Source organism: Ranitomeya imitator, chromosome 10, assembly GCF_032444005.1.
Source record: "Ranitomeya imitator isolate aRanImi1 chromosome 10, aRanImi1.pri, whole genome shotgun sequence".
NCBI lineage: Eukaryota > Metazoa > Chordata > Amphibia > Anura > Dendrobatidae > Ranitomeya > Ranitomeya imitator.
In genome coordinates this window covers 15,720,802-15,864,980 of record NC_091291.1, presented here as the reverse complement: position 1 = coordinate 15,864,980, position 144,179 = coordinate 15,720,802, and the positions used below count along the sequence as shown (strand labels likewise).

Genomic DNA, 144,179 nt, shown 5'->3' with positions numbered 1-144,179 from the left:
GAAAATCACATATATGCATGGTGGGGGGGTACACAGCCTTATTGCATATCATCACTATAAATGTAAAGTGTACACTCAGGAGTGAGGATTCAGCAGTCTGGGCCCTCGCAGAATCGCAGTTTACTCACTGATAAAAGCAATGCTTTGGGCACACTACGTCAAGTCTCCCGTCTAGATCCCAGAACTTTTGCACACTCTGCAGTGTGGTGGCAGAAATGCACGGATCCTTCTACTTTTGCTAAACCATTTGCACAAAATGCGATGTTCGAAAATCACATATATGCATGGTGGGGGGGTACACAGCCTTATTGCATATCATCACTATAAATGTAAAGTGTACACTCAGGAGTGAGGATTCAGCAGTCTGGGCCCTCGCAGAATCGCAGTTTACTCACTGATAAAAGCAATGCTATGGGCACACTACGTCAAGTCTCCCGTCTAGATCCCAGAACTTTTGCACACTCTGCAGTGTGGTGGCAGAAATGCACGGATCCTTCTACTTTTGCTAAACCATTTGCACAAAATGCGATGTTCGAAAATCACATATATGCATGGTGGGGGGGTACACAGCCTTATTGCATATCAACAATATTAATGTAAAGTGTACACTCAGGAGTGAGGATTCAGCAGTCTGGGCCTTCACAGAATCGCAGTTTACTCACTGATAAAAGCAATGCTATGGGCACACTACGTCTTCTAGTCTCCCGTCTAGATCCAAGAACTTTTGCACACTCTGCAGTGTGGTGGTAGAAATGCACTGATCCTTCTACTTTTGCTAAACCATTTGCACAAAATGCGATGTTCGAAAATCACATATATGCATGGCGGGGGTGTACAGCCTTATTGCATATCATCAATATTAATGTAAAGCATACACTCAGGAGTGAGGATTCAGCAGTCTGGGCCTTCACAGAATCGCAGTTTACTCACTGATAAAAGCAATGCTATGGGCACACTACGTTTTTTAGTCTCAGATGAACCTGCTGAGTTTTTTTTTTAACCAGATCCCACTTCAGTAAACTCCAAAAAACTTTGGCACAATTAGTTAACGCTGTAATTGATGCCAAGTAACTTCCTTATGTCTTTATTTAGCTTGTGGTATCTTCCAAGCGGAAGACGCCTGAAGGATAGTCGGGTCACTTTGTGTCTTTCAAAACTTGAAGACAATCAAAACACTCAACATATGCACATATGCATCACTTATGTTTGTTTTTTGGAGCGTTTCGTTAGCGCTTTTTCAGGCGGTTTATGGAGCGGAACCACCTGAAAAAATGATGTCGTATCCCAAGCGTCTACAAGCAACCAGTCGGGGACAAAGGGACAGCAGCAAACCCTGACCAAAACAAGGATCATATAAAAAAAATATGAATAACTCCATGAATAATGAATAACTCCATGAAATATAACATGTAAATCGGAATAAAGACGTAAAAGATGGACAGCGCATGAAGTGTGTGACTATGGGATGGATCATCCCGTGGTCTGTTGGTTTTCAGTCCAGTACGTCATTACTGGTCTGGATTTTTTTCCCATCAGATGTATATAACTTTCCTAGTATGTGACTGTACATAAAATGATGGAAGGTGCGGAAAGTGTCCTACATGTTAATGTGGCCCGTCTGATGCTTTGTAATTAAGGAATAGTGTACGCAGGCAATGCTAAACTTGCCTTAGCCCCAGAAAGGTACTCGCTACCGGCACAAGTCATGTCCAAGTTCATCTCATTCTCCCTCTTCACCAGCCCAGACAGCGGCCTATCAATAGGTTAATCCGAAGGTCGGCAGGTCAGGATTATTGAGAAAGTGATTAGGTCCCCGTCAGATCAATTCCTCCTTAGCTGCCCCTCCCTGGACACATAAACACCATTGATTTTGTGTGTGTTTAACATGTCTGTGGAAGGACATTGATCTACCTTCCCGGAGAGAGACGGGAGGGGCGACCGCTTTCTCCGGCACCCTTGCCGGCTCCGAGCCAATAACTTAATGTAACGTCTCAATGTTACGGCCATTTTGCCTATTCGCACAGATTTTTTTTCCGACCCGATATGAAATATTGGCAAAAAAAAAAAAATTGGCAAGAATTTTTACTGGGATTATCAGACCCCCGGACTTTAAAAGTCTACTTCCTTTCCCTGACATTTTTTTTTTTTACCTAATATATATATGAAAATAGTCAGCATTTTTTCGAGGGGTCATTTATCACAAGGTCTTACAATTTTTGTTTTGCTCTTGAATTTTTTTTATATATATATATATATATAAATAAGGGATCATGTGAACATGGCTGGATCAATTATATTCATACCAAAGTCTTAAATATTAAGAGGAAAGTAGCAGCAGAACATGTAAGGTTCCTCTGTGGCAAGCAGCAGAGCGGTCACGAGATTCGCTCCGTCTCTCCCCACATCCCTGACATGGCAGCAGCGTCATCAGGTGCGTTTCTTTCCATGGGGAACAGTAGGATATTTATCAGAATTTTGCTGGCCTGTGCATATTTCTCCTAATTATTTGCCTACTTAGGAACTTTTGGGTAAGTGGTGTTATCCCCTCCGGCGCACGGCAGTTCACGTAAAAAAAATAATAAAATAAATAAAATTGTATAGCGAGAGGTGGGAGAATATGATGCGTTGGGTTTATTTTCGGCTCATCATAACAGTGCAGTATGGGACTGGGATTCCTTGTTCCCTCTAGAAAAACCAGACACTACCTACACACACACATATATATATACATATAAGTTGTGCATTATATGGAGCTATTGGCTCATACAGTATATTGTTCTTGAACAGGAGCTCTCTTCTGTCTGTGTCTCAGTCTATACAATTTTTCACTGAAACACTCAGAGTATATATTTAAAAGATCCAACCTTGGACCATAGGAATAGATGAGACTATCCCAGCAAGGAACCATAAAAATAAAAGAGACTAGTCCAGCAAGGGACCATACGAATAAACAAGATTAGTCCAGCAGGGGACCATAAGAATAGATGAAACTAGTCCAGCTGGGGATCATAAGAATAGACGGGACTAGTCCAGCCAGGGACCATAGGAATTGACAAGACTAGCCCAGTCGGGGACCATAGGAATTGATGGCACTAGTCCAGCAAGGAACCAAAGGAATAAACGAGCCTAGTCCAGCAGGTAACAATAAGAATAGGCAACACTGTGGACCATAGGAATAGAAGAGACTAGTCCAGCAGGAAACATTAAGAATAGGCAAGACTAGTCCAACCGGGGACCATAAGAATGGGCAAGACTAGTCCAGCCAGGGACCATAGGAATAGACAAAACTAGCTTAGCCAGGGACCATAGAAATAGAAGAGACTAGTCCAGCAAGCAACCAAAGGAATAAATGAGACTAGTCCAGCAGGGGACCATGAGAATAGGCAACACTAGTTCAGCCAGAGTCCATAGGAATAGACAAGACTAGCCCAGCCAGGGACAATAGAAATAGAAGAGACTAGTCCAGCAGGGAACCATAAGAATAGACGAGACTAGTGCAACCGGGGACCATAAGAATAGGCGAGACTAGTCCAGCCAGAGACCATCGGAATAGACAAAACTAGCTTAGCCAGGGACCATAGAAATAGAAGAGACTAGTCCAGCAAGCAACCAAAGGAATAAATGAGACTAGTCCAGCAGGGGACCGTAAGAATAGATGAGACTAGTCCAGCAGGGGACTACAAGAATAGATGACACTAGTCCAGCAGGGGACCATAAGAATAGAAGAGACTAGTCCAGTCGGGGACCATAAACATAGATGACACTAGTCCAGCCGGGAACCATAAGAATAAATGAGACTAGTCCTTCAAGGGACCATAAGAATAGGCGACACTAGTCCAGCAGGGGACCATAAGAATAGAAGAGACTAGCCAAGCCGGGGACCATAGGAATTGACAAGACTAGTCCAAAAGGGGACCATAAGTATAGACGAGACTAGTCCAGCAGGGTAATATAATAATAGGAGAGACTAGTATAGCCGGGGACCATAGGAACAGATGAAACTAGTCCAGCAGGGGACCATAGGAATAGACTAGACTAGTCCAGCAGGCCAGGGGACCATAAGTATAGACGAGACTAGTCCAGCAGGGGACCGTAGGAGTAGACGAGATGAAACTATGAAAATGACACTGTTCATATAATCAATCTTTAAAACCCCATGCAAACTAAGGCTACTTTCACACTAGCGTTAACTGCAATCCGTCACAATGCGTCGTTTTGCAGAAAAAACACATCCTGCAAAAGTGCTTGCAGGATGCGTTTTTTCCCCATAGACTTGTATTGACGATGCATTGCGACGGATTGCCACACGTCTCATCCGTCGCGCGACGGATGCGTCGTGCTTTTGCGGACCGTCGGGAGCAAAAAATGCTACATGTAACGTTTTTTGCTCCTGATGGACCGCTTGTTCCGACCGCGCATGCGTGGCCGGAACTCCGCCCCCACCTCCCCGCACCTCACAATGGGGCAGCGGAAGCGCCGGAGAAATGCATCCGTTGCCTCCGTTGTGCAAGTGTGTTAAACGCTAGCGTTGGAATCTCTGCCCGACGCATTGCGACGGGGAGATTCGGACGCTAGTGTGAAAGTAGCCTAATCTGAAAGTGCATTTGGGTGGTGTCGATGCACTCACAGGGCATGAACACGCCTCCGGTGCACTTCCAGGCTCATTTGCATGTGGCTTTAAAACTATACTAGTGTGTTATTGCTGACATCATGCTGTTGGCTCATTTTTACTGTACAACGAAACAACGAATACATAAAAAAAAGTTGAATTTTTTATTTTCTTTTTTCAAAATTTCACCACACCTGCATTCCCCCCCCCCCATTTCCCAGCACATTGAATATTAAAATGAACTCATATGTATGTGTTGACAAAAAGAAAAAAAGTTATGGCTCGAGGAACAAATGAAAGTGCAAAAACAAAAACAGAAAATCGTAAAAAAAAAAAAAGATTCAGGATTTCATCCAGAAAAGTGGAACAACTTTTTTTTCTCACTTGTCAACTGTGTGCAGTCCGCACGCAAAGATATTTCACAGCAGCAACTATTAATCATTTACAGGTCCCTGTGTTGCAAAATTGCAATGTATCCGTAAAAATCAGATTTTTTTTTTGTGCACCCATGCATGCTTCCATTTTTCTCACGCTCAGTGAAAAAAATCCCTCCTCTGTACTGCCGCATTGAATAACATTGGTCCGAGTGTTGTCCGTTTTTTTTTTTTTCATTAACACTTGGATCAAAAATACGGTAGTGTGAACAAGCCCTACGGTTATCGCTTTCCTCATTATTACGATTAGGGACAAAATGTGACCAAGTTGTCGCCGAGGATCCATCTGCCGAGTTTAGCTAGACCTAGATCATTTCTCACCGTCAGGAAAGTTTAGCGTAACTCTGAATACCGCAGTTTTGTGGTGGAATATCTGACGACGGAAAACAGAGGTTGTCATATTACCCATTACAACAGTGTTCCCCAACTCCTGTCCTCAAGAGCCACCAACAGGTCATGTTTTCAGGGTTTCCTTAGTAGTGCACAGGTGATAATTGCATCACCTGCACAGGCAAGCATTCACTTACTTGTGTAATACTAAGGAAATCCTCAAAACATGACCTGTTGGTGGCTCTTGAGGACGGAGTTGGGGACCACTGCATTACAAGATAATAGACTTTCTTCGATTCCCTATACATTGTCATATGGGTCTGACCTGGGGGTCAAGGATAAGTTGTGTACAACACATGCGGGTCTGGTTTTGGGAAAGTTTGTAACTTATTAAATCTAATGGAAAGTTATTTGAAAGCATCTGAATAACTTGAAAATTATTCTCGTAGCTTCTGTGGAAGAATATGGAGCCATTAGAACAGTGTTCCCCAACTCCGGTCCTCAAGAGCCACCAACAGGTCATGTTTTCAGGAGTTCCTTAGTAGTGCACAGGTGATAATTGCATCACCTGCACAGGCAAGCATTCACTGACCTGTGTAATACTAAGGAAATCCTCAAAACATGACCTGTTGGTGGCTCTTGAGGATCGGAGTTGGGGACCACTGCCCTAGAAGAAGGGTGATGTGCTCGAAACCGTAGAAAACTCCAGGAGGCTAAGAGCAGCATCTGACAACAAGAAGTAGGAATAATCTATGGGGGCAAAAAAACTAATAAGAAAAATATAGGAAGGACCTGTAAGACTTTTTTTTTTATAAATAATATTTCTTGTGCTCATAATAAAAGCTATCTTAGGCCATGTTTACACTTTGCGGGTTTTTTTTTCGCAGAAAAAAAAACCCCTGCTCTTTTGGGAGAAAAGAAGCAGCTTAGAAAAAGCAGATTTTGCTGAGCATTTGCTGCATTTTGTGCATGCTGATAAAGTGTACTGCCGGCCCCCCTCAAAAATCACGATATACCTTCCTTAAATTTTTTTCAGCAAAAAAACGCAGCAAAACCTGAATTTTTGCGGTGTTTTTGCACTTATTGCTACGCATGGGTGAACAGTATCTGAAAGAAGGGAAGTGCTGCAGTTTGCAAGAACGCAGCAGTTTTCCAATTCAGTCAGCAAAAGAACAAAGTGCGTGCCTGAGATTTCTGAAGTCTCATCGCTTTTGCTGGTTTTACTGTAAAAAGCAAGATAAAATTTGCATTAAAAAAAAAACGCAACGTGCGAACATAGCCTTAGTGTATGCAGATGTACTAGGAAAGAGCAGAGAAATTCTATAGACTGTTAGGGGAATGGTGTCAGGTCGTAGCGAGAGCGATGAAGAAAGTTGCGTTCTGTAATGGGAGACACAATGCACTCTGCTATGTGATAGGAAGATTTATATCGAGAGGTTTTATGGTGCAAAAAGGAGGAGTTATAGTTGTTGGCATGTGCTGCTGTTCAGCCACCAAAAATATTAAGAAATGTTGCGTTTCTAACAATCGGGGCACCATCGTCAGGATTTGTAAGGTTTATTATTTTGTTGGAAATGATACACAGGGAGTCATCAAGGCTACATCTGTCGAGAACAACAGTCCGAAAACCAGTCTGCACCTCACCGGAATCCTCATCTCCTTCCTTATACACGTTCGTCTTTGTGAAGATTGTCTCACACACATACTGACGTAATTAAAAACATGATGCATACACATGTGCGTGTGTGTATATATACATATATATATATATATATGTGTGTGTAGGTTTATGTGTGTATATACTGTAGAGGAAATAAGTATTTGATCCCTCACTGATTGTGTAAGTTTGCCCACTGACAAAGACATGAACAGTCTATTATTGTAAGGGTCGGTTAAGTTTAACATTGAGAGGTAGAATATCAAACATAAAATCCAGAAAAATCACATTGTATAAATTATATAAATGTATTTGCATTTTGCAGTGAGAAATAAGTATTTGATCCCTCTGGCAAACAAGACTTAATACTTGGTGGTAAAAACCCTTGTTGGCAAGCACAGCAGACGTTTCTCGTAGTTGATGATGAGGTTTGCGCACATGTCAGGAGGAATTTTGGTCCACTCCTCTTTGCGGATCATCTCTAAATCATTACGATTTTGAGGCTGTCGCGTGACAACTCGGAGCTTCAACTCCCTCCGTAAGTTTTCTATGGGATTATGGTCTGGAGACTGTCTAGGCCACTCCATGACCTTAATGTGTTTCTTTTTGCTGATTTTGTAAGTTTGCCCACTGACAAAGACATGAACAGTCTATAATCGTAAGGGTAGGTTAATTTTAACATTGAGAGATAGAATATCAAAAATAAAATCCAGAAAATCACATTGTATAAATTATATAAATATATTTGCATTTTTCAGTGTGAAATAAGTATTTGATCCCCTACCAACCATTAAGGCCATGTTCACACCATCCTTTTTTTAATGCGGAACCGCCGCGATTTTCCCGCTGCGGGTCCCCAGCTGTTTTCCATGCAGGGTACATTACAATGTACCCTATGGAAAACAGGATCCGCTGTGCCCACATTGCGGAAAATCCCCAAAAAAGCCGCGCTGAATAGCTGCGGTAAAAAAGAAGGACCATGTCACTTCTTTTTGCGGAACTGCAGCGGTTCTGCACCCATTGACCTCCATTGTGAGGTCAAACCTGCAGTAAAACCCGCAGACGAAAAAAATATCTGCGGGTTTTCTGCAGTTTGTGGTGCAGAACCGCTGCAGTGTGGCTGCCCCCCCGTGCTCCAATCCCACCCCCCCATGCTCCGATGCCACCCCCGTGCTGCGACGCCCCCCCCCGTGCCCTAATCTCCCCCCCTTATACTTACCGGGCCTCCCGGTATCCGTCCGGCCGTCTTCTCCCTGGGCGCCGCCATCTTCCAAAATGGCGGGCGCATGCGCAGTGCGCCCGCCGAATCTGCCGGCCGGCAGATTCGTTCCAGGCACATTTTGATCACTGCGATAACCTCACAGTGATTAAAATAAAAAAAAGGTAAATTTATCACCCCCATAGGTAGTAACAATAATAAAATAAAAAGATTTTTTTTTTCCCCACTACAGTTAGAACTAGGGTTAGGGTTAGGGGTAGGGTTAGGGTTAGGGGTAGGGTTAGGGGTAGGGTTAGGGTTAGGGGTAGGGTTAGGGGTAGGGTTAGGGGTAGGGCTAGGGGTAGGGTTAGGGGTAGGGTTAGGGGTAGGGGTAGGGTTAGGGGTAGGGTTAGGGGTAGGGTTAGGGGTAGGGTTAGGGGTAGGGCTAGGGTTAGGGGTAGGGTTAGGGGTAGGGTTAGGGGTAGGGGTAGGGTTAGGGGTAGGGTTAGGGGTAGGGGTAGGCTTAGGTTTTAGGGTTAGGGTATTTTCAGCCATTTTAACCCTAAAAAAACTTCCTAGAAAACACACAGAAACTGCACTAAAAACCGCATCAAAAAACACATCAAAAAACGCATCAAAAAACGCACCAAAAAGCACCAAAAAACGCACCTGCGTTTTCTGCCAAGAGCTGCGGTTTTTAGTGCAGAAAAAACAGCAGGGAAATCAGGAACGTGTGAACATGGCCTAAGAGTTCTGGCTCCTACAGACCAGTTAGACGCTCCTAATCAACTTGTTACCTGCATTAAAGACAGCTGTCTTATATACCGTAGTCACCTTTATAAAAGACTCCTGTCCACAGACTCAATCAGTCAGACTCAGACCTCTACAACATGGGCAAGACCAAAGAGCTTTATAAAGATGTCAGGGGCAAGATTTTAGACCTGCACAATGCTGGAATGGGCTACAATACCGTAAGTAAGATGCTGGGTGAGAAGGAGACAACTATTGGTGCAATACTAAGAAAAAAGCTAACACGGTACCAAGATATATTTCTTTCCTGTAAGAAAAAGGAAGAAATACAAAAAGTCTGTCAATCAACATCGATCTAGGGCACCATGCAAAATCTCACCTCGCGGGGTATCCTTGATCATGAGGAAGGTGAGAAATCAGCCTAAAACTACACGAGGGGAACTTGTTAATGATCTCAAGGCAGCTGGGACCACAGTCACCAAGAAAACCATTGGTAACACATTGCGTCGTAAAGGTTTAAAATCCTGCAGTGCCCGCAAGGTCCCCCTGCTCCAGTAGGCACATGTGCAGCCTGTCTGAAGTTTGCTAGTGAACACCTGGAGGATTCTGTGAGTGACTGGGAGAAGGTACTGTGGTCAGATGAGACAAAAATTGAGGTCTTTGGCATTAAATCAATTTGCCGTGTTTGGAGGAAGAGAAATGCTGCCTATGACCCAAAGAACACCATCCCCACTGTCAAGCATGGAGGTGTTTCAAGAAACGACAGGAAAAAAGCACAAATAGGGTCTTATCCAACAGATTTGATAAAATAATCTCCAAGAAAACTGCTCACCTGATGATGTGAGACACACACTCAAAATGTCGGCTGCTGCACATCCACGGGACGGTTACCGGCCATATGATACAATGTACATGAGGTGTGTGGATATCATCTGCGCTGCTGCAACAATACAATTTCCAAGCTTGATGAGGTAGTAATGGTGGTTTATTCAACGCGTTTCAGGGTCTTAGTGACCCCTTCTTCAGGAAGTGCCACACAGAGCATAGAGAACACACAAATGTAAGTGTATTGTTTCTCATGTACATTGAAGCATGGAGGTGGATACATTATGTTTTGGGGGTGTTTCTCTGCTAAGGGCACAGGACTACTTCACAGCATCAATGGGAGAATGGATGGAGCCATGTACCGTAAAATCCTGAGTGATAACCTCCTTCACTCTGCCAGGACATTAAAAATGGGTCACGGCTGGGTCTGCTAGCAAGACAATGACCCAAAACATACAGCCAAGGCAACAAAGGAGTGGCTCAAAAAGAAGCACATTAAGGTCATGGAGTGGCCTAGACAGTCTCCAGACCATAATCCCATAGAAAACTTATGGAGGGAGTTGAAGCTCCGAGTTGCCACGCGACAGCCTCAAAATCTTCATGATTTAGAGATGATCTGCAAAGAGGAGTGGACCAAAATTCCTCCCGACATGTGCGCAAACCTCATCATCAACTACGAGAAACATCTGCTGTGCTTGCCAACAAGGGTTTTACCACCAAGTATTAAGTCTTGTTTGCCAGAGGGATCAAATACTTATTTCTCACTGCAAAATGCAAATACATTTATATAATTTATACAATGTGATTTTCTGGATGTTATTTTTGATATTCTATCTCTCAATGTTAAACTTAACCGACCCTTACAATTATAGACTGTTCATGTCTTTGTCAGTGGGCAAACTTACACAATCAGTGAGGGGTCAAATACTTATTTCCCTCACTGTGTATATATATATATATATATATATGCATATATATATATATATATATATATATATATAATATACACGCACCCTATATAGATATTGTATAGACACATGCTTACACACATGCATGTATACTAAATATGTCCACATATGTATACACATATATACACACATAATGTACACATGCATACACAAATACATATATATGTGCATATTGTATATACATGCACACGTTTTACATACACACACATAGGTGTACATATATACAGATCTTTTATACACATAGACGTACACAGTGTATATATACAGTTAGGGCCAGAAATATTTGGACAGTGACACAAGTTTTGTTATTTTAGCTGTTTACAAAAACATGTTCAGAAATACAATTATATATATAATATGGGCTGAAAGTGCACACTCCCAGCTGCAATATGATAGTTTCCACATCCAAATCGGAGAAAGGGTTTAGGAATCATAGCTCTGTAATGCATAGCGTCCTCTTTTTCAAGGGACCAAAAGTAATTGGACAATGGACTCTAAGGGCTGCAATTAACTCTGAAGGCGTCTCCCTCGTTAACCTGCAATCAATGAAGTAGTTAAAAGGTCAGGGGTGGATTCCAGGTGTGTGGTTTTGCATTTGGAAGCTGTTGCTGTGAGCAGACAACATGCGGTCAAAGGAACTCTCAATTGAGGTGAAGCAGAACATCCTGAGGCTGAAAAATAAGAAAAAATCCATCAGAGAGATAGCAGACATGCTTGGAGTAGCAAAATCAACAGTTGGGTACATTCTGAGAAAAAAGGAATTGACTGGTGAGCTTGGGAACTCAAAAAGGCCTGGGCGTCCACGGATGACAACAGTGGTGGATGATCGCCGCATACTTAATTTGGTGAAGAAGAACCCGTTCACAACATCAACTGAAGTCCAGAACACTCTCAGTGAAGTAGGTGTATCTGTCTCTAAGTCAACAGTAAAGAGAAGACTCCATGACAGTAAATACAAAGGGTTCACATCTAGATGCAAACCATTCATCAATACCAAAAATAGACAGAAAAACACCTCAAGAAGCCAGCTCAGTTCTGGAAAAGTATTCTATGGACAGATGAGACAAAGATCAACCTGTACCAGAATGATGGGAAGAAAAAAGTTTGGAGAAGAAAGGGAACGGCACATGATCCAAGGCACACCACATCCTCTGTAAAACATGGTGGAGGCAACGTGATGGCATGGGCATGCATGGCTTTCAATGGCACTGGGTCACTTGTGTTTATTGATGACATAAGAGCAGACAAGAGTAGCCGGATGAATTCTGAAGTGTACCGGGATATACTTTCAGCCCAGATTCAGCCAAATGCTGCAAAGTTGATTGGACGGCGCTTCATAGTACAGATGGACAATGACCCCAAGCATACAGCCAAAGCTACCCAGGAGTTCATGAGTGCCAAAAAGTGGAACATTCTGCAATGGCCAAGTCAGTCTCCAGATCTAAACCCAATTGAGCATGCATTTCACTTGCTCAAATCCAGACTTAAGACGGAAAGACCCACAAACAAGCAAGACCTGAAGGCTGCGGCTGTAAAGGCCTGGCAAAGCATTAAGAAGGAGGAAACCCAGCGTTTGGTGATGTCCATGGGTTCCAGACCTAAGGCAGTGATTGCCTCCAAAGGATTTGCAACAAAATATTGAAAATAAAAATATTTTGTTTGGGTTATGTTTATTTGTCCAATTACTTTTGACCTCCTAAAATGTGGAGTGTTTGTAAAGAAATGTGTACAATTCCTACATTTTCTATCAGATATTTTTGTTCAACCCTTCAAATTAAACGTTACAATCTGCACTTGAATTCTGTTGTAGAGGTTTCATTTCAAATCCAATGTGGTGGCATGCAGAGCCCAACTCGCGAAAATTGTGTCACTGTCCAAATATTTCTGGCCCTAACTGTATATATTTATACACACACAAACACTATATATCTATACAAACACATATACTGTATATATATATATATTTATACACACAAACACTATATATATATATATCTATATATATACATACAAACACATATATTGTATGTGTATGCATAAACGCACACATTTTGCATACACACAAATGTAATGAACAAAGACACGTACACTGTATAGATATATACATATATATTCACACACATAGTACATGAACGCACACACAACTACCTACATACACACACATAAAAAAAATGTACATAAGGATTCACACGAATATACTCATGCAAACATATAGCATACAAATACATGTAAAGACGTGCAGACAATATACATGCGCACAGCTCTATGCCCACTTGCATGTTTCATGGACGTTCACACAATTTATACGTGCACATATAAATGCATTTATGTATATATATATATATATAATATACACAAATTAATGCACACATACAAGACATATATGCACCTGACCGTACAGTGCTACATTACCGCATTTTAGTTTCTTCACACGGTATTGTACAGAGCTATGATCTAGAGCAGCTGCGAGAAATAAAAAATAGGAATCATATGGCGTCAACTGAGTGTTAATGACTGTCCGTGGTGAGTAATGGTGGCTTTCCGTATTGGTCATGGTCACACCATTAGGAAAGAAGGATTATTGGTGGACGGCGTCAGAGAAGAGTCCTAGGTTAGTGCCCTACATACGGACATTCACATTTCGTGCCCCCTTCATCACTATATTGTCACCAGCCCCCATGTACACACATGAATGGTGATTTTTAGCGTTTCGACTCTCCACCTCTCGTCCACCAAGGTGTGATGCTTCTCGATCCAACTAGACATTCACATTAATCTCCGCACCGCGCCTCGCTCCATTCTTGTTTCTTTCCTGTTTCTTCTAGTCTCCCTCCCGCTCTCATTTCAGCAGTGCCCCCCCCACCCAGATTAACTAAGGATACCCCCCCCTCCGAATTCTTGTTTTGGGGATCGCAGCATGGAGGCTGCCGGCCCCTGGAACACGTGGAGCACTTCCTCGCTTCTAATTGTTTTGACTTGGAATCGGCAAGGCGATTAAAGAGCATTGATTTTCTCATACTTACCACATTGATTTTTAAATTTCCTATTGATTCCCGCTCTAAATCTCTGTTTAAACAAGTCCTCACTCGGGAGATGACAAGATCTGATTAGCCCAAGAGCCCACAGAGCCCACAGCCCTTAACCCTTTCCTTGCCGCTGACTGGAGCAGAGCTGCATTGGGCCGCGGTGTTGTCCACGATGTACAGCAAACGGGCTGGTGCCGTTCCTCAGCCACGTAGGAGCACACAGGCAGGGAGGAGGATATGGCTTCTCCTGCCTCTGTCAAATCAACTTTCTATAGCTTGAGGTCTCGTACGTAGGTGTAGCATACATTCCCTTTGTAGATCTTTAGAGTTTTTATTGCCTTCATCTGCAAAAAACTGAGCTCGACTTTTTGGATTAATTACCAAATTTGCCTTCTACATCTTAAGAATCCGAGAAAAAAAGGAATCCTGGTGGAAAACCCAAGCATATATTTTATGCATGGTATATAATTAAAGGGACTACTCCTTTCCATTACGTTCTCTTGCGGTGGAAAATAGTTGTAAAATAGTAAAGACACGCTCAGCAGGAACTGTATGCTCCATATCTGGTCAAGTCTAGGTCTAGTCGGCTAACCCCGTGGTTATTGGCAGGGTCTTCAGTTTGCCACGACTTGCCATGGTCGGCACTTGTGCAGCTTAATCTCATAGTGGACTTCAGCAAAATGGTGCGAGTGGTGACGCATGCGTAGATTGACCTCCGCCGGTCTTTAGTAAAATGGCACCGGTTCGCGACACATGTGCAGATTGAGATCTCGGCTCAATGACAAGCTGAGATATTATTTAGTCCCGTGCCGGCACCATTGCCAATTTCCTAAAGACTGCCAGGAGGTCAATCTACGCAAGTGCTGCCCGCAGGTAGGACACAGGAGCAAAATATAAATATGGAAGAGGATTAAGACACCAGAGACAGTGGAGGGGTCGTGGCAAACTGAAGACCCTGCCAATAACTACGGGGTTAGCCGACTAGACCTAGACTTGAGCCACGACCATGGCTAAGCTGCACAAGTGCCAACCATGGCAAGTCTAGGTCTAGTCGACTAACCCCGTGGTTATTGGCAGGGTCTTCAGTTTGCCACGACCCCTCCACTGTCTCTGGTGTCTTAATCCTCTTCCATATTTATATTTTGCTCCTGTGTCCTACCTGCGGGGAGCACTTGCGTAGATTGATCTCCTGGCAGTCTTTACGAAATTGGCAATGGTGCCGGCGCGGCACTAAATAATACCTCAGCTTGTCATTGAGCCGAGATCTCAATCTGCACATGTGTCGTGAACCGGTGCCATTTTACTAAAGACCGGCGGAGGTCAATCTACGCATGCGTCACCACTCGCACCATTTTGCTGAAGTCCACTATGAGATTAAGCTGCACAGGTGCCGACCATGGCTAGGATGGCGCAGGCGCAATATTTAAGTAATGAAAAGGATAAAGAAACCAGAGACAAAGGAGGAACCATGGGAAAACCGAAGAGCCTACCCATAGTCTCGCCCCAATCCATGGAGACTAAAACTTATAATGATAATTTTAAAACAACCAGGCTGCAAATTTCTTCACTGAATGTATGTATTAAATCAGTATAACATCACCATTATGGGTATACCTTTAGTTTAATATGCATAACCCCGATGACCGATTCTCTTTAATTGTCACTATCTACAGCAAGCCGATGCATGGGCAGACACATCATTGTTGTAACCTGTGCAGCTAGACGGGGGCCAAAAGGTAAGGGGCCAATATCACCTCCAAAGCAGGTAGAATTGTGTATTAGGATGAGCTATTGGACTGCAAAGGGCCCATATACTGTTGTGGTACACTGACCCTCTTCTGTCTGTGTCTGCTCCTGAGTCAATCGGTTTAAGAAATGTATTAATGTAAAATGCCTTTAAGTGATTGTGAACCCTTTTGAGACGGTGGACACATCGTCCATATGACATCACCATCGGCCCCCAAACCCAGTGGGCCATGGCATGTGCCCAGGTTTGCATGATGCTGGCATAGACTTTGTATCTTCGTGTTCCCCCCTACACCTACATATAACCTAGTCTGGACACATGATGGAACCAGTCTAGAATGGAAGGTATCAATGATGAAACTGGTAATATAGATGGCCTATGGTTTGGTTAGGCCATCTGTCTTTAGGTCCCATCCCCGAATCAGTATAATGAAGGGACCCGTTTATTGTGTACAGTTACATCACATCCTTATGGGTGGCTGTGTCGAGTACTGCTCTCTTTTACTTATCAAACATTGATGGTCATTCCGAAAAACAATTGCAACAGTTAATCCCTTTTAGATATTTTATCCTTTGCTTAAATAGGACAAAAGTTTATTTTAGTAAATGTTATATTATGCTGAGTAGCAAAATTGGGTCCCCAAGATGCCAGCTGCAATCTCTCCTTGGGTTTGCTCCTTTTCAAAGCAGGGCGGTGGAGTCGGAGTCATGGAGTCGGAGCCCATTTTGGTGGAGTCGGTGTCATGGAAATTGAGGATTCGGAGTTGGAGGTTTGGCTTACCGACTCCACAGCTCTGGCAGGGCTGTGGAGTCAGAGTCATGGAGTTGGAGCCCATTTTGGTGGAGTCGGTGTCATGGAAATTGAGGAGTCAGAGGTTTGGCTCACTGACTCAGCCCTAGTAGGGTTGTGGAGTCGGAGTCATGGAGTTGGAGCCCATTTTGGTGGAGTCGGTGTCATGGAAATTGAGGAGTCGGAGGTTTGGCTCACTGACTCAGCCCTAGTAGGGTTGTGGAGTCGGAGTCATGGAGTTGGAGCCCATTTTGGTGGAGTCGGTGTCATGGAAATTGAGGAGTCGGAGGTTTGGCTCACTGACTCAGCCCTGGCAGGGTTGTGGAGTTGGAGTCATGGAGTCAGAGCCCATTTTGGTGGAGGTGGTGTAATGGAAATTGAGGAGTCGGAGTTCAAGGTTTGACTTTACCGACTCCACATCCCTGTTTCAAAGAGTGAGAAGTGTCACGGTGGCTTAGTGGTTCCCAATGTTCTTTTTTCGAGATGGGGTCCTGGATAGTAATCCCAAAGAGTACAGCATCTTCAAGTAGTTTGTATGTTCTCCCCGTGTTTGCGTGGGTTTCCTCCGGGTTCTCCGTTTTTCTTTCCATACTCCAAAGACATATTGATAAGGAATATAGATTGTGAGCCTCAATGGAGACTATATATATAATATATACAGCATAAGCTAAGCATAATAGATAAATATCTCCATGTTCTCCTCCGGTCTCTATATTTTAGTTCTCCATTATAAAATAGAATTGTAAATTATATCTGTGACCCAAAACGTTCATGTGTCCATTACCAACATCTATACTACTATGTAGAGAAGATACACCTAGAGACATACATGTTTTATAGTCCTTATTCTGGAATTTATGATATGCACCTACTGGTTCCCCCCCCGATGATCCTCGATCTGTGCTTCCCTATCTTTGGCCGGCAAATGACCGCTGCAGCCAGTCAGTGACCACAGCAATCACATCACTGGGAGCCATGATGACAGTAATGTGGGGCCATGACCCTTGCAGCCTGGGGATAAGATTATAGTATTGATAGTGTAGAATTGATTATTAACCATGAACATGATCTGTGTTAATAATCAACACATTTTGGATATTTCTTTGCAGTTGAGTGTTTGCAGCTTCGTGATAAAAATCGAACTTTCTAAATAATGGAGTCCGTCCCTTTTTTTAAATTTCTTATGCAGAGGTGGCAGGTCAATATTTGATGGCCATCGAGCCTTTGAAATGTCATTATTCAGCATAAAGTGTACACTTAATATACTGAGCTGTTCTGCAGTGTAGACGACACACACACATCGTATGCCGGAGTCCTCAGCTACGTCCACAACAACAATATGGTTATTTTTTTTCCCCCCTTTTTTTCCATTTTTCAATTTGACTCATTTGGCCCGAAAGGTTTGGAGTCTCTAAAGACTCAATGTGGAATGATGTTTCCAACCCAAACCACCCTCATTAGTGCAAGCATCAAACCATCCATTCATCCTATGTAGAGTGCATATCATTTACATGGAGGATCCTCCAACCCTCACCGACCTCCTATATATTTTTTGACTTCTGGGCCGCGGACCCTTATAATCAGCGTGCCTAATAAAACGTTTAGGATTGCTGTCCCTCGGCCTTCCTTGCACAGATCTCGTAACCTTTGCCGCCTCTACTTAATCTAATTCTCCGTTTTTAATGACGTGTAGACTTTCCTTTGTGCAATGAGAACCGACCATAGAAAAATCCTTTTTTTCTAATATTACTTTTTCTATTTTAGCAGGTCGCCATGTTCTCCTCGCTTTCCTGTTTAACCCTTCCCAGACCAAGCGATTTTTTTTTGTATGCTCACAACCGAGCCCAATATTCAGTTGCACCATTTTCACCTGATATCGCAGGTATATTTCTGTCTAGTCTTTCGCGACCTCATTTTATTTTATTTTATTTTTTTTTTTTTTTAATATCCCATTTATTTCTGAGGTTGAAGACAAATCTTTGATCTTTGTTACTTTTGTGTTTTTCATTCAGGTTATCTCCCAAGTAAAGTGATATAAATGTTCCCTCTTATCAGAAGATTTTGCTGCTACAAGCATATCGAGCGATATCGGGCTCGTAGTAATGACACGAATCTTACCCGGGTTCCCTAGAAAATAAAAAGCCTTAAATAAAACACTGATATGTTCCTTAAGTCGTCATTTTATTGTTAGAGACAAATATTTGGAGCACTATAGACTTCTGGCAAAGTACTTTGATGCAATATATCACGGGCAACTTTCGCAAAAAGTTCATAAACGCGTCACTGCTGCATCGACACCTGGCAAAGCTGTGAATTTCGGCAAATTTGGCTTTTGCCAACCATTTTGCAGATATCTAACTGTGGTTTTGCCCAATGCCCCGATTGACATTGACGACAATGTACATGATTAGTCAAATAGCACGCCCTGTTATAACAGCCGAAACAATGAAGTTTCAGATTACAACAGCTGAAAATACCCAATACAGCCAATCAATTTTTCTACAGATTATCGGTCGCCGGTGGGCAATCAGAAATGACCGATGGATACAGAACGAAGAATTATCTAGTCTCTGCGTCCAGTTTCAGCATGAGAGAAGGAACCTAGAACTGGATCGGGTTATATTGATGTGTGAAGTGATAAAGACCCTAAGGGGTTTGATAAAATGTAAGTATGGCATAGTCTTCATCTTGTGGACTGCGGACCGACGATTAGTCTCTAACTACTTGTAGGGGTGATAGGGCCTGCCGGCTAGCACTTGGTTTTGCACAGGGTTCATCCCCTGTCGTCCTTGCAAGGGTCATGTTTAATAATTAGTAATTATGCTATGAAAATAATGGTTTCTCTATTTACTACACATACTCTCGGGCCAGACGTACACACATAATGGTTTCTATGAATCGTATATTAATACAGTTTTAATACTTGTGTTTTATAGGGGGCGACGACTGTGTGAACGGATGGATGGGCGCGTATCTCCCCGATTCCAAATGCGATCTGTAACTGATAACGATCTATCCTTCTGTTGCGCCATAAGTATCTGCGTCTATCTTGTCGCCGGTTTAATGCTTTGTGTTGCACTTAATCGGTGGCTGTCATATACTCGGATGGCAGGAATTCATATAACGATATTTACAGGATTTCTGAGCGTTACGTGCGCGGTTATAACGTTCTTAATATATGGGCGGTGGTGTACTTGGTAATACTCGTGCTATCTATATATATGTGTGTGTGTTTTATTCCATGCAGTACAATTCAGAAGGTTGCGCAAAGCTCGGTGGTTACCCCTCAATTAACCTTTTCTCTGTTGGGGGGGGGGACTAGCCCCTCCGGCAGGGAAGGGGTTAACCCGTCGAGCGCTGGCCATCCCCTGCCGGGCATTAAGGCTGTGTGTGCGCAGGCTGCTCTACGTTTTCTGTCCTTTGTGTGCGTACACGGTCCGGGGTGATGGGATAAGAAAAGAATTAGACCCCACACAATGGGATGCATCCCGAAAAAAGCCCCTCGCGGAGTGTGCGCCTGTGTGTTAATGATTACCGCTCACCCTCATTGTGTCTGCAGGGACTGCACGCAGCGACTTGTGAAAATTAGTGTTAGGTCATTGTGTGTACACGCACCCACCACGCGCACAGACCCCCTCTGAGGGTTCCTATACACATCCCCTGTCTTAGGGTGAAAAGCACGTCTATTTTCTTTTTTTTTTTTTTGTTCTTTTTTTTTTATTATCCCTATTTTCTACCAAAAAAAAGGGGGGAGTATGTGAATAGACTGGGCAGTTGCAGTGGTGATAGATGAGATGGCTTCAGTCACCTCTGCGTCCACCTCCCCTCCCTTATCTATGCCTCTATATACATTCAACATTCAGGCTTTTTTTTTTTTTGTGACTTTGTGATGTATTTGCGGCACGTCTATCGAGTGTACGCACATCTGGGACCCAGCTTCTTTTAGGACTTTTTCAATTAGATATTTACCCCCCCCAAAAAAATATACAAATTTTTTTTTTTTTTTTTGCTAATACCTGCAATAACATAATAGATACTCTGTTCCCAAATAAATGTCCGGACGCTAAAAGTGCACAAACTACAATAGGAAATATATATAGTGTACGTGAAATGAAAAACATTTAACAGACCCATAAACGGGCAGAAAATATATATATTGCATGGTGCATCCCAAGCACAAATCTAGATGTGCTACTATTGTTTTTCTCTATCCTTTTTCCTATTTTATTTTTTTTTAGCTATCACTAAAATCTGCATAAGGAAAATGCATATATATATATATATATATATATATATGTGCTGCTAAATACTCTCTTTAAGCCTTCACTTATTGTGCTGTACCATTTCACGGCTCGGTTGGAAAGGGAGACTAGATAGAAGTGTCCATGTTATTAAAATCTTTTGACACTGAGGTCATCCCCCTCCCCCACTCCTGCTGTCCCTGATGCTTTATATATATCATAAAAAAAAAAACCTTATATTTGCGGTTGGACACGAAGGTAGAAACAAATCTATATTTTTTGCCTTTTTTTTTTTTTCTTCTCCTACCATCTGGTACCTGAGCGCATTTTATGTATTTGTGTTTGTCAAAAGTCCATTCCTCCCATTATCGCAAATGCATTTTTTTTTTTTCCCTTTAAGGTCAAGTATTTGAGCTTTAAATTCGTGTCTCTTCTTGTTTTATTTCTTTTTGTTGTTGTTGTTTTAACATCTTTTCCTCCGGGCTTTGCATAACTTGCATATGTAACTTCTTTCCAATTTTTAGCCTTTTTTTTTTTTAAGGTACAAGGATCCCGATTGTTCAAGAATTAAAACAAGCTTCTATGTTTTATGTTTTGTTTTTTTTTAAGAATTTCATATTGAAAATTTGCATAGATTTCAATTTTCGCTTGCAAATCTTTAACTTTATTTTTACCCGTTCTGCAATATTTGGTGGAGATTGTAATTTACTTTTTGCAGAAGATTTCTTTTTGTACATTTGATCTTTTAGATTTTCTTTATTATTACACAAGGGGGAAAAAATGCATTCCGATTAGTACCGTAAGTCATAATGAATTTTGGTATTAATTGTGAGCGATTGCATTGGATGTAGTATAACAGATAACGCCGCGTTGTTGTTGTTTGTTTTTTTTGCCTTCCTTTATTAGTTAATCCCATTTTCTATAATGCCATGACTTTTCTTTGTCCGCAGAATGGAAGACTTGTACTTTTTGTAGAAGGACTATCAGTCCTTGGCATCGTATTCCGTGTTTAGGCTTTTTTTTTAATTTTAGTTAAACTAAAAATCTCATGATAGGGTTTTTTTTTTAATAGAATGAATATTAGATTTTAGGAATCAATTGCGGCGTTTTAGACTATTTTTAGAAAACAAGAAATGGGTCATATTACTGGGTTATATTAAAATATTTAGAATTGAGAGTCCTGGGTTATATTAATGCAGGAATGACTGTCAAAGGCGAAAAGTAAACAGAAAATTGGGGGGAAAATAGTAAAGAAAAGCATAGGAAAAAAAAGAAAAAAAAAAATAGGGGTAAAGGAAGAGGTGAAATATTCGAGATGAATGCGGTACTGATGATAGAGGTGAACAGTGCCTGGAAGGTTTGTATGGAGCCAGCCAGTGAGAGAGGGCCAGGTAATGGACAAGGAGGGGAACGAAGACAGGTAGCCAGGTAGAGCCGAGGTAGCCCAAATAAAAGGAGGAAGGAGAAGTCTTCTAGTACAGAGGGTAAAGTAGAAATGGCAAGAGATGGAGATGTAAGACAGAGAGCCACAGGCTAACACTTATCTTTTACGGGTGTATGTTGGATATGTTGGAGTTAAGAAGCAACAGATATAAAGAGTATTTGTGATTAAGCAAGAAAGACAGATCTAGAGAAAGAAAGAGGTATGGCAGCAGACAGGTAAACTAAAAAGGAGCGAAAGAGGGATGGAGAGAGAGACAGAGGGTAAGAGAGAGGCAGAGAGCCGTGTCTGGGGGGAGGGGATGCAGTATCGATCCATGCGGCTTCCATCATTTTGTGACACAGAATGTCAGATGTGCTGAGGTCCCTTTAACTCCTTCCCTTCCAGTCCCCCCCCACCCGCCCGCGCCCCCTCAATCACTCCGTACCAGCCGCTCGATGAAAGAATTGATTTTCTTTTTAGCAACTCAAATGTACTTTGTAATGAATTAACTCCCGTCCCCGCACGCTGAGGAGCGGAGCGAGGGAACGAGGCGGCCAAGAGAGGAAAGCAAGGAAGAGCTAATGAGAGGGACGCAATGGAAAGATATTGGGAAGCAGGCGATGGCTAAAATACGGGCGCGGAAACCCTAAATCAATGATTAGAATTAGGAAAAAATACTGCTTTTAGTAAAATGAGAGGGTCGGAAGGGATTCGCAAATCCGAGTAACAAAGGTGTCGGGATACGAAAGTCCTGGAATATTCCAGGTGTATTCATACGGAACGTATAGGCAGAAAGGGTCGGGGAGCAGAATTCTGGATGTACAGCCGCGGGAAAGGTGTAAAACGGTCGTTTAGAAAGAAACCGGTGAGAACGGCTTGCCTTGAAAAGTTCAAGAAAAAAAAAAAAAAAACAGGTGGAAAGAGAGATAAAAATGACAAAAGAAGATGACAAGAGAGGAAAAGAAGGGCGAGGAGGATGACACATCCTCAGAAGATTACAGGAAAGTCCTGGTTAGCTAGAGGAAGCTCATAAAATGGAAGAAGAAGGAGACAGGTGTCGAGAGCCCCATATCAGGCGCTTAATATAAAATGTCTGATACTTTTATCCCAAGTGCACCGATCATAGACGACGGGTCCCTCTATCAGTACGGTCTCCGAAAGTGAATCTTAATGGAGGAAGAGAGGAATGGGAGAGTTGGGGAAGATTTTTTTGGGGGGCTCAGTGGACTTAATGGAAGCAAGAAGTGTAGATATTAGAGTAAGAGGGGGAAAAAAAAGAGTAAGATAAGGATGAGAGTTAGCATGGGACAATACGTCTGAGAGTGCGTGCCGGCGAGAGACGACACGGGACAATACGTAGCAGCGTGACACCGTACGTAACCGTGTGAGACAGCGGGGCCCAGTATGAGACATTGCCGGATAGCAAGACGTTGTGAGACCCCCCCCCATGAGTGTCACCTGTCACCTTACAACATGTTCTGTATGTAGGTGGGAGGGGTTACATTAACCCCTTCAGCGAGGGGTGTGCGGTTCGATCCATTAAACCCTTCGGCATTGAATGGGTGTCCAGCGGCTGAGGGAGGAGCCCCTCCATTTAGCCTGTGCTCTGTCCCTGCTCTCTCTTGGAAATCTCCATTATTCCAAGGGAAATAATTCCTTTTGTGTGCATGGAATGGACCTCGGGAAGGAGGAGGGTGGGGTGGGGGGGGGCGAACAGTGGACAGAGTGGAGGGGGATAAAGGGGGGAGCGAGAGGTGGCCAGAAGGGGAGGGGGGAACCTGGGCATCAGGGGGGAGGTCTGTGAGGGACGAAGGGGTCGCTTATACAGCTGTCATCAGACAAGGAAGAGGGGAGGGAGAGATGGGGAGAGAGAGAGGAGGAGAGGAGGAGATATTGTGAAGTGTAAGATGGAATAGCCGGGACTCGCAGGCAGTGTGTGCTGCTGTGCAGGGGGGGCCTTGGATGCGTGGGGGCCATATTGTAAAATTAACCGGCTCCAGAGAGCGAGGAGGCGAGCCAAAGAGAAAACACCAACAAAAAAAGACTTTAGCCGGTGAAGGCATATCCGAGAGGTGGAGAAGACATCGGTACCCAGCAGAGCATCCTTCCCCGGACTGATGCTCTGCCCGTAATCCTGACCCTCGCACACTCCGCTCAAACACTACTCCCATCAGCCACACTCCGTGGCGGTGCACCGGGGCGACACACGCACACCCTCACTTCTCCCCCGCACTACACACGCCGACAGGTTTTTTTTTTTTTTTTTTTTCCCTTTCCTCTCCATCATTTCTCTCCCCTCCTCACTCAAACACACACACATTCACGCACCCTCCCTCACTCTGGCATCGGCACCGCGCACCCTGGCCTAATTCATCGGGTTATGAAAGCTGCCCGCACGCTGCTATGTTTGTTCCGCTCTCCGTCCCCTTTCTGTTTCAGCGAGCCGGCTCTGAACACACATGGCCCTTTAAGTCGCCTCTGTCCCTGGCAGGTGCTGACGGTAAGCTACATCGGCGGCGGCGTGGTCCGCGGCTAGCGAGCAGGAGAGGCAGGCAGAGTGTGCCTCGCTGCCAAACCCCGCTGCTGCCTTTTATTCATGTTTGTATTGATCTCTGGCTGTCAGAGGCAGCGGATTCAGCTCTTCTGGTCGATAGACAGGGAAAAAAAAAGAAGAGAGAGAGGGAGAGGGAGAGAGGAGAGCTCGATTTAGAGACACTGGGATGTTTAGAAATTAGAGGGAAGAATTTTTAGGGGGTATCCCAAAAAAAAAAAAAAAAAAAAAGGAACCCCCACACTTACCTGCTCAATCGGTTTCCTTTTAATACACCCCCTCTCCCCCCACTTTCGAAAGAAAGATTGGGCAATCGGAGTTGTCTTCAAGGTGTCTCCCCCTCTCCCGATGTGGGAGTTCCAACCTTTTTAGAATAATTAAGGCTTATTAGTTTAATTGGGAGAGGCAATGGGTGGGAGGACAGGAGGGGCACATTCGGGATGGCAATGGGCTGGAGACGAGCGATGGGCGAAATAATCTGGCGTTAAATGACTAATAAAACAATATCACCTTGATGCTGGAAACGCTTTTGCACCCTCAAACTTTACTTATTCATTGCTATTTCCCCCGACATGTGTGACCTGTTCCGTGCCAGGGGGGGGTAGCCAGTACTCGCCCCTGATTTAATGTTTTGCATTATGATTTTCCTTCGTTGACATGCATGGTGTTACTCTAGTCTACGCAGGATGAAATATATGTTTTTAATTGCCTAATTTTAGTATAAATAAGGAATAGTCGATCAGGACCAATTTTAATATTTCCCCCCCCCCCCCCTCATGTGTTTGCCACAGGTAATTGTGAATCCTTGTGTGTGTCTGATCAGTGCAATGTCTGGGGACCTCTTATTGCCCCTATTAGAATAAGTATTAATGGTGAGAGGTCCTAGATGAAGGCTTCTGAATTGTCACTTACCAGCACTTTATGCACATGAATACATTTGGAAGGGGGTGGGTGGTGTTGGGGGGGAGGGGGGGGGAGGGACGGTGGGCTTGGCACCACAAACTTAATTATTATTGCTGTAAAGTTCTATATCGTTCTCCAAATAATTTATTACCAAAATGTATCATGATCATTTACTCCTTAGAGTGCTGTAATCGGAAATAGCACATCAGCTGGGCACTGGCTCCATGGGCGTCTGATCTAGATGGATAACGTAAATTCTGTATAAATGTTTGTTGTGCTAATAGTATTCATTTCCACATTAGGCCTCCTTTACTTGTAGTAAGTCTGTATCCCAGATCCATCCGCCTCTTAGTCATCCCTTATTAGCTATTTTCTTTCATTCTTTTTTTTCTTCCTTTCACTTTTATCTCTATTTATTTTATATTTATCATATCTATTATCTATCTATTGTGTATACGTTATCTTTTTATTATCTATCTATTATCCATTCATTATCTATCTTCTATTATCTATCTACTATCTATTATCTATCTATTATCTATCTATTATTCATTGATTATCTATTATCTATCTATTATATGTCTATTATCTATCATCCATTATATATATATATATATATATCTATTATCTATCTATCCATTATCTATCTACTATCTATTATCCATTATCTATCTATTATCCATTATCTATCTATTATCTATCTTCTATTATCTATCTATTATCCATTGATTATCTATCTATTATCTGTCTATCTATCTATCTATTATCTATCTACTATCTATTATCTATCTATTATCTATCATCTATCTATCTATCTATCTATCATCTATCTATCTATCTATCTATCTATCTATCTATTATCTTCTATTATCTATCTATTATATGTTGATTATCTATCTATTATCTATCTTCTATTATCTATCTATTATCTATCTTCTATTATCTATCTATTATCTGTTGATTATCTATCTATTATCTATCTTCTCCTTCCACCATCAGAATATACACCTTGTACTAGTAATATCTATTTTCGGCGAGCTGTGATGAAGGCTGGGTATTTGGGAAGGTGGATTTGGCCCTATGCAGTAGACTGCCTATCTACACAGGAGCATCCAGAAATGGCTTTTTAATGGACTAATTACATTTGGTTTTGCAGTGCTTGCTGGATCCGGCCTCCCTGTGTAAAGGTTTTTTTTTTTTTTTTTTTGAAAAGGCTTATATAACCCCCCATTTTATGACCAGATAAAATGTTGGTTCCTGTCCAAGACTGGGTCGAATAAAATATGGGAAGACACAGACTTTGATTAGAGATCAAAGTTTTTGCATTTCATTTTTTTTTTTCTATTCCCCCCTGTGACGAGTATAAAGGTCCAGAGTAATATGGCGGCGCGTGTCCACTGTACGGCGATGTCAGGTCTCTGGCAGAAACATATAGTAAAGCTAAAAGAGGAACATATTAGTGGAAATGGCTTTAGATACCGCGCAGAGAAGCGGCAAATTAACTAATTAGATGGTAAGCTCCGAGGCATCGTACACGTGATAGAACGTGCGTCCATACCAAAGCCATGTCACTTTTTCTGAATATGTTCTTCTTATTGAGGGGGGGGGGGGAAGGATTGCAGGTTGTGGCAGAAATGTATATGGTTAAGAAAACATTTGTGGAAGTCGTTTGTATCGCTGCACAAACATACCGTCAAGGTTCTTTTTTTTTTTTTTTTTCATAAGGTCGAAAACTGCCAGCGACGAGACGACCATTTAATAACAATGGGAATTTTTAGTTGACGCCGCCATTTCTGCAACCCGTCCCCATGCAATAGAGTAACCCACCATATTGAAAGTTTGTGAATATTTTGTATATATTAGCTTACTTCATGATGTCTTAGGTATCCATGGTTTCTTTTTCAATTTTAGAAATGTGTATATATATATATGTATATAAAATATATCAATTTGATAGGTGTATTACATTGAATGGGGACAACATTCCCAACCCCAATTTTACAAATGTGTATATAAAAAAAAAATCCTTTTGATAGGTGTATTACATTGAACGGGGACAACGTTCCCAACCTCAATTTTACAAATGTATATATATATATATATAAATATATGTATATAAAATACCGGTATATCCTTTCGATAGGTGTATTACATTGAATGGGGACAACGTTCCCAACCCCAATTTTACAAATGTGTATATATATATATATGTATATAAAATATATCCTTTTGATAGGTGTATTACATTGAATGGGGACAACGTTCCCAACCCCAATTTTACAAATGTGTATATATATATATGTATATAAAATATATCCTTTTGATAGGTGTATTACATTGAATGGGGACAACGTTCCCAACCCCAATTTTACAAAAGTGTATATATATAAATATATGTATATAAAATATATCATTTTGATAGGTGTATTACATTGAATGGGGACAACGTTCCCAACCCCAATTTTACAAATGTGTATATATATAAATATATGTATATAAAATATATCATTTTGATAAGTGTATTACATTGAATGGGGACAACGTTCCCAACCCCAATTTTACAAATGTGTATATATAAATATATGTATATAAAATATATCATTTTGATAGGCGTATTACATTGAATGGGGACAACGTTCCCAACCCCAATAAATAACGGGCAGGATCGGAAAATAAAAGCCAGACTAAAATGGCGTCATCCTTTAAAGATTATGTGAACAGGTTGATGGCAAATCAAGAACCGTAGCTTAGTATAAAGAGTGAACGCCGAGACCCGACTGTCTGAAAATGGCTTCATGGCATATGAAAATGGCACCAGGTATCAAACCTCTTCATGTTGACTTAGAAGTGGGCATAACGGGCGTAACGCCCTTGGGTTTTGTCATTTTTTTTTTTTTTCTTTTTTTGGTCCATTCGTGGCCAGATCTTCACTTTCTTTTTTTTTTTTTGACAGTGATCTCATCAATAAGACAATAATTTTTTTTCATGGTGGAATTTAAGGGTTTGCCATGTAATTCCGCTCATATAAAAGGCGACAACTATTGGGTCACTACTTATATTATTTTGGTAGCTAACCGATGAAGAAAAGGCTGTTCTTTAGTCTAAAAATTACCAAGTCCATTCCATCAGTGCAGATGCTGAAGTTTCCAGCTAGTCAGATCACTATGGTAAGAGCAATCCCCAAAATAATATTTTATATGCATTTTTGCATATATTATATTATATTATATGATTAAATATATTCTCTGTCCATTCATTCAGAATTCCAACGCAGCACTGAATATAAACACCTGCATATGTGCTGGACATTTATTAATATTTTTTAATATTATTTTATATTAGTACTTGGAAGAGATTACTGGTCATTTTGTTGTTGTTTTTTTTGCTAAGTAGATGAATAATGATTGCATTTTTTTTGCAGTTTCTTTAGCTTTTACTACGTCACAGGTCTGTGGTTACATTACCTGGGCGATAGTGACACCCGAATCTCCCCCCATTTTGCAGCATTTGGTTTGTAAGTGTCTAAAAGAAGGAAAAAAATAATCATCCAACAGGGAATACTGCAGCCAACATCACATAACCCCGATCTCTATAGGCCGGATCGGTTCCTCTTAAAATGATGACGTGCGTTTTTTTTTTCCATATTACCATATTTATCGATCACTCCCAGCTTTACTTATATGCGTATATATTTACATATAAAAGAATATATATATATTGTATAGATATATAACATTTATACTGCCGCACGTTTGTTGCAGTCGGGCTCAGCGGCATCGCGAGGGAGGACGATATTGATTTTTTTTTCTTTAGATATAAACTCATATTGCGTTGTTTTTTTTTTGGCTGAATTATTGTAAAAAAAAAAATATTATTTATTATAGCTCTGTATATTCTAAAGAAAAAAAAAACGCCCAACATTTTGAAGAGACAAATAAAACTGAATATTATATCAGGCTTCTTCTCCCATATATAATATATGACCCATCGCTACTGTACAGAATAAAGTTTTATCTATTCTATTAAAATACGACTGCATTTGTTAATTTTTAGCAGAACTTTAATATGTTTTTTTTTTTTGAAACTTTGATTGTTTTTTTTTTTTTTTATGAGCATCACATAACGTTTTAGTAGGATTAACGAGTCCCCCGTCCTTTAAAATGGAAGCCGTGGTTAGCGTTGAGGCACCAAGACCAGTTTGGCGCTCTGTCCTTGATACTCTACAAGTGAAACCCTGTTCACCGGTACAAAGAACGAGGGAAGGGATTTCCGATACTAATGGACTATGAATTCGGGGTTCCAAAAAAAGGAAAAGTTATAAAAAGTAAAAATGGAGTTCTCCTTTAAACATGACACAAGTTATCGTAATGGCGGTGGTGGATTAGCTGTGCTTATATATTTTTTTTTAAATAAATTTTAATAGAGTAAAAACTATTACATTTTCGTACATACATACATGGGAAAGCAAGGAACACAAAACAGGCAAAAAAATATTGTAACCGTACAAGCGTGATAATAGAGAGAAATTAGGATACAGTTAACAAAAACCTGTTGATGGAATGGTATGGAACGCGCCCATGCTAAACAAGCAAAAACCACTAAAAAAAATGGTGCACAACATCCAAATAATTATGAAGATAAATTTTTATTAAGTATAGCAACATAAATAACAAGGAAATGGACAGCAGTGGGTTATAATACCTACAACCTACATGGAGCGCATGGAGACTAGACAGCAACCCCCCCCCTATACGTTACTGAAACAGTGAACGTGAGATGCAAAGCAACGGTACATCCTTCCCTGCATGTTTTAATATGAGTCGCCGTAACATGCTGTTAGTATAGACATAAACACACAGGTAAAAGGGCGCACCTATAAAATATACATGCACACAGTGTTGAATAAACAAAACCCCAGTGGGGGACATACCGGCAGTATAACAGAGGGGATGTGTCAGCTCCAGCCCACCCCGACGCGCGTTTCGGAGTATCCTTCTTCAGGAGGTAAACCTAACTATGACCTCTTTTATAATATTATAATATTAATATGATCAGAAGAATACAAGGGCCCGGGCACCACTACCATACCAAAAAAATGTATATGTGTGTGTATATATAATGTAAATACATGTGTATATATATATATATATATTATTGTGTATATATGTATATATACATAATACATAATATATGTATTTGATCTAAATATGAATGTGTCAGGCATTTGTTGTTTCACAAGATAAGAAACCAAAATTATTTTCGCGCCAAATATAAACGTATACTACAGAATCTACGCAATCATGGCCAAAGAAAAGCGAGAACCCGAGATCCAAGGCAGAAATGTGCTTGAACTGGTTGTCGGTCCACTTCCTCCCACCACATCTTACAGCTCTCACCAATACGAATTTTGAGGGGCAACTTAGAGGCGTAACCTAATCCTGTTGACCCCAACGCTAACTGCTAACTGCTAAAATGTTCCTTATTTTTCTATATTTGCTATTTTTAATCCTGAAACATAAAAATTAATTGGCCAATTGAGTTAGATAAGAAGACATTGTGTTAGCGGCATTGTTAGAGCAAGAGTATGCAGAAGCGAGCGGGGATTGTCCCAGTAAGGTAGGAGCTGAAGATAAAGTAGGGCAGTTGTAAAGATAAGACCGAATCCCTCATTCCTCTCCTCTTACAAAATCTCGCTATAATGGGTAAAAACTTGTTGAAATAGGTGTTCATGTGAAGAAGGCGTATTTTGTGTATCGGTGGTTGTACGCTTGGCAGACTTGGACCTACTAATAATATGTAATTTTTTTTTATTTCTTTCTGTGATTCGAGCGTCAAAGCTGCTATAAAGTCCTAAGTCAAGAGAATAGTCAGCAGTTATAAAAATGAACCCGTATAATCGATGTGCGAGCGTGATGAATGTCCTATACAGGGTGGAATTTTGTATGGAGTTGAATCATTTGTTGCATTTCCCCCCCCACCCCATCTTTATTGATTTTACAAGTGATTTCAACCTGGTTGCTTTTGTATTTTACCACTTATGTCATGGGACTGAATAAATGTATATTACCAGTTCAGTACGACTTTGATACACTACAAACTAGGTTGGTGGAGCCACTTATCTAACTGCATCCATACACCTGTTGGTCTGAATGGCAGCTTGTTCAGTTTTCCTCTCGACTTTCCCCCAAATGAGAATAATGGGGATAGGGGAAAATATGTGCAAGTGGGTTGAGAGCTGGCTCAGGGATAGGAAAGAAAGGGTGGTAATTAATGGAACACACTCGGACTGGGTAGCGGTTAGCAGTGGGGTACCACAGGGGTCAGTATTGGGCCCTCTTCTTTTTAACATATTTATTAATGACCTTGTAGGGGGCATTCAGAGTAGAATTTCAATATTTGCAGATGACACTAAACTCTGCAGGGTACACCTCTGGGGGCGGATATCTCTCAGGAGTTGTTGAAAGTCAAGGTGCCTAATCCTTATCCTCAAGTCCATCCAAAATTAGAGGATTTGGACTACTTTTCTCCAGTGTGTGGAGCCTCCCTCCACACTAGTATCATGGTTTCCGTTATCAAATGGATGCCAACATTTTCACTTTTCTCGCTGTAATAATGACCAGGAGGCCTATAATGCCAGTATGAAAGAAGACTTAAGGAACTGAGAACATATATTTGGTTTGGTGATCGGCAATGTCTCGTTGACTGGTTGGTAGGGATTTGGGTTAAGATCCAGTTCTAGATCGGGATCTGAGCTCATGTCTGTATTCAGGCCTTATACCAATGTATTCTCTGGAAGTTCTGCTATGTCCCATCATCTGTAGAGGTCCTTAGAGGATGATGGATTCCAACAGACGGATTTGTATGGTGAATGGACACCAAGATGTGAAGGAATCAAGGAAATGTTTATATAGGAATTTGCTGCTACAACGACATTTTCCATGGAATAAAAACATGTTTGAGGGTTCAGAATGTTCACACGATGCTGATGTATTTGGTTCTGGCTTTCTGAAATCATTGTAAAAATGCTGTTAAATCGCACTGTGGTCGCAGCATTCGAACATGACTCTCAGACTGCATAAAAAAACAAAAGAAGAAATAACTATCCTTACCTGACACATGCATCTCTCATTCTGAAGCTCCAGTGGAGTCCCTTATGGTTATTACCATTTGGCTTAGTCTCAACACATTGGAAAGTACAGGAAGTGCCAATTACAGTCTAAGCCCTTCCAAAATCGTTTTTTTTCCCATAACAGCACTCTAATTTTTTTTTTCAACTCAAAATGCCCCATATATGTATGCAAATTGCCTCTTCAGAGAGGAAGAGGATTTGAACTCTATCACCACCCTTTGGACGTAGCAATCCTAAAACTCAATAACAGCCCTTTAACGAGCCTTGCCACACGACGTAGGAAAAAGTCAAACCAGACTCTCAATTTGCAGACGTGTGTTTCAGGATGTTGCCCCTCCTCAGTGCAATTCATGACCTAGGAAAAAGTCAAACCAGAATCTTAATTTGCAGACATGTATTTCGGGATGTTGCCCCTCATCAGTGCAAAAGATGACTTAGGAAAAAGTCAAACCAGAATCTCATTTTGCAGACGTGTTTCGGAATGATGCCCCTCATCAGTGCAAAGCATGACTTAGGAAAAAGTCAAACCGGAATCTCAATTTGCAGACATGTGTTTCGGGATGTTGCCCCTCATCAGTGCAAAACACGACTTAGGAAAAAGTCAAACCAGAATCTCAATTTGCAGACGTGTTTCGGTATGTTGCCCCTCATCAGTGCAAAACATGACTTAGGAAAAAGTCAAACCAGAATCTCAGTTTGCAGACATGTGTTTTGGGATGTTGCCCCTCATCAATGCAAAAGAAGACTTAGGAAAAAGTCAAACCAGAATCTCAATTTGCAGACGTGTTTCGGAATGATGCCCCTCATCAGTGCAAAACATGACTTAGGAAAAAGTCAAACCGGAATCTCAATTTGCAGACGTGTTTCGGTATGTTGCCCCTCAACAGTGCAAAACATGACTTAGGAAAAAGTCAAACCAGAATCTCAGTTTGCAGACATGTGTTTTGGGATGTTGCCCCTCATCAGTGCAAAAGAAGATTTAGGAAAAAGTCAAACCAGAATGTCAATTTGCAGACGTGTGTATTGGGATGTTGCCCCTCATCAGTGCAAAAGAAGACTTAGGAAAAAGTCAAACCAGAATCTCAATTTGCAGACGTGTTTCGGAATGATGCCCCTCATCAGTGCAAAACATGACTTAGGAAAAAGTCAAACCGGAATCTCAATTTGCAGACATGTGTTTTTCGGGATGTTGCCTTTCACCAGTGCAAAGCAAGAGGTCTAATTTGGTGGCAGGTATTGACCATATCATACCGGGCTGCAGATTTCCCATGGATATAATGCAGATCTGCCAACAAACTCCAAGACTGAATGGACTCCAGGTCACAGATAGAGGGATCTGGTGAAAACAATGGGGAGACGTTTCATCCAAAATACTAAGAGTATTAAGAAATAATTTGCAGATATTAGTGAATAAATTTGGAGAACTCTGGACCGTCGGCCACATTAGTATTTTGTGAGCCAACAACTACCTGTAGGCATCCCCAGGTTGACGTGACACACACACCGTCACACAGGGAGGTGATGGCTTACGTTTGGCAGTCACTGAATTTTGACCTGGCCTCTGGAGCACGGTCCTCCGAATCAATCTGCTCATCTCTTTTCTTTGACATTCTCTTTATTTATAGATCTGGGCTGTAAACATATTCAGATTTTATACATAGATTAGGCTCGTGCTGAAAACCTTTTGAAAAAAAAAGTTGAAGTTGCTTTATTTAGCCAAATATATTTGCAAAACCGCTGTCACTAAATTCTGCCCAGATTTGCAGTCTGGAAGCTTTTATACATTATGGACACATTACCCCGCACTTCCTAATCTATCTGGCTGTATCCAATTATATTATACAAGCAATTAGTTATCTGTTGGACTTATTTTCGTATCATCCTGCTACCCCCGGTTGTAAAACATAACTATAGTGTTATGTCCTATTTCATGTATAAGTTATTCGGCCGTTTCGCTCCGGTTAATCTTCTTCTCGCTTCCCGTTTGGGTCCCACAAATCTCCGCCATCAGCCCTCTGCTCTTCTTTCAAAATCACCTTCCCTTTCTGTAAACTAATAAACCTCTTTAATATAGCTTCTAAAGCCTTCTTCTGCACCACGATAAAATAAACCCGCGAACAAAATCATGTGTAAATGTATTGAACTCCTGACAAAATACATCACATTTTTCAAACGGTGCGAGCGGGGGAGGCCTTTATCGCGTCCTTTAATCATGTCCCAAACGTTTAATCATTATGGAAATCGGTCAATATGTTAATAAAAGGCTTGACGGACGCAGTGGTTGCACATGGACCAGAAATCACGCCGCTCTCTTACCAGGTAGCTACAAACAGACGTCTGATTATTTATGGCCCCTTTTGAGTATAATAGCGTATTCCTTGGCGTTCTGTCAGCCATCGGTTATATCTGATAAGCTCACAATCGTGCATAAATAGGTCAGCTTTTATTATTATTATATACGACTTACATGGGTTGAAGCAAATTAAGCTTATTGAATTTCAATTGACCGCTTCGTACTGAACTCTGAATATTTATCCTAATAAGTAACAACAGATTTGTCATTCGCTATGATTACATGTTATATGGCACTTATAAACATTTTTAAAGAACCATATTATTTGAGTAATAGATATTTGCAGTAGTGCTCTGGTGGAGGGAGGACAGAGCCCTGATATTTGATTTTTTTATGTTGCAATCATATAGATCTGATGCTGCCAGGATATATGCCCAATCTGACAATATTAACTTTCTACATAACTCTGTATAACCTCCCCCAACACAAAAAAAGGAACACCGAATCTAATTCCTGCCTCCGTTCTGCAGATATTGAAGTTTAATCAAATGTGCTAATTCTGGGTGTTTGGTGTACTCAAGGTGCGGCCAAGAAGCCCGGTGCCCCTATACACCTAATAGTTTTGCATTTCCCGCCTCTCACTGGTGACTGACAGTACCTGGGCTTTCAGTACAGACTGTGCTCAGTCCAGGCAAGTCAGTGCTGTCAGTTACCGGTGAGGTAGGCTGGAATATGCAAAAGCAGTGACGGAACGGTGCACTGAGCTTTTTAACCATGACTAGTCTGCACTGAGCCTTTTAGCTGTGGCAGGTGTACGCTGAGCCTCTGAACGATAATTAGTGTGCACCGAGCCTCTTAACCAAAACCAGTGTGCACTGAGCCTCTTAGCCATGACTAGTGTGCACTGAGGCTCTTAGCCATGACTAGTGTGCACTGAGCCTCTTAGCCATGACTAGTGTGCGCTGAGCCTCTTAGCCATGACTAGTGTGCGCTGAGCCTCTTAGCCATAACTAGTGTGCGCTGAGCCTCTTAGCCATAACTAGTGTGCGCTGAGCCTCTTAGCCATGACTAGTGTGCGCTGAGCCTCTTAGCCATGACTAGTGTGCACTGAGCCTCTTAGCCATGACTAGTGTGTACTGAGCCTCTTAGCCATGACTAGTGTGCACTGAGCCTCTTAGCCATGACTAGTGTGTACTGAGCCTCTTAGCCATGACTAGTGTGTACTGAGCCTCTTAGCCATGACTAGTGTGCACTGAGCCTCTTAGCCATGACTAGTGTGCGCTGAGCCTCTTAGCCATGACTAGTGTGTACTGAGCCTCTTAGCCATGACTAGTGTGCACTGAGCCTCTTAGCCATGACTAGTGTGTACTGAGCCTCTTAGCCATGACTAGTGTGCACTGAGCCTCTTAGCCATGACTAGTGTGCGCTGAGCCTCTTAGCCATGACTAGTGTGCACTGAGCCTCTTAGCCATGACTAGTGTGCACTGAGCCTCTTAGCCATGACTAGTGTGCACTGAGCCTCTTAGCCATGACTAGTGTGTACTGAGCCTCTTAGCCATGACTAGTGTGCACTGAGCCTCTTAGCCATGACTAGTGTGTACTGAGCCTCTTAGCTATGACTAGTGTGCGCTGAGCCTCTTAGCCATAACTAGTGTGCACTGAGCCTCTTAGCCATGACTAGTGTGCACTGAGCCTCTTAGCCATGACTAGTGTGCACTGAGCCTCTTAGCCATGACTAGTGTGTACTGAGCCTCTTAGCCATGACTAGTGTGCGCTGAGCCTCTTAGCCATAACTAGTGTGCACTGAGCCTCTTAGCCATAACTAGTGTGCGCTGAGCCTCTTAGCCATGACTAGTGTGCACTGAGCCTCTTAGCCATGACTAGTGTGCACTGAGCCTCTTAGCCATGACTAGTGTGCGCTGAGCCTCTTAGCCATGACTAGTGTGCGCTGAGCCTCTTAGCCATGACTAGTGTGCGCTGAGCCTCTTAGCCATGACTAGTGTGCACTGAGCCTCTTAGCCATGACTAGTGTGTACTGAGCCTCTTAGCCATGACTAGTGTGCGCTGAGCCTCTTAGCCATGACTAGTGTGTACTGAGCCTCTTAGCCATGACTAGTGTGCGCTGAGCCTCTTAGCCATGACTAGTGTGCACTGAGCCTCTTAGCCATGACTAGTGTGCACTGAGCCTCTTAGCCATGACTAGTGTGCACTGAGCCTCTTAGCCATGACTAGTGTGTACTGAGCCTCTTAGCCATGACTAGTGTGCGCTGAGCCTCTTAGCCATGACTAGTGTGCACTGAGCCTCTTAGCCATAACTAGTGTGCGCTGAGCCTCTTAGCCATGACTAGTGTGCGCTGAGCCTCTTAGCCATGACTAGTGTGCACTGAGCCTCTTAGCCATAACTAGTGTGCGCTGAGCCTCTTAGCCATAACTAGTGTGCGCTGAGCCTCTTAGCCATGACTAGTGTGCACTGAGCCTCTTAGCCATGACTAGTGTGCGCTGAGCCTCTTAGCCATGACTAGTGTGCACTGAGCCTCTTAGCCATAACTAGTGTGCACTGAGCCTCTTAGCCATGACTAGTGTGCACTGAGCCTCTTAGCCATGACTAGTGTGCGCTGAGCCTCTTAGCCATAACTAGTGTGCGCTGAGCCTCTTAGCCATGACTAGTGTGCGCTGAGCCTCTTAGCCATGACTAGTGTGCACTGAGCCTCTTAGCCATGACTAGTGTGCGCTGAGCCTCTTAGCCATGACTAGTGTGCGCTGAGCCTCTTAGCCATGACTAGTGTGCACTGAGCCTCTTAGCCATGACTAGTGTGTACTGAGCCTCTTAGCCATGACTAGTTTTGTCCATTGATGCACGGTTCTTGGCATTGTCTATATCCAGACACTTAAATGACCCATGAATTAACAATTACCGTACATGCATGCCGATAATTTGCCTTTTCACCTCTCTACATGTGCTGTAGGTGTAAAGTAAAACTAATAGAACCCCAAAGTAACTGTAGTATTTTATTTTTTATTTTTGTGACATTAGTAGATATACTGTATGTAACCTTTTTCAGTAACTTTCCGACTGCTTTATCGTCTGTTCATGGTCCCTCGTTCATTTAGAGAGATTGTTGCCAGGCACTAGAATGGGGGTCCAATGGCAAAGTGGTCTACACTACCTCTCGAAGCTCATCAAGAGAATGCCAAGAGTGTGCAAAGTAGTCATCAAAGCAAAAAGGTGGCTACTTTGAAGAACCTAGAATATAAGACATAATTTCAGTTGTTTCACACTTTTTTATTAAATATATAATTCCACATGTGATAATTCATAGTTTTGATGCCTTCGGTGTGAATGTACAATTTTCATAGTCGTGAAAATACAGAACAATCTTTAAATGAGAAGGTGTGTCCAAACTTTTGCTCTGTACTGTACATCTAGGACGCTTATGGGTTTTATGGCCATTTCGGGCATGCTGTCAGTAATAGTCCAGATTACCGAGCACATACAACGTTCCTGCTTTCTTTTACCAGTAAGCAGCATGGAACTGGTAAAATGTTATCATCTATAGCCAGGACGAGGAGCTGTGCTAAACGCAGCCCTCATCACTGGAGAATCGCGACCAATTGATGCCCAGTGATTTTAATGGGGACCCTGGTGCGGCCGCGGGGAAAATTAGTATCTGTGTTGTAATGTCTCGTTGATCGTAAAAGGTTTAAGCAGCCAGGCGACCTCAATCAACCGGTTCCTGGGCCCCCCCCCCCAAAATTAGAATAGAGGTTCTCCAAACCTGCCTCTATACTGGTAAAGTTGCCTTTGCTATCTAAAATCACTTCGCTTGTTGAAATCCTCGGCATGTGCGCGATTAGATTATAGCACAAAGCTGATACGTTATTATTGTACCACATTGACTAATTAGTAATACTCATGTCTGATGGGTAGAGGCGTGGAGGATGTGGGAAATGGCAATGAAGAAGCTGATGGAACCTCCGTCATTTTGTTTTTTATATCTGTCACTTTTGTTGAGCCGAAATTATAAAACCTAACAAGCGCAGGTTCCCAAAAATGTAATGATACCTATTTTATCAAACCTCAGTAGGGTATTACATGTCACATGAATGGGCTTGTCTGATTTAGAGAACTTTTTTTTTTAATACTATTATTTTTTAATGATATAATTAGATGCTGGAGTCTTCCGTACAGTATCCTCATTTATTAGCCAGTTAGGGTATGTGACCACGATCTAGAGTTGCGTACATCTGCACCGTCCAACCCGTGTCTACGGACGCCAGCGGATCACCCGCGGAGACGGACATGCGGCGCGTCTTTCCAGACTGCAGCACGTCTATTTCTCTTGCGGAGATGCATCGATGAGATCATCATTATCGGTTTGGTGGATGTCCAAAGCCCAACACCCCCCAACCAGTCAGGTCTTAAGAGGTCCAGATGTAAACAGTTGACACTACTGCGCCAGCACGCTGTTTAATGGCTGCTGCTTAATTCTATAGGGTAGGATAGGTTGGCGCTGTAGAGCGTTAAACATTTTCTACCAGGTACTTCCAGAAATTACAACAAATGGCTTTATTATTAACGGAGTTGATCTAAGATCGCCGAGACTTGTCAAGAATGGTTGAGCATGGGCATTGTTCTCCGGTTCAACCTTTATGGCTACATGTAGCCGAGAGCTTGAAAATAGGGACTGTGCGAACACTCAACCATGGCTCCATTAAAACAGAGGACTCGGGACCCTCATTCTCATGTGTTCAAATAGTCAGACCCCCACTGATCAGACTCCATGCATAGGTGGGGATGGTGACCAATTTTGATTTGAGACCCTTTAACCCCGCTGTTGTCTTCGGTCTAAAACGACCGACCTTGAACTTCAATATTCTTTAAAATATTCAAGATGCGGCTCTGAAACCCGTGGCCGACCGACCCATCCTCATTTAAGTCAATCAACCACAAGTTTCAGAACCGCATCTTGAACACCCCAAAAAATACCAAAGTTCAAAATAGGTCTCCCCAGACCGAAGACAACAGCAGGGTTAAGTAATTTATAGAGTAAACATCATTTTTATTTCATAAGTCAATAGTGCACATGAAAATAAACCACTTTGAAATTTACCTTATCAGAAAAATCTGCTTTTTTTTCTCATCACTGAAATTGTAGTCTAATTTTATGAGCTAGAGGCCGACATAGATGTACTGAAACAACAGTTGCCGTTCTCCATAGAACTTTATGAGCACCATCTCCTATCTCAATAACGGGAAAGTCTGTCTTTACTGAAGACACATTCCGCTTCATGTATAGACGCTTTCTGATCATTCTAGAAGGAGAACGGAGCGGATTTCTATAATAAAATGTAATTACAAATCTCTTTTTTTAATAATAAACTGACGGCTACTCTTTAAAAAATTTTCACTATCCACTTTTTTTTTTTGCATATTACTTTTTTTTGTAGGCACAAATTACAGTACGAATGTCGAAATGCATAAATTACCTTCATAAAAAAAACTTTTTGTTTTCTTTTTCTCCATCGGTCAACAAACACGTGGCTCTTAACAGGGACAGAACTGAAGGCAACGCAGAGGTTTTTTGTTTATTTCTTTCTTTTTTTTTTTTTTAGTAAAGGTAATAATGTTACAACAAAAGATGACATTGATCTGTGCAGAAAATATTTTCTTTATGTCGTACGAAGAACTTAGTTGAGACCAAATGGAAGTGACTTGAGTGTCGAGGCTGCCTGCATTAGATCCTCGCGAAGGTGACGGGAAGGAGCCTCGACAAGGCGGCTCTTACTTAGGTTTAGAACACAATACTACGTGGCAACTTTAAATGGAAGTTGTTGCTTATTCGACTTATTGCCCAGTGTACTTGTGTATTGTTTTCTTCGTGCAGACCGATGTCTTGTTCTTATTCCGGTTTGCACATAGAATTTGAGTCGGTGTGGCTTATAACTAAGATCAAACCTGTACGACTTGAACATTTTCTTAGGTTCATCAATCTACTTTTTTTGCCTTCCTCTGGATCAATATGTTAGGCTATGGGTTGAAGCCTTCCTTCATCCTTAAAAATCCTATGTTACTCGCATATTCGTAAAGAGCCCAAAAACTTTTTAAAGTTATATTTGGACCGCCATTAAAATGGAAAGGCTTGTCCTATAATTATTGTATCAGTTATTTACAGGATACATTATAAAGGTATAAACCCTGGGGGGCCTTGTTTGCTGACGCTGTCACCAATCATCCTGAAAAGTAAACATCAATATGACATCTTATGTTTCAACATCAAAGGGATTTTTTGGGGGGGACCTTGAATGCGCTTATGTGGACTAAAGAACCCCCCGGGGATGAAAGTCAGCCGCAGCCATTTACGTCGATGTGACCGGCTGACCAGGTGATGTGGGAACTCCTGACGCTCCCTTGACTGATGATTTTGGAGGAGCGAAAGATTGGGCAGTTCGAAATTTCGACTCCTGATCCTTTTTTTTCGAGGGTAGAAAATCTGCTTCAATATGCGCTATCTTGTCTCATCTCATTGTAAAGATTCTATGCTGAGCCGTGCGCTCGTATGTATGAGGGAGCTGGGAAAGATAGCTGACTGCCGGACCAACGTTTCGCCAGCTTCAGCTTAGGCAGGTATCCCGAGAAGATAGCTTATCCCTATAATTAGCGCCATCTGCAGAGTAGTAGTGCCCCTTTTTTACTGCAAATTATTCTCTACCGGCATCAAATGGATCAATAATGTGTCCGCAAATGTGAAGTTCATTAAGCTATCTTGTACTTTAGAATTAAATCAATGTTTCGCCAGCTTCAGCTTAGGCAGGTATCCCGAGAAGATAGCTTATCCCTATAATTAGCGCCATCTGCAGAGTAGTATTGCCCCTTTTTTTACTGCAAATTAGTCTTTACTGGCACCAAATGGATCAATAATGTATCCGCAAATGTGAAGTTCATCAAGCTATCTTGTACTTTAGAATTAAATCAACGTTTCGCCAGCTTCAGCTTAGGCAGGTATCCCGAGAAGATAGCTTCTCCCTATAATTAGCGCCATCTGCAGAGTAGTAGTGCCCCTTTTTTTGCTGCAAATTATTCTCTACCGGCACCAAATGGATCAATAATGTGTCCGCAAATGTGAAGTTCATTAAGCTATCTTGTACTTTAGAATTAAATCAACGTTTCGCCAGCTTCAGCTTAGGCAGGTATCCCGACAAGATAGTTTATCCCTATAATTAGGGCCATCTGCAGGGTAGTAGTGCCCCTTTTTTTGCTGCAAATTATTCTCTACTGGCACCAAATGGATCAAGAATGTGTTTACGAGTGTGACGTTTGTTAGGATAACTTGTAATTTAGAATTAAATCATCTTGTGGAAATATTGAGCACTGTTAGGTGTATTACTGTGACTACCAGACAGCAGAACAACCTCAACTAAACGTCAATGTCAGTGAGTCCAAAGCCTTCAGTCTATTACAATAATAAAAATAAATTAAAACAATGTGTGCTATTTAAGAATTTGTTGTATTAGGTTGAAATATGGCGCTTCAATATATTAGAAATGCCTCTCAGGAAAAGGTGACCCTGTTCCCCATAGCAAATTTTGAGATCTGAAAAAAAAAAAAAAAAACCCTAAAAATAATGGTTGCTGTGAGCAACAAGGGCACGTTTTCTCTTTTAGTAGTTTTGATGCAGGGGTTCAAGGTTTGCACATTATTTGTTGGATCAGATGTTTACATAGGTTGATGAAAGTGACATTTTTGTTTGCTGGTAATGTCTAGCAAAACAGCTGCACCAAGGTGTTCTTCTGATTTGTGTACACTGCATTATCATCTGTTCATTAACACGATTTCACTCCACAGAAAGTGCGCCCCCCATACTTTGTTAGGTATATCTCTCTATATGTTCCTCCATATTTAGCGCACTCTCTAATGCAGGTTCTCGAAGGCTTTAATCATTTTCTCATTGTTTTTTTTCGCTAGCAAGAGCAATGGCGTAACTAGAGTCCGATGGGACCCAGGGCAAAATTTGGACTTGGGCCCCCAGCTGCATGTTGATCAGATACCATGTGCTCTTGTAGCATTCTAGATCCCGTCAAGACATGTGTTTGCCCCCTCACCCCCATGTAATAAAGTTCACCATCCTGTAATAATGTCCCCGATCCTGGCCTCTTGTTGCAACAATGTGCCCCCTCATAGGACCCTTCCTGGTAAAATGTCCCCATCCTGAGCCCCTTCCTGGTATAATGTCTGCCATTCTGGCCCATTCCTGTGACAATGTACCCCCTCATAGGACCCTTTCCTGGTAAAATGTCCCCATCCTGAGCCTCTTTCTGGTATAATGTCTGCCATCCTGGCCCATTCCTGTGACAATGTACCCCCTCATAGGATTCTTCCTGATAAAATTTCCCCATCCTAAGCCCCTTCCTGGTATAATGTCTGCCATCCTGGTCCATTCCTGTGACAATGTACCCCCTCATAGGACCCTTTCCTGATAAAATCTCCCCATCCTGAGCCCCTTCCTGGTATAATGTCTGCCATCCTGGCCAATTCCTGTGACAATGTACCCCCTCATAGGACCCTTCCAGGTAAAATGGCCCCATCCTGGGCCCCTTCCTGGTATAATATTTGCCATCCTGGCCCATTCCTGTGACAATATACCCCCTCATAGGACCCTTCCTGGTATAATCGCCCCATCCTGGGCCCCTTTCCTAGTATAACATCTGCCATTCAGGCCCATTCCTGTAACAATGTGCTCCCTCATGGGACACTCCCAGGTATAATGTCCTCCATCCTGGGCTCCTTCTTACTGTAATGTCTCCGGAGGATCCTGGGCTTCTTCCTAGTATAATGTCTCGCATCCTGGGCCCCTTCCTGGTATAATGTCCTCCATCCTAGTATAATGTCCCTTATCCTGGGCCCCTTTGAGTAATAATGTCCCTCTTCTTGGGCCCCTTCCTGGTATGTTGTCCCCCATCCTGGTATAATGTACTTTTATCCTGGCCCCTTTCAGTAATAATGTCCCTCTTTATGGGTCCCTTTCTGGTATAATATCCCTCATCTGGGCCCCTTCCTGGTTAATTGTCCCCATTCTGGGAGCCTTCTAGTTATATCCCCCATCCTTAGCCAATTCATTTTATAATGTTCCCCGTTCTGCTGCTCTAAAAAAAGAAATAGATTCTTCTAACCTCCCTCCAGTCCTATGACATGCGGCGCCCTCTTTCTTAGCCGGTAGCTGACTTTAACGTGCCGGCACAACGTCAGCTGTTGGCCTCTGATTGGCCGGTTGCTTGTAATTCAGGGCAGGGAGCCGGCAGGTCTCTGTGCACAATACATTTCAGCTGAATGTGTGTCCTTGGATGCACATCCAGTTGAAATTGGTGCCGATGTCAGCGAGTGTGACCGCGATCGCTATGCCTCTGAACAAGAGGTATAATGATGCCATTGCTTTACCAGTCGTCTACTGCGGTCACTTTTATTATCCTATTTATTATTACAAGTCTGGAAAAATAAAATAAAAAGACGATTATGGTAAATTGTGCCAGATTTATTAAAAGGTGCAGATATCTTAATAAATTTGGCATTTTTAGTTTGTCCAAAAGTCAGAAAGTGAAATCTACTCCTGCTAAAGTTTCTGCCATTTTCGTTGCCACTCAAATACATAGTCAAATGGTATTTATTGGTTGGCAGCCCAAAAGAAATATTATTTACAACGTTTCGGTCATGAACCTTCTTCAGATACACTGATTGCACAACACAGCGAAATACTTCCGGGACATAGTGCGCCGGCGCATGCGCAGTAATGGTTTTCGGCTTTGCCCGCGGTTGGGCAAAGCATACGGCGCATGCTCGACCGAAGATTGCATTGCGCACGCGCCAACTATGGCGCACACATACTCTAATTCACTAGCATATTGCGGACAACAGGGACGGACGGGGTGGAGAAATGAAGACGAAACGCCGCCCTTCGAACCGGTAAAAACTCATTTAAGAATCCCGCCAATTTGAGGTGACAGGTTCCCTTTAAAGTGGTTTTCCATATAAAGAATAAATATCCCCTAAAAATTCTAACTTTTTAGATAGGCATTAAGAACATCCCAGAAAAAAAAAAACCAAGACATAGAAAGCTCCGACTATGGAGGGCACATTTGATACCAGGCAACACCAAGGGGGCACTAAATCAGTACTCTACAATTGTGTCCTGTGTTCTGATACTTCCCCCGCTCAACGATGGCTGACCCTAAACTGCCCTAGATGACCCTATGATAGAAAAGACCCATAAGAGTAACAGCCTATAGAAAATAGCCAAAGGTAATAATAATAACAACGCATACGATCACTACACGAACAGATAATGGACCAACAAATGACATTTTTTTCCGTCAAACAGAAAGGGTACAAAGTTATGTAGGCAATAAAGTATGAAAAAGAAGCCCGATACTCATCCATCTATGCGGTTCATCGTCGTATGGTTCATCAGGTAAAAGAAACAACTAGTCACAAGCCCAGACAGATTTTCTTTCTTGAGGCTTAAAGGGGTTTTCCACTTTCAAAAAAAAGTGGTCCCCAAATGAATGGAAGCTTGTAAAAACAAACAAACACAGATTGTACTTCTCATCGTTCTCCGGTCCGATGCCGGCTCGCTGCTGTTTTAGCTGTAATGGTAACATCACAACTACAACGCTTATCACTGCTGCAGCCAATCATTGAGCTTAGCGGTTTTGCTCATCTAGATGTGGAAGTGATCTGCACTGTAGGACCAATCTTTGGGAAGAGGGGGAATAAAACTCCTATCATGCCCAGAAAGCTGTATGTGTTTATCGACTGGCACATCATTGAGTAACTTTTTATCCTTTGTATCTTTACTCCAAAAAGATGATCAGAATCGTTACTTTCTCAGCGAATGATCACATTATTCCAATGATACCTTCCTTCCAAAGTCACTGTCCTCCATGTTATTCTCTCCCTCACAGACTGTCCTCCATGTTATTCTCTCCCTCACAGACTGTCCTCCATGTTATTCTCTCCTTCACAGACTGTCCTCCATGTTATTCTCTCCATCACAGACTGTCCTCCATGTTATTCTCTCCATCACAGACTGTCCTTCATGTTATTCTCTCCCTCACAGACTGTCCTCCATGTTATTCTCTCCCTCACAGACTGTCCTCCATGTTATTCTCGCCCTCACAGACTGTCCTCTATGTAATTCTCTCCCTCATAGACTGTCCTCCATGTTATTCTCTCCCTCACAGACTGTCCTCCATGTAATTATCTCCCTCATAGACTGTCCTCCATGTTATTCTTTTCCTCACAGACTGTCCTCCATGTTATTCTCTCCCTCACAGACTGTCCTCCATGTTATTCTCTCCCTCACAGACTGTCCTCCATGTTATTCTCTCCCTCACAGACTGTCCTTCATGTTATTCTCTCTCTCACAGACTGTCCCCCATGTTATTCTCTCCCTCACAGACTGTCCTCCATGTTATTCTCTCCCTCACACAGTGTCCTCCATGTTATTCTCGCCCTCACACACTGTCCTCCATGTTATTCTCTCTCTCACAGACTGTCCTCCATGTTATTCTCTTCCTCACAGACTGTCCTCCATGTTATTCTCTCCCTCACACACTGTCCTCCATGTTATTCTCGCCCTCACACACTGTCCTCCATGTTATTCTCTCCCTCACAGACTGTCCTCCATGTTATTCTCTCCCTAACAGACTGTCCTCCATGTTATTCTCTCCCTCACAGACTGTCCTCCATGTTATTCTCTCCCTCACAGACTGTCCTCCATGTTATGCTCTCCCTCACACACTGTCCTCCATGTTATTCTCGCCCTCACACATTGTCCTCCATGTTATTCACTCCCTCACACACTGTCCTCCATGTTATTCTCTCCCTCACAGACTGTCCTCCATGTTATTCTCTCCCTCACAGACTGTCCTCCATGTTATTCTCTCCCTCACAGACTGTCCTCCATGTTATTCTCTCCCTCACAGACTGTCCTCCATGTTATTCCCTCCCTCACAGACTGTCCTCCATGCTATTCTCTCCCTCACAGACTGTCTTCCATGTTATTCTCTCCCTCACAGACTGTCCTCCATGTTATTCTCTCCCTCACAGACTGTCCTCCATGTTATTCTCGCCCTCACAGACTGTCCTCCATGTTATTCTCTCTCTCACAGACTGTCACCCATGTTATTCTCTCCCTCACAGACTGTCCTCCATGTTATTCTCTCCCTCACACAGTGTCCTCCATGTTATTCTCTCCCTCACAGACTGTCCTCCATGTTATTCTCTCCCTCACAGAGTGTCCTCCATGCTATTCTCTCCCTCACAGACTGTCTTCCATGTTATTCTCTCCCTCACAGACTGTCCTCCATGTTATTCTCTCCCTCACAGACTGTCCTCCATGTTATTCTCGCCCTCACAGACTGTCCTCCATGTTATTCTCTCTCTCACAGACTGTCCCCCATGTTATTCTCTCCCTCACAGACTGTCCTCCATGTTATTCTCTCCCTCACACAGTGTCCTCCATGTTATTCTCTCCCTCACAGACTGTCCTCCATGTTATTCTCTCCCTAACAGACTGTCCTCCATGTTATTCTCTCCCTAACAGACTGTCCTCCATGTTATTCTCGCCCTCACACACTGTCCTCCATGTTATTCTCTCTCTCACAGACTGTCCTCCATGTTATCTCTCCCTCACAGACTGTCCTCCATGTTATTCTCTCCCTCACAGACTGTCCTCCATGTTATTCTCACCCTCACACACTGTCCTCCATGTTATTCTCTCCCTCACAGACTGTCCTCCATGTTATTATCTCCCTCACAGACTGTTCTTCATGTTATTCTCTCCCTCACAGACTGTCCTCCATGTTATTCTCTCTCTCACACACTGTCCTCCATGTTATTCTCTCCCTCACAGACTGTCCTCCATGTTATTCTCTCTCTCACAGACTGTCCTCCATGTTATTCCACATTATTCCAATGATACCTTCCTTCCAAATTCCTACATTGCTTGTAGCATATTCTTTCTATGTAACATCCCCACACAATTACAATTAACAGGTAGAAAACTACTATTGTGTGATGTGGAAGCCCTACTAACTCAGTAATGGTGTCTTTTCCTGTCCCCTAAATTACTTTTTCTGGTCTGTGTAAGTAAAAGATCCAATTTGCACAGATTGCAGACCAAATAATTATTTGGAAAACTACAGAAAATATGTCCGCACATGACAAACACAGCTCTAGTATGCCATTATAGGGATTTTTGGGGGTACATTATTAAAGAAATAAAATATGCTCCCACCCAACTGATCCTCCATATTAGTGTACAGAACAGCACTCATTTAGCCAAAGCAATCTACCCACAAAAAGGGAATAAATGAGTGCAAAATATTAAAAAAATACATCTCTTTAACTAAACAATATTTAGTTTACAAAAATCCAAATAAAGTATAAAATGTAAGACTAGTCAACCAAATAAAGGTCACAGCGACCCCCGAATATTTTTTGCTTAAGAATATACAAATACTTATCAATTATATGAGGACTAGCAAATAGCAGCAACTTTGTAAAATGCATTTCCAAGGGAGCAGCAAGTATATATCAATCACTGAATTTCAGTAAAGGGGCTAATGTAGGTCTGTATTAATTCTAATAAAGTCACAGTAATCAATAACAGTAAACAATAATTGTTAGGATTGAGGCTTTGTGTAAAATGTACTGTATCAGGTAGCAATGAAAATAATAACATATATAGCTAGAGTCTATACATTGGGAATTATATCAAAATGCCACTTAGTCACTAGATGCCCAATTGCACTAAACATACAATTAAACGAAAAAATCTCTGTTAAATATAGTGTATGCTTACATAGAAAAAACTCTAAGTGGTTGCATATCCATGCACTCAAACCCACGTTTCGCTCTGCTTCATCAGGGGTGTGATCTAGACCCATAATCTATGTGCACCAAGTAAAACTATCAACTAGAAAACTACTCTTGTGGTTGGGATTTGGAAGCACTACTTACTATCAGTAATGGTATTTTTTTGCAATCTCTAAATTACTTATTGTGGTCTGTGTAGGTAAAAGTTCTAACCTGTAGGGCTTCCAGACCAAATGATTATTTGTAAAGCAACAGAGAATAAATGTATACATGGCAAGCATGTATTACTAGAACATCTAAACGCTGGGAACTTAGTGCTGCTACAGTGGCATGTAAAGGTTTGGGCACCCGGGTCAAAATTACTGTAATTGTGAACAGTTAACACATTTCCTTTGTATTTTAGGCAATAAAAAAAAATAAATATATACTAGATGGTGGCCCGATTCTAATGCATCGGGTATTCTAGAATATGTATGTAGTCCAGGGGTGTCAAACTGCATTCCTCGAGGGCCGCAAACCATGCGTGTTTTCAAGATTTCCTTAGCATTGCACAAGGTGCTGCAATCATTATGTGTGTAGGTGATTAAATTATCACCTGTGCAGTACAAGGAAATCCTGAAAACATGACCTGTTTGCAGCCCTCGAGGAATGCAGTTTGACACCCCTGATGTAGTTTATTTATGAAGATTTAAGAATAATGCAATGAATACATAGGATTTTTCTGGGTAAAATACAGTGGGGCAAAAAAGTATTTAGTCAGTCAGCAATAGTGCAAGTTCCACCACCTAAAAAGATGAGAGGCGTCTGTAATTTACATCATAGGTAGACCTCAACTATGGGAGACAAACTGAGAAAAAAAAATCCAGAAAATCACATTGTCTGTTTTTTTAACATTTTATTTGCATATTATGGTGGAAAATAAGTATTTGGTCAGAAACAAAATTTCATCTCAATACTTTGTAATATATCCTTTGTTGGCAATGACAGAGGTCAAACGTTTTCTGTAAGTCTTCACAAGGTTGCCACACACTGTTGTTGGTATGTTGGCCCATTCCTCCATGCAGATCTCCTCTAGAGCAGTGATGTTTTTGGCTTTTCGCTTGGCAACACGGACTTTCAACTCCCTCCAAAGGTTTTCTATAGGGTTGAGATCTGGAGACTGGCTAGGCCACTCCAGGACCTTGAAATGCTTCTTACGAAGCCACTCCTTCGTTGCCCTGGCGGTGTGCTTTGGATCATTGTCATGTTGAAAGACCCAGCCACGTTTCATCTTCAATGCCCTTGCTGATGGAAGGAGGTTTGAACTCAAAATCTCACGATACATGGCCCCATTCATACTTTCATGTACCCGGATCAGTCGTCCTGGCCCCTTTGCAGAGAAACAGCCCCAAAGCATGATGTTTCCACCACCATGCTTTACAGTGGGTATGGTGTTTGATGAATGCAACTCAGTATTCTTTTTCCTCCAAACATGACAAGTTGTGTTTCTACCAAACAGTTCCAGTTTGGTTTCATCAGACCATAGGACATTCTCCCAAAACTCCTCTGGATCATCCAAATGCTCTCTAGCAAACTTCAGACGGGCCCGGACATGTACTGGCTTAAGCAGTGGGACACGTCTGGCACTGCAGGATCTGAGTCCATGGTGGCGTAGTGTGTTACTTATGGTAGGCCTTGTTACATTGGTCCCAGCTCTCTGCAGTTCATTCACTAGGTCCCCCCGCGTGGTTCTGGGATTTTTGCTCACCGTTCTTGTGATCATTCTGACCCCACGGGGTGGGATTTTGCGTGGAGCCCCAGATCGAGGGAGATTATCAGTGGTCTTGTATGTCTTCCATTTTCTAATTATTGCTCCCACTGTTGATTTCTTCACTCCAAGCTGGTTGGCCATTGCAGATTCAGTCTTCCCAGCCTGGTGCAGGGCTACAATTTTGTTTCTGGTGTCCTTTGACAGCTCTTTGGTCTTCACCATAGTGGAGTTTGGAGTCAGACTGTTTGAGGGTGTGCACAGGTGTCTTTTTATACTGATAACAAGTTTAAACAGGTGCCATTACTACAGGTAATGAGTGGACGAAAGAGGAGACTCTTAAAGAAGAAGTTACAGGTCTGTGAGAGCCAGAAATCTTGATTGCTTGTTTCTGACCAAATACTTATTTTCCACCATAATATGCAAAAAAAATGTTAAAAAAACAGTCAATGTGATTTTCTGGATTTTTTTTCTCAGTTTGTCTCCCATAGTTGAGGTCTACCTATGATGTAAATTACAGACACCTCTCATCTTTTTAAGTGGTGGAACTTGCACAATTGCTGACTGACTAAATACTTTTTTGCCCCACTGTATATGCATTATCAGTGAAGCGGTGTTTAAATCCCGCGCCAATATCACTGATTGGTTGCAGCCGGCTGGGCGCAACCAATCAGTGCACTGTCCTCCATGTTATTCTCTCCCTCACAGACTGTCCTCCATGTTATTCTCTCCCTCATAGACTGTCCTCCATGTTATTCTATCCCTCGTAGACTGTCATCCATGTTATTCTCTCCCTCACAGACTGTCCTACATGTTATTCTCTTCCTCACACACTGTCCTGCATGTTATTCTCTCCCTCACAGACTGTCCTCCATGTTATTCTCTCCCTCACAGACTGTCCTCCATGTTATTCTCTCCCTCACACACTGTCCTACATGTTATTCTCTTCCTCACACACTGTCCTCCATGTTATTCTCTCCCTCACAGACTGTCCTCCATGTTATTCTCTCCCTCACAGACTGTCCTCCATGTTATTCTCTTCCTCACAGACTGTTCTCCATGTTATTCTCTCCCTCACAGTGTCCTCCGTGTTATTCTCTCCCTCACACACTGTCCTCCATGTTATTATCTTCCTCTCAGACTGTTCTCCATGTTATTCTCTCCCTCACAGAGTGTCCTCCATGTTATTCTCTCCCTCACACACTGTTCTCCATGTTATTCTCTCCCTCACAGACTGTCCTCCATGTTATTCTCTCCCTCGCAGACTGTCCTCCATGTTATTCTCTCCCTCGCAGACTGTCCTCCATGTTATTCTCTCCCTCACACACTGCCCTCCATGTTATTCTCTCCCTGACATACTGACCTCCATGTTATTCTCTCCCTCATAGACTGTCCTCCATGTTATTCTCTCCCTCACAGACTGTCCTCCATGTTATTCTCTCCCTCACAGACTGTCCTTCATGTTATTCTCTCTCTCACAGACTGTCCTCCATGTTATTCCCTCCCTCACAGACTGTCCTTCATGTTATTCTCTCCCTCACAGACTGTCCTCCATGTTATTCTCTCCCTCATAGACTGTCCTCCATGTTATTCTCTCCCTCACAGACTGTCCTCCATGTTATTCTCTCCCTCACAGACTGTCCTTTATGTTATTCTCTCCCTCACAGACTGTCCTCCATGTTATTCTCTCCCTCACAGACTGTCCTCCGTGTTATTCTCTCCCTCACAGACTGTCCCCCATGTTATTCTCTCCCTCACAGACTGTCCTCCATGTTATTCTCTCCCTCACAGACTGTCCTACATGTTATTCTCTTCTTCACACACTGTCCTCCATGTTATTCTCTCCCTCACAGACTGTCCTCCATGTTATTCTCTTCCTCACAGACTGTTCTCCATGTTATTCTCTCCCTCACAGAGTGTCCTCCGTGTTATTCTCTCCCTCACACACTGTCCTCCATGTTATTATCTTCCTCTCAGACTGTTCTCCATGTTATTCTCTCCCTCACAGAGTGTCCTCCATGTTATTCTCTCCCTCACAGACTGTCCTTCATGTTATTCTCTCCCTCACAGACTGTCCTCCATGTTATTTTCTCCCTCACAGACTATCCTCCATGTTATTCTCGCCCTCACACACTGTCCTCCATGTTATTCTCTCCCTTACAGACTGTCCTCCATGTTATTCTCTCCCTCACAGACTGTCCTCCATGTTATTCTCTCCCTCACAGACTGTCCTCCATGTTATTCTCTCCCTCACAGACTATCCTCCATGTTATTCTCTTCCTCACAGACTGTCCTCCATGTTATTCTCGCCCTCACACACTGTTCTCCATGTTATTCTCGCCCAAACAGACTGTCCTCCATGTTATTCTCTCCCTCACAGACTGTCCTCCATGTTATTCTCTCCCTCACAGACTGTCCTCCATGTTATTCTCGCCCTCACACACTGTCCTCTATGTTATTCTCTCCCTCACACAGTGTCCTCCATGTTATTCTCGCCCTCACACACTGTCCTCCATGTTATTCTCTCCCTCACAGACTGTCCTGCATGTTATTCTCTCCCTCACAGACTGTCCTCCATGTTATTCTCTCCTTCACACACTGTCCTCCATGTTATTCTCTCTCTCACAGACTGTCCCCCATGTTATTCTCTCCCTCACAGACTGTCCTTCATGTTATTCTCTCCCTCACAAACTGTCCTCCATGTTATTCTCTCCCTCACAGACTGTTCTCCATGTTATTCTCGCCCTCACACACTGTCCTCCATGTTATTCTCTCCCTCACACAGTGTCCTCCATGTTATTCTCGCCCTCACACACTGTCCTCCATGTTATTCTCTCCCTCACAGACTGTCCTGCATGTTATTCTCTCCCTCACAGACTGTCCTCCATGTTATTCTCTCCCTCACACACTGTCCTCCATGTTATTCTCTCTCTCACAGACTGTCCTCCATGTTATTCTCTCCCTCACAGACTGTCCTTCATGCTATTCTCTCCCTCACAGACTGTCCTTCATGTTATTCTCTCCCTCACAGACTGTCCTTCATGTTATTCTCTCCCTCATAGACTGTCCTTCATGTTATTCTCTCCCTCACAGACTGTCCTTCATGTTATTCTCTCCCTCACAGACTGTCCTTCATGTTATTCTCTCCCTCACAGACTGTCCTCCATGTTATTCTCTCCCTCACAGACTGTCCTCCATGTTATTCTCTCCCTCACAGACTGTCCCTCATGTTATTCTCTCCCTCACAGACTGTCCTCCATGTTATTCTCTCCCTCACAGACTGTCCTCCATGTTATTCTCGCCCTCACAGACTGTCCTCCATGTTATTCTCTCCCTCACAGACTGTCCTTCATGTTATTCTCTCCCTCACAGACTGTCCTTCATGTTATTCTCTCCCTCACAGACTATCCTCCATGTTATTCTCTTCCTCACAGACTGTCCTCCATGTTATTCTCTCCCTCACAGACTGTCATTCATATTATTCTCATTTTAGTATATGTATGTAGTTTATTTATGAACGCTGATTGGTCGAGGCCGGCCAGTCACGACCAAACAGCGACGCGGGATTTCGGTTACATACAAACAGACCCTTAGACAATTATATATATAGATTCATCTTTTGCATTTTAAAAATTACAAAAAGGAAAATGGTCCTATGCAAAGGTTTGAGCACCCTTGGAAATTTGTGTGCTCAGATAACTTTGACCAAGGTTTTAGACCTTAATTAGCCTGTTAGGCTTATAGCTTGTTCACCATCATCGTTAGTAAAAAAGAAAACAGGTAAATTTCCCAGCTTTGTAAAAACCCAGCCTCCTCTAAACTTGTGCCAAAAAAGCAGCAGCTTTGGGTTCTTCTAAGCAGCTGCCTTGCACTCTGAAAATGAAAATAGTGGATGCCCACAAAGCAGTAGAAAACTACAAGAAGATAGCAAAGCGTTTTCAAGTTGCCCTTTCCTCATTTCAAAATGTAATTAACCCTGCTGTTCTGTTCGGGTCATAGTGACCCGGAACACTACAAGTGTATAGTAAATGCGAACAAAACAGCAGGGTTAAGAAATGACAGTTGACACGAACAGTGGAGGTCAAGATAAGGTCTGGAAGACCAAGTAAAATTTCAGTGAGAGCTGCTCATAGGATTGCTAGAGAATCAAATCAGAAGCCCCGCTTGACTGCAAAAGACCTTCAGAAAGATTTAGCAGACTCTGGAGTTGTGGTACATTGTTCTACTGTTCAGAGACTTGCACCAATATGGCTTCATGGAAGGGTCATCAGAAGAAAACCTCTCCTGCATCCTCACCATTAAATTCAGCATGAGAAGTATGCAAGAGAACATGTAAACAAGCCTGATGCATTTCGGAAACATGTACTCTGGACCGATGAGGATAAAATATAACTCTTTGGCTACAATGATCAAAAGTATATGTGGTGAAAAAAAGGGCACAGAATTTCAGGAAAAGAACATATCACAAACCATTAAACATGTGGATGGATCAATCATGCTTTGGGGTTGTGTTGTAGCCAATGGGACTGGGAACATTTCATGAGTACAGGGATGAATGGATTCAATGAAATTTTAGCAAATTCTTGATGCAAGCATAACACCATCTGTAAAAAAGCTGAAAGTGAAAAGAGGAAGAGAATGGCTTCTACAAATGGATAATGATCCTACACACACGTCAAAGCTGAAGGTTTGACAATGGCCCTCACAGTCTCCTGATCTGAACATCATTGAAAATCTGTGGCTAGACCTCAAAATAGCAGAGGATGCAAGACGGTCCAGGAATCTCACAGAACTGGAGGAATTATCCAAGGAAAAATGGATGAATATCCCTCGGACAAGAATAAAAAGACTCTTGGCTGGGTCTAAAAAGCAGTTACAAGCTGTGATACTTGCAAAGGGGGTGCTACTAGGTACTAACCAGGCAGGGTGCACAAAGTTTTGCATCTGTAGGGCAGCACGGTGGCGTAGTGGTTAGCACTGCAGCCTTGGAATCCCACCCAGGACAACATCTGCAAAGAGTTTGTATGTTCTCTCCGTGTTTGCGTGGGTTTCCTCCGGGTTCTCCGGTTTCCTCCCACATTCCAAAGACATACTTTTAGGGAATTTAGATTGTGAGCCCCATTGGGGACAGCGATGATAATGTCTGTAAAGTGCTGCGGAATATGTTAGCGCTATATAAAAAATAAAGATTATTATCTGCCTGTTTTCCTTTTTGTAATTTTTAAAATGTAAAATATGAAGAAAAAAAAATTATATATTTTATTTTTCTGCCTAAAATGCAAATGAAATGTGTCATCTTCAACTTTAGGCCTTTTAGAGATAATGTCCTCTATAACATGCTTAACTGTTCACATTAGCAGTAAGTTTGACCAGGGGTGCCCAACCTTTTACATGCCACTGTATATATGTTGTTCTGCCACCTCTGGCTGACCTCTTAGAGGGGTAGTATAGCCAAGGGATGTCCACGCAGCCACCTGCATCTTTTGCATTAAGGCCATGTTCACACAGTGCGTTTTTTACCGCGGAACCGCGGCGGTTTTGCGGCTGCGGTTCCGCAGCTGTTTTCCATGCAGGGTACAGTACACTGTACCCTATGGAAAACAGGACACACTGTGCACATGGTCCGGAAATTGTAAAAAAAAAGACGCGCTGAATAGCTCCCGGAAAAAAGAAGGAGCATGTCAATTCTTCTTCCTGAACCGCAGCGGTTCTGCACCCATAGACCTCCATTGTGAGGTCAAAATCGCAGTAAAACCCGCAGATCAAAAATATATCTGCGGGTTTTACTGCGATTTGATGTGCAGAACCGCTGCAGCAGGAAGTGCGGGGGAGCGGGCGGAAGTGCGTGGGCGGAGTGTGGCTGCCCCCCCGTGCTCCGATCCCGCCCCCCCGTGCTCCGATGCCCCCCCCCCGTGCTCCGATGCCCCCCCCCAGTGCTCCGATGCCCCCCCCGTGCCCTAATCTCCCCCCCTTATACTTACCCGGCGTCCCGGTGTCCGTCCGGCCGTCTTCTCCCTGGGCGCCGCCATCTTGCAAAATGGCGGGCGCATGCGCAGTGCGCCCGCCGAATCTGCCGGCCGGCAGATTCGCTCCAAAGTGCATTTTGATCACTGAGATATAACCTATCTCAGTGATCAAAATAAAAAAATAGTAAATGACACCCCCCCACTTTGTCACCCCCATTGGTAGGGACAATAAAAAAAAATTAAGAATTTTTTTTTTTTTTTCACTAAGGTTAGAATAGGGTTAGGGTTAGGGGTAGGGTTAGGGGTAGGGTTAGGGTTAGGGGTAGGGTTAGGGGTAGGGTTAGGGGTAGGGGTAGGGTTAGGGGTAGGGTTAGGGGTAGGGTTAGGGGTAGGGTTAGGGTTAGGGGTAGGGTTAGGGGTAGGGTTAGGGGTAGGATTAGGTATTTTCAGCCATTTTAGCCCTAAAAAGCTTCCTAGGAAACACACAGTAAAAAAAGGATAAAAAAACGCATCAAAAAACGCATCAAAAAACGCATCAAAAACGCATCAAAAAAGGACAAAAAAAGGACCTGCGTTTTCTGCCAAGAGCTGCAGTTTTTTAAAAAAACTGTCCTGAAAAAAAAAGGATGGAAATCCTGAACGTGTGAACATACCCTAAATGTGTCCCTAGATCCTTATTCAACTGATGCTTTTTTGGGGCATCTGATTGCACTGTATCCTTTTGGGTGAATTCACACTGTGCAGATTTTCTGTGCCCAGATTTTAGTGAAGAAAAATTCACAATGTGTTATGGGTCCAGCCAAGTAATTGAGATTCTGAAAATTTGGAATTTGTTTTGTGTAAATTCACCTGCAGTTCAGATTTGGAAAACCATACGTATGCGATGCATAGGGTGAAATCTGCATCAAAATTCACATTTTACACAATGTTTAGTGCTGATTTGTAGTTGAAAATCCTGTATAAATCTTTGTTTGCCCCTAACATATAATCTTTTTTGCTGGATAGAAAAATTTAGTTGACTTTTCTATTATATTTAGAGGCATATTGTAACCCAACCTCCCTCCTCAATCCCCAACCCTACCCCAATGAACAGTGTCATATACCATTTTGTTTTATTTAAAGGGAATCTATCAGCAGGTTTTTGCTATTTGATCAGAGAGCGGAATAATGTAAGGGCAGAGACCCTGATTCCATTGATGTGACACTTGTTCAGTTTTAATACAACCAGTGTTTTATTAGTAAGAAATGATCACTGCCCGACTAGGTCTCATGTGCTAGCCAGTTCAGCAACTGGCTAGCACATGAGACCTAGTTAGGCAGTGATCTAATCTGTGTAACCACACCCCCACCATTGATTGGCAGTTTGCCGACACTGTAGATAGGAAGCTGCCAATCAGGGGTGTGGGCGTGGTTATACAGAGCTCAGCAGTCATCTACAGGAGAGAAAACAGGGATTCTATCAAGACTGTACCAAGCAGCCCAGTAAGTGACACATCGCTGGAATCGGGGCGTCTTCCCCTACATCATTCTGCTCTCAGATTCCATAGCAAAAACCTGCTGACTTATTAATTTTAACATGAAAGCTTATGGGTAATGCTTCTCACTGTGTGCCTACACATTGGCATCCATCCGAGGCATACTTAGGGATAACCTCCAGAACGATACCTTGTGACATACCCTGCTAATTACATCGTCAACTCGTTTTACAAACTTTATCGCAATGCAAAAAAAAAAAGAGAATCACCATCAACAATCTCCGAGAAAAGTTGTATTAAATGAATATATTGAAATAATTGTTATAGTAAATTGTATCCTAAAATGTAGCTGACGTGCAGCAGTTTGATAGTGCGAATGCCTATTATAGAGTCTGGAATCATTAATTTGGGGTTTATTTTCTATAGACAGGTAGTGGTGAATGTGTGTAAGACTTGGGCATATTTTAGGTTATGAGATTAATTTTGATGAACATATTTACGACTAAACATACCTATATGGTGCTGATGATGGGAGTCCTTTCTTTTCGACAAACGTTAATTCGTTTAGTTTGTCAATCTGGGATTTAATTCACACCTAGCCCCTCTGTTTCCTATTCTTTTTCGCCCACGCACCTTATCCTACTATATGTGTTTTGTGCTCGAGAGCGGTTCTGTATCTGTTGACATCTTTCCTCCTCCACCATGTTCCCTCCTTTGTTACCCAGGGAGGGGGTTCCTTTGACCTGTGACCCCTCCTGAGCTCTCCATGCTGTAAATGACACGTTGTGTCCCAGACTCGCAGCTTGTGTCCCTCTGCCAGACGCCGAGTGACGGACAGCTTCGCCCATCGCTCAAATTGCACAGGAGCGGTAAAGGGGGAAGAGAGCGTGCGGAGCCCCAGGGGGGAGAGTGAGGCAAAGGTTCAGGAGGAGAGGTCCCCGAGGAGGTGACTGGGACAGTAGGTCCGGCATCCTCTTGAGAAGTCGCCGGGTCCTCTTGAGATTACTGTAAATTAGTTTAGATTTTGAATGGAATTGCAGATTAAAAGTTAGGTGTCGAATATCGCGGGAAGAGGGACGCTGAGATAGAGGGACATCTAGAAGTAACGTCAGGCAGTCATAGGAACAAAGGCATAGCTAAGCACCTGCACCTCCAATCTGTATGGTCGGCGATACCGGAATAATAGAACAATGCTTATTCCAGCGGTCACATTGCAGAATGAACTCGTATCATATGCTAGACTCCAAACCAGGAATTAGCAATACAAATGGCTTAATCATATACTAGACTCCAAACCAGGAATTAGCAATACAAATGGCTTAACTGATCCAAAGCAAAACAGATGCAACCCCCGACCAGCATGCGTGTATAACGGAAACGCAGCCTATTACACTCCTCCTAAGAAGAGCCCTGAGCTAGGGGGTTGGGATGCCAGGCTTTTCCGTGCCAAATTAGGTTATTTTTTTTAATATTTATTCAGCTGGTGGCGCAAGTAAATGGATGGGATAATAGATGGGTGGAATGGACTAAAACAAAGACTATCGCTCTGTTCCGGTCGTAGCTCCTGGTACTATTATTATTACTTGGCCATATTGTATCATAAAGAACTTTAAGTTATGTCACCATATCAAAATCTAATAATATCCTGTAATAAATTAATCAGGTATTCCAGGTCTGGTGGTGGTGGTGGATATCTGACTGATTAACATCACGGTCTCTGTGTATCCCTGTAGATATTGATGGAGGCGATTACAATAATCCAAGCAAATCCTATATGGCAACAATGGCAAAAAAAAATAAAAATAACCCCGATCACCTTGGAGAACAAATATAATTTGGTTACGGAATATACGGTCCCTTGTCTAAGGAAAAAAAAAATCATTAAATGATATTATATGAGCCTTTTTTTTCTTCTTTTAAAGATTTCTTCTGAAATTGTTATGTATTAATACGCAGTGCAACTAATTGTGTTTTTAATTCTAAGTTTCATTAGTCATTGTGAAGTCACGGTGGCCGTCTTTTCGTTACGTGAGGCCTACATACATGATTTCATTGTGGCAGGTGGTCATGTCACAGATGAAAAACGTGTATTATGTGCTTCTATAAATAATGAGGTGGCGTGACGTGAGAGCCTTAACATTTCGGACAATTATTACAATAGGTGTTAATGTCATTCCATTAGTCATTAGTTTAAATATGAGGGAGTCATTCAGAAGAAACCGAGACGCCACTGCTAATTGTGACCATTAATTGAGACTTGCTTTGACGTAACCCGGTCTTATTACTAACGCTAGTTGGTTAGAAGCTTTCCCTAACTATGTAATCACCATCGAATCCAGCCGATCTTGGATGTCAGTTCTCCTGTTGGGGGACATCCCTCTTGAATAGGGAGGGGGGGGGGCGTAATAGATCTCATTGGAAAGGGGGTCCCGCTGATTGAGGACCAGGGTCTCATCGGAAGCGGAGTCTTTAGGATGCCTTCCTCACTAATTACACTGAAGCGCTCTGGAAGTCGCAGTCATCCATTGAGGCCGTCTCATTGTTTGAAAAGTAATCTTCATTATTGGAAGTAATTGAATGGATCCAAGGGATCTGACCCCCCCCCCCCCCCCCCCCCGATACGCTTACGCGACGACTCCCAAGATGACAGGTTGTAGAGGTTTATTAAAGAGAAATATTTGAAATTGATATTATTAACGTAGAGACCATTTTGTGGTCTTCGAGGACAATTATTTAATGGTAGCTCCGGTAAATAACAATTAGAATGAATAGTAATAAAGCCGGTATCTTTTTTTTTTTTAAGGAGACAAACAATGCTTTAAACCATCATTGGAAGGAAGCTTCAGAATTTGTAGCTTTCCCCCCCCCCCCCCTCAATATAGACCAATTTGTTGGGAGAACGTTTTGGTCTTAGCAAAGGTCACAGTCTTCGAGGGCATTCGATGGACCCTGCCTGCTATTTCTTTTGCACAGTATTTTTCGTACGAGAGCCGCGGCTCTCGGCGTATCTCTCCTTGGAAGTAGTACCTTTTAAAGAGCATCCTTTCGCCTTAAATGTAGTCTCGTTCTCATTTGTAAGCAGTTTCTTGCCTTGAAAAGCAGCTTCATGCAGTGATTTAAAAGTGTCCATCATCCTTCAAAGTGCAGAACGTGGCTGGGGCTGGCGTGTGCGTGTAACATGTTTGTATGTTACATGGTTACGACACAGCAGGAGAGTGCAATCTTTTTAGGGTTGTGGCTTCTTTTGTGTCTTTTGCTGTCATGATGTCTTGGGTATTGTCTATGTTTTAGCTGCGAGTACTGTGCCAATCTCTCGGTAACCTGTTTCATCTACACCTCATATTCCTCCTCGCTTGCTCCGGCACGCTTGCTGTACTTGGCTTGACTTCTCATGCATCTTCTTCCCAGGGTTCGTCATTGTCATCTTAACGTAACAGCCTGAAACCTATGGATTAGATGCCCTCGGTCAACTCTTACCCGCTGGCGACTGCAACCCGTCTTCTGGTCAAGCCTCTACCCCTCTGTGGTATCAATGTCCGACTGCTCTTTTGTTGGAAATTATGAAACAATGCAAGTTGAATTGAGAATTTTTACACTAAAGGGCGGACAACCTGTGGGCTACCGGCAGTTCTTAAATGACCCATTCCCATATGCCCTGATTGCTAAATGCAGCTTGAGACTTGTAGTCTCGTCTGTCTGCTGGTAGCCTCGTCTGTCTAATGGTAGCCTCGTCTATCTGATGGTAGCCTTGTCTGTCTACTGGTAGCCTCGTCTGTCTGATGGTAGCCTTGTTTGCTGGTAGCCTCGTCTGTCTGATGGTGGGCTCGTCTGTCTGATGGTGGGCTCGTCTGTCTGCTGGTAGCCTCGTCTGTCTACTGGTAGCCTCGTCTATCTGATGGTAGCCTTGTCTGTCTACTGGTAGCCTCGTCTATCTGCTGGTAGCCTCGTCTGTCTACTGGTAGTCTCGTCTATCTGTTGGTAGCCTTGTCTGTCTACTGGTAGCCTCGTCTATCTGCTGGTAGCCTCGTCTGTCTACTGGTAGTCTCGTCTGTCTGCTGGTAGCCTTGTCTGTCTGATGGTAGCCTCGTCTGTCTGCTGGTAGCCTTGTTTGCTGGTAGCCTCATCTGTCTGATGGTAGCCTTGTCTGTCTGATGGTAGCCTCGTCTGTCTGATGGTAGCCTTGTTTGCTGGTAGCCTCATCTGTCTGATGGTAGCCTCGTCTGTCTGATGGTAGCCTCGTCTGTCTGATGGTAGCCTCGTCTGTCTGATGGTAGCCTCATCTGTCTGCTGGTAGCCTCATCTGTCTGATGGTGGGTTCGTCTGTCTGATGGTAGCCTCGTCTGTCTGATGGTAGCCTCGTCTGTCTGATGGTAGCCTCGTCTGTCTGATGGTAGCCTCGTCTGTCTGATGGTAGCCTCGTCTGTCTGATGGTAGCCTCGTCTGTCTGATGGTAACCTCGTCTGTCTGATGGTAGCCTCGTCTGTCTGATGGTGGGTTCGTCTGTCTGATGGTAGCCTCGTCTGTCTGATGGTGGGTTCATCTGTCTGATGGTAGCCTCGTCTGTCTGCTGATAGCCTCGTCTGTCTGCTGGTAACCTCGTCTGTCTGATGGTAGCCTCGTCTGTCTGATGGTAGCCTCGTCTGTCTGATGGTAGCCTCGTCTGTCTGATGGTAGCCTCGTCTGTCTGATGGTAGCCTCGTCTGTCTGATGGTAACCTCGTCTGTCTGATGGTAGCCTTGTCTGTCTGATGGTAACCTCGTCTGTCTGATGGTGGGTTCGTCTGTCTGATGGTAGCCTCGTCTGTCTGATGGTAGCCTCGTCTGTCTGATGGTAGCCTCGTCTGTCTGATGGTAGCCTCGTCTGTCTGATGGTAGCCTCGTCTGTCTGATGGTGGGTTCGTCTGTCTGATGGTAGCCTCGTCTGTCTGATGGTAGCCTCGTCTGTCTGATGGTAACATCGTCTGTCTGATGGTGGGTTCGTCTGTCTGATGGTAGCCTCGTCTGTCTGATGGTAGCCTCGTCTGTCTGATGGTAGCCTCGTCTGTCTGATGGTAGCCTCGTCTGTCTGATGGTAGCCTCGTCTGTCTGATGGTAGCCTCGTCTGTCTGATGGTGGGTTCGTCTGTCTGATGGTAACCTCGTCTGTCTGATGGTAACCTCGTCTGTCTGATGGTGGGTTTGTCTGTCTGATGGTAGCCTCGTCTGTCTGATGGTAGCCTCGTCTGTCTGATGGTGGGTTTGTCTGTCTGATGGTAGCCTCGTCTGTCTGATGGTAACCTCGTCTGTCTGATGGTAGCCTCGTCTGTCTGATGGTGGGTTTGTCTGTCTGATGGTAGCCTCGTCTGTCTGATGGTAGCCTCGTCTGTCTGATGGTAGCCTCGTCTGTCTGATGGTAACCTCGTCTGTCTGATGGTAGCCTCGTCTGTCTGATGGTGGGTTTGTCTGTCTGATGGTAGCCTCGTCTGTCTGATGGTAGCCTCGTCTGTCTGATGGTAGCCTCGTCTGTCTGATGGTGGGTTCCTCTGTCTGATGGTAGCCTCGTCTGTCTGCTGATAGCCTCGTCTGTCTGCTGGTAACCTCGTCTGTCTGCTGGTAACCTCGCCTGTCTGATGGTAGCCTCGTCTGTCTGATGGTAGCCTCGTCTGTCTGATGGTGGGTTCATCTGTCTGATGGTAGCCTCGTCTGTCTGCTGATAGCCTCGTCTGTCTGCTGGTAACCTCGTCTGTCTGATGGTAGCCTCGTCTGTCTGATGGTAGCCTCGTCTGTCTGATGGTAGCCTACCATTTGCCTGATGTCATATTTTGCAGCATATGTAGATTTGGTGACTAGGCTGGTTGCATAAGACCACCCAGTAATGCTCGTGATTGGTACCGGGCTTTGTTTTAGAGAGACCGGTAGTCGGTAAACTTGGCGAATGAGAGTCAGAGAAAGAAGTAGAGCTCAGAAAGCAAGAGGGTTAAACAGGATTAGAGAGTGAGAAATGGGATCAGTGGATTAAAGTAAGGCAGAACCGTACAGGTAGAGAGGAAAGGTAATAAGTGACGGGCGGGGGGAGACGAGGGGTACGGCCTTTGTATCGATGAACCTTGATTAGAAAGTGGATTCTGATGAAGGCTAGACCAAGAGCTAATGATCGAGATTCGCCCTACGGAAGAGACACCCACAGAGGTTCAGCAAGGTATTAGCGATACATTGCAAAACACCAGATAAAATAGGCGAAGACAAGTCTCTGGGGCGAGGGAGGGAGAAAGGACTGAAATACATTTCCTTTAATAGTGTGATAAAAGGGATGAGGAGAGAGCGAAGAGATGGAGGAAGAGATGGAGGAAGTGGAAAAGGAAAAGTCTGGAAGAGAAAAAAAAAACAAAAATGACAGGAGGAGAGAGAATAAGACTGAGAGAGACTCAGTGAGTTGGAGTGTGATTAGAGAGGGAAGAGTGTGAATAAAAGAAGAGAGCGCGGATGGAAGGAAGGAGCGGCGGCGGGGGCTGCCGGGAGGAGAGAGCCGCAGAGGTGTGGGGGGAGAGGAGGCGGCTCGGGGAAGCAGTAGTGGATTGTGCAGTGCAGTAGAGAACCCCCCCTCGAGCCCCCTCGTCACCGATCGATACAAGACTAAGCAATAAAGCATTTTCATTGTCAGATGCCCTGCATATAGTGACTGGTGTGAGAGCGGCTGCACTCCCCCTTCCACCTAATCTGAGCAGGAGAGCTCTGCAGATTCAACACCCCCCTCAAGGCCTAGCTCGCCCCCCCAGAATTGTACCCCTCCATCCCCCACCCTCAGAGCCTCCACCTTCCGACTCTTCAATAATTCAGAGCTAGCACCTTTTTATTACTCTATGGAAATCTTTCTTCCGCCTGCCCCCCCCCCATTTTTTTTTATAGCTTCCCCGCCACCTTATCTCCTATTTTTATTTACCCCACTTGCTTTCATATTCCAGAGCCCATTTGCCTAAGCGTGTCTCTCCAGTGGTACCATTTCTTGCCTATTTTCCTAGTATCTCGTTGGCATTATTTGACTGAGCCCCCTCCACTACCCCCTTTGGCATTATGCGATTGACCCCACACCACCCCCTCCTCGACTATGAACTATGTCCTTCTGAACTCCCATCTTTCGCTAACCATGCCACGATGTGCAATCTACTTGTCAATAAACCGTCATATACAAGGAGGCGAGGATTTCATTGTTGTAGGACCCTCTACAATAGAGAGATAGTAGAGTGGAATTATGACCGCCTACGTTGCGTAGAAAAGATGAAAAAATACCGCTATATGGGCAAATGAGGAAAGTGACGAAAGGCAATAAAACTGGGTGAATACAGGAGCCGGCCATAGAAATGTATTGGGGGTTTTTATAGAGAGGCGTCCGGGACAGTGGGACGTAAGGGAGCGTTAGAGAATTATATAGGGTCATATCAGTTATATATAGAACCATAGGAGGAGCCGTAAAAAGCGGGACGCGGTGCCATAATGTGTGTTGTATACATGGGCTGGATGCTTGTTTTATTAGGAATAGTTATATAGAGCAATAAGATAGTGACCGGATGGAAGGAATGGACGATTTTTATAAGAATGATTTCATATCGAGCGGAATTTTATACAAAGGGCCTGGAGGTGTCTGTGGTGGAGTCGGCGGTTTCAGCGATACAAGGATGCCACGACGTAGGACCAGCCATAGAGCGGAGCTCACAGAGATCGCTTACGATTTCAGGGACACTGCGGGGTCCAGAGGAAGGTTAATTACGCTAATTCTACATATGGATGCCGGGCCGGCGTATGGGCGCGCTCATAATTAATTAGATTACATTTTATGTGGTTTTGGTTGAGCTGTAAATGACCTGTGTCCGATGGAACGCACCTGATGAATTATCTAATTAATGGTCGGATTAATCATCTTAATGAGCGTCTTATATGGTGCAGCTGGGAAATTTATCTATCTGGATTTGTGTGAGCGTCGGCCTTTCCTATAACAGGTTGTCCAAATACCGGCCCCCGATCTCTCGTACCCCAGGAACCAGCACACACGTACCCAACCGTTAGCGTTCCCTGCCTCGGCCTCCATTATTCTCATGCATATTTAGGAAGAGTCCATCCTCATTCGATGATCATAGATAAAACTGTGAAACACATCCATGCCGACATATAGATTTGCATAGTATGAATGTAGCTACGTTTTAGGATTGGGACATGTTGGAGGATTCTGCGGGTTCGCACAGTTCACACCGTGCAGTTTTGAGGCAGTTACGCATGTGTTTCCAATAGGGTATTTCTCATGTTGCCCACCTTTTTAGAATAAAGCAAGTATAACCATAAGTAAATCGGCACTGAAAATTACCAACCATGTAATACACGAACAACCCGGTCTGCCAGAGCAATAGATGCTCATTGTTAGAGTGTGACCCCATTATAGGACCATCATATACAGGATTGGGCACATCATGTACAGAGGCCCCGGAGCTTCAGTCTACAGGACTCCGCACATCAGTGACATCCGGTATTCAACTCCCTCTCCTATCACAGTAACTCTGCAATGGAACTATACAGGCAAAGCAACTTATCACAGGAGGAATAGTCTGTGTGCCAGCTGCTCTAAGATAAGGAGTGAAGCCGGCGGGGGTCTATTATCTATCTATCTATTTATTATCTATCTATTATCTATCTATTATCTATCTATTATCTATTATCTATCTATTATCTATCTATTATCTATCTATCTATTATCTATCTATTATCTATCTATCTATTATCTATCTATTATCTATCTATTATCTATTTATTATCTATCTATCTATCTATCTATCTATCTATCTATTATCTATTTATTATCTATCTATTATCTATCTATCTATTATCTATCTATTATCTATCTATCTATCTATCTATCTATCTATTATCTATTTATTATCTATCTATTATATATCTATCTATTATCTATTATCTATCTATTATCTATCTATCTATTATCTATTTATTATCTATCAATTATATATCTATTATCTATCTATCTATTATCTATTTATTATCTATTTATTATCTATCTATCTATTATCTATCTATTATCTATCTATCTATTATCTATTTATTATCTATTTATTATCTATCTATCTATTATCTATCTATCTATCTATTATCTATTTATTATCTATCTATTATCTATCTATCTATTATCTATTATCTATCTATCTATCTATCTATCTATCTATTATCTATCTATTATCTATCTATCTATCTATTATCTATTTATTATCTATCTATTATATATCTATCTATTATCTATCTATTATCTATCTATTATCTATCTATTATCTATCTATCTATTATCTATTTATTATCTATCTATTATATATCTATCTATTATCTATTATCTATCTATTATCTATCTATTATCTATATATTATCTATATATTATCTATCTATCTATTATCTATCTATTATCTATCTATTATATATCTATCTATTATCTATCTATTATCTATCATCTATTATCTATCATCTATTATCTATCTATTATCTATCTATTATCTATCTATCTATTATCTATTTATTATCTATCTATTATCTATCTATTATCTATCTATTATCTATCTATCTATTATCTATCTATTATCTATCATCTATTATCTATCTATCTATCTATTATCTATCTATCTATTATCTATCTATCTGTCTATCTATTATCTATCTATCATCTATCTATCTATTATCTATCTATCTATTATCTATCTATTATCTATCATCTATTATCTATCTATCTATTATCTATCATCTATTATCTATCTATCTATTATCTATCTATCTGTCTATCTATTATCTATCTATTATCTATCATCTATTATCTATCTATCTATTATCTATCATCTATTATCTATCTATTATCTATCTATCTATTATCTATCTATCTATTATCTATCTATTATCTATTATCTATCTATTATCTATCTATCTATCTATCGTCTATCAGCTATCTATTATCTATCTATCTATTATCTATCTATTATCTATTATCTATCGTCTATCAGCTATCTATTATCTATCTATTATCTATCTATTATCTCTCTATCTATTATCTATCTATTATCTATCTATCTATTATCTATCTATTATCTATCTATTATCTATCCCTTTATCTATCTATATATTATCTATTATATATTATATAGGTATGTCATCTATCTAACATATATATTGTTCTATCTGTATATCTATCTATAATCTATATTGTCTATCTAATATCTATCTCGTCTACCTAATATTATCTATAAATCTATATAATGATCTAATATCTATCTAGATATAAAATATAATAAAAGCCGCACTGTTCCGTGCACGGATGGGTGCCAAGCTCCCAGGTTTATCACCAACACCTTTTTCATACAAAAACTCTCCCAAAAAATGGAAGCGGCACTACAAAGTAACATGATGAAAAGATCGGATGTTAATCAGCCCATGCGATGTTTCGGCTCAAAATGGCATCTAACTCGTATCCACATCATATCCGTCTACTTTTCCAGCTGTCTTTTCACGGATCTATATAAAGAACGTCCCGATGACACCTTCCTGTGTGTTCATGGACAGGTGCGGACGGCCATTTTCTGGCCGGTGCCCTTCTCCGTTGTGTGGAGTGTGGGCCGGCATCATGTGCAGTGTGACATCTTCTACTGTATCCTCGTCTCTTCATCTTTTTGTGTCTTTCTCTTGATTTGATCTGCACTTTTATGTATCTTTACAGCTGCCCCTACTCTCACAATAATCCGTGTGAAGCCCTGTCGTTCATTACATTCCTTTATCTGCCTAAGTGGCATTGCAAAGCTTCGGGGGGCCGCCTGCCACATAGGGTCTCATACAATTTTCATCTATGTATGCAAATAACAGGGGGAAAAAATGACTTTGTGGGAAAACTGTCAATAGATTTTAGTCAGTAGAGTCCAAAAAAAAATCTGTAGAACAATCCCCAGACATCTCCCACCGGGTATCACAGGGATTCTACAGACTCAATATTTTGTTGTTGTCTTTGTTACTATCCCCCTGAGATAAGTGGTGTCAGAGGCATCTGGCAGCCGCTGCCAGCAGGTCTTCCGCTAACTTTAGTGACTCTAAGGTACCGTTACACTAAACGACTTACCAACGATCACGACCAGCGTTACGACCTGGCCGTGATTGTTGGTAAGTCGTTGTGTGGTCGCTGGGGAGCTGTCACACAGACCGCTCTCTCCAGCGACCAACGATCAGGGGAACGACTTCGGCATCGTTGAATCTGTCTTCAACGATGCCGAAATCCCCGGGTAACCAGGGTAAACATAGGGTTACTAAGCGCAGGGCCGCGCTTAGTAACCCGATATTTACCCTGGTTACCATTGTAAAAGTAAAAAAAAAAAAAGTACATACTCACATTCCGATGTCTGTCACGTCCCCCGGCGTCAGCTTCCCTGCACTGACTGTGTCAGCGCCGGCTGTAAAGCAGAGCACAGCGGGGACGTCACCGCTGTGCTTTACGGCCGGCGCTGACAGTCAGTGCAGGGAAGCTGACGGCGGGGGACGTGACAGACATCGGAATGTGAGTATGTACTGTTTTTTTTTTTTACTTTTACAATGGTAACCAGGGTAAATATCGGGTTACTAAGCGCGGCCCTGCGCTTAGTAACCCGATATTTACCCTGGTTACAAGTGAACACATCGCTGGATCGGCGTCACACACGCCGATCCAGCGATGACAGCGGGTGATCAGCGACCAAAAAATGGTCCTGATCATTCCCCAACGACCAACGATCTCCCAGCAGGGGCCTCATCGTTGGTCGCTGTCACACATAACGAGATCGTTAGCGGGATCGTTGCTACGTCACAAAAAGCGTGATGTTGCAACGATATCGTTAACTAAATCGTTATGTGTGAAGGTACCTTAAGGTGCAACTTAGAGATTAGATCTCAATGGTAGATGCAAAGATTTCTCATCAGGACAGAGGTAATTATGTAGGATGATCTTGGTCTATAAACTGTAGCAGCTAAATCAAGTTACAGATTGCAAATCAAATGTTGGCCTTCATGGCGGAAACCCAGTGACACAATAAAATATACTGCGACACACTCCAAAATATTCACTACTCATTTATATAAAAATAAAAGGTTGTCTATCGAAATCTTACTGCACGGCAGATAACCCAACCACCAGCATGACCACCATTGTGAAGTTACGTCCAACGGTGACTTTCTTTGGCTTCTATTCCGAGGGACACGTCTTGGAATAGGAACCAGAAAACCTCGACTTTAGACTTAACGGGGCTGTGCTACGATAAACACGTTACCACTTGTCCCCAGGATAGATTATAAGTAGAGATGAGCAAACGTGTTCGGATAAGGAGTTATTGGAGAATTAATGGATTGGCACTTGGGCATCTGACTTGCCGCTCCATCTTGTAATGGGGGCAAAAGTGTCCCATTGTGGACAAAAAAAATAGATGGGTGGACTACAACACCAAGACGGATGATCAAACTTGGGGTTATTCAGTTTGTAAAAACGAAGGCATAGGTTCGAATTACAATGTACAAATATAAGAGGGGACAGGACAGAGATCTCTGTAATGATCTTTTCAGACCTAGGCCTGCGACGGGGACAAGTGGAAACCTCTACATCTAAAAGATAGAAGGTCTGATCATAATTACAGACCACGATTCCTTACTCTATGGATTCTTTACGGTAAAAGCAGCGAGCCTATAGATTCCGTACTTTAAGAGCAATGAGATTATGGAACTCTCGTCCACAACATGTTTCTGATTCTGGTTTTATCACAGATGTTGTTTTTGGTTTTTATGTTCCTATAGGTCACACATAACCAAAAATGTTAGCACTGGCGTCCTTACCCCAACATTCTCCGAGACGAGTAGTGGGAGTGTAAGAGGGGCCCGTGGGTGTGGAGACGTCTAACAGGGTTAAAAAGTAGAGAGGCGCTATAGAAGATATTTGTGCACCACTTTGACAGCTGAAGAAGGACATAATTGTGCTTCTATTGACAATGGGGTAAGGTGGGTCTCCAGGTTTACAAAACTTGTGAAATCTGAAGTTTTGGGGTGTGATTAAGCCGGTGATGAGAACACCACCAATTGTTAAAATAAAGGGTCAGGATCGCTCATTTGAACATTTGGCCCATTGGGCTGTGTTGGCCCATTGGGCTGTTTTTGCCCATGGGGCCCAGCTAGCAGTATATGGGCTTGTAGGAAATACTTGGGTTTGTTCGGCCCCACACAACATCATGTTCTCGGCAGCACATCCCCTACTTGCACTGAGCGATGTGCTGCCTATAATGATGATTTTTATACTGATTAATTACAATGGGAGTGCCCCATATATTGAACTCATAAGTATTATGGGATAAGTGTAACATTGGATAAACAACAAATCACTGTATTGGTAACCATAATTCAATAATGATCCCAAACATTTTTTTTGGTACTAAAATAAATAATTTTAATAATATAATAATTAAAAAAATATAAAAACATTGCAATGAAAATAGTAGAAAAGGTGCTGAATTCAATTGTAAATAGGGATCATTCTGCCATGGAATGAACACCAAACAGCGGCCAAAACATGAATAGTTAATTTTCAGAACATGGTAAGGTGATGCACTATATACAAGTTAATGAAATTCAATCTACATATAGGCTTCAAACAAATGTCCGCCTATAATAAGAATGACCACTTCGCAATAAGTTATTGTATAGTCACCTATGTGTTGAAAGTGAGATATTGGTAATGGGATAATGATGTGCACAATGCTAAATAAGCAACTGCCAACATAGGCTAGTGAATGCTATCTATTCCCATGGCTAAATATCATTTAAATAAAGCTGTAATGTATATTAACTATATGGCCGCGTGTTAATCTCCTGGCGACCCTTGCCCCGACGCGCGTTTCGCTGTGCTTCTTTGGGAGGCGTTTGGTGTTCATTCCATGGAGGAATGATCCCTATTTACGATTAAATTCAGCACCCTTTCTACTATTTTCATTGTAATGTTTTAATATTTTTTAATTACTACATTATTAAAATTATTTATTTTAGTACCAAAAATGTTTGGGATCATTACTGAATTATGGTTACCAATACAGTGATTTATTGATTTTTATACTGGCAGAATAGATCCAGTCACCCGACTAATGAGCCTTGTACTTGTTCATAGTGTAATCACCGGCATGTTGACACGGGCTTTCGTCATGAACACTTGTTTGCTGATTATCGGACCGAACACTTTAGAAAACCCTAAAGAACAACTCATAGATGTGGTGAAGATCTATTACATTTTAAATTGCGTCGTCTCCAATACACATTGAGGAAGGGTTCGCTAACGAGGCTTCTGATGGTTGCGTAGAATGCAAGGGTACAATTATAAATAAGGGGCGCAGTTTTGTTTAAAGAACGTACGAGAAAAATCAGCCACTGATTCTTGATATGGTAAAAAATGAAATAATGACTTAAAATCGGTTACCAAATGAAGGGGAGAAGACGCTGCCACCACATATATATTGGTCACCAGCTAGCACAAGATACCGACAATTAGAACACCAAAACACGTCTCTGTTCAATGCGGAAAAGTTAAGAAGAGTTGTACAGTACTGGAATAAAGATGGCCGCTTTCTTCCACGAATGGCCGCCCTTCTGTGCGCCGGCTGTTTGTGATATTGCAGATCAGCTGCCGTCCGGGGGATTATTACAAGACCAGACAGAACTGTGGACAAGAGCGGGCAAAATTTCATCCAGCCACTTCTTAGTAATGAAGTTGAACACAATATTCAGTTATTAATTGGAGAAATCCAAACCAGGTTAAGGGATTTAATGTTGACTTTTTAAAAGAGCAGTCCAGTGATTTTTTTTTTTATTTCCCCATGTGCGACATTAGGTATCATGTATATGAGTGTAATTAGTGTAGTAACATACTCGCTGACGGACGTCTTGTCCCGATATCTGCTTGGTTCCGGTACGCTCCGGCATTACGTGACTACTACCTCTGTGACGGTGTAAAGCGGCGGTGACAATCTCAATGTAAGGACGCATTCGTACAAATCGGTCCAAGATCCAACTGCAATGCATGGAGTTACTGCAGGCCTCCCAATCCAAGAAGTCTATGAAGCTGTCATATTTCGGTCAGGAGACACGCGGCTAGTCCGTTAAATTGCAGCCTGATCTCGGACCAATTTGTATAGATGTCTGAATGTGCCCTCAGCTCTGTGGGACTCAGGACAAGGCTACAGAGCTTTATGAATTCCCATAGACTTACATTGAGAACATTCAAATAATGACCTCCGCTCCACACAGCAACCACCGCGTGATTCGACAGGTCGTAGTGACATTGTGCCAGAGCTCATAGTGGGAGAAGATGGCGGCAGGTGAATATGTTACTACACAAATTGCTCTTACATACATGATAGTGACCGCATGGAGAAATAAAAGCAGTGCTGGGGAGTCAGTAAGCCAAACCTGCGACGCCTCAATTTCCCCGACTCTGACTCCACAGCACTGCCTCCCCACTGAGCATGTTCATAAAGTGCAGCACAGATTTATCTCAACTAAAAGCCATGATCCTTAGATCTGGAACAGAAAGGACATTTATAGGACATTTCATAACGTTCCCAAATTTTTATGAAAACATTTATAGCACATCCTGCATTGTTCTACTGTACCCAATTATAGATTTTAAGAGTCGGAGTCGGAGCATTTTATACCTACTCCAACTCTGGCTCTACCTCCACCAAAATGAACACCGACTCCAACTCCGACTCAACCAAATTGGACAACAACTCCAACTCCACCAAAATGGACAAAGTACTCTGACTCTTCCTCCACCAAAATGGACACCAACTTCAACTCCACCAAAATGGACAAGGACTCTGACTCTACCTCCACCAAAATGGATACCGACTCCAACTCCACCAAAATGGACAAGGACTCTGACTCTACCTCTACCAAAATGGACACCGACTTCAACTCCACCAAAATGGACAAGGACTCTGACTCTACCTCCACCAAAATGGACACCGACTTCAACGCCACCAAAATGGACAAGGACTCTGACTCTACCTCCACCAAAATTGACACCGACTCCAACTCCACCAAAATGGACAAGGACTCTGACTCTACCTCTACCAAAATGGACACCGACTCCAACTCCACCAAAATGGACAAGGACTCTGACTCTACCTCTACCAAAATGGACACTGACTCCAACTCCACCAAAATGGACAAGGACTGACTCTACCTCCACCAAAATGGACACCAACTCCACCAAAATGGACAAGGACTCTGACTCTACCTCCACCAAAATGGACACCGACTCCAACTCCACCAAAATGGACAAGGACTCCGACTCTACCTCCACCAAAATGGACACCGACTCCAACTCCACCAAAATGGACAAGGACTCTGACTTTAACTCCACCAAAATGGACACCGACTCCAACTCCACCAAAATGGACAAGGACTCTAACTTCGACTCCGATTCCACAGCCCTGAATAAAGGAATTCACTGGATAGCTCCTACAACTGCGGATCACGTAGTCATATAATAGCCTGTTTAGACTGTCAATGTTCTCAGCAGCACATCCTTTTTACACAGTACCATGCGCTGCCGAGAATGATGACTTTTAAACTTGATTATTGTTTCACCTAATGGGTGAGCATTTTGCTCAGTTGTTGGGTGACTGGCAGCTTGCTTACCCAATCCTATCCTATGGAAACAAGCGTTCTTAGGGACGCTCGCTCCCAGCAATCAGCCAGTGTAAATCCAGCTTTAGAGACCTCACGTCAGATGCGTTTCCATTGTCTTCGGTGGAAGTCTAATAACAATAAAGGGACCACATCAACCATGGAAAGCTTTGTATGACCATACCCACCTTTGCAATTCAATGTCTTATATTGTCCAAAAATGATAATTGACGCTTGTTTGCATTATGTGTTAATTAAAAATTTTCTACATTGTTTCCGCAGCAACTATGTGTCTTCATGGACAGACAGCCAACAAACTGTGTACAGTGCGTTCTTGCCACCGCACTTTTGCCCATCTGTTCCCTAATTTATGCTATCATATATTCTTTGGGCTACAAGTGAAATACAAGACTGATTGCAGGGAGAATCACCGAGGGACCAGACTTTGCAGAGACTATTTGTTGTCTGACAAATGGAGGCACATAGGTTTTGTATACGGTCCTTGGAAACAAAACTATGGGAAATTTGTAATTAAGAACATTGCATTGGAATAATTAGACACAAATGGTGTATATGGCCATCAGTTACTATACTACAAAACTGCAGGATCGGTGCAGATGTCATGCAAAGCCCCCATAGACATTGGACTAATGCTGATATTGGCGGGATCGGCTGACACGTTACTGTGTATGACGGCTACAGATAATTTATTGTTCGGGTAAATACCCATCGGGCATATCTGATTTTGGACTTCCATGATATTGTCTCCGCTACCGGACATTTCTCTCTGATAGAGAACACAGGAGCGCTTGGCTGAACTAGCACCCCTACGTTTGGGAGATCTGGCCAAGATGGCGGTCAGCCCAATGATTGGCTGCTTCCTTATGTGCAGAGCACCCTTATGTAGCAGAGTACCCTTATGTAGCAGAGGTCCCTTATGTAGCAGAGGTCCCTTATGTAGCTGAGGTCCCTTATGTAGCTGAGGTCCCTTATGTAGCTGAGGTCCCTTATGTAGCGAGGTCCCTTATGTAGCAGAGTCCTCTTATGTAGCAGAGGTCCCTTATGTAGCGAGGTCCCTTATGTAGCAGAGTCCTCTTATGTAGCAGAGGTCCCTTATGTAGCAAGGTCCCTTATGTAGCAGAGGTCCCTTATGTAGCAGAGTCCTCTTATGTAGCAGAGGTCCCTTATGTAGCAAGGTCCCTTATGTAGCAGAGTCCTCTTATGTAGCAGAGTCCTCTTATGTAGCAGAGGTCCCTTATGTAGCAAGGTCCCTTATGTAGCTGAGGTCCCTTATGTAGCAGAGTCCCCTTATGTAGCAGAGGTCCCTTATGTAGCTGAGGTCCCTTATGTAGCGAGGTCCCTTATGTAGCAGAGGTCCCTTATGTAGCTGAGGTCCCTTATGTAGCAGAGTCCCCTTATGTAGCAGAGGTCCCTTATGTAGCTGAGGTCCCTTATGTAGCGAGGTCCCTTATGTAGCAGAGGTCCCTTATGTAGCAGAGATCCCTTATGTAGCAGAGTCCCCTTATGTAGCAGAGTACCCTTATGTAGCGGAGGTCCCTTTTGTAGCAGAGTACCCTTATGTAGCAGAGGTCCCTTATGTAGCAGAGTACCCTTATGTAGCAGAGTTCCCTTATGTAGCAGAGTCCCCTTATGTAGCAGAGTACCCTTATGTAGCAGAGGTCCCTTATGTAGCAGAGGTCCCTTATGTAGCAGAGGTCCTTTATGTAGCAGAGGTCCCTTATGTAGCAGAGTTCCCTTATGTAGCAGAGTCCCCTTATGTAGCAGAGTCCCCTTATGTAGCAGAGTTCCCTTATGTAGCAGAGTCCCCTTATGTAGCAGAGTACCCTTATGTAGCAGAGGTCCCTTTTGTAGCAGAGTACCCTTATGTAGCAGAGGTCCCTTATGTAGCAGAGGTCCTTTATGTAGCAGAGGTCCCTTATGTAGCAGAGTTCCCTTATGTAGCAGAGTCCCCTTATGTAGCAGAGTCCCCTTATGTAGCAGAGTCCCCTTATGTAGCAGAGTTCCCTTATGTAGCAGAGTCCACTTATGTAGCAGAGTACCTTTATGTAGCAGAGGTCCCTTATGTAGCGAGGTCCCTTATGTAGCAGAGGTCCCTTATGTAGCAGAGTCCCCTTATGTAGCAGAGTTCCCTTATGTAGCAGAGTTCCCTTATGTAGCAGAGTCCCCTTATGTAGCAGAGTCCCCTTATGTAGCAGAGGTCCTTTATGTAGCAGAGGTCCCTTATGTAGCAGAGGTCCCTTATGTAGCAGAGTATTTTATGTAGCAGAGGTCTCTTATGTAGCAGAGTATTTTATGTAGCAGAGGTCCCTTATGTAGCAGAGGTCCCTTATGTAGCAGAGGTCCCTTATGTAGCAGAGTATTTTATGTAGCAGAGGTCCCTTATGTAGCAGAGGTCTCTTATGTATCAGAGGTCCCTTATGTAGCAGAGTATTTTATGCAGCAGAGGTCCCTTATGTAGCAGAGGTCCCTTATTTAGCAGGGGTCCCTTATTTAGCAGAGTATTTTATGTAGCAGAGGTCCCTTATGTAGCAGAGGTCCCTTATGTAGCAGAGTCCCCTTATGTAGCAGAGTTCCCTTATGTAGCAGAGTTCCCTTATGTAGCAGAGTCCCCTTATGTAGCAGAGTCCCCTTATGTAGCAGAGGTCCTTTATGTAGCAGAGGTCCCTTATGTAGCAGAGGTCCCTTATGTAGCAGAGTATTTTATGTAGCAGAGGTCTCTTATGTAGCAGAGTATTTTATGTAGCAGAGGTCCCTTATGTAGCAGAGGTCCCTTATGTAGCAGAGTCCCCTTATGTAGCAGAGGTCCCTTATGTAGCTGAGGTCCCTTATGTAGCGAGGTCCCTTATGTAGCAGAGGTCCCTTATGTAGCTGAGGTCCCTTATGTAGCAGAGTCCCCTTATGTAGCAGAGGTCCCTTATGTAGCTGAGGTCCCTTATGTAGCGAGGTCCCTTATGTAGCAGAGGTCCCTTATGTAGCAGAGTCCCCTTATGTAGCAGAGTTCCCTTATGTAGCAGAGTTCCCTTATGTAGCAGAGTCCCCTTATGTAGCAGAGTCCCCTTATGTAGCAGAGGTCCTTTATGTAGCAGAGGTCCCTTATGTAGCAGAGGTCCCTTATGTAGCAGAGTATTTTATGTAGCAGAGGTCTCTTATGTAGCAGAGTATTTTATGTAGCAGAGGTCCCTTATGTAGCAGAGGTCCCTTATGTAGCAGAGTCCCCTTATGTAGCAGAGGTCCCTTATGTAGCTGAGGTCCCTTATGTAGCGAGGTCCCTTATGTAGCAGAGGTCCCTTATGTAGCTGAGGTCCCTTATGTAGCAGAGTCCACTTATGTAGCAGAGGTCCCTTATGTAGCTGAGGTCCCTTATGTAGCGAGGTCCCTTATGTAGCAGAGGTCCCTTATGTAGCAGAGATCCCTTATGTAGCAGAGTCCCCTTATGTAGCAGAGTACCCTTATGTAGCGGAGGTCCCTTTTGTAGCAGAGTACCCTTATGTAGCAGAGGTCCCTTATGTAGCAGAGTACCCTTATGTAGCAGAGTTCCCTTATGTAGCAGAGTCCCCTTATGTAGCAGAGTACCCTTATGTAGCAGAGGTCCCTTATGTAGCAGAGGTCCCTTATGTAGCAGAGGTCCTTTATGTAGCAGAGGTCCCTTATGTAGCAGAGTTCCCTTATGTAGCAGAGTCCCCTTATGTAGCAGAGTCCCCTTATGTAGCAGAGTTCCCTTATGTAGCAGAGTCCCCTTATGTAGCAGAGTACCCTTATGTAGCAGAGGTCCCTTTTGTAGCAGAGTACCCTTATGTAGCAGAGGTCCCTTATGTAGCAGAGGTCCTTTATGTAGCAGAGGTCCCTTATGTAGCAGAGTTCCCTTATGTAGCAGAGTCCCCTTATGTAGCAGAGTCCCCTTATGTAGCAGAGTCCCCTTATGTAGCAGAGTTCCCTTATGTAGCAGAGTCCACTTATGTAGCAGAGTACCCTTATGTAGCAAAGGTCCTTTATGTAGCAGAGGTCCCTTATGTAGCGAGGTCCCTTATGTAGCAGAGGTCCCTTATGTAGCAGAGTCCCCTTATGTAGCAGAGTTCCCTTATGTAGCAGAGTTCCCTTATGTAGCAGAGTCCCCTTATGTAGCAGAGTCCCCTTATGTAGCAGAGGTCCTTTATGTAGCAGAGGTCCCTTATGTAGCAGAGGTCCCTTATGTAGCAGAGTATTTTATGTAGCAGAGGTCCCTTATGTAGCAGAGGTCCCTTATGTAGCAGAGGTCCCTTATGTAGCAGAGTATTTTATGTAGCAGAGGTCCCTTATGTAGCAGAGGTCTCTTATGTAGCAGAGGTCCCTTATGTAGCAGAGTATTTTATGCAGCAGAGGTCCCTTATGTAGCAGAGGTCCCTTATTTAGCAGGGGTCCCTTATTTAGCAGAGTATTTTATGTAGCAGAGGTCCCTTATGTAGCAGAGGTCCCTTATGTAGCAGAGTCCCCTTATGTAGCAGAGGTCCTTTATGTAGCAGAGGTCCCTTATGTAGCAGAGTATTTTATGTAGCAGAGGTCCCTTATGTAGCAGAGTTCCCTTATGTAGCAGAGTCCCCTTATGTAGCAGAGTACCCTTATGTAGCAGAGGTCCCTTATGTAGCAGAGGTCCCTTATGTAGCAGAGGTCCTTTATGTAGCAGAGGTCCCTTATGTAGCAGAGTTCCCTTATGTAGCAGAGTCCCCTTATGTAGCAGAGTCCCCTTATGTAGCAGAGTTCCCTTATGTAGCAGAGTTCCCTTATGTAGCAGAGGTCCCTTATGTAGCAGAGTCCCCTCATGTAGCAGAGTCCCCTTATGTAGCGAGGTCCCTTATGTAGCGAGGTCCCTTATGTAGCAGAGGTCCCTTATGTAGCAGACTAACCTTATGTAGCAGAGTTCCCTCATGTAGCAGAGTCCCTTTATGTAGCGAGATCCCTTATGTAGCAAAGTCCCCTTATGTAGCAGAGTCCCCTTATGTAGCAGAGTCCCCTTATGTAGCAGAGGTCCCTTACGTAGCAGAGTCCCCTTATGTAGCAGAGGTCCCTTACGTAGCAGAGTACCCTTATGTAGCAGAGGTCCCTTATGTAGCAGATTATTTTATGTAGCAGAGGTCCCTTATGTAGCAGAGGTCCCTTATGTAGCAGAGGTCCCTTATGTAGCAGAGTATTTTATGTAGCAGAGATCTCTTATGTAGCAAAGTCCCCTTATGTAGCAGAGTCCCCTTATGTAGCAGAGTCCCCTTATGTAGCAGAGTCCCCTTATGTAGCAGAGTACCCTTATGTGGCAGAGGTCCCTTATGTAGCAGAGTATTTTATGTAGCAGAAGTCTCTTATGTAGCAGAGTATTTTATGTAGCAGAGGTCCCTTATGTAGCAGAGGTCTCTTATGTAGCAGAGTCCCCTTATGTAGCAGAGTTCCCTTATGTAGCAGAGGTCTCTTATGCAGCAGAGTATTTTATGTAGCAGAAGTCCCTTATGTAGCAGAGTAACCTTATGTAGCAGAGTCCCCTGATGTAGCAGAGTCCCCTTATGTAGCAGAGTACCCTTATGTAGCAGGGGTCCCTTATGTAGCAGAGTATTTTATGTAGCAGAGGTCTCTTATGTAGCAGATTATTTTATGTAGCAGAGGTCCCTTCTGTAGCAGAGTCCCCTTCTGTAGCAGAGTCCCCTTCTGTAGCAGAGTCCCCTTATGTAGCAGAGTCCCCTTATGTAGCAGAGTTCCCATATGTAGCAGAGTTCCCTTATGTAGCAGAGTATTTTATGTAGCAGAGGTCCCTTATGTAGCAGAGTAACCTTATATAGCAGAGTTCCCTCATGTAGCAGAGTCCCCTTATGTAGCGAGGTCCCTTATGTAGCAGAGTCCCCTTATGTAGCAGAGTCCCCTTATGTAGCAGAGTTCCCTTATGTAGCAGAGTCTCCTTATGTAGCAGAGTACCCTTATGTAGCAGAGTTCCCTTATGTAGCAGAGGTCCCTCATGTAGCAGAGTACCCTTATGTATCAGAGTACCCTTATGTAGCAGAGGTCCCTTATGTAGCAGAGGTCCCTTATGTAGCAGAGTATTTTATGTAGCAGAGATCTCTTATGTAGCAGAGTCCCCTTATGTAGCAGAGTCCCCTTATGTAGCAGAGTTCCCTTATGTAGCAGAGTTCCCTTATGTAGCAGAGTTCCCTTATGTAGCAGAGGTCCCTTATGTAGCAGAGTTCCCTTATGTAGCAGAGGTCCCTTATGTAGCAGAGTATTTTATGTAGCAGAGATCTCTTATGTAGCAGAGTCCCCTTATGTAGCAGAGTTCCCTTATGTAGCAGAGTTCCCTTATCTAGCAGAGTCCCCTTATGTAGCAGAGTTCCCTTATGTAGCAGAGTTCCCTTATGTAGCAGAAGTCCCTTATGTAGCAGAGGTCCCTTATGTAGCAGAGTTCCCTTATGTAGCAGAGGTCCCTTATGTAGCAGAGTATTTTATGTAGCAGAGATCTCTCATGTAGCAGAGTCCCCTTATGTAGCAGAGGTCCCTTATGTAGCAGAGTTCCCTTATGTAGCAGAGTATTTTATGTAGCAGAGATCTCTTATGTAGCAGAGTCCCCTTATGTAGCAGAGGTCCCTTATGTAGCAGAGGTCCCTTATGTAGCAGAGTATTTTATGTAGCAGAGATCCCTTATGTAGCAGAGTTCCCTTATGTAGCAGAGTATTTTATGTAGCAGAGGTCCCTCATGTAGCAGAGTAACCTCATGTAGCAGAGTCCCCTTATGTAGCAGAGTTCCCTTATGTAGCAGAGTCCCCTTATGTAGCAGAGTCCCCTTATGTAGCAGAGTACCCTTATGTAGCAGAGTTCCCTTATGTAGCAGAGAACCCTTATGTAGCAGAGTCCCCTTATGTAGCAGAGTCCCCTTATGTAGCAGAGTCCCCTTATGTAGCAGAGTACCCTTATGTAGCAGAGGTCCCTTATGTAGCAGAGTATTTTATGTAGCAGAGGTCTCTTATGTAGCAGAGTATTTTATGTAGCAAGGTCCCTTATGTAGCAGAGTCCCCTTATGTAGCAGAGGTCCATTATGTAGCAGAGGTCCCTTATGTAGCGAGGTCCCTTATGTAGCGAGGTCCCTTATGTAGCAGAGTCCCCTTATGTAGCGAGGTCCCTTATGTAGCAGAGTCCCCTTATGTAGCGAGGTCCCTTATGTAGCAGAGGTCCCTTATGTAGCGAGGTCCCTAATGTAGCGAGGTCCCTTATGTAGCAGAGTCCCCTTATGTAGCGAGGTTCCTTATGTAGCGAGGTCCCTTATGTAGCAGAGGTCCCTTATGTAGCAGAGGTCCCTTATGTAGCAGAGGTCCCATATGTAGCGAGGTCCCTTATGTAACGAGGTCCCTTATGTAGCAGAGTCCCCTTATGTAGCAGAGGTCCCTTATGCAGCAGAGGTCCCTTATGTAGCAGAGTCCCCTTATGTAGCAGAGTCCACTTATGTAGCAGAGTACCCTTATGTAGCAGAGGTCCCTTATGTAGCAGAGTATTTTATGTAGCAGAAGTCTCTTATGTAGCAGAGTATTTTATGTAGCAGAGGTCCCTTATGTAGCAGAGGTCTCTTATGTAGCAGAGTCCCCTTATGTAGCAGAGTTCCCTTATGTAGCAGAGTTCCCTTATGTAGCAGAGGTCCCTTATGTAGCAGAGTAACCTTATGTAGCAGAGTCCCCTGATGTAGCAGAGTCCCCTGATGTAGCAGAGTCCCCTGATGTAGCAGAGTACCCTTATGTAGCAGAGGTCCCTTATGTAGCAGAGTACCCTTATGTATCAGAGTACCCTTATGTAGCAGAGGTCCCTTATGTAGCAGAGGTCCCTTATGTAGCAGAGTATTTTATGTAGCAGAGATCTCTTATGTAGCAGAGTCCCCTTATGTAGCAGAGTCCCCTTATGTAGCAGAGTCCCCTTATGTAGCAGAGTTCCCTTATGTAGCAGAGTTCCCTTATGTAGCAGAGGTCCCTTATGTAGCAGAGTTCCCTTATGTAGCAGAGGTCCCTTATGTAGCAGAGTATTTTATGTAGCAGAGATCTCTTATGTAGCAGAGTCTCCTTATGTAGCAGAGTTCCCTTATGTAGCAGAGTTCCCTTATCTAGCAGAGTCCCCTTATGTAGCAGAGTTCCCTTATGTAGCAGAGTTCCCTTATGTAGCAGAAGTCCCTTATGTAGCAGAGGTCCCTTATGTAGCAGAGTTCCCTTATGTAGCAGAGGTCCCTTATGTAGCAGAGTATTTTATGTAGCAGAGATCTCTCATGTAGCAGAGTCCCCTTATGTAGCAGAGGTCCCTTATGTAGCAGAGTTCCCTTATGTAGCAGAGTATTTTATGTAGCAGAGATCTCTTATGTAGCAGAGTCCCCTTATGTAGCAGAGGTCCCTTATGTAGCAGAGGTCCCTTATGTAGCAGAGTATTTTATGTAGCAGAGATCTCTTATGTAGCAGAGTTCCCTTATGTAGCAGAGTATTTTATGTAGCAGAGGTCCCTTATGTAGCAGAGTAACCTCATGTAGCAGAGTCCCCTTATGTAGCAGAGTTCCCTTATGTAGCAGAGTCCCCTTATGTAGCAGAGTCCCCTTATGTAGCAGAGTACCCTTATGTAGCAGAGTTCCCTTATGTAGCAGAGAACCCTTATGCAGCAGAGGTCCCTTATGTAGCAGAGTCCCCTTATGTAGCAGAGTCCACTTATGTAGCAGAGTACCCTTATGTAGCAGAGGTCCCTTATGTAGCAGAGTATTTTATGTAGCAGAAGTCTCTTATGTAGAAGAGTATTTTATGTAGCAGAGGTCCCTTATGTAGCAGAGGTCTCTTATGTAGCAGAGTCCCCTTATGTAGCAGAGTTCCCTTATGTAGCAGAGTTCCCTTATGTAGCAGAGGTCCCTTATGTAGCAGAGTAACCTTATGTAGCAGAGTCCCCTGATGTAGCAGAGTCCCCTGATGTAGCAGAGTACCCTTATGTAGCAGAGGTCCCTTATGTAGCAGAGTACCCTTATGTATCAGAGTACCCTTATGTAGCAGAGGTCCCTTATGTAGCAGAGGTCCCTTATGTAGCAGAGTATTTTATGTAGCAGAGATCTCTTATGTAGCAGAGTCCCCTTATGTAGCAGAGTCCCCTTATGTAGCAGAGTTCCCTTATGTAGCAGAGTTCCCTTATGTAGCAGAGTTCCCTTATGTAGCAGAGTTCCCTTATGTAGCAGAGGTCCCTTATGTAGCAGAGTTCCCTTATGTAGCAGAGGTCCCTTATGTAGCAGAGTATTTTATGTAGCAGAGATCTCTTATGTAGCAGAGTCCCCTTATGTAGCAGAGTTCCCTTATGTAGCAGAGTTCCCTTATCTAGCAGAGTCCCCTTATGTAGCAGAGTTCCCTTATGTAGCAGAGTTCCCTTATGTAGCAGAAGTCCCTTATGTAGCAGAGGTCCCTAATGTAGCAGAGTTCCCTTATGTAGCAGAGTATTTTATGTAGCAGAGATCTCTCATGTAGCAGAGTCCCCTTATGTAGCAGAGGTCCCTTATGTAGCAGAGTTCCCTTATGTAGCAGAGTATTTTATGTAGCAGAGATCTCTTATGTAGCAGAGTCCCCTTATGTAGCAGAGGTCCCTTATGTAGCAGAGGTCCCTTATGTAGCAGAGTATTTTATGTAGCAGAGATCTCTTATGTAGCAGAGGTCCCTTATGTAGCAGAGTATTTTATGTAGCAGAGGTCCCTTATGTAGCAGAGTAACCTCATGTAGCAGAGTCCCCTTATGTAGCAGAGTTCCCTTATGTAGCAGAGTCCCCTTATGTAGCAGAGTCCCCTTATGTAGCAGAGTACCCTTATGTAGCAGAGTACCCTTATGTAGCAGAGGTCCCTTATGTAGCAGAGTATTTTATGTAGCAGAGGTCTCTTATGTAGCAGAGTATTTTATGTAGCAAGGTCCCTTATGTAGCAGAGTCCCCTTATGTAGCAGAGGTCCATTATGTAGCAGAGGTCCCTTATGTAGCGAGGTCCCTTATGTAGCGAGGTCCCTTATGTAGCAGAGTCCCCTTATGTAGCGAGGTCCCTTATGTAGCAGAGTCCCCTTATGTAGCGAGGTCCCTTATGTAGCAGAGGTCCCTTATGTAGCGAGGTCCCTAATGTAGCGAGGTCCCTTATGTAGCAGAGTCCCCTTATGTAGCGAGGTTCCTTATGTAGCGAGGTCCCTTATGTAGCAGAGGTCCCTTATGTAGCAGAGGTCCCTTATGTAGCAGAGGTCCCATATGTAGCGAGGTCCCTTATGTAACGAGGTCCCTTATGTAGCAGAGTCCCCTTATGTAGCAGAGGTCCCTTATGCAGCAGAGGTCCCTTATGTAGCAGAGTCCCCTTATGTAGCAGAGTCCACTTATGTAGCAGAGTACCCTTATGTAGCAGAGGTCCCTTATGTAGCAGAGTATTTTATGTAGCAGAAGTCTCTTATGTAGCAGAGTATTTTATGTAGCAGAGGTCCCTTATGTAGCAGAGGTCTCTTATGTAGCAGAGTCCCCTTATGTAGCAGAGTTCCCTTATGTAGCAGAGTTCCCTTATGTAGCAGAGGTCCCTTATGTAGCAGAGTAACCTTATGTAGCAGAGTCCCCTGATGTAGCAGAGTCCCCTGATGTAGCAGAGTACCCTTATGTAGCAGAGGTCCCTTATGTAGCAGAGTACCCTTATGTATCAGAGTACCCTTATGTAGCAGAGGTCCCTTATGTAGCAGAGGTCCCTTATGTAGCAGAGTATTTTATGTAGCAGAGATCTCTTATGTAGCAGAGTCCCCTTATGTAGCAGAGTCCCCTTATGTAGCAGAGTCCCCTTATGTAGCAGAGTTCCCTTATGTAGCAGAGTTCCCTTATGTAGCAGAGGTCCCTTATGTAGCAGAGTTCCCTTATGTAGCAGAGGTCCCTTATGTAGCAGAGTATTTTATGTAGCAGAGATCTCTTATGTAGCAGAGTCTCCTTATGTAGCAGAGTTCCCTTATGTAGCAGAGTTCCCTTATCTAGCAGAGTCCCCTTATGTAGCAGAGTTCCCTTATGTAGCAGAGTTCCCTTATGTAGCAGAAGTCCCTTATGTAGCAGAGGTCCCTTATGTAGCAGAGTTCCCTTATGTAGCAGAGGTCCCTTATGTAGCAGAGTATTTTATGTAGCAGAGATCTCTCATGTAGCAGAGTCCCCTTATGTAGCAGAGGTCCCTTATGTAGCAGAGTTCCCTTATGTAGCAGAGTATTTTATGTAGCAGAGATCTCTTATGTAGCAGAGTCCCCTTATGTAGCAGAGGTCCCTTATGTAGCAGAGGTCCCTTATGTAGCAGAGTATTTTATGTAGCAGAGATCTCTTATGTAGCAGAGTTCCCTTATGTAGCAGAGTATTTTATGTAGCAGAGGTCCCTTATGTAGCAGAGTAACCTCATGTAGCAGAGTCCCCTTATGTAGCAGAGTTCCCTTATGTAGCAGAGTCCCCTTATGTAGCAGAGTCCCCTTATGTAGCAGAGTACCCTTATGTAGCAGAGTTCCCTTATGTAGCAGAGAACCCTTATGCAGCAGAGGTCCCTTATGTAGCAGAGTCCCCTTATGTAGCAGAGTCCACTTATGTAGCAGAGTACCCTTATGTAGCAGAGGTCCCTTATGTAGCAGAGTATTTTATGTAGCAGAAGTCTCTTATGTAGAAGAGTATTTTATGTAGCAGAGGTCCCTTATGTAGCAGAGGTCTCTTATGTAGCAGAGTCCCCTTATGTAGCAGAGTTCCCTTATGTAGCAGAGTTCCCTTATGTAGCAGAGGTCCCTTATGTAGCAGAGTAACCTTATGTAGCAGAGTCCCCTGATGTAGCAGAGTCCCCTGATGTAGCAGAGTCCCCTTATGTAGCAGAGTACCCTTATGTAGCAGAGTTCCCTTATGTAGCAGAGAACCCTTATGCAGCAGAGGTCCCTTATGTAGCAGAGTCCCCTTATGTAGCAGAGTCCACTTATGTAGCAGAGTACCCTTATGTAGCAGAGGTCCCTTATGTAGCAGAGTATTTTATGTAGCAGAAGTCTCTTATGTAGAAGAGTATTTTATGTAGCAGAGGTCCCTTATGTAGCAGAGGTCTCTTATGTAGCAGAGTCCCCTTATGTAGCAGAGTTCCCTTATGTAGCAGAGTTCCCTTATGTAGCAGAGGTCCCTTATGTAGCAGAGTAACCTTATGTAGCAGAGTCCCCTGATGTAGCAGAGTCCCCTGATGTAGCAGAGTACCCTTATGTAGCAGAGGTCCCTTATGTAGCAGAGTACCCTTATGTATCAGAGTACCCTTATGTAGCAGAGGTCCCTTATGTAGCAGAGGTCCCTTATGTAGCAGAGTATTTTATGTAGCAGAGATCTCTTATGTAGCAGAGTCCCCTTATGTAGCAGAGTCCCCTTATGTAGCAGAGTTTCCTTATGTAGCAGAGTTCCCTTATGTAGCAGAGTTCCCTTATGTAGCAGAGGTCCCTTATGTAGCAGAGTTCCCTTATGTAGCAGAGGTCCCTTATGTAGCAGAGTATTTTATGTAGCAGAGATCTCTTATGTAGCAGAGTCCCCTTATGTAGCAGAGTTCCCTTATGTAGCAGAGTTCCCTTATCTAGCAGAGTCCCCTTATGTAGCAGAGTTCCCTTATGTAGCAGAGTTCCCTTATGTAGCAGAAGTCCCTTATGTAGCAGAGGTCCCTAATGTAGCAGAGTTCCCTTATGTAGCAGAGTATTTTATGTAGCAGAGATCTCTCATGTAGCAGAGTCCCCTTATGTAGCAGAGGTCCCTTATGTAGCAGAGTTCCCTTATGTAGCAGAGTATTTTATGTAGCAGAGATCTCTTATGTAGCAGAGTCCCCTTATGTAGCAGAGGTCCCTTATGTAGCAGAGGTCCCTTATGTAGCAGAGTATTTTATGTAGCAGAGATCTCTTATGTAGCAGAGGTCCCTTATGTAGCAGAGTATTTTATGTAGCAGAGGTCCCTTATGTAGCAGAGTAACCTCATGTAGCAGAGTCCCCTTATGTAGCAGAGTTCCCTTATGTAGCAGAGTCCCCTTATGTAGCAGAGTCCCCTTATGTAGCAGAGTACCCTTATGTAGCAGAGTTCCCTTATGTAGCAGAGAACCCTTATGTAGCAGAGTCCCCTTATGTAGCAGAGTCCCCTTATGTAGCAGAGTACCCTTATGTAGCAGAGGTCCCTTATGTAGCAGAGTATTTTATGTAGCAGAGGTCTCTTATGTAGCAGAGTATTTTATGTAGCAAGGTCCCTTATGTAGCAGAGTCCCCTTATGTAGCAGAGGTCCCTTATGTAGCAGAGGTCCCTTATGTAGCGAGGTCCCTTATGTAGCGAGGTCCCTTATGTAGCAGAGTCCCCTTATGTAGCGAGGTCCCTTATGTAGCAGAGTCCCCTTATGTAGCGAGGTCCCTTATGTAGCAGAGGTCCCTTATGTAGCGAGGTCCCTAATGTAGCGAGGTCCCTTATGTAGCAGAGTCCCCTTATGTAGCGAGGTTCCTTATGTAGCGAGGTCCCTTATGTAGCAGAGGTCCCTTATGTAGCAGAGGTCCCTTATGTAGCAGAGGTCCCATATGTAGCGAGGTCCCTTATGTAACGAGGTCCCTTATGTAGCAGAGTCCCCTTATGTAGCAGAGGTCCCTTATGCAGCAGAGGTCCCTTATGTAGCAGAGTCCCCTTATGTAGCAGAGTCCACTTATGTAGCAGAGTACCCTTATGTAGCAGAGGTCCCTTATGTAGCAGAGTATTTTATGTAGCAGAAGTCTCTTATGTAGCAGAGTATTTTATGTAGCAGAGGTCCCTTATGTAGCAGAGGTCTCTTATGTAGCAGAGTCCCCTTATGTAGCAGAGTTCCCTTATGTAGCAGAGTTCCCTTATGTAGCAGAGGTCCCTTATGTAGCAGAGTAACCTTATGTAGCAGAGTCCCCTGATGTAGCAGAGTCCCCTGATGTAGCAGAGTACCCTTATGTAGCAGAGGTCCCTTATGTAGCAGAGTATTTTATGTAGCAGAGGTCTCTTATGTAGCAGATTATTTTATGTAGCAGAGGTCCCTTATGTAGCAGAGGTCTCTTATGTAGCAGAGTCCCCTTATGTAGCAGAGTTCCCTTATGTAGCAGAGTTCCCTTATGTAGCAGAGGTCTCTTATGTAGCAGAGTACCCTTATGTAGCAGAGGTCCCTTATGTAGCAGAGTAACCTTATGTAGCAGAGTTCCCTCATGTAGCAGAGTCCCTTTATGTAGCGAGGTCCTTTATGTAGCAGAGTCCCCTTATGTAGCAGAGTCCCCTTATGTAGCAGAGTTCCCTTATGTAGCAGAGTCTCCTTATGTAGCAGAGTCTCCTTATGTAGCAGAGTACCCTTATGTAGCAGAGTTCCCTTATGTAGCAGAGGTCCCTTATGTAGCAGAGTACCCTTATGTAGCAGAGGTCCCTTATGTAGCAGAGGTCCCTTATGTAGCAGAGTATTTTATGTAGCAGAGATCTCTTATGTAGCAGAGTCCCCTTATGTAGCAGAGTTCCCTAATGTAGCAGAGTTCCCTTATGTAGCAGAGTTCCCTTCTGTAGCAGAGGTCCATTGTGTAGCAGAGTTCCCTTATGTAGCAGAGGTCCCTTATGTAGCAGAGTATTTTATGTAGCAGAGATCTCTTATGTAGCAGAGTCCCCTTATGTAGCAGAGTTCCCTTATGTAGCAGAGTCCCCTTATGTAGCAGAGGTCCCTAATGTAGCAGAGATCCCTAATGTAGCAGAGTCCCCTTATGTAGCAGAGGTCCCTTATGTAGCAGGGATCCCTTATGTAGCAGAGTCCCCTTATGTAGCAGAGGTCCCTTATGTAGCAGAGGTCCCTTATGTAGCAGAGGTCCCTTATGTAGCAGAGTTCCCTTATGTAGCAGAGTACCCTTATGTAGCAGAGGTCCCTTATGTAGCAGAGGTCCCTTATGTAGCAGAGTTCCCTTATGTAGCAGAGGTCCCTAATGTAGCAGAGGTCCCTAATGTAGCAGAGTTCCCTAATGTAGCAGAGTTCCCTTATATAGCAGAGTTCCCTTATGTAACATATAGTAACATAGTAACATAGTTAGTAAGGCCGAAAAAAGACATTTGTCCATCCAGTTCAGCCTATATTCCATCATAATAAATCCCCAGATCTACGTCCTTCTACAGAACCTAATAATTGCATGATGTAGCAGAGGTCCCTTATGTAGCAGAGGTCCCTTATGTAGCAGAGTTCCCTTATGTAGCAGAGGTCCCTTATGTAGCAGAGTTCCCTTATGTAGCAGAATTCCCTTATGTAGCAGAGTTCTCTTATGTAGCTGAGGTCCCTTATGTAGCAGAGTCCCCTTATGTAGCTGAGGTCCCTCATGTAGCAGAGTCCCCTTATGTAGCTGAAGTCCCTTATGTAGCAGAGGTCCCTTATGTAGCAGAGTCCCCTTATGTAGCTGAGGTCTCTTATGTAGCAGAGGTCCCTTATGTAGCAGAGTCCCCTTATGTAGCTGAGGTCCCTCATGTAGCAGAGTCCCCTTATGTAGCTGAAGTCCCTTATGTAGCAGAGGTCCCTTATGTAGCAGAGTCCCCTTATGTAGCTGAGGTCCCTTATGTAGCAGAGGTCCTTTATTTTAGCAGAGTCCCCTTATGTAGCGAGGTCCCTTATGTAGCAGAAGTCCCTTATGTAGCAGAGTTCCCTTATGTAGCAGAGTCCCCTTATGTAGCTGAGGTCTCTTATGTAGCAGAGGTCCCTTATGTAGCAGAGTTCCCTTATGTAGCAGAGGTCCCTAATGTAACTGAGGTCCCTTATGTAGCAGAGTTTTCTTATGTAGCAGATTTCCATTATGTAGCAGAGGTCCCTTATGTAGCAGAGTCCCCTTATGTAGCTGAGGTCCCTTATGTAGCAGAGGTCCCTTATGTAGCAGAGGTCCTTTATGTAGCAGAGTCCCCTTATGTAGCAGAGTCCCCTTATATAGCTGAGGTCCCTTATGTAGCAGAGTTCCCTTATGTAGCAGAGTCCCCTTATGTAGCTGAGGTCCCTTATGTAGCAGAGGTCCCTTATGTAGCAGAGTTCCCTTATGCAGCAGAGTCCCCATATGTAGCAGAGGTCCTTTATATAGCAGAGTTCCCTTATGTAGCAGAGTCCCCTTATGTAGCAGAAGTCCCTTATGTAGCAGAGGTCCCTTATGTAGCAGAGTCCCCTTATGTAGCTGAGGTCCCTCGTGTAGCAGAGTCCCCCTTATGTAGCTAAGGTCCCTTATGTAGCAGAGGTCTCTTATGTAGCAGAGGTCCTTTATGTAGCAAAGTTACCTTATGTAGTGAGGTCCCTTATGTAGCAGAAGTCCCTTATGTAGCAGAGTTCCCTTATGTAGCAGAGTACCCTTATGTAGCAGAGGTCCCTTATGTAGCAGAGTTCCCTTATGTAGCAGAGTTCCCTTATGTAGCAGAGTTCCCTTATGTAGCAGAGTCCCCTTATGTAGCAGAGGTCCTTTATATAACAGAGTTCCCTTATGTAGCAGAGACCCCTTATGCAGCAGAAGTCCCTTATGTAGCAGAGGTCCCTTATGTAGCAGAGTTCCCTTATGTAGCAGAGTTCCCTTATGTAGCAGAGTCCCCTTATGTAGCTGAGGTCCCTTATGTAGCAGAGGTCCCTTATGTAGCAGAGGTCCTTTATGTAGCAGAGTCCCCTTATGTAGCAGAGTCCCCTTATGTAGCTGAGGTCCCTTATGTAGCAGAGTTTCCTTATGTAGCAGAGTCCCCTTATGTAGCTGAGGTCCCTTATGTAGCAGAGGTCCCTTATGTAGCAGAGGTCCCTTATGTAGCAGATTTCCCTTATGTAGCTGAGGTCCCTTATGTAGCAGAGTCCCCTTATGTAGCTGAGGTCCCTTATGTAGCAGAGGTCCTTATGTAGCAGAGGTCCCTTATGTAGCAAAGTCCCCTTATGTAGCAGAGGTCCATTATATAGCAGAGTTCCCTTATGTAGCAGAGTCCCCTTATGTAGCTGAGGTCCCTTATGTAGCAGAGGTCCTTATGTAGCAGAGTTCCCTTATGTAGCAAAGTCCCCTTATGTAGCAGAGGTCCATTATATAGCAGAGTTCCCTTATGCAGCAGAGTCCCCTTATGTAGCAGAGTTCCCTTATGTAGCAGAGTTCCCTTATGTAGCAGAGGTCCCTTATGTAGCAGTGGTCCCTTATGTAGCAGAGTTCCCTTAAGAGGTCCCTTATGTAGCAGAGTTCCCTTAAGAGGTCCCTTATGTAGCGGAGTATTTTATGTAGCCGAGTTCTCTTATGTAGCAGAGGTCCCTTATGTAGCAGAGGTCCCTTATGTAGCAGAGGTCCCATATGTAGCGAGGTCCCTTATGTAACGAGGTCCCTTATGTAGCAGAGGTCCCTTATGTAGCGAGGTCCCTTATGTAGCAGAGTCCCCTTATGTAGCAGAGGTCCCTTATGCAGCAGAGGTCCCTTATGTAGCAGAGTCCCCTTATGTAGCAGAGTCCCCTTATGTAGCAGAGTACCCTTATGTAGCAGAGGTCCCTTATGTAGCAGAGTATTTTATGTAGCAGAAGTCTCTTATGTAGCAGAGTATTTTATGTAGCAGAGGTCCCTTATGTAGCAGAGGTCTCTTATGTAGCAGAGTCCCCTTATGTAGCAGAGTTCCCTTATGTAGCAGAGTTCCCTAATGTAGCAGAGGTCCCTTATGTAGCAGAGTAACCTTATGTAGCAGAGTCCCCTGATGTAGCAGAGTCCCCTGATGTAGCCGAGTACCCTTATGTAGCACAGGTCCCTTATGTAGCAGAGTATTTTATGTAGCAGAGGTCTCTTATGTAGCAGATTATTTTATGTAGCAGAGGTCCCTTATGTAGCAGAGGTCTCTTATGTAGCAGAGTCCCCTTATGTAGCAGAGTTCCCTTATGTAGCAGAGTTCCCTTATGTAGCAGAGGTCCCTTATGTAGCAGAGTAACCTTATGTAGCAGAGTTCCCTCATGTAGCAGAGTCCCTTTATGTAGCGAGGTCCTTTATGTAGCAGAGTCCCCTTATGTAGCAGAGTTACCTTATGTAGCAGAGTTCCCTTATGTAGCAGAGTCTCCTTATGTAGCAGAGTACCCTTATGTAGCAGAGTTCCCTTATGTAGCAGAGGTCCCTTATGTAGCAGAGTACCCTTATGTAGCAGAGTACCCTTATGTAGCAGAGTACCCTTATGTAGCAGAGGTCCCTTATGTAGCAGAGGTCCCTTATGTAGCAGAGGTCCCTTATGTAGCAGAGATCTCTTATGTAGCAGAGTCCCCTTATGTAGCAGAGTTCCCTTATGTAGCAGAGTTCCCTTATGTAGCAGAGTTCCCTTCTGTAGCAGAGGTCCCTTGTGTAGCAGAGTTCCCTTATGTAGCAGAGGTCCCTTATGTAGCAGAGTATTTTATGTAGCAGAGATCTCTTATGTAGCAGAGTCCCCTTATGTAGCAGAGTTCCCTTATGTAGCAGAGTCCCCTTATGTAGCAGAGGTCCCTAATGTAGCAGAGATCCCTAATGTAGCAGAGTCCCCTTATGTAGCAGAGGTCCCTTATGTAGCAGAGATCCCTTATGTAGCAGAGTCCCCTTATGTAGCAGAGGTCCCTTATGTAGCAGAGGTCCCTTATGTAGCAGAGGTCCCTTATGTAGCAGAGTTCCCTTATGTAGCAGAGTACCCTTATGTAGCAGAGGTCCCTTATGTAGCAGAGGTCCCTTATGTAGCAGAGTTCCCTTATGTAGCAGAGGTCCCTAATGTAGCAGAGGTCCCTAATGTAGCAGAGTTCCCTAATGTAGCAGAGTTCCCTTATATAGCAGAGTTCCCTTATGTAACATATAGTAACATAGTAACATAGTTAGTAAGGCCGAAAAAAGACATTTGTCCATCCAGTTCAGCCTATATTGCATCATAATAAATCCCCAGATCTACGTCCTTCTACAGAACCTAATAATTGCATGATGTAGCAGAGGTCCCTTATGTAGCAGAGGTCCCTTATGTAGCAGAGTTCCCTTATGTAGCAGAGTTCCCTTATGTAGCAGAGTTCCCTTATGTAGCAGAGTTCTCTTATGTAGCTGAGGTCCCTTATGTAGCAGAGTCCCCTTATGTAGCTGAGGTCCCTCATGTAGCAGAGTCCCCTTATGTAGCTGAAGTCCCTTATGTAGCAGAGGTCCCTTATGTAGCAGAGTCCCCTTATGTAGCTGAGGTCTCTTATGTAGCAGAGGTCCCTTATGTAGCAGAGTCCCCTTATGTAGCTGAGGTCCCTCATGTAGCAGAGTCCCCTTATGTAGCTGAAGTCCCTTATGTAGCAGAGGTCCCTTATGTAGCAGAGTCCCCTTATGTAGCTGAGGTCCCTTATGTAGCAGAGGTCCTTTATGTAGCAGAGCCCCCTTATGTAGCGAGGTCCCTTATGTAGCAGAAGTCCCTTATGTAGCAGAGTTCCCTTATGTAGCAGAGTCCCCTTATGTAGCTGAGGTCTCTTATGTAGCAGAGGTCCCTTATGTAGCAGAGTTCCCTTATGTAGCAGAGGTCCCTAATGTAGCTGAGGTCCCTTATGTAGCAGAGTTTTCTTATGTAGCAGATTTCCATTATGTAGCAGAGGTCCCTTATGTAGCAGAGTCCCCTTATGTAGCTGAGGTCCCTTATGTAGCAGAGGTCCCTTATGTAGCAGAGGTCCTTTATGTAGCAGAGTCCCCTTATGTAGCAGAGTCCCCTTATATAGCTGAGGTCCCTTATGTAGCAGAGTTCCCTTATGTAGCAGAGTCCCCTTATGTAGCTGAGGTCCCTTATGTAGCAGAGGTCCCTTATGTAGCAGAGGTCCCTTATGTAGCAGAGTTCCCTTATGTAGCAGAGTCCCCTTATGTAGCAGAGGTCCTTTATATAGCAGAGTTCCCTTATGTAGCAGAGTCCCCTTATGTAGCAGAAGTCCCTTATGTAGCAGAGGTCCCTTATGTAGCAGAGTCCCCTTAAGTAGCTGAGGTCCCTCGTGTAGCAGAGTCCCCCTTATGTAGCTAAGGTCCCTTATGTAGCAGAGGTCTCTTATGTAGCAGAGGTCCTTTATGTAGCAAAGTCCCCTTATGTAGTGAGGTCCCTTATGTAGCAGAAGTCCCTTATGTAGCAGAGTTCCCTTATGTAGCAGAGTACCCTTATGTAGCAGAGGTCCCTTATGTAGCAGAGTTCCCTTATGTAGCAGAGTTCCCTTATGTAGCAGAGTCCCCTTATGTAGCAGAGGTCCTTTATATAACAGAGTTCCCTTATGTAGCAGAGACCCCTTATGCAGCAGAAGTCCCTTATGTAGCAGAGGTCCCTTATGTAGCAGAGTTCCCTTATGTAGCAGAGTTCCCTTATGTAGCAGAGTCCCCTTATGTAGCTGAGGTCCCTTATGTAGCAGAGGTCCCTTATGTAGCAGAGGTCCTTTATGTAGCAGAGTCCCCTTATGTAGCAGAGTCCCCTTATGTAGCTGAGGTCCCTTATGTAGCAGAGTTTCCTTATGTAGCAGAGTCCCCTTATGTAGCTGAGGTCCCTTATGTAGCAGAGGTCCCTTATGTAGCAGAGGTCCCTTATGTAGCAGATTTCCCTTATGTAGCTGAGGTCCCTTATGTAGCAGAGTCCCCTTATGTAGCTGAGGTCCCTTATGTAGCAGAGGTCCTTATGTAGCAGAGGTCCCTTATGTAGCAAAGTCCCCTTATGTAGCAGAGGTCCATTATATAGCAGAGTTCCCTTATGTAGCAGAGTCCCCTTATGTAGCTGAGGTCCCTTATGTAGCAGAGGTCCTTATGTAGCAGAGTTCCCTTATGTAGCAAAGTCCCCTTATGTAGCAGAGGTCCATTATATAGCAGAGTTCCCTTATGCAGCAGAGTCCCCTTATGTAGCAGAGTTCCCTTATGTAGCAGAGTTCCCTTATGTAGCAGAGGTCCCTTATGTAGCAGTGGTCCCTTATGTAGCAGAGTTCCCTTAAGAGGTCCCTTATGTAGCAGAGTTCCCTTAAGAGGTCCCTTATGTAGCGGAGTATTTTATGTAGCCGAGTTCTCTTATGTAGCAGAGGTCCTTTATGTAATAGAGTCCCCTTATGTAGCTGAGGTCCCTTATGTAGCAGAGGTCCCTTATGTAGCAGAGTTCCCTTATGTAGCAGAGGTCCCTTATGTAGCAGAGGTCCCTTATGTAGCAGAGGTCTCTTATGTAGCAGAGTTCCCTTATGTAGCAGAGGTCTCTTATGTAGCAGAGTTCCCTTATGTAGCAGAGTTCCCTTATGTAGCAGAGGTCCCTTATGTAGCAGAGGTCTCTTATGTAGCAGAGTTCCCTTATGTAGCAGAGGTCTCTTATGTAGCAGAGTTCCCTTATGTAGCAGAGGTCCCTTATGTAGCAGAGTTCCCTTATGTAGCAGAGGTCCCTTATGTAGCAGAGGTCTCTTATGTAGCAGAGTTCCCTTATGTAGCAGAGGACTCTTATGTAGCAGAGTATTTTATGACGCAGAGTTCTCTTATGTAGCAGAGTATTTTATGTAGCAGAGTCCCCTTATGTAGCAGAAGTCCCTTATGCAGCAGAGTATTTTATGACGCGGAGTTCTCTTATGTAGCAGAGTATTTTATGTAGCAGAGTATTTTCTGTAGCAGGGTGCCCTTATGTAGCAGAGTATTTTATGTAGCAGAGTATTTTATGTAGCAGGGTGCCCTTATGTAGCAGAATATTTTATGTAGCAGGGTACCCTTATGTAGCAGAGTATTTTATGTAGCAGAGTATTTTATGCAGCAGAGTATTTTATGATGCAGAGTTCTCTTATGTAGCAGAGTATTTTATGTAGCAGAGTACCCTTATGTAGCAGAGTATTTTATGTAGCAAAGTACCCTTATGTAGCAGAGGTCCCTTATGCAGCAGAGTATTTTATGTAGCAGAGGTCCCTTATGTAGCAGAGGTCCCTTATGTAGCAGAGGTCCCTTATGTAGCAGAGTATTTAATGTAGCTGAGGTCCCTTATGTAGCAGAGGTCCCTTATGTTGCAGAGGTTCCTTATGTAGCAGAGGTCCCTTATGTAGCAGAGTATTTTATGTAGCAGAGGTCCCTTATGTAGCAGAGTTCCCTTATGTAGCAGAGTCCCCTTATGTAGCAGAGGTCCTTTATATAGCAGAGTTCCCTTAGGTAGCAGAGTCCCCTTATGTAGCAGAAGTCCCATATGTAGCAGAGGTCCCTTATGTAGCAGAGGTCCCTTATGTAGCAGAGTTCCCTTATGTAGCTGAGGTCCCTTATGTAGCAGAGGTCCCTTATGTAGCAGAGGTCCTTTATGTAGCAGAGTCCCCTTATGCAGCGAGTTCCCTTATGTAGCAGAGTCCCTTTATGTAGCAGAATTCCCTTATGTAGAAGAGTTCCCTTATGTAGCAGAGTCCCTTTATGTAGCAGAGGTCCTTTATATAGCAGAGTTCCCTTATGTATCAGAGTTTCCTTATGTAGCAGAAGTCCCTTATGTAGCAGAGTTCCCTTATGTAGTAGAGTTCCGTTATGTAGCAGAGTCCCCTTATGTAGCTGAGGTCCCTTATGTAGCTGAGGTCCCTTATGTAGCAGAGTCCCCTTATGTAGCAGAGTCCCCTTATGTAGCTGAGGTCCCTTATGTAGCAGAGTTCCCTTATGTAGCAGAGTCCCCTTATGTAGCTGAGGTCCCTTATGTAGCAGAGGTCCCTTATGTAGCAGAGTTCCCTTATGTAGCAGAGTCCCCTTATGTATCAGAGGTCCTTTATATAGCAGAGTTCCCTTATGTAGCAGAGTCCCCTTATGTAGCAGAAGTCCCTTATGTAGCAGAGTTCCCTTATGTAGCAGAGTTCCCTTATGTAGCAGAGTCCCCTTATGTAGCTGAGGTCCCTTATGTAGCAGAGGTCCCTTATGTAGCAGAGGTCCCTTATGTAGCAGAGGTCCTTTATGTAGCAGAGTCCCCTTATGTAGCAGAGTCCCCTTATGTAGCTGAGGTCCCTTATGTAGCAGAGTTCCTTTATCTAGCAGAGTCCCCTTATGTAGCTGAGGTCCCTTATGTAGCAGAGTTCCTTTATGTAGCAGAGTCCCCTTATGTAGCAGAGTCCCCTTATGTAGCAGAAGTCCCTTATGTAGCAGAGGTCCATTATGTAGCAGAGTTTCCTTAAGAGGTCCCTTATGTAGCAGAAGTCCCTTATGTAGCAGAGTTCCCTTATGTAGCAGAGTTCCCTTATGTAGCTGAGGTCCCTTATGTAGCAGAGTCCCCTTATGTAGCAGAGTCCCCTTATGTAGCTGAGGTCCCTTATGTAGCAGAGTTCCCTTATGTAGCAGAGTCCCTTTATGTAGCTGAGGTCCCTTATGTAGCAGGGGTCCCTTATGTAGCAGAGGTCCCTTATGTAGCAGAGTTCCCTTATGTAGCAGAGTCCCCTTATGTAGCAAAGGTCCTTTATATAGCAGAGTTCCCTTATGTAGCAGAGTCCCCTTATGTAGCAGAGTCCCCTTATGTAGCTGAGGTCCCTTATGTAGCAGAGGTCCCTTATGTAGCAGAGGTCCCTTATGTAGCAGAGGTCCTTTATGTAGCAGAGTCCCCTTATGTAGCAGAGTCCCCTTATGTAGCTGAGGTCCCTTATGTAGCAGAGTTCCCTTATGTAGCAGAGTTCCCTTATGTAGCAGAGTCCCCTTATGTAGCTGAGGTCCCTTATGTAGCAGAGGTCCCTTATGTAGCAGAGGTCCCTTATGTAGCAGAGGTCCTTTATGTAGCAGAGTCCCCTTATGTAGCAGAGTCCCCTTATGTAGCGGAGGTCCCTTATGTAGCAGAGTTCCTTTTTTGTAGCAGAGTCCCCTTATGTAGCTGAGGTCCCTTATGTAGCAGAGTTCCTTTATGTAGCAGAGTCCCCTTATGTAGCAGAGGTCCTTTATATAGCAGAGTTCCCTTATGTAGCAGAGTCCCCTTATGTAGCAGAAGTCCCTTATGTAGCAGTGTTCCCTTATGTAGCAGAGGTCCCTTATGTAGCAGAGGTCCATTATGTAGCAGAGTTCCCTTAACAGGTCCCTTATGTAGCAGAAGTCCCTTATGTAGCAGAGTTCCCTTATGTAGCAGAGTTCCCTTATGTAGCAGAGTCCCCTTATGTAGCTGAGGTCCCTTATGTAGCAGAGGTCCCTTATGTAGCAGAGGTCCATTATGTAGCAGAGTTCCCTTAAGAGGTCCCTTATGTAGCAGAAGTCCCTTATGTAGCAGAGTTCCCTTATGTAGCTGAGGTCCCTTATGTAGCAGAGTTCCTTTATGTAGCAGAGTTCCCTTATGTAGCAGAGGTCCTTTATATAGCAGAGTTCCCTTATGTAGCAGAGTCCCCTTATGTAGCAGAAGTCCCTTATGTAGCAGAGTTCCCTTATGTAGCAGAGGTCCCTTATGTAGCAGAGGACTCTTATGTAGCGGAGTATTTTATGTCGCCGAGTTCTCTTATGTAGCAGAGTTCCCTTATGTAGCAGAGTCCCCTTATGTAGCTGAGGTCCCTTATGTAGCAGAGGTCCCTTATGTAGCAGAGGTCCCTTATGTAGCAGAGGTCCTTTATGTAGCAGAGTCCCCTTATGTAGCAGAGTCCCCTTATGTAGCTGAGGTCCCTTATGTAGCAGAGTTCCCTTATGTAGCAGAGTTCCCTTATGTAGCAGAGTTCCCTTATGTAGCAGAGTCCCCTTATGTAGCTGAGGTCCCTTATGTAGCAGAGGTCCCTTATGTAGCAGAGGTCCCTTGTGTAGCAGAGGTCCTTTATGTAGCAGAGTCCCCTTATGTAGCAGAGTCCCCTTATGTAGCTGAGGTCCCTTATGTAGCAGAGTTCCTTTTTTGTAGCAGAGTCCCCTTATGTAGCTGAGGTCCCTTATGTAGCAGAGTTCCTTTATGTAGCAGAGTCCCCTTATGTAGCAGAGGTCCTTTATATAGCAGAGTTCCCTTATGTAGCAGAGTCCCCTTATGTAGCAGAAGTCCCTTATGTAGCAGAGTTCCCTTATGTAGCAGAGGTCCCTTATGTAGCAGAGGTCCATTATGTAGCAGAGTTCCCTTAAGAGGTCCCTTATGTAGCAGAAGTCCCTTATGTAGCAGAGTTCCCTTATGTAGCAGAGTTCCCTTATGTAGCAGAGTCCCCTTATGTAGCTGAGGTCCCTTATGTAGCAGAGGTCCCTTATGTAGCAGAGGTCCATTATGTAGCAGAGTTCCCTTAAGAGGTCCCTTATGTAGCAGAAGTCCCTTATGTAGCAGAGTTCCCTTATGTAGCTGAGGTCCCTTATGTAGCAGAATTCCTTTATGTAGCAGAGTTCCCTTATGTAGCAGAGGTCCTTTATATAGCAGAGTTCCCTTATGTAGTAGAGTCCCCTTATGTAGCAGAAGTCCCTTATGTAGCAGAGTTCCCTTATGTAGCAGAGGTCCCTTAAGAGGTCCTTTATGTAGCAGAGGACTCTTATGTAGCGGAGTATTTTATGTAGCCGAGTTCTCTTATGTAGCAGAGTTCCCTTATGTAGCAGAGTTCCCTTATGCAGCAGAGGTCCCTTATGTAGCAGAGGTCCCTTATGTAGCAGAGGTCCCTTATGTAGCAGAGGTCCCTTATGTAGCAGAGTTCCCTTATGTAGCAGAGTTCCCTTATGTAGCAGAGGTCCCTTATGTAGCAGAGGTCCCTTATGTAGCAGAGGTCCCTTATGTAGCAGAGTTCCCTTATGTAGCAGAGGTCCCTTATGTAGCAGAGGTCTCTTATGTAGCAGAGGTCCCTTATGTAGCAGAGTTCCCTTATGTAGCAGAGTTCCCTTATGTAGCAGAGTACCGTTATGTAGCAGAGGTCCCTTATGTAGCAGAGGTCCCTTATGTAGCAGAGTTCCCTTATGTAGCAGAGTTCCCTTATGTAGTAGAGTACCCTTATGTAGCAGAGGTCCCTTATGTAGCAGAGTCCCCTTATGTAGCAGAGTATTTTATGTAGCAGAGGTCCCTTATGTAGCAGAGTCCCCTTATGTAGCAGAGTTCCCTTATGTAGCAGAGGTCCCTTATGTAGCAGAGGTCTCTTATGTAGCAGAGGTCTCTTATGTAGCAGAGTTCCCTTATGTAGCAGAGTCCCCTTATGTAGCAGAGTATTTTATGTAGCAGAGGTCCCTTATGTAGCAGAGTCCCCTTATGTAGCAGAGTTCCCTTATGTAGCAGAGGTCCCTTATGTAGCAGAGGTCTCTTATGTAGCAGAGGTCCCTTATGTAGCAGAGGTCCCTTATGTAGCAGAGGTCCCTTATGTAGCAGAGTTCCCTTATGTAGCAGAGGACTCTTATGTAGCAGAGTATTTTATGACGCAGAGTTCTCTTATGTAGCAGAGTTCTCTTATGTAGCAGAAGTCCCTTATGCAGCAGAGTATTTTATGTAGCAGAGTATTTTATGTAACAGGGTACCCTTATGTAGCAGAGTATTTTATGTAGCAGAGTATTTTATGCAGCAGAGTATTTTATGACGCAGAGTTCTCTTATGTAGCAGAGTATTTTATGTAGCAGAGTACCCTTATGTAGCAGAGGTCCCTTATGTAGCAGAGGTCCCTTATGTAGCAGAGTCCCCTTATGTAGCAGAGTATTTTATGTAGCAGAGTACCCTTATGTAGCAGAGGTCTCTTATGTAGCAGAGTTCCCTTATGTAGCAGAGTCCCCTTATGTAGCAGAGTATTTTATGTAGCAGAGGTCCCTTATGTAGCAGAGTCCCCTTATGTAGCAGAGTTCCCTTATGTAGTAGAGTACCCTTATGTAGCAGAGGTCTCTTATGTAGCAGAGTATTTTATGTAGCAGAGTATTTTATGCAGCAGAGTATTTTATGACGCAGAGTTCTCTTATGTAGCAGAGTATTTTATGTAGCAGAGGTCCCTTATGTAGCAGAGGTCCCTTATGTAGCAGAGTATTTTATGTAGCAGAGTATTTTATGCAGCAGAGTATTTTATGACGCAGAGTTCTCTTATGTAGCAGAGTATTTTATGTAGCAGAGTACCCTTTTGTAGCAGAGGTCCCTTATGTAGCAGAGTATTTTATGTAGCAGAGTATTTTATGCAGCAGAGTATTTTATGACGCAGAGTTCTCTTATGTAGCAGAGTATTTTATGTAGCAGAGGTCCCTTATGTAGCAGAGGTCCCTTATGTAGCAGAGTATTTTATGTAGCAGAGTATTTTATGCAGCAGAATATTTTATGACGCAGAGTTCTCTTATGTAGCAGAGTATTTTATGTAGCAGAGTACCCTTTTGTAGCAGAGGTCCCTTATGTAGCAGAGTATTTTATGTAGCTGAGTATTTTATGCCGCAGAGTTCTCTTATGTAGCAGAGTATTTTATGTAGCAGAGTACCCTTATGTAGCAGAGGTCTCTTATGTAGCAGAGTATTTTATGTAGCAGAGTATTTTATGCAGCAGAGTATTTTATGACGCAGAGTTCTCTTATGTAGCAGAGTATTTTATGTAGCAGAGTACCCTTTTGTAGCAGAGGTCCCTTATGTAGCAGAGTATTTTATGTAGCAGAGTATTTTATGCAGCAGAGTATTTTATGACGCAGAGTTCTCTTATGTAGCAGAGGTCCCTTATGTAGCAGAGTATTTTATGTAGCAGAGTACCATTATGCAGCAGAGTATTTTATGTAGCAGAGTTCTCTTATGTAGCAGAGGTCCCTTATGTAGCAGAGGTCCCTTATGCAGCAGAGTATTTTATGTAGCAGAGTATTTTGTGACGCGGAGTATTTTATGACGCGGAGTTCTCTTATGTAGCACAGTCCCCTAGGACTCCTTTGGCACAAGGTCCCTGATGCCTCTGCTCCTCCTCCTGTGTAGCGCTGTGTCCTGCTATGAGGCCTGCAATCACTGGGCTCAGTGGCTCTCTCTATACTTTGTATAAATTGCTAAATATTTGCAGATAGAACGTGTATTACAGTAATGATTACCAGAAATAAACAGATCACAGATAATAATCGACTCAACCCATAGGCGTCATTGCTGTACAGAAAAGCCATCCGTGATGTACTAGTGATACATAGCTGGTAATATATTAGTAGGTCAGTATTACGTGCCCCCTGCTGTGCATGATGCTATACTGTCCGTCTAATCGATAAACTGGAGTGTTAATGGTTAGTTTCCAGCGCGGGTGGATGTGTGACAGCGCGGTGTACGGGGCAGCGTGTCATAGTGTGCATGTGTCACAGAGTAGAAATGTGGGGGCAGCGATTGGCATCATGGGGGCATCTCAGAGCTCCTATCCCCCTCTCTATTCTCAGTTCCCCCTTGTGCCTCTCTCCCTCGGGACGTAGCTCTAATAATGTGTTTGATCGACTGGCGGGCGGCGAGCGCACGATTATTGTCTTGTAGGGAGTCAAAAGTATTGATCTTACGAGAAATATGAGTGTGTGAAATGGAGTCAGTGTGTCAGTTACAATCAGCACAGACCCGAGGGAGAGAGCGAGAGAAGAGCGGGAGAGCAAAACGGAGAGAGAGTCAGATACTGAAAGTGCGAGAGGACAAGGAAAGAAGGAGAGTGCTGGAGCAAACAATGCAATCCCGGCACTGAAAATAGACGGTGGCTGTCTCTTACATGTTGTCCGCACGTCACCTCCTCTCGTGCTTTCTCTTCCAGCACACAACTGAGGTCTCTCTCATTAGCACCGTCTGACACATTCTCTTTTATAGCTCAATTCTACAATTACTTTTTAAATTCATGTTGGTTTTATCTTACATTATACCTGTCAATTGAAAACTTTTTTTTCCGCTCCGTCCGACTTCCTCCTCTTCGTCCCACCTCCTCCTCTTCGTCCCGCTTTGTGTCCAACCTCCTCCTCTTCGTCCCGCTTTGCATCCGATCTCCTCTTCGTACCGCTTTGCATCCGACCTCCTCTTCATCCCACTTTGTGTCCGACCTCTTCTTCGTCCCGCTTTGCATCCGACCTCCTCCTTAGTCCCGCTTTGCGTCCGATCTCCTCTTTTTACCGCTTTGCGTCCGACCTCCTCTTCCTCCTGCTTTGCGTCCGACCTCCTCTTCATCCCGCTTTGTGTCCGACCTCCTCTTCATCCCGCTTTACGTCCGACCTCCTCCTCTTCATCCCGATTTGCATCCGACCTCCTCCTCTTCGTCCCGCTTTGCGTCCAATCTCCTCTTCGTCTCGCTTTGCGTCCAATCTCCTATTCGTACCGCTTTGCGCCCGATCTCCTCTTCATCCGCTTTGCATCCTACCTCCTCCTCTTCGTCCTGCTTTGCATCCGACCTCCTCCTCTTCGCCCCGCTTTGCGTCCGACCTCCTCCTCGTCCCGCTTTGCGTCTGACTTCCTCCTCGTCCCACTTTGCATCAGACCTCCTCTTCGTCCTGCTTTGCGTCCAATCTCCTATTCGTACCGCTTAGCGTTCGACCTCCTCTTCATCCTGCTTTGCGTCCGACCTCCTCCTCTTCGTCCTGCTTTGCATCCGACCTCCTCCTCTTCGCCCCGCTTTGCGTCTGACCTCCTCTTCGTCCCGCTTTGCGTCCGACCTCCTCTTTGTCCCGCTTTGCATCCGACCTCCTCCTCTTCTTCCTGCTTTGCATCCGACCTCCTCTTCGTCCCGCTTTGCGTTCAACCTCCTCTTCGTCCCGCTTTGCGTCCGATCTCCTCCTCTTCGTCTCGCTTTGCATCTGACCTCCTCCTCTTCGTCCCGCTTTGCTTTCTCTTATATATCCATTTTTTCTACACATTCCTTTTTGCTTCTTTTCGGTTTCATGGTACTGAAACATCTCTTTATTGATTACGGATTTATATTTTAACCCTCCTACGGTGCCCCCCCCCAAAAAAAAGAAAGAAACCAAAATCGAAAACTTCCACCACTGTCCCTGCTCGCGCTCATACTAAGACAATTGGCAGCGCTATAAAATCCCCATTGTCGTCCACATGGTGATGCACATTACCTACCACACACACCTCTCCAGAAACATGGTACCCGACAGCATGAATGCACAAAGCTCATTGTCATTTGCATTTTTTTTATTTTAGCAAATAATATCCTGTGACTCTATTGAATCTTTTATAGCGTCTATTTTTTTTTTAAAAGTAGCTTTCATGAAATATATGCAATATTTCGCACACATTTGAAGCAGGTGCAAAAAATGCCACAATATAAGAAGCTTTCAAAAAAGAAAAGTGATAGTGGATTTTTATCCATTAACAAAATGCAAAGTTAATGAATAATTATCTAAATCTCATCAATATTCCGTGTGACGGCCTTCAAAACACCATCAATTCTTCTAGGTACACTTGTGCAAAGTCAGGGATTTAGTCATAACCAGTGATAATGAAAATAATTTTTATAAATAGGTTGAAACATGGTTATTAACTGAAACCGAAACAGCTGTGTGGGAGACTTAAACACGGGCTAGGAACAATCAAACTCTGCTACAAAGGTGAGGTTATGGAAGACGGTGTCTCGTCAAAGGTTAGACCCTATGACAAGACTGAGCACAGCAGCACGACAGTAATATTGCATTGACTGAGGTTTCAAGATGTGCCGTTCAAGATCTTTCGAAGATGTTCCAAGAAACGGGCAACGCTGAGGAACGCAGACGCAGTGGTTGGCCAAGGAAACTTGGTGCAGCAGATGATACACGTCACGCTTGAAACTGGAAGATGTCCAGCAGTGCCATCAGTTCAGATCTGGCAGCTACCAGTGTGACACGGCTACATTCCTCTATTTTTCAGAGGGTCTGGGCAGAAGTGGTCTTCATGGAAGAATAGTGGCCAAAAACCAATCCAAAGATGACATAGGATCTGGGTCGCAGAAATATGGCAGCAGGTGCGCAGGACTGATGAGTCAAAATGTGGAATATTTGGCTGTAACACAAGGCTCCAGATGGGCTGCAGAGAGGCACGATAATGAGGGTCTGTAGGAACAGTGAAGCATGGTGGAGGATCCTGCAAGTTTGTGGCTGCATTTCACCAAATGGAGTTGGTGATTTGGTCAGGAGGATTAATGCTGAGAAATCCAGGGAAACACTTATCTATCATGTAATACCATCAGGGAGGCGTCTGATTGGCTCCAAATTTATTCTGTTGGAGAATAACGACCCCAAACATAAAGCCAATGTAATGAAGAAGAACAAGGAGTCCTGGAAGTGATGGTCCGCCGGACCGCCCCCCACTGAGCCCGGATCTCATATCATCCAGTCTGTCTGGGATCACATGAAGGATCTGTACGAGCTTTATACACAGAAGATCTGAGGTCAGTTCTCCAAGATGTTTGGAACAAGCTCCCTGCCGAGTTCCTTCAATAAGTATCAGCATGTGACCTGGAAGGAGTGATGAAGGCAAAGTAAATATTGATTTAGGTTTCTTGTTCAATCGCTTTGCACATATATATATATATATATAAATAGATATATATATATATATATACACACACACACACACACACACACACACAAAATCGATGCAGCACTTATCATTAATGAACCAAATGCTGCCGGCGATCATTAAAAATAATCACTATGTCTATGGCGCTATAATGACATTTCATTGATTGCCTATTATCGGTCTTGCTTAAAAAAACATCTCTCGGCCATTAGTGATTAAAGGAAGGCTCGTCGTGTGCCATCAGCCGTCCACCACGATAATACGAACGCAGCAATGGAGCAGAATGATATTTGCCAGCGTGGGAAAAAAAACAACAACGATCCCACTCATTTGAGATCTGCGTCTCACCAGGTCGCTTTTACTGAAGAACGTCCCGATAATCAGAAGAATCCTTGGATGATTCTACAATCTGTGTCTGGTTTTCGCTTCATACAGTTCCCGAGTCTTAATCCTCGCTATGCTCATTTCGATCAATGTCCAAAATAAAAAAAAATAAAAAAATTTGAAAAAAAAAAATTGTAGCAGAAAATATCATAAAATGCAAAAAAAAAAAAAATCATTACCCACCTGATAAACTCAAAAATGGTTGGATTCTGCGCTTTCAGCCCGTTAATCCCTGCCATTGTTGGTGACTTGCCCTGCAGCGATCATGTACCGTACATGTGACCACTGCAGCCAATCACTGGCTCGTACGTGCGCCACGAAACTACAATCATTGATCAATGAGGGTGGCAGTAGTCAATAATCATTATTTTTTTTGGGGGGATATCATATTTGTTGCAATTTTTTGGGGATCCCTTTAAACCTTCCCATGTCAGTGATCATCATCATAGAAAACGAGAACAAAACGTTTTTACTAAATCTGATAGAGAAGTAGCTGGCGATTACGGATTCTGCATTTCATGTTTTTTTGTTTTTTTTTATTATTATTGTCTCATAGTTTTAACTCTTTTTCCTGATCCGTGGAGAAACCCGAGACGGCCGAACAGCTGTAGAATGAATCCGGTCATAATTATTCCGTCCCTGTTTGCCCTAGTTCTTTTTACCTTTTTTCGCAGACAGATTACCAGCAATGCATTGCAAAATAGTGTGTATGTCGAAACTCGGAGCGCTATCTGGCAACACGCAGAGAGGTATAATAGCATGCGGTGCAGTATAATAACAGCGGCGGTGATGCAGCACAATACAGGGTAACGTAGGAACATGCATAGTGATATGACAACATGTAGAAGCGCTGAATGATAGAGTAATAAGATGAGTGATCCAACGACATCGGAGCGAGGACTGTCGAAAACACAAGAGCGGATGTGATTCCAGGGAGAATAATACGTTCTTTCATATGCAGAACACAGCCAAATACTGAAAAGTAACATCAAGAAGCTGGCGGGTTTACACATCATGGGCACTAACTGTGTTCCTATAGTGAATGTCAGACTGGGGCAGCGTGGGCCCACCGGTGACATCGACCCTGGACGTAAATATTACATTACCTTAACTACTGTTTACATAAGTGGGCCCACCCGGGGTTTCTCCTGTCCTCCGATGGGCCAGTCCCAGCCTGCTTACGGTAAACTTCCATCGTTTGTTAAATGAATGATGAGGAGGTGTAATTGTCCGTTCATAGTGTATAAAGTGTACTGTGCCAACTATTGTTTACGTAAGTGGGCCCACCCGGGGTTTCTCCTGTTCTTCAATGGGCCAGTCCCAGCCTGCTTACGGTGAACCTCCATAGATTGTTAAATGACAGATGAGGTGGCGGAAATGTCCATTCATAGAGAATCAAGTGTACTGTGCCAACTATTGTTTACGTAAGTGGGCCCACCCGGGGTTTCTCCTGTTCTCCGATGGGCCAGTCCCAGCCTGCTTACGGTGAACCTCCATAGTTTGTTAAATGAATGACGAGATGGGGTAATTGTCCGTTCATAGTGTATAAAGTGTACTGTGCCAACTATTGTTTACATAGTGGGCCCACCCGGGGTTTCTCCTGTTCTCCGATGGGCTAGTCCAAACCTGCTTACGGTGAACTTCCATAGTTTGTTAAATGAATGATGAGGTGGTGTAATTGTCCATTCATAGGGAATCAAGTGTACTGTGCCAACTATTGTTTACATAAGTAGGCCAACCCGGGGTTTCTCCTGTTCTCCGATGGGCCAGTCCGAGCCTGCTTACGGTGAACTTCCATAGTTTGTTAAATGAATGATGAGGTGGTGTAATTGTCCGTTCATAGAGAAGCAAGTGTACTGTGCCAACTATTGTTTACATAAGTGGGCCCACCCGGGGTTTCTCCTGTTCTCCGATGGGCCAGTCCGAGCCTGCTTACGGTGAACTTCCATAGTTTGTTGAATGACAGATGAGGTGGCGTAAATGTCCGTTCATAGAGAATCAAGTGTACTGTGCCAACTATTGTTTACGTAAGTGGGCCCACCCGGGGTTTTTCCTGTTCTCCGATGGGCCAGTCCCAGCCAGCTTACGGTGAACTTCCATAGTTTGTTAAATGACAGATGAGGTGGTGTAATTGTCCGTTCATAGAGAATCAAGTGTACTGTGCCAACTATTGTTTACGTAAGTGGGCCCACCAAGGGTTTCTCCTGTTCTCCGATGGGCCAGTCCCCGCCAGCTTACGTGAACTTCCAGTCTCGGAGCTGAATAATATTAAAACCATTGCTTCAATTAGATCACACTGACAATAATGCTCAGCTGCAGGACATTTCCTGATCGCATACTGCAGGTTATAGTACTTGATGGGCTCTAGACTACAGTCTGCCGTCTGCTAAAAGGAAATGGGGAAGAACTTGAAACTCCATTTATAGTGTTATTAGGATGTCGGGACTGTGTTGCATGTAAATGCGGCCAATACACAAGACACTATAGGCGATTTCAACCACAACATGATGTTCGTCAAGCAACTTCTATGAACAATGATTTGCTGTCGTTATCTGAAATAAGGGCAGCTATGAATTAATTATTTTGTCCAAGCCCTTTTTCCTATGTGGCGTAAATATTGCTTTTTATTTAGGCAGAAAATCTGAAAAAAAAAAAAAAACAGATGCAATTCCATGAAAACTTTTTCCCACCTTATGTTTAACCCCTTTACAAACTTGGACTAATAGGTACTTCATAGGTCGTCTTCTTCCCTTTGGTGATTTGATCAGCTGATATGTGCCCCTAACAGCCGCAGGTGGAATCGCGATCCACCCGCGCCTGTTAACATGTTAAATGCCGCTCTCAATCTCCGACAGCGGAATTTAACTCGTGCAAACTGGATGCGCATCACAAGACACAAATGGTGTCATTCAAAAGTACAACTCATCCCGTAAAAATCAAGCTCTCACACGGCCATATTGAATGAAAAATAAAAAAGGTTATTGCTTTGGGAATAAGAGGAGCAAAAAACAAAAATGCAAAACTGGAAAATTGCAAGGGGTTAAAGTCATTGTTGCACTCTTGCACCTCTGGTAAATTTGTTTTTCTTTATCGGTTTCTACGGTGAATCAATGAAAAAAAAAATACTTGTAAATTAATGCAATTGCATTTTCAAGTCAAGAATTAAAGTTTACAAAAAAATGCAGTTTAAAAATCTTCACCTAAAACATCTATATCTATCTATCTATCTATCTATAATATATATATGTGTGTGTGTGTGTGTGTGTGTGTGTGTGTGTGTGTGTGTGTATCAAGCAACGCCCACTCCACATAGCTAACAGGAAGTTGCTGTGCACTTGTGAGGGGAAGAGAAGAGTGGGGGGGGAAAATGAGAGGACTGAGGGGAAAATGAGAGGAGTGAGGGAAAATTGAGAGGAGTGAGGGGGAAATTGAGAGGAGTGAGGGGGAAATTGAGAGGAGTGAGGGGAAAATTGAGAGGAGTGAGGGGAAAATGAGAGGAGTGAGGGGAAAATTGAGAGGAGTGAGGGGAAAATTGAGAGGAGTGAGGGGAAAATTGAGAGGACTGAGGGGAAAATGAGAAGTGAGGGGAAATTGAGAGGAGTGAGGGGGAAATTGAGAGGAGTGAGGGGGAAATTGAGAGGAGTGAGGGGGAAATTGAGAGGAGTGAGGGGGAAATTGAGAGGAGTGAGGGGAAAATGAGAGGAGTGAGGGGAAAATGAGAGGAGTGAGGGGAAAATGAGAGGAGTGAGGGGAAAAATGAGAGGAGTGAGGGGAAAATGAGAGGAGTGAGAAGAAAATGAGAGGACTGAGGGGAAAATGAGAAGTGAGGGGAAATTGAGAGGACTGAGGGGAAAATGAGGAGTTAGGGGAAAATGAGAGGAGTGAGGGGGAAATTGAGAGGAGTGAGGGGGAAATTGAGAGGAGTGAGGGGGAAATTGAGAGGAGTGAGGGGGAAATTGAGAGGAGTGAGGGGGAAATTGAGAGGAGTGAGGGGAAATTGAGAGGAGTGAGGGGAAAATGAGAGAAGTTAGGGGAAAATGAGAGGATTGAGGGGAAAATGAAGAGTGAGGGGAAAAATTAGAGGAGTGAGGGGAAAATGAGAGGAATGAGGGGAAAATGAGAGCAGTGAGGGGAAAATGAAGAGGTGTAAGTGGAAAATAGTGGAGTGAACGGAAAATGAGAGATGTGAGGGGGAAATGAGAGGAAAATTACGAGGTGTGAGGTGAAAATGAAGAAGTGTGAGTGGAAAAGAGGAGTGAGGGGAAAATAGTGGAGTGATGTGAGGTGTTAGTGGAGAGATGTGAGAGGGAAAATGAAAATCTGTAGTGTTGAATATATGATGTGAAATGTTTTTATGTGCAATATAATCATTATAATTTGTTATAACTAACCACAGTAAGTTGCTATGCCCGGGCAACGCCGGACTCTTCAGCTAGTGTTAAATGAAGGGGAAAACACATAAAAGAGGTGCAAAAACACAATCATCAGAGAAGATTGTTATTGCATATGTTGGTGCTGAAATTTCCATAAAACTTGTAGATAAAAAGCAGCAGAGAAAAGGCAACATTTATACGAAGTGTGAACGTGGCCCTATTTTATGGCTTTAAGACATGGCAAAATCTGCAAAATGTATTGCGGGTCATGTCTCTTTTCATGCATTTGGTGAATTTACTCTAGTTGAGGAGTTGCATATGAAATGTCATTCTTAAAGGGGCAGTTCACTCCTTAAATGCTAAATTGCCGCAAATAAAATAAGAAAAACTCAACTCCCCGACCTACACCATCTCGGAACTGTTGTTATGTCTAATAGAAGTGTGAAGGCTGCAGCCCATCAGCGGCCATTGATGGGCTGCAGCAGTCACGTGACCACCAAGAGACAGATCAACATCACTGGGTGGGCACTGCCCTCATAGGCAAGCATGTTTATTTTATCTGGGGCATTTTAGCATTCAAGAAATGAATGTCCAGTAATGGGAAACTCCTTTAAAACTAGAGATGAGCGAACATACATGGGCAAAAAAAAACTATTTGCTAGATTTGCATAATTGAGTTCTCAAAGATTGTATCAATTACTTGTAAAACTAATGGCAAACTTTTTTTTTTTTCCATTACGTTGATAAACCGTAAACATCATTTCTTCCCATCTGGTAATTGTGCAATGCTGATAGTTTGTTTCTACACAGAACTGCAAGTTTATCTGGAATACCAAAGGAGGGTGTCTACCCTTAGCGGTAAGTTCCATCTACTTTACTATCACCAGTTTATAAAACGACCCAGATCGCGAAATCGGGTCCTGACAACGATGCACTAAAGAGGGTTCACTCTACATGGATTGATACTGTGCATAATGTATAAATAATAATAATAATAATAATAATGTGCAGGTGTGCCGTAATAAAGGGTATCCGTAAAGAGAGGGGCAGGATACATAGCACAGAACGAGCGCTGCGTTAAAATAATGATACAATAGATAAAACCTGATGAAGAGCCCATGCGTGACCTCGAAACGCGTTGACCCGTTTAAGTAAAAGCTTTAACTTCACCGATGTTTTGATACGATATGATCTTCTCTCAATAGATAAAAACCCGGCAGCTATATAGATGATTAATTATAAGTGGTGCATACAGGGATACCAACACACGGCCTGCGGTAGGAATACATAATAGGGGATCAACTCACCGGCGCCAGCGCACATCTTGTTCACCTAGCGTTCTCCAAAATAGGGATATAGATATATATATCCAAACCATAGCTGTAATTCCATGTAGTCATTATGTGAGATGGTAGGTGCGCTGTAAATATGAAATATATGTAATTTATGCACATTATATATATATATATATATATATATATATATATATATATATATATATATATATATATATATATATACACATACACACATACAGTGATGCGGGATTCTGGGTGCACTACATCTACCAGTGGCTTCATGTTACTGCTCTGTGACCACATTATCCTATATGTTACACTTATACTCTGATGTGTTGCATGGATGTTATCATTCCGACATTACATTCATATTTATGTTCTTTTAGGTTATTTTTACATTTATGTTATCGTGTGTTACATTTCTGCATTTATTCCTGCATGTTATAGTTATGTTTATATTCCTGTGTGCTTTATCTTTTTTATATTTTTATAGGCTACATTTATATTGGCATGTCTTATGTTGTGTGTTCCCGTGTGTTACATTTGTGTGTTCCCGTGTGTTACATTTGTGTGTTCCCGTGTGTTACATTTGTGTATGTTCTCGTGCGTTACATTTGTGTGTTCTTGTGTTACATTTGTGTGTTCCCGTGTGTTACATTTGTGTATGTTCTCGTGCGTTACATTTGTGTGTTCTCGTGTTACATTTGTGTATATTCTCGTGTGTTACATTTGTGTGTTCTCGTGTGTTACATTTGTGTATATTCTCGTGTTACATTTGTGTGTTCTCGTTTGTTACATTTGTGTGTTCCCGTGTGTTACATTTGTGTATATTCTCGTGTTACATTTGTGTATATTCTCGTGTGTTACATTTGTGTGTTCTCGTGTGTTACATTTGTGTGTTCCCGTGTGTTACATTTGTGTGTTCCCGTGTGTTACATTTGTGTGTTCTCGTGTGTTACATTTGTGTATGTTCTCGTGTGTTACATTTGTGTGTTCCCGTGTGTTACATTTGTGTGTTCCCGTGTGTTACATTTGTGTATATTCTCGTGTGTTACATTTGTGTGTTCTCGTGTGTTACATTTGTGTATGTTCTCGTGTGTTACATTTGTGTGTTCCCATGTGTTACATTTGTGTGTTCCCGTGTGTTACATTTGTGTATATTCTCGTGTGTTACATTTGTGTGTTCTCGTGTGTTACATTTGTGTGTTCTCGTGTTACATTTGTGTGTTCCCGTGTGTTACATTTGTGTGTTCTCGTGTGTTACATTTGTGTATATTCTCGTGTGTTACATTTGTGTGTTCTCGTGTTACATTTGTGTGTTCCCGTGTGTTACATTTGTGTATATTCTCGTGTGTTACATTTGTGTGTTCTCGTGTGTTACATTTGTGTGTTCCCGTGTGTTACATTTGTGTGTTCCCATGTGTTACATTTGTGTGTTCTCGTGTGTTACATTTGTGTATGTTCTCGTGTGTTACATTTGTGTGTTCCCGTGTGTTACATTTGTGTGTTCCCGTGTGTTACATTTGTGTATATTCTCGTGTTACATTTGTGTATATTCTCGTGTGTTACATTTGTCTGTTCTCGTGTGTTACATGTGTGTGTTCCCGTGTGTTATATTTGTGTGTTCTCGTGTGTTACATGTGTGTGTTCCCGTGTGTTACATTTGTGTGTTCTCGTGTGTTACATTTGTGTGTTTTCGTGTTACATTTGTGTGTTCTCGTGTTACATTTGTGTATGTTCTCGTGTTACATTTGTGTGTTCTCGTGTGCTACTTTTGTATGTTCTCGTTTGTTACATTTGTGTGTTCCTGTGTGTTACATTTGTGTGTTCTCGTTTGTTACATTTGTGTGTTCCCGTGTGTTACATTTGTGTGTTCTCGTGTTACATTTGTGTGTTCTCGTGTGTTACTTTTGTGTGTTCTCGTGTGCTACTTTTGTATGTTCTCGTTTGTTACATTTGTGTGTTCTCGTGTGTTACATTTGTGTATATTCTCGTGTTACATTTGTGTATATTCTCGTGTGTTACATTTGTGTGTTCTCATGTGTTACATGTGTGTTCCCGTGTGTTACATTTGTGTATATTCTCGTGTTACATTTGTGTATATTCTCGTGTGTTACATTTGTGTGTTCTCGTGTGTTACATGTGTGTTCCCGTGTGTTATATTTGTGTGTTCCCGTGTGTTACATTTGTGTGTTCTCGTGTGTTACATTTGTGTGTTTTCGTGTTACATTTGTGTGTTCTCGTTTGTTACATTTGTGTGTTCCCGTGTGTTACATTTGTGTGTTCTCGTGTGTTACATTTGTGTGTTCTCGTGTTACATTTGTGTGTTCTCGTGTGTTACATTTGTGTGTGTTCTCGTGTTACATTTGTGTGTTCTCGTGTGTTACTTTTGTGTGTTCTCGTGTTACATTTGTGTGTTCTCGTGTTACATTTGTGTGTTCTCGTGTTACATTTGTGTGTTCTCGTGTGTTACATTTGTGTGTTCTCGTTTGTTACTTTTGTGTGTTCCCGTGTGTTACTTTTGTGTGTTCTCGTGTGTTACATTTGTGTGTTCTCGTGTTACATTTGTGTGTTCTCGTGTGCTACTTTTGTATGTTCTCGTTTGTTACATTTGTGTGTTCCTGTGTGTTACATTTGTGTGTTCTCGTTTGTTACATTTGTGTGTTCCCGTGTGTTACATTTGTGTGTTCTCGTGTGTTACATTTGTGTGTGTTCTCGTGTTACATTTGTGTGTTCTCGTGTGTTACATTTGTGTGTTCTCGTGTGCTACTTTTGTATGTTCTCGTTTGTTACATTTGTGTGTTCCCGTGTGTTACATTTGTGTATATTCTCGTGTTACATTTGTGTATATTCTCGTGTGTTACATTTGTGTGTTCTCATGTGTTACATGTGTGTTCCCGTGTGTTACATTTGTGTATATTCTCGTGTTACATTTGTGTATATTCTCGTGTGTTACATTTGTGTGTTCTCGTGTGTTACATGTGTGTTCCCGTGTGTTATATTTGTGTGTTCCCGTGTGTTACATTTGTGTGTTCCCGTGTGTTACATTTGTGTGTTCTCGTGTGTTACATTTGTGTGTTTTCGTGTTACATTTGTGTGTTCTCGTTTGTTACATTTGTGTGTTCCCGTGTGTTACATTTGTGTGTTCTCGTGTGTTACATTTGTGTGTTCTCGTGTTACATTTGTGTGTGTTCTCGTGTGTTACATTTGTGTGTGTTCTCGTGTGTTACTTTTGTGTGTTCTCGTGTGTTACTTTTGTGTGTTCTCGTGTTACATTTGTGTGTTCTCGTGTTACATTTGTGTGTTCTCGTGTGTTACATTTGTGTGTTCTCGTTTGTTACTTTTGTGTGTTCCCGTGTGTTACTTTTGTGTGTTCTCGTGTGTTACATTTGTGTGTTCTCGTGTTACATTTGTGTGTTCTCGTGTTACATTTGTGTGTTCTCGTGTTACATTTGTGTGTTCTCGTGTGTTACATTTGTGTGTTCTCGTTTGTTACTTTTGTGTGTTCCCGTGTGTTACTTTTGTGTGTTCTCGTGTGTTACATTTGTGTTCTCGTGTGCTACTTTTGTATGTTCTCGTTTGTTACATTTGTGTGTTCCTGTGTGTTACATTTGTGTGTTCTCGTTTGTTACATTTGTGTGTTCCCGTGTGTTACATTTGTGTGTTCTCGTGTGTTACATTTGTGTGTGTTCTCGTGTTACATTTGTGTGTTCTCGTGTGTTACATTTGTGTGTTCTCGTGTTACATTTGTGTGTTCTCGTGTGTTACATTTGTGTGTTCTCGTTTGTTACTTTTGTGTGTTCTCGTGTGTTACTTTTGTGTGTTCTCGTGTTATATTTGTGTGTTCTCGTGTGTTACTTTTGTGTGTTCTCGTGTGTTACTTTTGTGTGTTCCCGTGTGTTACTTTTGTGTGTTCTCGTGTTACATTTGTGTGTTCTCGTGTTACATTTGTGTGCGTTCCTTTGCTGTATTTCGTTGATGGCTGATGTGGTGACATTTGTGTTGTGTGATATCTTTTTCCTATTATTGTCGTGTCGTGTGTCGCTGTGTGTTACTGTATTCCTGTACATTATATGACAGTGTTTTTGTCCCTGTAGATTTTATGTCCATGTTGTTACCTGTACGTTACATTCTCTTTATTCTTTCTCCTGATTTTATCCGTTATTATTCCGGCGTGCTCCATTTTTCGGTATGGCCATGCATCGTGCGCCCCATTGTGTTTGTCGCGTACGTCCGTCGCTCGTGTGCCGCCTTCATACGCAGGATACGGATTCCTTAGATTCTCTCAGGTTCTGGGGTCACTAATCTGTCTCGATATGAGCATTGTCAGCTCCTCGGATTCTCTTTATTACACCATGTCTTCGCTTGCTGTTGCTGGGCCTGTAAGCCCACTCTCATTACATTGTGCCTGACCGCCTGCATGATAGGCGCCGCTCTGTGACCTGCTTCTTATATTATACCTTACATTCAAAGAAGGAAAAGTGAATAGAAGCCGGTCCAGCAGCTGAAAAAAAATAATAAAAAAAATATATAGAATAATGGAGGGAGGAGAACACAGAGACAAACACTGGCAGAGCCAGGAAGAAAGCAGAGAGAAGGTGGATGGTGGCTCAGCCAGTAGGCTTACACTGCCCTCCGGTGGCCAATGCGGGTATTGCACTGACATGATGTTCACAAATATTAATTATTTTAACTTTGTTTTTACTGTCTAATATTGTATAGAAATATAAGTTTACTTTATATACACACACATAATTTATCATATAAAAGGTCCCAATTTATTATTGCATTGGTGAGTATTTTTTTTTTTCGCCACAGTCAGATGCAGGTGCTGTCTCTACTGTCATGTCACCCCCTGCTGGGAGGAACCTGCTCCAAGTCGCCCTGTTATTGCAGGATGTGGTTTAAGGGACCGTCCCACGCTCCGACGAGCACACCGACACCGAGCGCCGCCGTACAGTCACAGCGCGTAACGCCCTAACTGAAGGCAGCACTAAAAAAAAAAAGAAAAAAAAAATTATGTGAATTTATTATAAACCTCATCCATGCAACATTTCACTGCAGATATCACTTTTTTCCAATCATGGTAAATGCACCCCCCCCCCCCCCCCAAAAAAAAAAAAAATAAAAAATAAAAAAAATAAATAAAATAAAAAATCTGCATCTAAAACCTACAGATCATTTGCAAAAAAAACCAAAAAAACAACAAGTTTATAACCTGCGGTGACGTAAGTGCAGTAAATGACAGTACGCAATATCGTGGGCATTTCTGTATGGATGAAGGATAAAAAGGAAATCAGACATGTTGGAATGAATGGGCTCAGAAGGTAAGATCTTCGCCCCCGAGAAGTGATCGGCAGCAGGCCCCCCACCCCCATAATAGTAGGGTGGGCACACCTGCAATATATACCCAGCGCACTGCGCACCCCTACAAATCTTTATCCAATGCCCCTAGATGCAAATTTGGAAATTGCACCATGCCAAAACACTTGCGGAAAAAAAAGTTGAAAATGACGCATGCGCTAAGTTTTCACGAAAGTATGAAACTTTCTCTCCGGTCTATAGTTTCAAAAGTGAAAAAATAAAAAAGCAGGTCTGGTTGTGTTCTATGAGTGACCGATTTATAAACACTAAACCTCGAAAATAGGGCAAATTGTTGCTGCAAATCTGCACCCGCTCGCATCTAGTAACAATTGCATTGGTGTGAACGTCGCCTTACCGAGCGTTTCTCCATCACACAGCTGTGAGCCATGACTAGCATTTCCAATCTTTCTAGGTCTCCAGCTGTTGTAAAACTACAGGTCCCAGCCTGACCTGACAGTGTGCAGCTCTCCTAGGCTCCTGGGACTTGTAGTTTCACAACAGCTGGGAGCAATGAGAATAGCTTGAAGCCTGGCCACTGATTGGTTAATGCAAGGAGCGTGGCAGAATTGGGGTTAACAGCGAGTGTGGGAGGGTTAGTTCCTCCATGCTGCCTGCTTCATCACTTTCTGACATCTCCTGTGATCTCCGCTCTGCTTCCCCTCATCATGGTGATCTCTAATCACTGGGCAACAGGTGAGAGGGCAGTGGGGGGCACAGGTGAGAGGAGGGCAGTGGGGGGCACAGGTGAGAGGAGGGCAGTGGGGGCACAGGTGAGAGGAGGGCAGTGGGGGCACAGGTGAGAGGAGGGCTGGAGAGGGCAGTGGGGGGCACAGGTGAGAGGAGGGCAGTGGGGGCACAGGTGAGAGGAGGGCAGTGGGGGCACAGGTGAGAGGAGGGCAGTGGGGGCACAGGTGAGAGGAGGGCTGGAGAGGGCAGTGGGGGCACAGGTGAGAGGAGGGCTGGAGAGGTCACTGGGGGCACAGGTGAGAGGAGGGCTGGAGAGGTCAGTGTGGGGGCACAGGTGAGAGGAGGGCAGTGGGGGCACAGGTGAGAGGAGGGCTGGAGAGGGCAGTGGGGGCACAGGTGAGAGGAGGGCTGGAGAGGTCACTGGGGGCACAGGTGAGAGGAGGGCTGGAGAGGGCAGTGGGGGGCACAGGTGAGAGGAGGGCAGTGGGGGCACAGGTGAGAGGAGGGCAGTGGGGGCACAGGTGAGAGGAGGGCAGTGGGGGCACAGGTGAGAGGAGGGCAGTGGGGGCACAGGTGAGAGGAGGGCAGTGGGGGCACAGGTGAGAGGAGGGCTGGAGAGGGCAGTGGGGGCACAGGTGAGAGGAGGGCTGGAGAGGTCACTGGGGGCACAGGTGAGAGGAGGGCTGGAGAGGTCAGTGTGGGGGCACAGGTGAGAGGAGGGCAGTGGGGGCACAGGTGAGAGGAGGGCTGGAGAGGGCAGTGGGGGCACAGGTGAGAGGAGGGCTGGAGAGGTCACTGGGGGCACAGGTGAGAGGAGGGCTGGAGAGGGCAGTGGGGGGCACAGGTGAGAGGAGGGCAGTGGGGGCACAGGTGAGAGGAGGGCAGTGGGGGCACAGGTGAGAGGAGGGCAGTGGGGGCACAGGTGAGAGGAGGGCAGTGGGGGCACAGGTGAGAGGAGGGCAGTGGGGGCACAGGTGAGAGGAGGGCAGTGGGGGCACAGGTGAGAGGAGGGCAGTGGGGGCACAGGTGAGAGGAGGGCTGGAGAGGGCAGTGGGGGCACAGGTGAGAGGAGGGCTGGAGAGGTCACTGGGGGCACAGGTGAGAGGAGGGCTGGAGAGGTCAGTGGGGGGCACAGGTGAGAGGAGGGCTGGAGAGGTCACTGGGGGCACAGGTGAGAGGAGGGCTGGAGAGGTTAATGAGGGCACAGGTGAGAGGAGGGCTGGAGAGGGCAGTGGGGGCACAGGTGAGAGGAGGGCAGTGGGGGCACAGGTGAGAGGAGGGCTGGAGAGGGCAGTGGGGGCACAGGTGAGAGGAGGGCTGGAGAGGTCACTGGGGGGCACAGGTGAGAGGAGGGCTGGAGAGGGCAGTGGGGGCACAGGTGAGAGGAGGGCAGTGGGGGCACAGGTGAGAGGAGGGCTGGAGAGGGCAGTGGGGGGCACAGGTGAGAGGAGGGCTGGAGAGGGCAGTGGGGGGCACAGGTGAGAGGAGGGCTGGAGAGGTCAGTGGGGGGCACAGGTGAGAGGAGGGCTGGAGAGGGCAGTGGGGGCACAGGTGAGAGGAGGGCTGGAGAGGTCAGTGGGGGCACAGGTGAGAGGAGGGCTGGAGAGGTCAGTGGGGGGCACAGGTGAGAGGAGGGCTGGAGAGGGCAGTGGGGGGCACAGGTGAGAGGAGGGCTGGAGAGGGCAGTGGGGGGCACAGGTGAGAGGATGGCTGGAGAGGGCAGTGTGGGGGCACAGGTGAGAGGAGGGCAGTGGGGGCACAGGTGAGAGGAGGGCTGGAGAGGGCAGTGGGGGGCACAGGTGAGAGGACGGCTGGAGAGGTCAGTGGGGGGCACAGGTGAGAGGAGGGCTGGAGAGGGCAGTGGGGGGCACAGGTGAGAGGAGGGCTGGAGAGGTCACTGGGGGCACAGGTGAGAGGAGGGCTGGAGAGGTCAGTGGGGGCACAGGTGAGAGGAGGGCTGGAGAGGTCAGTGGGGGCACAGGTGAGAGGAGGGCTGGAGAGGTCAGTGGGGGGCACAGGTGAGAGGAGGGCTGGAGAGGTCACTGGGGGCACAGGTGAGAGGAGGGCTGGAGAGGTCAGTGGGGGGCACAGGTGAGAGGAGGGCTGGAGAGGTCAGTGGGGGGCACAGGTGAGAGGAGGGCTGGAGAGGTCAGTGGGGGGCACAGGTGAGAGGAGGGCTGGAGAGGTCAGTGGGGGGCACAGGTGAGAGGAGGGCTGGAGAGGTCAGTGGGGGGCACAGGTGAGAGGAGGGCTGGAGAGGTCAGTGGGGGCACAGGTGAGAGGAGGGCTGGAGAGGTTAATGAGGGCACAGGTGAGAGGAGGGCAGTGGGGGGCACAGGTGAGAGGAGGGCTGGAGAGGTCAGTGGGGGGCACAGGTGAGAGGAGGGCTGGAGAGGTCAGTGGGGGGCACAGGTGAGAGGAGGGCTGGAGAGGGCAGTGGGGGGCACAGGTGAGAGGAGGGCTGGAGAGGGCAGTGGGGGGCACAGGTGAGAGGAGGGCTGGGGAGGTCACTGTGGGCACAGGTGAGAGGAGGGCTGGAGAGGTCAGTGGGGGGCACAGGTGAGAGGAGGGCTGGAGAGGTCAGTGGGGGGCACAGGTGAGAGGAGGGCTGGAGAGGTCAGTGGGGGCACAGGTGAGAGGAGGGCTGGAGAGGGCAGTGGGGGGCACAGGTGAGAGGAGGGCTGGAGAGGTCACTGGGGGGCACAGGTGAGAGGAGGGCTAGAGAGGTCAGTGTGGGGGCACAGGTGAGAGGAGGGCTGGAGAGGTTAGTGAGGGCACAGGTGAGAGGAGGGCAGTGAGGGCACAGGTGAGAGGAGGGCTGGAGAGGTCACTGGGGGGCACAGGTGAGAGGAGGGCTGGAGAGGGCAGTGGGGGGCACAGGTGAGAGGAGGGCTGGAGAGGGCAGTGGGGGGCACAGGTGAGAGGAGGGCTGGAGAGGGCAGTGGGGGCACAGGTGAGAGGAGGGCTGGAGAGGTTAGTGAGGGCACAGGTGAGAGGAGGGCAGTGGGGGCACAGGTGAGAGGAGGGCTGGAGAGGTCACTGGGGGGCACAGGTGCCTAGGACTCGGAGGTCATTGGGGATGCAGGGAATGAAAGTGCATCATGTATTACTTAGGTGACTTGTAGAACTAGTGGTCCCAGCAGGCACCGGTGGCTGTGGCACAAGTTGATGGATGCCAGGGTGCTTAATATAATGTTTCGCTAATTATCAATTTTAAAGTAACCTAGTGAGAGTGCCGCAATGAGTGGGGTATGCCAATATACGATGGGTATTATTATTATTTATTTATATAGCACCATTAATTCCATTGTACACTGTATGATAATATATCATGGGTGTGGCACTATACTGTGGATATGACGCTATATGGTGGGTATGACGCTATGCGGTGGGCGTGACGCTATGCGGTGGGCGTGACGCTATGCGGTGGGCGTGGCGCTATGCGGTGGGCGTGCCCAGGTTCCAGCACACCGTGGCATCGCAGCTGTGGGAGGTTTTTGCGTTTTCTTGCACCATGTTGTATTGATGTGAGCATGTGACACTACTGACCCCGCCGATATGGTCTCCACCTGTGGTCCTGGGACGACCCCCGATATCTTCCTGCAGCTTCTGTATCGCCAACAGGCTTTGCGGGGCTGTACAGAAACCATTCCTTACGTTCCTGCCCATCGCTGACCATCTACATACACTAAGATCAGTCTCATAGGAGGTCGCACCGTCTATCGGAGCAGAAAAAACCTCTTCTTAGTGTAAAGCAACGTTGCCGTTCATAGGTTCAGGCTTTTGAGCATTTTTTCCCCTCTTTTAGGTTTTGCAAGTGGAAGGAATGAAAAGTGCACGTCGCTCCTTTCGAAGCATAAGGCTCTGTGCACACGCTGCGGTTTTCCATGCATTTACAGTACCATGTAAACCTATGGAAACAAAATCCGCACTGCACATGCTGCAGAAAAAACTGCGCGGAAACCATTGTATGTCGGCCATATTTTCACATCTGTATAAGTTGTGTAGGTCCCAGCCCAACGAGGGGTCTTGTGAACTAACACCACCACACATGCCCCCAATAAAGCTATTAGTTCGGGATCATGAGTCCTGCGATCGGCTGCAGTGCAGTAAATACCGCTGTGCAGGCAATGAGTTACCGCAATATAGCGCTACATTGTGTGTCCATTAATTGGCGGATGCACTGGTAATTGGCAAATCTCGGTTCACTATGTCACGAGAACATAAAGGATTGAAATGGAAAAAAATGTATTTTCCATGAGATACAATTTGATGCAGAAATGTAGCAGAGTCCATCTGTTTGTATTAGTGCGGTCAGGACAGTACATCTGAAATCAACAAATGAGTAAAAAGAAAAATACAGTGAAAGTGACGCAGACAAAGGATGATGACATTGTATCCTCAGTCCAGATGACTGATGTAGATAGAAACGACCTGAAAATATATTGGGATATGTTTTTGTGATGACCTTCAAAGACCAACTACAAACAGCGAGTCATTTACATTATTACTGATCTTGAGTTACCTCCTGTATTATACCCCAGAGCTGCACTCACTATTCTGCTGGTGCAGTCACTGTGTACATACATTACATTACATTACTGATCCTGAGTTACATCCTGTATTATACTCCAGAGCTGCACTCACTATTCTGCTGGTGCAGTCACTGTGTACATACATTACACTACTGATCCTGAGTTACATCCTGTATTATCCTCCAGAGCTGCACTCACTATTCTGCTGGTGCAGTCACTGTGTACATACATTACATTACTGATCCTGAGTTACATCCTGTATTATACCCCAGAGCTGCACTCACTATTCTGCTGGTGCAGTCACTGTGTACATACATTACATTTCTGATCCTGAGTTACATCCTGTATTATCCTCCAGAGCTGCACTCACTATTCTGCTGGTGCAGTCACTGTGTACATACATTACATTACTGATCCTGAGTTACATCCTGTATTATACCCCAGAGCTGCACTCACTATTCTGCTGGTGCAGTCACTGTGTACATACATTACATTACTGATCCTGAGTTACCTCCTGTATTATACTCCAGAGCTGCACTCACTATTCTGCTGGTGCATTCACTGTGTACATACATTACATTACTGATCCTGAGTTACATCCTGTATTATACCCCAGAACTGCACTCACTATTCTGCTGGTGCAGTCACTGTGTACATACATTACATTACTGATCCTGAGTTACATCCTGTATTATACCCCAGAGCTGCACTCACTATTCTGCTGGTGCAGTCACTGTGTACATACATTACATTACTGATCCTGAGTTACATCCTGTATTATACCCCAGAGCTGCACTCACTATTCTGCTGGTACAGTCACTGTGTACATACATTACATTACTGATCCTGAGTTACATCCTGTATTATACTCCAGAGCTGCACTCACTATTCTGCTGGTACAGTCACTGTGTACATACATTACATTACTGATCCTGAGTTACATCCTGTATTATACTCCAGAGCTGCACTCACTATTCTGCTGGTGCAGTCACTGTGTACATACATTAAATTACTGATCCTGAGTTACATCCTGTATTATACTCCAGAGCTGCACTCACTATTCTGCTGGTGCAATCACTGTGTACATACATTACATTACTGATCCTGAGTTACATCCTGTATTATACTCCAGAGCTGCACTCACTATTCTGCTGGTGCAGTCACTGTGTACATACATTAAATTACTGATCCTGAGTTACATCCTGTATTATACCCCAGAGCTGCGCTCACTATTCTGCTGGTGCAATCACTGTGTACATACATACATTACTGATCCTGAGTTACATCCTGTATTATACTCCAGAGCTCCGCTCACTATTCTGCTGGTGCAATCACTGTGTACATACATTACATTACTGATCCTGAGTTACCTCCTGTATTATACCCCAGAGCTGCGCTCACTATTCTGCTGGTGCAGTCACTGTGTACATACATTACATTACTGATCCTGAGTTACATCCTGTATTATACCCCAGAGCTGCACTCACTATTCTGCTGGTGCAGTCACTGTGTACATACATTACATTACTGATCCTGAGTTACATCCTGTATTATACTCCAGAGCTGCACTCACTATTCTGCTGTTGCAGTCACTGTGTACATACATTACATTACTGATCCTGAGTTACATCCTGTATTATACCCCAGAGCTGCACTCACTATTCTGCATGATAGGTCTGGACCAGGATTTCATACATATAGATTTTCCTAGATTGGTCATTAGTCCCTGCTCTATATCTACACTATTGTCAGAGCTGAAATCTTAGGTCTATGGGGCAGATTTACGAGTATTGAATAGTGTAACAACTCTGGCTATGAGGAGATGTGTCTATGTGCACACTGCATGGGACGCTGTGGTATTTCTTAAGTACCGTGTGTATTTTTAGTTTATTTTTCGGTAAATCGACTTATAGCAGGGAAACCAGAAGCAGAAGTGAGAGTTTCCCCGTCAGCCTCCTTGAGAAAATCAGTAAGCCCCACAACTTCATGAACTCAGAGGGGCTATAAAGAAAATATGTAAGGCTTATTATGTCACTAGTGCACAGATTAGTCCTGCTTGTTCTTTGCAGCATTTACATGAGCGCTGCTGCTTATCACTTCCCTCCTTTAGCGATCATGTGACTGTTGCAGCCAATCACTGCTTCAGCAGCCATATGCTATCAACACCGAGGCCGGCGATTGGCTCCAGTGGTCATATCTGCAGGAAGTAAGCAGACACCGTTGGGGGCCACCAGAGTGTTGCAGCACGGCATTGAAGGGGTGAGTATAGTTTTTTTTTTGTTTTTTTTTAGCCCATTCACTTTTTTTCACAAATTCTGGAAAACCCCTTTAAACTAGAATAGTCACACGTGTTTCCAGCTTTAGGATGGAGAATATCAATTCACAATCTCTAGTGTGTGGGAAAAAATGGATCTACAGTCATGGCTGAAAGTGTTGGCACCCTTGAAATTGTTCTAGAAATTGAAGTATGATGCTTGTTCAAACTCACCTGTGGCAAGTAACAGGTGTGGTCAGTATGAATGTCACACCTGAAACCAGCTAAAAAAGGGGAGAAGTTGACTCAATCTTTGGATTATGCGTGTGCCACACTAAGCATGGAGAACAGAAAGAGGAGAAGAGAACTGTCTGAGGACGTGCGAACCAAACTTGTTGAACAATGTCAACAATCTCATTTGGAATTTTGCACCACTCTTCGTTTGCAAAATGCTCCAGGTCGCTCATATTTGAAGGCACAATCATTTTCAGGGAGAAATACTTCATTTAGTGGAAGAATTGCAAGGGGGCCATAACTGTATATGAGCACTACCTATAAATATATCTGTACACTTGAGTTTTGATCAACCTTCTCACTTTCTGTCTACAGAAATAAGAATGTCGAAACCGGGACACCTCGGCAAATTGCACGCAGAAGGGGGTGTAGCAGGTAATAACCTTTCTTCTGTCTGTTTGTGACACTCAAGGATAGTGATTTTCACCCCACCCCCTCCTAAAGTAGGCGTCGTTGGCAGAATATAAAGAGGTGATTTCCTACATGTGAGACTGCAAGTCCATGAAGGTTTATACTGCCCACCAGGGCTGTGGAGTCAGTAAGCCAAACCTCCGACTCCTCAATTTCCATGACTCCGACTCCACCAAATTGGGCTCCGACTCCATGACTCCGACTCCACACAGCCCTGCTAGGGCTGAGTCAGTAAGCCAAACCTCCGACTTCTCAATTTCCATGACTCTGACTCCACCAAAATGGGTTCCGACTCCATGACTCCGACTCCACAACTCTACCAGGGCTGAGTCAGTGAGCCAAACCTCCGACTCCTCAATTTCCATGACTCCGACTCCACCAAAATGGGCTCCGACTCCATGACTCCGACTCCACATCCCTGCTAGGGCTGAGTCAGTAAGCCAAACCTCCGGCCTCTCAATTTCCATGACTCCGACTCCACCAAAATGGGTTATGACTCCGACTCCACAACCCTACCAGGGCTGAGTCAGTGAGCCAAACCTCCGACTCCTCAATTTCCATGACTCTGACTCCACCAAAATGGGCTCCGACTCCATGACTCCGACTCCACAGCCCTGCTAGGGCTGAGTCAGTAAGCCAAACCTCCGGCCTCTCAATTTCCATGACACCGACTCTTGACTCCACCAAAATGGGCTCCGACTCCACAGCCCTGCTGCCCAAGATTATACTGACTGTAGAATTCATAAGTAGTTCCATTAGTAAAGGGAAATTTATATTCAGGGGTGGAATGAGGGGCTGGGCCCTTGGTGCTCGGATGTTGGTTTGTTTTGGAAAACCAAAATGATGTAAAGCGAAGCTGCAACTTATCCCATTACCAGATCATGTGCGGTCGCCTGCAAGCAACATCATGATTTTTTTAAATCAATTTTTGATTGTTAATTTACAGGGAACACAAATTGAAATCAAGTTATCCCACGAAGCGCTGCCGGTCTCCTTAAGAAAAGCCAGCCCCCTAATAATGATATATCACATTATACCATGCTGTATGATGCCACCATATGGCTACAACTCTTTCTCTGTGTTATTTCCAAAATTAAAGTTAGGGAAGTCCAGTTTTTTTTTTTTTTTTATAGACTGTGGGAATCTCTACCCATTGAGGAAGTCCTTTCCTGTATATTATAGTAGTCGACTGGAAGAACTGTACTTTTTACGTGAACAGTTCCTACCGTACTGAGTAAGGTTCACATATATGGTGGGAACCACCTGAATCATACACGGTGTAATTTAAGAAGTTTATCTTCTGTTTTTATTAATTTTTATTTTTTTTTACTGTTGTCACAATTGCTGACTTGTCCATATTTTATACACCATTATTGTAATGTAGCCACATGGAGGTGCGGGGGATTAATAAGCTAAATTGGGGTAAAAAATAGCAAAATTGGGAAAATTTAAAAAAAAAAATCAGATCCCTCAGAATTTTATCTGTTTGCTCTTATGAGACGAATGTTGTGGCAGAAAAAGATGCTGAGTAATTTGCAACCATATGCTCTTCTGTCGCCACTTTCCAAAAGTTTAGCGAGAGGGGAAGAAGCTCTGCAGCTTGGATATCTTTTATATTTTATCCCCGAATTTGGCGTAAATTATGGTTCCCGCTTACATGGGTGCAGTAGTTTGAATTCTGGCCATTTTGCACTTTTCCTCACCACTTTTCAGAGGTGCCTCGAGGGGTCGATGGCATCTCACAGCCTAAAAGATTCATGCCGGATATTGGCGGAAATAATGGCGCACATATATATACGCGCAGCACGTAACCAGGCACAGATTTCGTATTTTGATTCACCAAATGTATTAAGAAACGTGGGCATCCGGTGGCGAAAACAATACATCGCCCGTCCTCACGTGCTCTTTGTGATGATCTGTATACTTTTTGTTTTCGCAGACAGTGAAAGGAACGGTGCAGACTCTTTACATGAGGTACGGGGTCGTTTTCATTTTCACCACGGTTACAAGTCTTGCTAATGATTTCATTGCTGAAATCTGTGTGTGATATTATTCTTTTTTTTTTATTTTTTCATTTTTAGCAAAACAAGGGATCTCCCTTCTCAATGTCTCCAAAGGTATGTAGGAGGATCCTTAAACTTCCAATACACTTTGAGTAGCTGTACACCAACAACTCTTCACCCTTCATACTCTTGTTTGTTTGTCGAAAGGGTTGAGTATGTTAAAAGCCAACATACTCAATCCTTTGGGATGTCCACCCATATACACAGGTCGCCCACACAACTTAGATATTTGTTGGCTAAATGCCGACTGTTCTTCTTGACTTGACCGAAAGCACGTGTCTTTAATGGGGAGAGGGAAACTAGCCTCAGCAAGATACCTCGGGGTTATTTCACATGGGAACTAGGCTGGAAATCCATCATGACCAATCGAGGAACGTAGAGAATTAGCGGTGTCTCATGGGCGCTGCCAAGAACTTCAAGACCATCAGATTAGTATCATCGTTCATTCCTCTGGAGAGTTAGGATACCACCATTCTCGAGATGGTTGGCTCATTTTGCCAAGATCATCAGGAACAACCAACTGCATTTGGCCACTTTTAAGGTCTGGTACAGATAAGCGTAAGATCTCACAGTTATCTATAGATTACCCGGTAGCACATTTTTGGCCATCCTAGTTTCCCAATAATTGGAGAAGTATGTTAAAAGCCAACATACCCAATCCTTTGGGATGTCCACCCATATACACAGGTCGCCCACACAACTTAGATATTTGTTGGCTAAATGCCGACTGTTCTTCTTGACTTGACCGAAAGCACGTGTCTTTAATGGGGAGAGGGAAACTAGCCTCAGCAAGATACCTCGGGGTTATTTCATATGGGAACCAAGCTCGAAATCCATCATGACCAATCGAGGAACGTAGAGAATTAGCGGTGTCTCCTGGGCGCTGCCAAGAACTTCAAGACCATCAGATTAGTATCATCGTTCATTCCTCTGGGGAGTTAGGATACCACCATTCTCGAGATGGTTGGCTCATTTTGCCAAGATCATTAGGAACAACCAACTGTATTTGGGCACTTTTAAGGTCTGGTGTAGATAAGCGTAAGATCCCACATTAATCTATAGATTACCCGGTAGCACATTTTTGCACATCCTAGTTTTCCAATAATTGGAGAAGTAGCACAGGTTGGAAACCATTGTTTATAGATGTATATATGAGAGGCGAGATCACGAATACACGGCACAGTCTTTGACGCCTGTTCGTGTGATCATCTGTGCATCAAGAACATATTAGGGGAAGCCCCGGCCCTGTCACAGCCTTGCACCCGTTTCCTGAGTTCTCTTCTTTATTTTTCTTTTAACTTCCCCCATGGCCCCCTGCTACTTTATTTCCCTACAGACCAGAGCTCTTGTCTGTTTTTTTTTTATCGTTTAGTTCCCTAGCCCCATTATAAAGTGCTGAATCTGGATGGATTTAAAGGAGAAGTTTTATCAAACCGTACAACCAGAGATGCAGCCTGCAATATTACTTCCGACAAAAAAAAAAAAGTGTTCTAGAAGTTTTATTTTTAAATCGAAAACTTTTTTTTTTCTCCTGCAGATTACAGATGAAGAATGTGGGGAGAGATCCCCATCCCTTCCCGGCACTCCGGTCCCCCCAATGCCTTCTGCTCCTCCAACCCCACAGGCTCCCTCCGCCCCTCAGCAACCACCTACCTCCCTCCCCCAAACGCAACTCCTCCTTGCTGGCAGCCAGCTTGCTGGGGTAAGTGCCAGCTGTATGCTCATGTTACCCTCACCCTCCACTACTTTTGGGCTTAAAGGGATATTCCAGAATTTATTGAAATTTGTCTGACAGCAGGCAATGCATATTAAAGCCATAACTCTCCTTTCAAAGTCTGCACCTTTGGTCCTGCAGCTGTACATCATTCACGTGACTGCTGCAGCCAATCGTAGGCCTTATTGGTCACCTGCAAGTGATTGGCTGCAGAGGTCGCGTAAATGATGTGAGGACCAACAGGCGCCGGAATGTCGGTTGTATTTGCAATTTGAATTCAAATATTTGAATTGCGATTTGTTCGACAGACAAATGTGTCTCCATGGTAACAGACAACAAACACAACTTTTGTAGTCGGACCCTGCAGTCGTGCTCTCCTCCTCCTGTCCCCTACCTCCTCCTAAGCCGCCAAATGTATGTTTAGCCTAAAATTGGGAACTAGCGGATGAGAATATGCCTGCAGAATCCGGCTACACAGGGATTGCTGCTTGTCTTTTTTTTTTTTTTTCTTTTTCTACGGAGACACACAGATCTGTAGAAAGAAAAACCGTAAGGGTTTTTTTTTATTTTTTTTTTTAAGACTCTTTGTTTTATTCTTCATTTTTTCGAAAATATATAGAGTTCGCCATGTTCTGTCCGATCACGGCTGTTAAAGCCCTTTACCTTGTGTTTGCTGGCTTGTCTTGCTCTGTTGGATCCAGATGTTTGTGATCTCTTCTTCACCGACTTTTCTAAACCGCCAAGACACTGATCAGCAGTCAAATATTTACACACCTTGGTGAATCGCCGGTGGGGTAAATGAGCTGTGCATTGACCTGGTTTCTCTAAATTTTTCTGCCTGTGTCAGTCTTTATGGTGTCGGATACGACTGCATGTTTTATAGAAAAGCATTTGCAGCTTTGCATCGTTCTGATTCGCTTTTCTCACTGCATTGTCTTTTTCTCTTTCCACAATGTCTCCTGGGTTCCACTTTGTTTGTGCTCTTCTTCTGTACCTCTGACCCCTTTCTTTCATCCCTTCTGGTTCCTCTTTTTGCTTTTTTTTTTTTTACCCCCATGCTTTTATTTATCCTGCCTGCAGCTAACTGCACTCCTCCCTGCACAGCAGCAGTTGCTTCTCCAGCAAGCTCAGCTTCTAGCAGCCGCTGTACAGCAATCCAACGCCGCTGCTGCCGCCAGCGCCTCCCAGTCAGGGTCCGACAGCCAGTCTACCCCCAACAGCCAACAGCAACCCCCACAACTTGCTTTGTCCCAGCCCATCCACCTCACTGCACAGGTGAGCAAGGCGTGTGCCCGGGATCACGATGACTGATTGGGAATGAGGAATTTGAACTTGTGGTATACAGGAACGTGTACAAACACTCAGGATTTCTTTGAGCAATTTATCTAAAATTGGTCGACATTGTTGGGAGTTTACACTGGTCCATATCTACAGTGCCATACAAACAGAAGTAATATATCTGCTCACTGTGAACACCCCCAGAGGCCAAAAAAGGGGTTAATTGGTGGCACTAGGAAAAGAAGGGGTAAGGGAAAATAAGGCTATGTTCATCACATCTAAATGTTCGGTTTGTTTAACAGTCTACCAAAATGATGAAAAATTTAAACAAAGCCCAATGGACCCCATTACAAATCCATTCTGCACTAGTGGTATCCATTATACAATGCTTCCTGCAGAACGCTATGGGTTCAGTTATAAACTAAAACCCCAATGGTATTGTGAGCAGAAAATTTTTAAGAGCAACAATACTTCTTTTTTTTAAGAGCAACAGTACTTCTTTTTTTAAGAGCAACAGTACTTCTTTTTTTAAGAGCAACAGTACTTCTTGTTTTAAGAGCAACAGTACTTCTTTTTTTAAGAGCAACAGTACTTCTTTTTTTAGGAGCAACAGTACTTCTTTTTTTAGGAGTAAACCTAATTCTATTTTAGGAGCAACAGTACTTCTTTTTTTAAGAGCAACAGTACTTCTTTTTTTAAGAGCAACAGTACTTCTTTTTTTAAGAGCAACAGTACTTCTTTTTTTAAGAGCAACAGTACTTCTTTTTTTAAGAGCAACAGTACTTCTTTTTTTAAGAGCAACAGTACTTCTTTTTTTAAGAGCAACAGTACTTCTTTTTTAGGAGCAACATTACTTTTTTTTTAGGAGTAAACCTAATTCTATTTTAGGAGCAACAGTACTTCTTTTTTTAAGAGCAACAGTACTTCTTTTTTTAAGAGCAACAGTACTTCTTTTTTTAAGAGCAACAGTACTTCTTTTTTTAAGAGCAACAGTACTTCTTTTTTAGGAGCAACATTACTTTTTTTTTAGGAGTAAACCTAATTCTATTTTAGGAGCAACAGTACTTCTTTTTTAAGAGCAACAGTACTTCTTTTTTAGGAGCAACACTACTTCTATTTTAGGAGCAATAGTACTTCGTTTTTATAAGAGCAACAGTACTTCTATTTTAGGAGCAACAGTACTTTGTTTTTATAAAAGCAACAGTACTTCTATTTTTGGAGCAACAGTACTTCGTTTTTATAAAAGCAACAGTACTTCTATTTTAGGAGCAACAGTACTTCTTTTTTAGGAGCAACACTGCTTTTTTTAGTTTTGGGTTTTTGGATGCTTGATATAGTTTCTAAGTATCCAATCCCAAGCTTACTTACTCTTTTCAGTTGTCTCTTATTATTATAAAGGTGTTATCATTTTTTATTTTTTTGCTAACTTTTTGGAAAAAATAAACCTACAACAAACAGGATGGTGAGTCATTATGCCTGTCCTGTCGCATCCTGTAGCCATAGACTTGAATTGTTCTTCAACATAACGTAAAAGTGAGATAGTGTCTGTTTTCTTGTCCTGTTAAAAAAACAAAACTTGATCCCGATGGTCACGTGTGAAATGCAGGCAACGGGGAACTATAAAGCCTGACACACAATGTGAACCTATGCATCCTGTACTGGGTCAAGAGGAATGCAGAACATGATGTGAACAAGTTTTAAGTGCCCAAGTCATCATTTTTAAAAAAAAATTGTTATTCCTTGACGTTTTAAGCATTTGCAGCAGATTTTTCTGCACCAAAAATTTAAAATGTGCTTTTTATTTGCGTTTTTTTTCCCCATTCATTTGAATGGGTGAGAAACTTTGAATAAACGCTAAAGGAATTGACATTTTTTGAGGGTTCAAATCCTCAGGGGAAAAAAAAAAGGCAGCGTGTACATGAGATTTCAGGCTTCTTATTCACTTTGCCGGGACTGTAAAGTGCAGCCTTTTTTTTTCCCCCCGAAAAAAAAAAATGCAGCATGTGAACAAGCCCTAAGGCAGAAAGTCTTCTGCGTTCACTAATGAATCTCCCCCCTCCAGAATAATTTTTATCTCAAACATCAAAATAAAATTGTGATTCATTTGCTCTTTCCAAAAAGTCATCATACATTAACCGGAGTCAATTTTTATTTCCATTCTTTTGTTTGTCCTTCCTCCTTACAAGAGCCGTAACTTTTTTTTTTTTTTAAGCCAACCATAATAATAATAATATTGACGCCATTCATTTTTACCATTCAATGTATCTGAAAAAATTAAATAAATTCCTAGAAGGATGAAATGGTAAAAAAAAAACAAAAAAACAAAAAAAAAAATTTTTTTTTTTTTTAGACTGTAGCTCTTCCCAAAAGAAATTGTTAACAAAAAAAAAAAAAAACCGCAAGCAAGTTTGGCGTTTTGTTTTGGGTTAATTAATTTTATATTTTCATAGATTGGACATTCGCGAGCCTGGCGATTCCAAATGTTTCTCTTTTTTTTTTTTTTTAATTTACGTGATTTACAGTTCTATATTGTTTCATTTTTTATTTTATTTTTTATTTTTTTTAGATCGTTTTTGGAAACTTTTTTTTTTTTTTTTTACTGTTTTTGAATTTTTACTTTTTTTTTCATCTTTTTAGGTTATTGCACCTGCATTTGATCGCTTGCACTATTACAATACTGCATTATATAGTAAAATTACTGATCTCTGGACTTCATAGGGGGCACCAAGATAGAGGTGACGGTGCCTTTAGTAGGACCCCCGTTACTATATCGATTGTGTCAAGAGGCGCCAGAAATGATTGCGCTGAACGAAAACGGCCATTTAAATACTGCTGTCAGAGGTGACCGCTGCATTTAAATAGTTAAACAGCCAGTTTGAGCCCGATTTGTACACCTCATGAACATGTGCATCAAACATAAACCTGGCAAAAAAAAAGTGTTTTGGTTCCCTGCAGCTCCCCCACAGGGGAAATGGAGCATTGCACAATTTCTGTACATAGTCTGGTATTATCTAATTAGGGCTGACCGGGCCAGAATGTGTAAGGATACACCCAATTAACAGCTGCTAATTACTATATTTTACTAAATTCTGTCAATTACATAGGATATCCAGCAACTGCTGCAACTCCAGCAACTGGTTCTTGTTCCTGGCCATCCTCTCCAGTCCCCCACACAGTTCCTGTTGCCCCAAGCGGGGCAAGGCCAACAAGGTGAGTCATATTCGATCCTGATCAGTTTTTTTTTTTAAAGCAGTGCTTACAAGATCAGTAGAAAAGAGTTTGTAAGCACTGCTCTGAGTTCTAGCAGCAGTGGTCGGTCTCCAAGGCAGCCAGCTGTAAACAGAAGAAAAGTGGTAATATCTCAATGGCAGATGAAAATTTCAATAAACAGTCAGTTGAAAAAAAAATGCTTATATTTACAATACCCAGCTATAAAGATGGGAATTTCAGCCCGGACTTCCTGTTCATGTTCGATTTGTCCGAAGGCGGAGACCGTGACCCCAGCGCTGATTGGGCGCCGGCGTCATGTGTCACAACAACCGCTCGGGAGCCCCGAGGAGAGCGAACGCCGACACCGTAGGAACGGTGCCAGCATGGCTGGTCAATATAAAATTTATTTTATTGGGGCCAAGCATTTAGATCAAGAAGGGTTTCTCCTAGTAGTGGACAATCCCTTTAACTTCAATCATTCCTTATTGCCCTTTGATGAAACTATTAATTTCCTATCAGCCAAAATTAACGGGTGACAGGAGGGATAGATATTTTGGAAAACTTCAGCTTTGTATCGGGAGTCTTATATCGTAGCCATTCCATCCCTGGTTTCAGCCACTTTTCTTTCAGTCTTGTGCTGATGGATGGAGCAGCTGGCATCGTACAACTACGGTATATTATTATGTTATAGAACTTGCTCTTTAATGCTGATTTGGCAATTTACTAATTGCCAAAGTTGGCACTGACTAGAAGATATGCAATAATATTATTGATATGGATGTCCTATTGTAGCCAGGACTTCGGGCTCCTATGGTTGGGTTGTGAGCCACTGGTCAATTGCATTACTAGATCTTATGTATCTTACCATCATCCAATGCTAGTTTGCTGTGTTTTTCATAGACTTGTTGCTTTCTTCTTCTGCTTCAGGCCTCCTTTCTGCACCAAATCTCTTCCAGCTACCTCAACAAAGCCAGGGGAATCTCATTCCGGGTCAGCCAAGGCCTGGCCTTCCCACTCAGGTGAGTGTAATCCGTTCTTATCACTTCCGGTACGTCCAAACAGTCCATCCATGTATCAATCCACCTATCCATCCATGTATCGCTCCAACCATCCACCGTTCCACCCCTCCATCCAGCCATCCTTTGTTCCACCCGTCCTGCCAACCATCCATCGTTACTCCCGTCCATCTATCCATCGTTCCACCCGTCTACACAGCCATCCGTCGTTCCATCCATCGTTCCACCAGTCCATCCAGCAATCCGTCGTTCCACCCGTCCATCCAACCATCCATTGCTCCACCCATCCATCCAACCATCCATCGTTCCACCCTTCCATCCAGCCATCCATCATTCCACCCGTCCATCCATCGTTCCAGCCATCCCTGATTCCACCCATCCATCGTTCCAGCCATCCCTTATTCCACCTTTCCATTCATTGTTCCACCCGTCCATCCAGCCATCCATCGTTCCACCCGTCCATCCAGCCATCCGTCTTTCCACCCGTCCATCCACCCACCCATCCATCGTTCCACCAGTCCATCCAGCTATCCGTCGTTCCACCAGTCCATCCAGCTATCCGTCGTTCCACCAGTCTATACAGCCATCCATAATTCCTCCCATCCGTCATTCCATCCAGCCATCCATCGTTCCACCCGTCCATCCATCGTTCCAGCCATCCCTGATTCCACCCGTCTATCCACCAGGCTGTTGTTCCACCGGCCCATCCAGTCATCCATCGTTCCACTCGTCCATCCATCGTTCCAGCCATCCCTGATTCCATCCATCATTCCACCCGTCCATCCATCGTTCTACAAGTCCATCCAGCCATCCATCGTTCCGCCAGTCCATCCAGCCATCCATCGTTCCACCCGTCCATCCATCATTCCAGCCATCCCTGATTCCACCCGTCCATCCACCAGGCTGTCGTTCCACCGGCCCATCCAGTCATCCATCATTCCACCTGTCCATCCAGCCATCCATGGTTCCACCCGTCCATCCATCAGTTCATCGTACTAATCTGCGGGACTGTGTGGGCCCCTTATTAACCCGATGGGGTAATAATAAGAAACCATAACAAAATATCCAACCATGTTGTTCTCTGTCAAGGCTGTGTCCCGTTCAGGACCCCAGGATCCACCAATATTGTCACATACAGAACCAGCATCTCATCCTGAGGAACCCAGTGACTTGGAGGAGTTAGAACAATTTGCCAGAACCTTCAAACAGCGCCGGATTAAACTAGGATTCACTCAGGTAAGAAAAGACTTTTCATCACCGTGTTCCGAGAGTATTATATGATCTCATGTGGTTGCTGTACATTCACCCCATATCGGCACCACATGCTGAAGCCATAGGTCCACCCCAGAGAGCGCGGCAAGTCGGGATTGCCCTATTCTCTTCAAATTTGCAGAGAGAATCTGTGTAGGATTTCCCATATTACAAGTTAGTGAGGAATTGGCCCAAGACGAGTCATTGAAAGAATAACCGGATCCACCTGCCTCAAGCCAAAGACGGATTGTAGTAGCGTAGAGAGGGGGGGTGATTTTTTTTTTTTTTTTTTTTATGAGACCCATTTCCTTTCTGTACGTATGCCTAAGATGTGGAGGGGTATTAATTAATGGAGTATGGGAAATGTGAAGGTGATGTCACAGCTCACCTGCTCCTCCTGTACAATGACTGAAAAAACCTCTATATACAGTAGATAACACAGGATCCACCATTCACAATAGGTGATGTCACAGCTCACCTCCTCCTCCTGTACAATGACTGATAACACCTCTATATACAGTAGATAACACAGGATCCACCATTCACAATAGGTGATGTCACAGCTCACCTCCTCCTGTGTGTCCCGTACTTTAGTGATCGGCTTTACACATGGATCATATGCAGTAGTATATGCCGAATGTGACGACAGTGGTGTCCTGTACCACCGATCTAGGGGGTAATAAGGCTAATAAGTGACTTCATTGTTTATAGTGGCTTTTATGTTATTTTATAGGGGGATGTTGGCCTGGCTATGGGAAAGCTGTACGGCAATGACTTCTCCCAGACAACGATCTCCCGATTTGAGGCACTTAATCTGAGTTTCAAGAACATGTGCAAGCTGAAACCATTACTCCAGAAGTGGCTAAGTGATGCAGGTAAGACGGATGAAGGCCTCGTACGAGGAGCAGGTTGCAGTTCACGTTAATCGCCCCTTTATCATTTCACTACAGTTTTTTTAATAACGCTTTTTTGTTTCCTCTGGCCAGAAACCATGTCAGTAGACAGCACCCTGCCGAGTCCCAACCCTCTGAGCAGTCCTGGGGGAGGCTATGAAGGACTTCCAGGCCGTAGACGCAAGAAACGCACCAGCATCGAGACCAATGTGCGCTACGCACTGGAGAAAAGCTTCATTGCGGTGAGATACGGTTTAGGCTGTGATGTGTCGGGTTTTGTCCTAATTAGTCCTGCAGTGTCGAGTCCATGGGTTCATAGTTGGGTCAGTACTAGGATATTAGTAATTCGCTTTTCAGTCTATTATCGCTTATCTGTTCATTACTGTGTTGTACAGAACCAGAAACCTACCTCTGAGGAGATCCTTATCATCGCTGAGCAGCTGAACATGGAGAAGGAAGTGATCCGCGTCTGGTTCTGTAACCGCCGGCAGAAGGAAAAACGCATCAATCCCTGTAGCAGTATGCCACTCATTCCCAGCCAGAGCAAGGGACAACTGTATGGGACCCACCTGGTAAAAAAGTCCTTGGATCTACCTCCCTAAATCCCACACTACAGAAGGGAGCTGTATAGGGCATGCGCGGGCACGCTTGCAGTATAGGGCATGCGCGGGCACGCTTGCAGTATAGGGCATGCGCGGGCACGCTTGCAGTATAGGGCATGCGCGGGCACGCTTGCAGTATAGGGCATGCGCGGGCACGCTTGCAGTGTAGGGCATGCGCGGGCACGCTTGCAGTGTAGGGCATGCGCGGGCACGCTTGCAGTGTAGGGCATGCGCGGGCACGCTTGCAGTGTAGGGCATGCGCGGGCACGCTTGCAGTGTAGGGCATGCGCGGGCACGCTTGCAGTGTAGGGCATGCGCGGGCACGCTTGCAGTGTAGGGCATGCGCGGGCACGCTTGCAGTGTAGGGCATGCGCGGGCACGCTTGCAGTGTAGGGCATGCGCGGGCACGCTTGCAGTGTAGGGCATGCGCGGGCACGCTTGCAGTGTAGGGCATGCGCGGGCACGCTTGCAGTGTAGGGCATGCGCGGGCACGCTTGCAGTGTAGGGCATGCGCGGGCACGCTTGCAGTGTAGGGCATGCGCGGGCACGCTTGCAGTGTAGGGCATGCGCGGGCACGCTTGCAGTGTAGGGCATGCGCGGGCACGCTTGCAGTGTAGGGCATGCGCGGGCACGCTTGCAGTGTAGGGCATGCGCGGGCACGCTTGCAGTGTAGGGCATGCGCGGGCACGCTTGCAGTGTAGGGCATGCGCGGGCACGCTTGCAGTGTAGGGCATGCGCGGGCACGCTGGCAGTGTAGGGCATGCGCGGGCACGCTGGCAGTGTAGGGCATGCGCGGGCACGCTGGCAGTGTAGGGCATGCGCGGGCACGCTTGCCGTGTAGGGCATGCGCGGGCACGCTGGCAGTGTAGGGCATGCGCGGGCACGCTTGCCGTGTAGGGCATGCGCGGGCACGCTTGCCGTGTAGGGCATGCGCGGGCACGCTTGCCGTGTAGGGCATACGTGGGCACACACATTGTTTTTTTTCACCCTTTTGTACATGTGAATGAGAAGAATCTGTAACAGATATTAAATTGCTGCTGGAAAATTTCAGTGCAGAAAAATTTCCTAATGCGTAAAAAAAAAAATAATTGACATACTGTACATCCGGGCTGTAATCAACTGCAAATCCGCACAGAAACTAAACTTTGCAGAGTTCCCTTCTTGGGTGCTTTGGGCTGTGCACTACCTTGGTTCTCCCTCCTGTCTCCATCCCCTGGTTTTCCTCATCCGCCCTGCACTTTCTCATTCTTCCTCCTCTCCTTGGTCTGCTCCAGGTGTCCCCCCCGGTGTCTGCCCCCACGCTCACTTCCCAGGCTTCCAGTAATCTCAGCACAACAGGTAAACGGACACCCCCTTATCTTCTCACTGAGCGCCGTGTCTTATTTGCACCCCTGTGATGTATCTGCCCTACTGACGCTCACAACCCTCCGCTCCAGAATATGAAACTTGCCAATTTAATGTTATCACCTTTTATTGTTTTTCCATATTTAGTGACTACCTTACCTTCTGCACTGGGATCGCTTGTCCATCCTCGTCCACCCTCCAACGCAGCACCCCCATCTGCAACACCCCCTCCAAGCAACAGCACAAGCGCGAGTCCCCAGAGCAGCACCCATTCTGGGCTCAGCCTGACCGGACTTAGCCCCAGTGCAGGGTAAGGACTCAAATAACGAAAATTAGGCCTTTTTTTTTTTTTTTTTTTTTTTTTTACAATAAAAGCATCTGTTCTGTATATGGTTTCTGTATAAGACGCACGTTCATATTTTCTCCGGGCGCGTTATAGACTGAAACCAGACGCACCACATCTGAAAAGGCGGAAAGTGGAGAAACCGAGCAGTGACAATATAGGAAGAATCCAAGAGGTCAAGGAAAACCATAATCTGCTCCTGGCCTTGTATACTCTGTTCCTTCTTCGTGTTCTGCCTAAAAGCGCACTATGGCGCGATCAATCACAAACGCTAACATTAAGCGCCCATGACATACTTGTAGAAAGGGTATAAAACGAGGACGCTGTAAAGCGAGAATGTATTGCCCCTGACCCCTTCCTGCTGCTGGATCGGCATGACGTTCCCCGGTAGTCACCGACTAGGAGTATATAAGTTATATACTGCGGATGCCATCAGCTCGGTGCTATACGATGAATTGGAGAAATGTCTTTCCCGTCTTATCCATGTTCTTGGTCTTACAGGGGCACAGTGCTCGGGGTCAGCCCGGGGTTGAACTCAGCCCTCATGGCTGGAAACCCGCTAGCCACCATACAAGGTTTGTAGGACAAGGAGAAGTCACGCGGACTGTCCATAGCATGCGTCATCACATTAACATTCGTAGTGATTGGCCGTGAAGTTTCTTCCATGACATTTCATATCAAAAATCGGTGGGGGGGGGGGGGGATGGTCTTACATAAAAACGCAAATGGCTGTTTCTTCTATTTTTTTTAAATGTAAGATCTGGAAAAGCGGTCATTGCTCGTAATGAATCCCATGCTCCTCAGCAAGGCCGCCGAACGGCACTTAGGCTACGTTCACATTTGCGTTGTTGGGCGCAGCGTCGGCGATGGATACCGACGCATGCGTCATGCGCCCCTATCTTTAACATGGGGGGGGGGGGGGCGCATGGACATGCGCCGGTATGCGTTGTAATGCGTTTTACGACGCATGCGTCATTTTGACGCACGAGACAAGGGCGCAAACAACGCTACTTGTAGCGTTTTCCCTGCGCCGAATTTCCTGATCTTTACTATCTTATGACAACGCATGCGTCGCAAAACGCTGCGTTGTGTATATGCGTTGTTGGTTGCGTCGCCGACGCTGCGCCCAACAACGCAAATGTGAACGTAGCCTTACCGGTATAAATTATAGTTTGTAGAAGTAACCCAAAAAGATTCTTGAGATGCCATCATTGACCAGAAACGCGCGTTGGTTACTAAAGACGCTTTGCTGAGTATTATCGGAGCCATTTATTAAGACCCCCCCCCGGAGGATTTACAATTGCTGCTCCTGATTTTAATTTTTTTTTTTTTTTTGTCACGCTAGCGAGAGTCCAAAAAGGACGCATGAGTGCCATTATTTCAGTTTTATTCTTCGTGTTTCATCTATTTTATCTCATGGAGTTTACCGCGTGACTTTTTTTTTTTTCTTTTCTGTACCTTTTGTCTCCTAGCTCTGACCAGTGGTGGCTCTCTGCCGCTCTCCGGTCTTGATGCCAGCGGTAACTTCATCCTTGCCAGCGGTTCCAGCATCTCCGGCGCTCCCGGTCTGATGAGCTCCTCGCTCTTCCTGAACCCTGGAGGCCTCCCTCTTCTCGGCTCCGGCCTGGGACGCATGGCATCTGCTGGCGGTACCCCCAGTCTCTCCCCAGCCTCCAGCACTTCATCTGGCGAGGCTGCGATTCCCAACCTACAGCACAGCCCCGGAGGCTCCCAGCACAGCGGGGAGAGCGATTGAAAAGAGAAGAAACCCGTCTCTCTCTTCTCCCCCTTCCTTCAACCTCCACCAGCACCCAAAGCTGAGCCTCCATATGTAAATGGGGGCTCCTGGATACTTCAGGGGGGCAGAGGTGTGACTACTTTTTTTCAGATGGTGTTGCCTCTTTTCCCCCTCAAAGTCCCTCCCCCACCGAAGTGAAGAAGTGAAATGCGTTGAGGGGGGGGGGGGTGAAACAAAAATGGAACCAAAACGAAGAACCAAAAATCCTAAACCAAATAAGAACCAAAAAAAAATCCAAACCTCGGAAATACTTCAGAGAAACCAAAAATATGCTGCACCCTACTTGGGGTGTACAGAGCTCCCCCCAACCAAAGACTGAACCCCACCCCCACTGCTCCCTCTTGTTAGTCCTGTTGAGCTAGGTGCCATTTTTTTTTTTAGTTACTGATATGTATGAGGTGAATTCAGGTTGGGGGTGGGGGCAGGGAGACCCTCCAAGTTCCTTCCTCCTGTTACTTTACGTTCTCTTATTGCAGAGAATGAATGTCCACAGATTTTTTTTTTTTTTTTTTTTTTTTTTTAGGAGGAAGGGGAGGAGGCTGCGGCGGGAGCGAGTCCGCTCATGGGGTGCGGTGCATGGGTGAAATAACGCCCATCGCTTCCCCCTCTTCTACACCAAATACCAAAATAACAGCTTTATCCAAAGCCTAACATATCTCTAGAACCTCAGAGTAACTCTGTGTATATGTGTGACGTCTATAAAAACACACACATAGATTTATTTATTAGTTCTTTTTTGTTTTTTGTTTTTTACTTTTTTTTTGTTACACTGGACCCCTTTAGTTTTCTTTTACGCTCCCCAATTATTTATTTAGAAAATGCTGAATTATTTCCCATCCTACACAAAAAAAAAAAAAGAAAACCTTTTCGTAATTCTGTTAACGGAAAACTCGCTCTAGAGTTTCCCGTTCCATCTCTAGTTGTGGTTAGAAAACTTCTTTTTTATTTTTGCAGAGCGGACGGAAAAAACATTCAAAACGTTTTCCCCTTTCCCTTTTTTATAAAAATAAATTGGTAATTTTCTTCTTTCTTTTTTTTTTTCGCGCTTACGTACTAAATATTTATATATTTTAACCCCTTCGACGATGCACAATAGCTTTTAAACTTTTCTTGGCTTTTAATTACTATTTATTTATTTATAATGCTGCCGAGCCTTTATTTTTTTATTTTTTTTTTATTTTGCCTTTTTTTTTTGTTTAATTTCATGGGATATATTTCCAGGATCATATGTTTCCGTGGATGGACAAAAAAAAAAAAAAACCAAGCAAACCAAAAAAATGAAACCAAAACAAACACAAAGAAGAAACCAAAAACAAACAAACAAAAACAAACAAAAACTTTATTCTTTGCTAACGCTGTGCCAAAGTACAGACTCTGAGTGTTGGCAGAGTGAAGATATATACCAAGAAATAGAGTTACCAAAAATCTCATGTTCCCCCTCCTTCTGAGCCCTTCCATCCCATGGACAAAGGTACAAGAGTCACAAAGGGTGAGGGCTGCAGGGGTGCGTCTTTCTCTGTCTTATATACCTCATCTGAAGAAGCCGATATTATTTTAAGAAAAAAAAAAAAAAGAAAAAAAAAAAAGAAACTCAAGGAGGGAATGTTATCGAAAAACCAAAAAAATAAAAAAAAAAAGACTAAAATTTCCGGTGAGGTGCAAGGAGCTAAAGACTGTCCCTCCTGCATCTCCCCGTTCCAAAAGCTTTAACGGCCTCTTTGAAAAACTTCTCATTTTATTTTTATTTATTTTTCCATTTTATTTGTGGGTTTTACAAAAAAAAAAAAAAAAAAATTTTTTTTTCTCTGTGCCAAAGTATTAAAAAAAAAAAAAAAAAAAGTTATAAACTTTTTAAAAACTTCAGAGAAAGCGCCATGGAGATGAGGGGGAACAAATCGTATACCAAAAAAAAAAAAATTCCACATCGGGTGGAGGACAAAACTGAAACAATGAATGAAAGAAAGAGAGACAAAGAAGACCAAAAAAAATGATAAACTCTCTTCTTTTTTTCATTTTTATTTCCTTAATTTTTTTTCTACTTTTTTTTTTTTTTTTAATTTTATTTTAGCTGTTGTTCTTTTATGGAAATGTGAACTTTGAACTTTCTTAAAAGGGACATGGGCCTCGTTATAGCTTTAGCTTTAGATGTGATGAAAAAAAAAAAAAAATTAAAAACCAAAAAAACATAATCAGGGGTTAAAGAAAGTTGATACTGTGAAAAAAAAAGGTATTGCTTTACAAAAGGCTGTCTGAAGTTGCTTAACCTGTTCACTGCCGGTGACGTTTGCTTTTGACTTTTGCAGCAGACTCTCTGGCAGTGAAGGGGTTAACACAGCTTTTTTTTTTGTGCCCCACTGCTTTAATTTATGTGGTAAGACTTTCACTGTAGGAAGAAAGGGGGTGCAGAGAGTGCGACTGATGGGGTGACTAATGATTGCATGCAGGTCTCGCTCCTAATGGAGCTCCCCTCTAAATGATGCAGAACCTGGGGGCGGCGTCCCACATAAATGTCGCCATTACCTTTGTCTCGTGATCACATGTTTCTCTTTGGGCGCCACTAGTCTGACATCATCTTTGTATACAGATTTCCAGAGACTAAATTCTTAAAATCTATTGGGCCTCATATGCCTTAAACCAGGGGTCCCCAACTCCAGTCCTCAAGGCCCACCAACAGGTCATGTTTTCAGGATTTCCTTTGCATTGCACAGGTGATGCAATTATTACCTGGGCAAGACTAAGGAAATCCTGATAACATGACCTGTTGGTGGGCCTTGAGGACTGGAGTTGGGGACCCCTGCCTTAAACAAACGCAGAGATAACGCCCATGGCCGCCAGAGCAAGAACAGCTGCTATCTGGCCGGTTTTCCCTCCAGTGGCCACTGTGCAGAAGGCTCCATGTTTTTGTTTTGTTTTTCTGTAATATATTCTCCATTTATGTACTCACTGGTAATGAAAGCGGCGGGAATTGTCCACACAAAAGTGCACGTCAACTATGGCACTTGGATCACATAGGCTTAGGCTACTTGAGATGTCAAATAGGGTGGTCCTACGGGCAATGCTTTTGTTACATGCCATACTAGAAACATGCAATGCGAGACAATTACTATTGCCTGGCCAGATGGTAAAACAAGCATGCACTGTCCATCTCTCTTCTCTCCTCTCTCTTCCCTCCTCA

At 43.9% G+C, this 144,179-nt stretch overlaps 1 protein-coding gene across 3 annotated transcripts; it reads left to right on the top strand.

Annotated features, from left to right (window-relative positions):
- The first annotated feature begins 23,889 nt into the window (after window positions 1–23,889).
- Window positions 23,890–141,848, top strand: POU2F2 (POU class 2 homeobox 2). 3 transcript variants are annotated; one of them, XM_069741002.1, is made up of 17 exons: window positions 23,890–24,497; window positions 111,460–111,507; window positions 125,397–125,456; window positions 127,432–127,466; window positions 127,574–127,609; window positions 129,093–129,257; window positions 130,350–130,544; window positions 133,652–133,757; window positions 134,685–134,776; window positions 135,863–136,009; window positions 136,758–136,899; window positions 137,011–137,159; window positions 137,313–137,489; window positions 138,794–138,857; window positions 139,011–139,173; window positions 139,708–139,781; window positions 140,679–141,848. In XM_069741002.1, exons 1-17 carry the CDS (start codon window positions 24,401–24,403, stop codon window positions 140,960–140,962), a joined length of 2,034 nt encoding a protein of 677 aa, XP_069597103.1. In that variant the 5' UTR covers window positions 23,890–24,400; the 3' UTR covers window positions 140,963–141,848. The 3 variants fall into 3 exon arrangements, with proteins under 3 accessions (XP_069597103.1, XP_069597106.1, XP_069597105.1); XM_069741005.1 differs by lacking the exon at window positions 130,350–130,544 and having other exon boundaries at window positions 24,339–24,497; window positions 140,679–141,088; XM_069741004.1 differs by lacking the exons at window positions 23,890–24,497; window positions 111,460–111,507 and adding an exon at window positions 117,954–118,004 and having other exon boundaries at window positions 140,679–141,088.
- Window positions 141,849–144,179: the final 2,331 nt, after the last annotated feature.

Excerpts from the sequence above, each read along its gene's own strand:
- POU2F2 (XM_069741002.1), top strand. The coding sequence starts at position 24,401 with ATGTTTGTTCCGCTCTCCGTCCCCTTTCTGTTTCAGCGAGCCGGCTCT. Across the intron at positions 129,258-130,349 it reads CTGGCAGCCAGCTTGCTGGG|CTAACTGCACTCCTCCCTGC; the intron begins GTAAGTGCCAGC and ends TCCTGCCTGCAG. Across the intron at positions 133,758-134,684 it reads AGCGGGGCAAGGCCAACAAG|GCCTCCTTTCTGCACCAAAT; the intron begins GTGAGTCATATT and ends CTTCTGCTTCAG.